We start from the raw sequence: 130,890 nt of genomic DNA, 5'->3' as shown, positions 1-130,890 counted from the left end.
TTTTGGCTAGTAGCGGTAGACGAAAAAAATTGATGTTAGTCAAAGTAAAGAAATATCATGATTTTTAATAATCAATATTTTAACTTTTGATATTCACATATTTTGTGTTCCAAGCATTGGAGTAAGTCTATTTGTGTGCGTGTGCTTGCATGTGTGTAGAAAGTTCATACATTTTATTATATGTAATCCAAAATACCATATTGTGATTATTCCAAACAAAAAAAGGTTAAACAGAAAATGTTACCATGTATTTATCTTTAAAGAGACATAAAACAAAAGTTACAAGTCTTCATATTGTATTTTTTTTTTAACTTCAATTCATTTTTATTTGTCATAAGAAGTCTCAATCATTGAAGCTTTCAGAACGAATCAAATAATTTATTTTTCTTTCAACAATATATATATATATATATATATATATATATATATATATATATATATATATAAATTGTAATAGACAGTGAAAATTTAAAAAAAAAAAACTACAGGTATAGTTAGATTAAACTATTATATTTTTAAATTGGTTTGAACAAAACAAGGTTTTTTCATAAAAATCCTTTAAAGTAAATTTAAATGTTAAAAAATTACAAATCTATTTTTGTATATTTACTGACTATCTGTATGCAAAATTTGATCTATCACTCACTAACACAAGATTTTTTGTTATCAACTATAGATTTCATTTAAGAAGGCAATTCTATGACACCAAGAGAATGTTAATTTTACAACTCAAGCAGACTTAATTGATGCAAGGACACTACTTTTTGCAATAATTCCTCAGACATATCCATGCAATTTCTTACAAAATCCACTGTGGAATCTCTAAACAAGGATCACCAAAACTTTAACACAATAATAATCTTACCATCCCAATTTTATTACATGAGTGGCAACCAACTAAATAAAGAAGCACAACATTGGACTTGCATAATATTCAGATTAAAAAAAAAATGCTCACTTTCGGGTTTATATTTTTATAATTATAAAAAGACGCCTAGTTAGAATGAGTCATTTAAACTTACAGTTTAGCAGTATTATAACAAAGTGCTTTTTGGTTGTATTCTATTTTGAAGAGGTTATAGTCATAGTTATTAGGGTGAAAAATATTTAAGAAGACCCAAATACTCAAAATTTTGTTTTTTAATTTGCTGTTACTCAAGAAAATAATATGATTGTGGGTACAGAAAAAAATTAGAATTGAATTATGAATATTACTGTTAAGATTTTGCGCATGTAATAATAATACATGCTTACAAGAGACCACTGTGAAGGCAACAGGATTTTTGTAGACATTTGTTAGTGTTCACTAATCAAAATATCAGTTAACACTATGTTTTGAGATCTGCAATCTGATATCTTCCTCAGGAGAATAACTAACCTTAAGAGGGGGAGGGGGAGGGGAGAGTTGCCTTACTTTGTTCTAGGAGAGCTGCCCACCCTTTAGCATAAGGAGAGATAAACATTTTAGATTGTTTTAGTCCTGAGGCCGTACTCCAGAGGATCTAATCCTCTTTTCCGAGAGCTTTGCTGTTGGAGAAAGCTACTCCACAGCCTGGCTCAAGCCCTACCATAAGGGATTCTGTACCTATTTTGGCAAGGATATCTGCTTTTTCGTTTCCATGAATTCTCTTGTGGCTCGTAACTCTTTGCTTCTTTGCCAGTTCCACTAGAACAATCTTACATTCCAACACTACTTTAGAGTCAAATGAGCAGGTGTCAAGTGCCTTTAATGCAACTGGCTATCAGAGAGAATTAAGTATTCTTCCCCATTTGGCCTCAATTAAATGCTTAGAAGTCAATGAAGTACTGCAGAAAGACAATATTGAGCTACAGAGTAAAATTAAAGCTGAAGAAAAGCTGTTTCACAGTGTCTCTCTTGCTTCCCTCTCCTTGCCAACAAGGCCCAAACTGCAAATCAAACCTGGCCAACCATACTAGTTTTAGTAAGGTTGTTTATGGAAGAGGTGGTTCAGCAGCACTAACGCTTTGTGATACAACAAAAAGACCATTTACAACAAAAATCCCTTTGAACCTCTTTCTCTCACAGATGATGATTCGGAGACTTTTACCACCAATACTCATGATAAAGTCACATTCTCAAGAATGTTGCTCTGTTCTGAGAGCCTTGGTAAAGATCTAGCATGGTATATTAATAAAAACAATTGCCAATATGATGCAGTTGGTTTTTAAGGCCGGGGGGAAGAGCTAGTCAGGTTTTAGATCATAAGAACATCAATGGAGAGGGTTTGAGGAGCAAAGATACTTTGGTGATTTCTGTGGCACTAATGATGTATTTAATGAAGCTCAGCTGGCTATTAACTCTATACCTGACACCTTAAAAAGGTAAAATAGGATAAGAATAGTTTTTATTGGCCTTCCTAATCTAAATGATTACTTAGATTGGTCTTGTGTGAATAATTAAAGAAGAAAAAATAATGTGGCCCTAAAGAATACTTGTAAAAACAATAATGTCACTCTTTGGATGCCAGTAAGGCCACTAGAGACCTCCGTACAAGACATGGGATGCACTTGAACCATAAGGGAGAGCTGTGGTTGGCGAGCAGAATATGTGAGACAGTTGCATCAGCGTTAAGGGAGAAGATGGAATCATCACATCAACCTCCCCCCTTTCCTCTGGAGGAATAGAGCATCAGCAAGGAGACAGTCATGGTGGGGATTGCCTCAAGTCTTTGAGCAGTCAACATCAACGGGACCTCCATCGGGAAACTCACCACTGGCGGCCCAACACCTGGTGACTTAATGTGTCACAAGAGTGATAGTATTAAATAAGTCTAGTTTAAGTTACAAATTTTTCAGTGCTAAATTAAGTAACTACTGTATGCATCATACATTTAAATATCCAACCAATTAGAAACAAAATTAGATGAGTCTACTGCATTGGATGATGCCAATTGTGATATTGTCCTTATAAATAAATAATGGTTACACAAAATGGAAGTCTCATTGTATGTTCCACCAGGTTTTACATTGGTTGCTGCTTTTTGCAAGGAGAATTCCTATGGAAGATATTCTATTCTCATGAAAAATAGTGTTGTTTTTGAGGTAATTCAAATAGTTCATTTAACCCAAATCGGTTTCCTTGAAGTTCTTTGTATACTTGTAAATATTCCTAATGTAATTTTCATATCTGTATAGGTCTCCTAGCTCCCATTGCCAAATGTTTATAGCTTAGCTTGATAATCTTCTATGTTGTGTGCAAAAGAAAGAGCCTAAATGTACAATTGTATTAGGGGGAGATTTGAATATTGACATCTTAATTAATTAAAGAGTGAAGAGCAGAGCAAGAAATTGTAGAGTTTGCTTTTAAAATCATTCGATCTGTAATGTGTACAACAAAAAACAACAGCTGTATTAACAATATAGCTACAGACTTAGATCAAACTTTCCACTAAAACTGTCTTTTGAATGAGATCTCTAATCATTCAGTTGTTCCTCAAACTATCAAAACTTCTTATAGAAAATTAAGTGATGAATCTCTTCAAAAGTAAATAGAGGAAGATTCTTTAGTAGATTGGAACATGTTGTATAACATGGAGGACATAAATAGTTTCTATGAATATTTTTTAGGTAAGCTATCGATAATATACAATACAAGTTACAAAAAAAACTTAAAATATTCAACAAAGAAAACATAATAAGTGTAATATTTTATGATTTAATAGTAATTTAACCCTTTGAGAACCAGGTAATGATTAATATTGAATATATAAATTTTGATTTTGTAATTAACTAAACTTAAATAAAGGGGAAAAAGTTTTTTAATTTCTTTTGGCATTTACATACATACTTTTTTACATGGTACTTTTAAGTACCGTCAGTCCTTTGTGGCATTATCACACTTTTTGTACCTGGTACTTAAAAGTACCATCAGGGCATAATGCCATTCATTAATAGAGGGATGGTATGAATAAATAAATACCCTTCAGTTGTACAAAAGCATTTAATTGTGAAAACTACTTTTTAACATTTATTTACAGGCCACGAAAATAATATATATATATATATATATATATATATATATATATAAATACATGCATAGTAAATAGTGTCCAGTATCACTTGGAATATGTAACTGCCTGGTCGTACTATTGGAGTAATATTTCATGAAACACTGCAAAACAGTTCGTTTTTCAGTTACACATAGCAACACTCTACAATGGCTACACTTGGTTTGAGTGTGTGATTGTATTTTCTGTTTAACGCAGACTTCACATCTTCCTGTCTTTTAATCAAAGGTAACCCAGTGTATTCCTTTGTTACCTAACCTGACATCCTTAGGGATTGAAAAATCATTAGACCTTCTCCTCTTGAAGATAGTACTTGAACTTGATGAAGTGAACTCAAGAGACCTCTTTTTCTGTTTTGGGTTTTGCATTGTTATCAGACCATTTGCCACCATTCTTCTAAATTCTAGAACAGGGATCCTGCCATTTAACTGGCAACTTATGACATAGGCATTTACAAATGTGATGTCTAAAATGCCCCAAAATAACCGCTGCCACCACTTTGTGGATTTCCTGTCTACATTGTAGAGGGCTCTATACCGATCTGCTAGATCAACCCCTCTCATGTACTTATTTTAATCCTTAATAATAGGTGGGCAAGTGACAGTAACTTTTGACACATCCTTTTGAGTTCTTAACACACTACTCTGTTCTGTCCCATGGTAGATCGATATCAACCAGACAGTTTTGTTATCCTGCCACTTGAAAACTCCGACATCATCATTTAAATAGTGATGATCCCACTGTCCCCTTTCAAGAGAGGAACTAAGGTATGTAGGTATACCCGCCCTGTCACTGCGTATCGTTGCGCAAGGTAAGGTGTTTTCACTTTTTAGCCTCACCACCAAGGGAATAGAGGCAAAAAATTGTCAAATACCACAATTTGGTTTTTTCCCCATGTTTCTTTTGTTAAGGATAACACCACTCTTTCTCCCAACCCACTTCCATGGTATTCTGCTTTAATGGATTAATTTTTTCCTTGGTAAACGTCAAACTTTAAAGTATAACCATACTGGTCACCAAGACACCACAGTTTATAACCCCTTTTTATGGGTTTCATGGGATCTACGACCTTTGAAAACAATCATTGATTTATCAATAAAAGGCCTTACTTTTTCTAATCTGTCTGGATTGTCTTTTGAAATAGTATTGTTATCATTCACATGGAGATTTGAGAAAATATTCATGGAACGTCCTCGTGTCATTGCTGACCCATGGCTGATCCCATGTCATTGCTGATCAATATACTGACCATGTTGCCATGGAGGGCTGGCGGTACTTATAAGTACCACGTCTATTTTAGGCTAAATATACTTAATTCAGTCATATTATGTTAAAATATCAAACAATTCATTAATTTTAAAGGACATGTCACCCTTTTTATAACAAATACATTTAAATAAATGAGTAGAACATATATTTTTAAAATATAGAAATCACGATTTATAAATTGGCAATTCTAGAACAACATTGGTTTTATTTTAACAAAAAGACAAATGTAGTTTTACAGTACCGCCATGGTACTCGGATGTACCTCCAGGCCTTTGCGTGTCTGAAGCCATTGTAATTTGTTATGTAAACAGTTCTATTTGGTGGTACTTAAAAGTACTGTTGGTCCACAAAGGGTTAAGAAAATGAGAGGTATGGTGATTATGTTGCAGTATATTCTAAAAATACATAATAATAAACATAACATGTTACTTACGAAGTGTTACTTTGCCAAAAAAAAATGGAATAAAACTAACATTAGAGAAGTAAAAATTATGCTTAATGAGAAAATAATTTTAAAAATCAAAGAATAAATGTTTAGACACATGGCTGATTATTAAGTCTGAGGCTGGAAATTATCGCAAAAAGGAAAACCCAACACCACCTATCACTGCTGAATACTTTAATAACTACTAGATAAGCATTGGACAAAGTGTGATTGATAGTGCTAAGGCAATTCATAAGAATGGTTTACGTAATCTTGAACAGCCTACGGAACATTTTCACCTAAAGGGCGTAAGTGAGCTCGATGTGCCTAAGGTAATAAGGTATCTGAAGCCATCTAAAAGTTAGGATGTTTTTGTTTTTAGCAACAAAGTTATAAAACATTGCTAGTATTTTCAAGCCTCTGATAAACATTTCTGATAAATTTTTCCTTTAATTTTTCTACTTTTTAAAACTGCTTAAAAATGTCAAAGAGTATTCCTCTTTTGAAAAAAGGGTTATATAACTACATATATATTATTCTTCATTGTACTACTATAATAGTATTACAATAAAGAAAAATGTAACAATATTTTTACCGCTCTTATATGATATTTTTAACAAGTCATTACAATGGGGGGTATTCCCGGACAGATTAAATATTGCCACAGTTGTGCCTGTTTTGAAGTCTAGATGCAGGGAGGACGTATCCTCGTACAGGCCTATATCTCTGATTATCACCATTGCTAAATTATTTGAATCATTAGTAAAGAGGAAACTACTTTTATACTTAACCGAGAGAGGTTTAATTTCCAGGAATCGATATGGTTTTTTCCAGCTAGAGGGACAGATATGGCCATAGAGAGACATGTAAGCTGACTCAGCTGTAAGCTGTCTATAGCTGACTCAGTAGGTAAAAATATGTATACTATTGCTTTGTACCTTGATTTTCGTAAAGCATTTGCTGTGTTGGATATAAATACAGGGTGTATATTATGTCTGGAAACACCCAAATATATCCTTTAATAATTTAAATATAAATTTGAAACCTCTTACAATCGTGATAGAGATTGGGCATCTACTTTTTGGAACAATGTTTTGTTATGTCACACCAACGGGGGACGTCCTGCCGAGGGTATCGTGAATATTCTTAATGGAAGCCTATACCTTTGTGATACATAATTTTTAAAGGTAATAGCTTACTGAATTGAATGCCACAAACCGCATCTCAAGGGAATTATTCTATCAGGAAAATAGAGCATTTTTAGTATTGAAAATTTACTGATGTTCAACAATGTAATTTTAACATGGTTCTTGCCACAAAATGTGTTACACTAATTTTTTAGCATTTTTTTAAATGTTCAATTAAATAAAACAAAAATTTCATTTTAAGCTGGTTCTATTAGCACAAATTTGCTAGTTTTTATTACAGTACAATTATGGAAATAACTTATGTTATTGATGATTTCTTATTACAAATAAAAAAATAATGTATGCTGTTAGAAAAGTCTTACAACAAACGTTTTACCTGCATTTGGTGTCAAAGCAATTGTTCGAACTGTGTTCCTTCTACGGTTTGACAATGAGCCAATCTTGTGTAAAATGATTCGACAGAGTTGCCTAAAACATTTCTTCAGTTATCAAAGCAATCTCCTCTATAATCCTGTTTCTTAGGTCTTCCAAATTATGAGGCTTTCTTCTATAAACATTGGATTTTTAAATGACCCCATAGGAAATAATCGATTGGTGACAAATCCGGAGATCTTGGAGGCCATTCGATTTCTCCTCTTCGGCCAATCCATTTATGAGGAAACCTTAAATCCAAATACTCTCTTACCTGTCTCCCATAATGGGGTGGAGCACCATCCTGCTGAAACCATACATTATCAAAGTATTCTCCTGATGCAATTTGAATAGCTGGGATTATTTCATTTTGGAGCATATTGTAGTAAAGTTCGGCATTTAAATTTCCATTGATGAAAAAGGGTCCAAAACAATTTTTTTACCTAAAATTCCACACCATACGTTCAGTTTTTTGTGGTTGCTGTGTGAATGGGACTCAGTAATCCAATGTGGGTTTTCACTAGCCCAGTAACGGCAATTGTGCCTGGTTAACATTGCCATTTAGGAAAAAAGTTGCCTCATCAGAAAATAGTATGTTGGTCAGAAAATCTCTATTGTCATCACATTTGCGCATCACAAGTTCACAAAACTCAACTCTTCTGTCGTAATCATCCTCACTTAACTGTTGGACTAAATGAACTTTAAATGGTTTGTATTTATTAATTTTCAAAATCTTACTCACAGACATAGGGTGCATATCATGTTGCTGTGCAGCTTTTCTGAGCGATGTATGTGGGTTCTTCAATAAATGTTTGCAAAACATCTAGTGCGTGTTCTTCATCTGTTGCAGATTGTATCCTACCCGACTTTGGCCGATTACGTACACTCCCTGTCATTTCAAAACGCTCAATAGTTTTTGATATTGTTGAAACACTTATGGGATTCCTTTCTGGGAAAGTGTAATTAAACAAATTACAAACTTCCCGATAAGATCTTTGACGATCGCCATATCCTCGCATCATCAAACAGAGTAATTCGTTCTCTTTCAGACAATTCCATTAAAATGCCAAATAAAAACTGAACTACTGTAATTAGATAAACTTGTTGACAGCAATGCTTCAGAGACACTGATTAAACTCGACAGGAATGATATGACCTTTGTCCATTTGTAATTCCCAAGCTTAGGACCTGTCTAGTGAAAGCTCCATGCTCAACAAACTGAAACCTGTAGACCAGATGATAAATAACACAATAATTGTTTCTCATAGGCTAGTGACCTTTGTCTCTTTAAAACCTTCCTGCTGACTGGAAAACTCACCAAGTACAGATTCATAAGTAATCAGAGAAAGTGACTCATAAGTTTTTATTTATTGTAATAAAAAACTGGTAAATTTGTACTAATGAAACCAGCTTAAAAATAAATTGTTTATTTTATTTTTAATTGAACATTTAAAAAATGCTAAAAAATTAGTGTAACACATTTTGTGGCAAGAACCATGTTAAAATTACATTGTTGAACATCAGTAAATTTTCAATACTAAAAATGCTCTATTTTCTGATAGAATAATTCCTTTGAGATGCGGTTTGTGGCATTCAATTCAGTAAGCTATTACCTTTAAAATTATGTATCACAAGGTATAGGCTTCCATTAAGAATATTCACGATACCCTCGGCAGGACGTCCCCCCGTTGGTGTGACATAACAAAAACACTGTTCCAAAAAGTAGATGCCCAATCTCTATCACGATTGTAAGAGGTTTCAAATTTATATTTAAATTATTAAAGGATATATTTGGGTGTTTCCAGACATAATATACACCCTGTATATTAATAAATAAATTCAGACGGTGTGGAATGGGTGGTGCTGCTCTTTTATGGTTAAAATCTTTTTCTAAACAAAGAAAACAAACAGTCAAATTAAATGGAGTATTAAGTAATGTTTTAGAATTAAATTATAGAACGGTTCAAGGAGGGGTGCTTGATCTAGCATTATTATTCTATTATTCTATTATTAGATCTAAAATTATTTTCTAACATGTTTGCATATGCAGACAATACAGCGTTGGTCTGCTCAGCATACAACAAAGATATATTAAAAATAAGATTAGACAAGATTTAAAAAAATTCAGATTGGTTAATAGAAAATAAAATGCTTATTTATGCTTCAAAGTCAAAATGCATATCATTTTTTGATCAAAACAAAGAAAAAACGGAAAATTCAAAGTTATTTTAGTTTGCGCTGTCATAGACACATTTGTATTTATAGATGTGACTGCTACTACAGAGTGTGTTGACCTATGTTAAGTATCTTGGACTCCACATGGATCGATATTTGAAATGGAACCATCATATAAATATTTTAGGGAAAAATAAAATAAATTACTCTCTATACCATATGAGAAATTATCTAAGATTGGAGCAACTAAAAACCCTATATAGCTCGTGGTTAGAGAGTACCCTTAGATATGGTATAATACATTATTTGGGGCCTTTCATACCTTGCTATAACCTGTTATCATATCTCAGAGAAATGCTGTTAGAATATTACTTATATGGGCTAAAACAAATGGATAGAGTAAGCCACTTGTTTTCTGAACAAAATATATTAACTTTTAATCAGATTTATGTGTATAGTATAATAATGTATGTACATAAACACTTACTTCAATTTAAATTTAAAGAAAGTGTTAGGACTACAAGGTCTGCACTAAATATAATATTAGAAGTACCTGATAATGAGGAAAGAAAGGAACAGGCATCAGTTCTACTACTTGGAACCAAAGATATTTAATGGTTTTTTTTGTGGCAATGAGATTTTATTTTGGAACAAAGCCGAAGGTAAAAATAAAAGCGCGTCAATATATCGTAGAATATTTATAATAGGTAAAAAATTATACACTGTCTGTATCTGTTCTTTGCATGAATATTTCTTAATAAACACATATTTTACTATTTTAACTTCGTTGGTATATATTTATATTTCTGGTTTCCTTTTATTACTTGGAGATGTTATATATTATTGTTGTTTGTTCAAAGTATATTTTGTTACATATATTTTAAGTTTGTTATATGTTATTGTTATTTATTTAAAGTTTATTATTGTTGATTATAAATAATGTTTTGTATTATTGTCATTAATTCCTAGATGTTTATAAAATGTTAATTATTGATACAAAATAGTTAAAAACTGGTTTTGTTTTGTTTTTTTATAAATGTATCAATGATTTATACAGTCTAGGTGGATAGAATCTTGGTTAAAAATATAAAACTAATATAAATGAAGTTTGGTGAATAAATTGAAGCAAAGTAATTTATAGGAGAATTAAATTATGGAACACTATTGTAGATCCTGATATATCTTTTGGTTATTAAGTATTTAAATGTTCATTATGTCAGATTAGTGCTGTTGATAATATTAAGATATTAATTAATGCTGTAAAGGTAACAAATTTCAAAAGACTGGCTGATGAACAGTTTTCAATATTGAACTAAAACAATAATTATTGTGTGATTGTGTATTTCTCATTCCGCTTGAGATAATGTAATGCACGTTTGTTTGTAAAATCATATCTTTTGAATAAAGCATTTTTGAATTTTGAATTATTATTATTATTGTTATATTTCTATAGTTTTTGTTTATTTAGTATATAGTTTATTTATTAGATTGTTACATAGCCAATATGTTTATACTTTTTCATTGTTTCATTTATTTCTTAATGATGACTATAACTTTAATTTTTCAAATTAAATTATTATTGTTAAGTAATCTTCCATATCGCATGCCATTAAATTAAATTAAACTCTTACCAGTTTATGAAAATGAGTTTATTGTGTATCAATAATAATAATAATTAAACCCATACTACATTTTTAAATTACACCCGTATTGTCTGTAATGACTTCCTAAATGGTGCATGATCTTATATAATATTAGTTTTATTAATGTTATCTATTGCAATGTACATTGATAAATGACAATAAAGGGATAATATTCTATTCTATTCTATTCTATAAAGTGGTTTTATCAGGAAATAGCACATGTTAATCTGTAGATTACCTGAAGTATACCATATTAAAGGCAGCAGAGTAGTGAACTTGCTTTAGTTAAAATTTGAGTTTATCTAGTGTTATCAAAGACAACAGCTTCAGTAGGTTCACAACATCTTTACAAAGCTCAAGCAAAATACACTGTTATCATGAGTCATACAATATATATCTTTGTTCTTGTACTGACAAGTCAAACATGTCTGTTGGTCAATGGTAAGTTATTCCAATTTTTAAAACAAGTCAAATTATTTGAATTTTTGTAAATATTCCATTAATATGTTTAATTAATTAGAAGAATTTTGTTACTTCTGGGAATATTTTGTACATTTAATTTAGGAAGAAAATCTTATAGAAATATCTACTAAATTTGATTTTATGTAATTTTATGAAAATTCCAGTTGTACTTTAATTATAATAAGTCCAAACCATCCTCTGGTCAAACATTTATGTAAATAATATAGCCTACATTCTTGTGCACAGTATCACATCATTCAATCATTGTTATACAGTACCTAATAATTATTTAAGATAATGTTGATACTCAAATGTATTATTAACGCTCTATTATATTAAAGGCAGAATTAATGTACGAAATACAATACAAGAACCATTTTATTTTTTATAAATTTTAGTAATAGAAATAAAATACCTTATCTTGGTACATATACAAATTCTATTCATTTTTATGGAATAGAACCTTTTAGCTATAATTGTTTAAATAATTTAAGTGTTATATCTGATACTACTAGTAATAGCACAAATTATCTTCTGTGAATGCAAACGAGAATGTTGAGGATAATGGATGTCCACTTCCAGCTTCTTCTATTTCATATTGATTAGAGTACATCATTTCTATCTCAGGCTCAACTTTAAGTCTAATCATTTTCAGTTTCTTAAAACAGTAGATGCACACTTTAAACTGGTTAACTTTGACCAAACCAAATTGTCTCATTTTATTAAGGATTGGAACTTTGTACTTAGGTTCGTCTTGGTCCAACGAAAAGAACTCTATCGATCGTAGGGTCAAATTGAAATAATTAAAATACAAATCTAACATTTTAAAATTGGTAACCATCTGTAATGCAATAAGAACATTGCAGAATAAACAAATTTATAAAATCAAACTGAGTAAAATCATATGCTATTTTATCATGTGATATGTGATGAATTTACTTTACTGGATTGATATATATATATATATATATATATATATATATATATATATATATATATATATATAAAACTGTAACTTTAATTAGAAGTCAACCCGCCAGATGACCTGGAGTGAGTCCAGGAGAATCCACCACAGAGAAAATCTTTGAAAATTATGGTTTTAGAATTCAAACTATAGGTCTTTTTGTATTAAAAAGTGCAATTGAAGTTAATGATAATACAGATTTTTTGATGTATTAAGATATAACGGAACAGTCAATCACATGTACGCGTACATCACCCATTAGAACCAGGATCTAGATAAATGTTGAAAATTAAGGCTCTAAAATTAATTGATAGAGAATTTTAGAATTGAAACATTAATTTTATTTCATTATATTTGTTACTAAATTATTTAAAAACCATATTGAATTCCTTTCTGCAATTATTTGGATATGAAAATGCGTAATCCATGTTAAACAGATTTTAAAAATACAATTTTGTCTCTTATATTTTGTGAGAACTAACTTGACTTAATTTTTTAAAATTATATCAGGTATGCCACAATAACCAATAATTCACTATTTCCATATGATTTGATTTGTTTGTTCTCATTAAGAACTAGGTTGTTATATTGGTTGTATTGCTTTGTCATGGAATTGAAAAGAATTTATCTCGAGAACTATTGAGTCTTTAAGAACTGTGTCATTTGTAGGAAATGTAACTAATGACTTATTAACTTTACTGAACTGACACAACGTTTTTCATCCATTAGGGAGGAGTGGAGTAAATCCTCAACTGAGGATTATCAATGGCAGCAATGCTGGGGTTGGTGAATTCCCATTCATGGTAAGTAAGTTTTGAAAATTAACACATTTTCTACCAGAGGTCTAGTCAATGGTGACACTTCCATTGTATTACTCTGCAGTCTGCAGAGTTCTGCCATAATATTTAAATGTGTGATTTAAAGTGTAATATCATATTCTACCTTATCAGCTAAAGCATGTTGTATTACGTGACTGCTAATTTATAGTAGGATTAGAACTACTGAGACTATTTTTTATTATTTTATTGCTGAGAAATACAAAACATCTTATATAAAAAGAGATTGGACTTCAAGGCCTAGGAAAAGTGGAAGTAAACATATCAGTGATTAAAAGAGATTAAAATTTGTATCAATTTTATTTCTTGTAAATTGTTAATTATTCATACTACAAGTTAGTTTTACATTACAGTAGAATTGTTAAAAGTAACTTTTCTAGTTGTATCAACTCCTTTTCTCCTCCTACTTCCCATGGTACACTTGGAATTGTTTTCGCTGGGTATACTCATACCCGTTCACTTCTTATCACTTACTCAAATCTCTTCAGTCTGTCTCTGCCATTGAAGGAAATTGTGAGGTCTCACAATATTTAAGATTAAGTACCATGTGGTAATAAATTCAAAGACCTTATTTCTTCAGAAATTAAAGAGGACTTGGATAGTGTCTAAGGGCAGTACTTCCCTCATATTCTATTGTAAAAGAGTTTGTGAAAATGTTCATATTATACTGCAGTAAAAATTGATGTCCAAAAATCTGTCTTGGGCATTATAGCAAAACTGTTGACATTGGATTTCAGAGCTGAAAGGTTATTAATGTATTATATCATAAAAACATTGTAACAGTAAATTATAATTTACTTAGCACCCTATTAATTCAAATTTGTATGTTTCCCTAGAATTCTTATACCTTCTAGCCTGTTGTTTTATTTCTGTTATAGGAAACATAGAAAGGTTCCACGATTGTTTGGACTGTTCCACCAGAAAACAATTAGCTAAATCATTTAAGCATTTACATTTGGAGAGGAAAACCTTTAATTTGAAACAGATTAATTTTTTTCTTTTTAAGGCCTATATTCTTCACTCTATTTTTTTCTTTCATCTTCCTAGTTTTGCACAATAGCAGACATTTGTGCAGAATAGTTTCTTACACAAACAAACTTTAAGATGTAGAAGTTGTAAATACAAGAGATAAGAGAAATTGCAATAATTTTTGTTGTTGCGTAGATCAGGATACCACACAATACTCTCTTGATGTTTTTGACAGGCAAGGATAAATAAAGTCCAACTTGTGAAATTTTAAGTTATTATGTCAGTGAGTTAGTCCTAATCCAATCCTTATTTAATGTTTACATATTCTTTATATTAGAGATAAGGTCCACAAATATATAGAAAAGGGAAAGTTATAACCAAATTTAGTATATTGTTTTTCAATTTGTTATCCTCAAAGTCAGGGCAGTACTCAACTTTGGCGGAGTCCAGAAAAGATATTCGGCCAAGCCTCATAATGTCCACCACCGATCTCTTCAAATAGATGTGTGGTGATATTGTCTGAAAAAGCTGGTCTGAGTACAAGCCTGCTCGAAGTTCTACACACTTCAGTAAAATTTCCATACATAGAAAAAAACTAGTATTTCTCTTTGTCTGCAAAATGTTCTTTCATAGCTGCTTGGACCTCTTCATCTGTGTTAAATCACCTCCCCATCAAGGTCAGATTTCAACTTGAAAAATAGGTAGAAGTCACCGGGGCCCAGGTCTGGGATTGGACATTTGGACAATAATGTGCCGCTCCTGGACGTCCATAATGTTGCCCAGATTTAAGTGACACATAAGTTTTTGCTGTACCCAGTGTAGGTTTAACTGGTATAAACAAGCCAAAAGTGAACCCTTCTGGAGATGGCATTATGGTTACCCATAAGATCAATGTAAAAATGTTTGCTAATGCTTAGCTAAATCCAGTGGAGTGACATGCATCATCTTCAAATTCAATGTTACATATATAGAAATGAAGGTTGGTGCAATATTTCAGGTCTATAGGTCGAAACTATATAGGATAACTTATAGGTCTATAGAACTTTCGTTTTTGAGTATTGTGTAGACGGACAGACAGAAATTACATTTTTCCAGCCCATCTAGTCACATGCTTTGTTTACCAATTAGTCATTCTCTTTGTATTTATTTACTTCTTTAGTTTTTTTGTTCATTAATTGTTATGTTTAGTAGATTTTGCAACAAGTAGTATGCATTTTGCATATATGTTGTTTATGCCTTAGGAATAAATATAATTAGCAATTTTGTAGAATATTGCTTTTAAGTGTTAAACTTCGCCTGGTAAATTAAGACATTCTTTACTTTTTTTTACTGAGTAATACAACTAGTTACACCAATCCAATGATGTTGCTCAAACTAGATCTGCATGCACTGACGCAATTATAAGAAACCCATAGGTTCAGTAAAAATTTAAATATCTTCTATTACTTGAATAATTATTGTTAGTGTAATGGCAATGGAAAATATGGCAGGCCGGAAACTTACAAACCTTACCTTTTAAGTGAACTGAATTTAATTTTGGAATGCTTTGTTAGTGGCTAATGTTAATATTTCATGAATAAAAATACTAAATCATTTCCTATTGGATCAAATATGTAACGTCTTGTAATCACAAACAATCCAGATGAGGTTAGTACTAAGTTAATAATAAGAAAATTTAAATCTAAATTAGTAACACACAAGGTCTCTTAAAAAATATCCCAACTTTTGTTTTTTCAAAGATTATTAATTTATTCATCAATCTCAATTTTGCCTCCTTCAATGTAATCACCATTAGATATTATATACTTGTGCCAACGTTTCTTCCAATCCTTGAAGCACTTCTAAAAGTTCTTTCTTGTAGTCATGTTCAGCTCCTCCTTCAGTGCTGTCTTTATCTCATCAATTGTAGTGTAGCGTCGTCCTTTTCAAGGGCCTTTTCAGTTTTGGGAACAAGAAAAAGTCACAGGGGGCCAGTTCTGGGGAATACAGTGGCTGCGGCATCATTGGTGTGTTTGTTTTGGCCAAAACAATGCGCACAAGTAGTGATGTGTGAGAAGGGACGTTATTGTGGTGCAAAAGTTAATTTTTGGTTCTTCCTCAAATCAGTGTTTCTGGTGGATTGCTTGCGCAAATTGCGCATAAATTTGGTTCATCGCTGAAAGAGACCAACAGCTCATTAGCAATGGTAATACGCTGATGTTTTTGGTTAATACTGAGCAATTTTGGTACAAATTTCGTGGCGATCCGTCTCATGCCCAAATCATTGGTAAAAATCGAATGGTACGAGCCAATCAATATTTTCTGGTTCTCAGCAACTTTTAACGATTATTTGATAATTGGCCATGATACTATTTTCTTCACTTCATCAATGTTTTTATTTGTTCTTGAAGTGCTCGAGCGTCTGGCACGCTGTTTGTCATTCACATCTTCTCGGCTCTCTGAGAGCGTTTTGTACCATTGATTAAACGTTGCTTCGGTCCAAGGTAGCTTATCCATAATTCACATTCTGAATGCGTCCATGTACTGTACTTCACTTTGTTTTTAACACAAAAATTTGATACAGATTTTTGATCCATTTTTTCAAATAGGCACAAATCGAAGACGAGCCATGACACGTTCAAGCAAATTAGCTGTCGAGCATTAACTGAACATTCAAAATGGCCGAACTTGTTGGCATACATCAGAGACATGTGTTCCAACATAACGCCACAAAAGGTAAACAAACGAATATACATAACCCGCAGAAATTTAAAAGTCACAATGTTTTTTGAACAAACCTCGTATAAGTAGTTTTATACTCATCCAAAAGCCACTACAGACTTAAACTTTTTATTGTTAGTTTCTCTAAATCAAAATTTACTGACCCTGCACCTCATTAATTCAAACCTCAGTATTTCAAAGATTTAACAGGATGACAATTAAAATACTATATAAGTATTTGGGTCCAACCTGAATGTGACATTTTCTCATTTGTTACCCGGGAATACCAAATAGATATAGAGGTTTTATTTTTAAAGTTAGTATTATTTAAAAAGTTATGTAATGATAATAATACACCCTCCTTAATACTATACACTTGTAAAAACATTCTCATGGCACTTGTGTAGATGGCAAACTGTGACAAGTCCTCATCTTAACCCAGTTTCCTGCATTAGTCTGCACATGTTCCCAGGCAGTTCTGAGGTCAGTCATGGTCATTACGATAGATTATATCTCACTTTACCAGACTTGGAAGCTTAAGCATGATCTCCAATATAGATAATCATTGACTTCTTGGAAAACTTTCATGTGAGGTTAGGGTATCAAGAGCATTGGAGGAACCCAGTGAATTTGACACAACTTTCATTCACTGTTAGCAAAGACACATATACTTTCAAGTACTATTGGGTGAGCTTACTCATTAGGTACGACAGGCTAAAAACTGATAAATTAAATTGTAGTCCATTTGATTTCATGATTAAATATGTTTAGAGTAATAATCCAGCAACCGAGAGCCAATTAGCATTGTATAAGAACACAACCTAGTTGTTCATAATATCGGTAGAGTAATTTCCCATGAGAAAGAAATTGATCATCATCCACTACAGTTCTGATGGAAGATGAATTAGAGGGTATTATAAGGGTTAAAACAATAAAAATAATTTTATTCTCAGATCATATTTTTCTTAGCTTGACACATGTAAATCCAACCATCACGCGTGCAAGTTAAAATTAAATCAGCATTAGACAACTGCGTACACATAGACTTTTTGGTTGAAAATGGCAACCTTTAGTCTCTTAATTTCATTGTACTCATCTATAACTATTATTGATGTGTCCCATAATTGGTTTTGTCTCTCAAGGTAAGAAAAATATAAACTGAGGATAAAATCATTGTTCAATATATTTGAACCCTTTCGATACCCTCCCATTTCAACCCCCACTAAAACAAAAGCGGTTAACAATCAAATTCTTGGTTAGTTAACAGTTAGTTAACACCTCTATCAATTCCATGAACAACTAGATTGTGTGCTTATACAATGAAAATTGGCTCTCAGCTCACTATAAGCAAATGTTAATATAAATGAATGATTTATAGTGTGCTCTATACTACAGAGGCTACTTCACCTGTGGTGCAGCTATTCTATCAGAGGAGTGGATTCTTACTGCTGCACATTGTGTCTATGAGTATGTATGAGCCAATACAGCAGTTTAAAATAATATATGGGGTTCATGGTAGTTTTTATATAAATAATACATAAACTATCTATACCTTAAGCCCCATGTTTTTTTGTATTTTTACAAGCCCCATGTAATTTTACAAGTATTTTCATATCTGTTAATAAAATTTATTATTACAAAAATTGTAAAACAATAAAATTGGAATGAAGAGTTTGTAAGAATGTAACAGAAATTACTTTACTCTTTTAGTGTATTTAAAAACAGATTTAAAATGATTAGTAAATAGTTAATTCATTTGAAATACGAGGTTGGTTTTAAATAGAAATATTATGCAATTTCTCTTTAAAGTATACTGTAACACTAATATTTGCTACTACTATGGTTAGAATTTACAGATTTCCTTCAACTGCAAAAATACAACAGAAGGAAATTTTTACTAATAATTAAGCCTTTTAAAATGTACAAGTTATATGGTGGAATCTTACAACTAAAAATTTTAAGTTCATCCAAACTATCATTTTTGGGGTGGTTGATGTGAAAGAGAGGAAATTGGCATTAACAAAATGTTTGTATCATAATTATTTCAATACGTACTTTCATTATTTTCATCAGTTTAAATGTTAGAAGAAAACAAAAAATACTTTTGAAGTCTCAAATGCCAAAATTGTCAACTTTTAAAATAGAAAAAGTCTATGTGGGTAAACAGATAGGTATTATCCATAAAACACAGAACATGTGAAGTTCATAAGATCCTATGATTATATTTTTGTAATCTGATAATTAATATCGTTTTCAGCCGAGATGAAAGTGAGTTTTCAGTACTGACAGGCACTAATGATCTTTTGGACCCAAATGGAACAGAAACTTATGTCAGTCAAGTCATTATTCATGAAAACTACAAAAATACTGTTAACCAAGTGGATGATATTGCTTTACTAAAAGTAAGTACGATACAAGTTTGTATTAAAAGTACAAAGTTACTCATCAACAAAATAAAACTATGTGGGATATAGGAAGATAATTCATTTGCTTGGCTGTATTTTGTTGGAATTTATTTGAGATTATTAATAAATTCATAATATTATTTTTCTGTCTCAGATGCTGGACGATAATCAGTGGCATAACTAGGACTTGTTTTAGCAGGGATAGATCTGATTTAAGAACATACCACAATGAGGGAATAAATCTGAATAAATGAATAAAAATTTGAAATAAATTTAATAGGCTTTATTCAAAACAAAACATAAAATTGTTGAATTTCAAGCAAGTGGATTGCTGTTATATGGATATTTTTTATATTTTTGAGGCTTTGGAGGGGGTTCCATCCTTTACCTCCCCCCTCCTAATAGTTACGCCACTGTGAAAAGTCATAAGTGATACAAAATAATTCATTATGAGCTATGATTTTCTAGATTAGAACCAACTTCAAAATCAATTTTTCGTATTTAAATCAGTGTTGTTTCAATAGCTAGTTAGCTGCTCTGTCCAATTGGTGCTCTACATGTAATACAATGCATTTCTCACAGTTGACTGTGGCGCTAGAGTTTGACAACTTGACCCAACCAGTAACTCTTTCTCACCCCAATGGAGATCCTCCAACCAACAGTGCAGTGGTTGTCATGGGCTGGGGTGCCAACAAGGTACTATGTGGAAATTTATTTTACTTTTTAAGTTTTTTGATGAACTCAATTTCATAAAATGTAAAAAAAACCCTATTGATTCATCACAGTAGAGTCAAGAACATTGTTTTATTTCATGCACTTAATTATAATTATAGACATTATCAAACTAATATTCAAAATATCATGTGTTAGGTAGATTGTTAGTCTGAAGTATATAAACTTAAAATAAAATTAGAATGTTAATTAGTAATTTTGTAATCTATACTGTACAAAAAAATCAATATTAAAACCATTCAAAATTTGTACTGAATAACAAATACACAAATAATAAAAACATTAAGCATATTTGAAAAAATAGCAATACCTATATATTAATACAAAATCACTAAAAAAACACTGAAACATTACAAGCATCTTATTACATCACCTAATGTTAATTGCAAAATATTTTGAACAGTTGAAAAAGAATTAAGGATAAACCAGTTGTACCTATCTATTTAAAATATCTAATAATGGGTAGATTGAGGTAACTTATTGAACTTTTGTACAGCTATGTTTTGAAGTCAAACCTGAGATTTTTTAGTCTGATATAAGGTATATTAATGTCAAAATTATACCCGATATTATAGGTGTGTTTTTGTTTTTAGTGTTTAATTTCAGAAGTTTATCTTTTATGTAGATAAAGCATAATTTAAACATATATGTTACTCGTTGTAAGAATGTGCTCTTTAATTGATATGCATCACACATGAATATTAACTGGTAATATTCTGTGTTGTTTGCTATACTTTCTTTATATTACTACTATTACCACAGAGCACAAAATAAACTAATTTTGCATAGACTATACAAAATTCCACTGAAAGAGCCAAAGTAAGACAGGATAATTTTAGTGAAAAGACATCTGAGGTGAGTAGCCAATCTGGAACTTACAAATTCTATATAAGGACTCCATGTTGGTTTTGACTAAGAATCTGAGAATCTCTTACTTGAGCTTAAAATATCAGTAAGCTTGGGACAAATTTTCAAAATTTTGTTTGTCTTAATCATGTAATTGGTGAAGATTGAATAGACAATTAAGAAGCACAAGTTTTGTAGATCAGTGAAAATCCAATACATCAGTACCTTGAGAGAATTATATATAACATTTATAAATATGTAACTTAGATTTAGATTTATTTCCATTCATACTATCTTCAATATTGTATTTAGATAATGTTCTGTATTTAATTATTCAACCTAACCTAAATGAACAGTTTAATAACATTATATTAAAACATTTTCCAAAAGAATACCTGCCAAAAATATTTCTTTTTAAAGTCTTGGGTTAAATTTTAGGTAGATAATTTTAAATAGAGTTGAATTGAATGAAATAAGAACATAAATTTAAATATGTTGATAAATAATTGAAAAAAGGTTATTTCTTTGTTGCAGTATTAAGTAGTTTAATATACCTCAATGTATAAATGATGAAACGCAATATCAACACAAGTATCATCTATCAAGGAAATTCTGAATTTGTTAAGACTTCTAGACATCTATTCTATTTATATCATTAACTCTGCAATTGATATACATTTTATCTGATACACCAAAACAATAGGATTTACAGAAAATAAGATGGATGGGTTCTAAGAAATATCAATGAGTACTGTATACCTCTTGTTAGCTAACACTTAAGTATTACGTCTCACAATACTTTAATTGATTAAACCAAATCGCTTAAATCTTTTACATAATTATTTTTTGCTCCACACATTATTCACTAATAGTGAACACTCAGCAAAAATACAACATACTAACCTTTAGCTAAAACATTACCTATATTCTGATATAAGCAAAGTTGTATAAAATGTTTATTTTAGAATCTGATCTGATTACTTTCCTCCAACTTTGCAACTGAAGATTTCTGGCCCTTAAAAGCTATTCAGATGAGTTTTGTCCCAAACAAAAAAAATTCTAACTAAGGATTCTATAAAATGCTTTAATCTAATATTATTAACTCTGCAATTTATATAAATTTTATCTTATATACAAAAACAATTGGATTTACAGAAAATAAGATGGATGAGTTCTAGGAAACATCAATGAATACTGTTTACCTCTTATAACTAACACTTAGGAATTACATCTCACAATAATTTAATTGCTTCATCTAAAATCTATATATATATAAAAGAAAGTCGTGTTAGTTACACTATTTATAACTCAAGAACGGCTGAATCGATTTGGCTGAAAATTGGTAGGGAGGTAGCTAAGAACTGGGAGAAGGACATAGGATACTTTTTATCCCGTTCCCGATGCAGGATTCCGCCCCACTGGTCTCTAAAAGTTACGGAAATACCCGTAAGAAATGCATTGCAGCAAACATATGTTATTAATGAAAGAGCCTTTTCAAATTTAATCAGCTGTTCTTTGTAAACACATATAATGCGACAAAAGAAATATATGTTTATATCATTTAATTACTATTTTAAATTTCTTTACACTTTTATAGTTTGAAAGCATAGAGTAAGCTTAAGAGAAACAGCAAATTTTGTTTCAACTGTTTCTGCAATCACTGTTAATCATAGACTTTACTATCCAGATAATACAATTCAAATTTGACGTAAAAATTCACCTTTAACTGCAATATTTATCTAATATAAACCATGCTCGTGCTTGATCAGAAGAGCAATGCAGATATCAAAATTACTATCTTACGTTGGCTACAAATATAAAGAATGTTATAAAACCAACCTTAGTTGTTTTTTTTTTTTTTTTTTTTTTGGACAGAAGTATGGTTCTCAAAACTCTGTGTGTACATATTCTCTCAATCGAGACAACAAAGCAAGCTCAATCATGGCATTGGAGATCAAACTAATTTGATCCAGAAGTGATACACGCGCAAAGCCTAAAATAAAACCCATACGCAATTTCGCTTAACATCTGAAGCTCATAATCATTAGTCTGTAATAATATGTACCTAAAATATGCCTATTTTCGTTTCAAAATTACATTGAGCGCCTTCATTTATTATATTGTATGTGCGCTAATGAATTCCGACTTTTTGACTCCTGTCCACGATGGTCTAATATAGTTCAATTGTATACAAAAATCATGGAATATTGGAGAAAATTCCAGTTATTTCACAGGTGCATATTGAGACTGTTTTAAAATTTAAATCTTAAATAAATCATGAACTTGGAGTATCTTTTAGTGACTATCATTTATCTCAGAAGGGTAATAACGATATTCAAAAGAAGCATGCCTCCTATGTCCCAATTTTTCTGTAGGAAATCGTGTGCGAAGCCGTGGGTGAAAATCAAGAGTTTTCGTTATAGAATACTACGAATTAGCTGTTACCCATAGCCAATCGCGCATAATTGCTTTTACTAAGTAATATAAGGACTTCGGTTCTTAAGATTTGCGTGCGAAGCCATGGGTAACAGCTAGTACTTTAAATATTTATTTCTTACTCTATATTTTACCATTGTGAAAACTAATAATGAATACCCAGAAAATATACAACATACTAACCTGTAACTAAAAACATTACTTATATTCTGACACAAGTAAAGTTGTACATATTTATTTTAGAATCTGATGTGATTATTTTCCTCCAACTTTGCACCTGGATATTTCTGGCTCTTAAAAGCTACTCAGATGAGTTTTTTCCCCAAAAAAAAAAAAATTACTAACTAAGGATGATTCTATGAAACGCTTCAATCAAATAACTATATTTGAGAAGACTGTAAGAAAAGTGATTAAAAAATTCTGAAATTCTTTGTGATTAAGATAAATTAATCATCCGATGGATGGACAGACTCAGCAAACAAGTGAGTTTTAGTAATTGCACCAGGCGAAACCTACAATTTTTTTGAAACACATCAAACACTATATAAAAATATCCTAGTTATTTAATGTTCAGAGACTTCATGGGCAGTGTTCAGAAACTTTGGGATCCAGAAGCAAAGGAAGCTCTGGATCTTGGCCTGTAAATTTGAAGACCATTTTAAACTACAAAACTTATGTCAGTTGCTGAAAAAATGGGGGAGGAGGTAGAGACAGAGGCAAGGGAAATCAGTGCTTGAATTCAAAGAGCTGGGGAAAAAATAAAACCAAATATAAGGCAGTTATAAGGTCAGTAGTTTGGTCTTATAAGATTAGGCCCATTTGCCTGTAACCAAAAAGTTTATAAACTCAAAAGCACAGAAATCTTTCATTAGGAGACTACTAGGTTCTAAATATTCCACAAAGAAGATTATATGATGAAAAAGCTGATTCCAAAAAAATACAAATTCTAATAATAGAAGAATACTGAAATAAGGAGAACCAGGAGCCCGTTAGACTCAGAATCTATGAAAACTCAAAGAAGACTCTTAGGCTAATGTGGTTCTGAGGGAAAAATGGCCTAATGGTACAATAGGTGATTACAGATTCTAAGGAAATCTGGAGGTATTATTCAAAAGCGAGGAGATGACTGACTTGAGTAACCAAATACTTAAAGAATGGGATCTCTAATAAAAGGAGGCATTGAATTCTAAAGGCATCTGCAACTTTTGGTGATCCTGTCTCTGAGAGGAAGGTATAAGGATGGGGAGACCCAAGGGTCGAGGACTTCAGATCGTGGGCTTAAGTCAAGAGACTTAATAGCTCAAGAGGTTCCAGAAAACTCAAATGAGGAATTTAGAGACTGTGAAGACAAGGGCTATGAGAGAAAACCTAAGGCTGAATTAATTGGGTGCAGAACTGAGCTATTAAAAAAAAGACTAATCACCTAATATGTAACTAAGACATATTGAGCCTGAATGCAACATAAATGAAGTGTTACAAACAGGGGAATTTAGTATTTCAATGATGGGAGCAAAGGAATAAATTTCTGGTATTAAGAACAAATATACTTAAATATGGCCTAAATATGTATAGATATGTGTGTGTTAATATATTGTTCCAATTTTGGATGGTTTTAGAGCCTCATATTCCCTCTGCATATGTCCAGCACTGAGCCAAGTGCTGAAATCTTTCCTAAGATAATTTACAAACTATAAAATATATCTAAAACATTTTTTTTTATTTAACAGATTCATTTGGAATGCAAGTCTAGCTAATAAATACCCCAGCAACCATTAATTTAAAAAATCCCAGTTTCAAGTAAAACTCCTTTAACCATGTAGATCAATTTAACTACTTACAGTTCACTAAATGACAAGTGGAATAACACAAATTACATATAAAAGTACTACTAATCTGCATTTCAATATTAACTCTTGAAGGGCATAATGTTAGGGAATTACCTGGTATAACACATTGTTATTCGTGTTTTTTGCAAGTTTTATATATTTTTGATTTGTAATAAACTTTTCTTTACTTTTAATATTTTCTATTTAGGTAAGGTGAGTTTAGTAAAGTGCTATGCTGTGCTAAATGTGAAACAAGTATACGTAGAAAGATTTCTCTCTAAAAAAATATTTATACTTTTTAAAATGCAACAGTAAATAAATTTAAATATTATTTATCTTATCCTGTTGCTTTTACTAAAATTTTATGTTACACTTTGTTCATAATTATGTGCTTATGTAATCACTACTTTCAACATATGCTTACAAAAGTCCTAATGTGAAGCTCTACAAGTGAATATAGCCAGCACTTGGAGTTTTAAAAGATTACATTTTACTGTTGGATAAAAATTTATTTTAATTGAATATACTCTGCTAGATCAGCATGATTTATATATTCAACACCAACATTATTTTTTTATAGATGTTTATAAATATTATAAATTGTTGAAATGTCATACAAACACTATCTTGAATTGTCTGAACAGATATAGGGCTGACAAATTTTTAACAGTGCTTTTAAAGTGAGACTGTTTTGTGAGCAACTTTATTGTATACAAAAATACAATAAAGCACAAAATACAATGTAGCATTAAATTGTATTTAATGCTACATAAGAGACTGCCAAAGTAGGGATGCTGTTGAAACATGTGTATTCCAAGTACTACTAAGCAATTCATGAGATAGAGATGCTGGTCAATTACCAATGTATATGGAACCTGGCGCGATAAACAGGGTTGTTGGAGAGCTGGTATATTACTCTAATAAGGTTAACCCTCCATCGGGCGCTAAACGGAGTTTTCCTCCGTGTATTTTTTATTATTAAAAATAGTACTACTTTTCTGATTTTGGCAGTCGTTTCCCGCAGTGTAATTCACGAGCATCTTTCGGGGAAGCGAAACAATAGCCTCCCGCTTATCTTTGTCAAAATCTGTCAGTATGAGGTCTACTTCCGTGCGAGACTGGACGATTCCTCCGTGAGCGCCCGATGTCGTGTTTGTAGTCCTTGGACGAAATCTCCGTGAGCGCCTTATGGTGTTTAGTTTTTATGGAGTAATAATCCGTGTGTGCCTAAATGTCTGACCTGTGATGGTTTCTTTTTAAGTTTTACAATATATTTTATTTCAATTTTGTGAAATGGAGAATGAAGACGAGAGACTTGTCAGTACAGTACCCGTGTTCTAGGAACATTTTAGTACTGTTTATGGAGTGAACATTGTCGTTATAAGAACCAGAAGGTAAATGTTTTGAAACTTTTGTGTAGTGTTAAACATTTTTAGTAAAGAATAAATTTTGATTTTAGAATAATAATTGACATTACAATTGTATAATATCTCAAGAATTGAAGTAAGTTGTTTTTGTAAGAAGTTAAACTAAGTTAATTTCCATATATTATTACAGAAGGTTAAACATTTTTACAATTTATTGCATTATTCCTTAAAATAAATCATGTTGTTACTATACAATAACATTTTTTTAAATTTCGAAATTCTTATTTGGAAAATTCATTACATAAGAGATTAATTTTTATTTAAATCATAAAAATGAATATATTACATTGTAATTAAATCAGTATGAATATTTAAACAAAAAAAAAACAGTTTAAACGACGACTATAATATCCATTATTCACTAACCTGGAGGAAACCTCCGTGAGCGCCTGATGGTGTTTCTAATTTTAAGCGCCCGATGGAGGGTTAATAATGAAATTTAAGATTTAGAAATTAATTTTAGAAATTAAGGATTTAGGAATTAGCTGATAATTCATAAGGAATGGAAGAATGTTTGTGCCAATTGTTTGTGACTACTGAGGTCTATGAGGAGATACGAGTAATTAATTCTGTCATTGTAATGTTAGGTGGCTCTGATACTAAGTTCTTCAGTTGTCCTGATTCGTTGCTTTGTTTTGTCTCCATTTAAGTAAGACAAGATCGTTTGTTTAACAGTATTCCTCCGCCATGCTGACTGAAATAAAAGCAGCTACTTCAAGACATTTTGCTGACGCTGGTGGTTAATAGAGCAGTATCATCTGCAAATATGATAGGGTGTCAATAGGCTTCCAGACGCTTAGGCAAATTGGAGACAAATATGTTAAAAAGAACAGGCTCAAGAATTGCACCCTTTGGTACACCTCTAGTAACCCTCATGGTTACAGAGTGCTCTGTATTGATTGACTCTTGTACAGCATGCTTGATTTCCATAATAGGAACTCTTAAACCTCTTCAGACGTTTACCCCAAATCCCTAACACCTCAAGCTTCTTCACAATAAGGTCGTGCTCGAGGCAATCAAAAGCCTTGCTAAGGTCCAGGAAAGTGCTAACAACAGAGTTTCCTTCCTCTAGGTTATCTATTATAAATTCAGTTAATTTGATAAGCTCGGTTGTTGTAGATTTACTCTTGAGAAACCCATGTTGTCTTTCTGGGAGGAGCTTGTTTGACTCTAGATGTTTGATTAATCTTGTCAGCACAACTTTTTTAATGGCCTTAAGAGGCTGTTGGAACCAAGGAGATATAGGTCTGTAATTTGCTATTTCATCTTTTGGTCCCTGCTTAAATAGAGGCTAGACTTTAGAAGTTTTCAATATTTCTGTACAGCTGCATTTGTTTACTTAAAATACAATTGTAAATAACAAATATAGAACAAAACAGCACTAGCAAAAACAATCAACACAGATGAATAAAACAAGACAGTTTGACAACACTTACTTAATTTGCACTAAACAAGTCTATCAGGAGAATTACATATGACACAAGCCCTACTCCTAGCAGTGCTTGTCTTTTTGCATACCTCCTTGTAGTGTCCCTACAGCTCATGAAATGTAGCCATCAAAGCTCCAGCACCAAGTTCTTCAAAGATAATGTTTATGTGGGATTTAAGTTCTGATAATCTAAGTTTAATCTGAGTATTTTTTATGACTCTAAAGATAAAAAATGTTCATGTTTTTGATCTGTGTTCTATTTTGTGCAGTATAAGGGCAACCCAATGCAGTATTTACAGAAAGCTATGATAGATCTGTACAGTAACCCAGTCTGTCAATCTATATACGAACCTTATGGCATCAATATCTTGTCTACCAACTTGTGTGCAGGAACTCCTGAAGGAGGAGTAGGACAATGCACTGTAAGTTAATATTTACAATGTATTTCCAGCTATTACAATCAATGGAAATGTAATGCAAATCTCACACAAATACCCAAATATCCCTACACAATTGACAATTCTTCGTTAATTTAAAATAAGCATCTACAATGTAATGTTGACAAATTTTATGTGTGGTACGATTTTAAAAATTTCAATGTTCAAATCCTTAAACTGGAATGTCATGAATTGTAGTAAAAGCATTAAAACCCATCTAACATTCAGTAACACATTTATGGAAAATACAGCATTTATTCAGTCACAAGCCTACTAGTTCAAAATGTTAGCTGCACAGTTGTTTAACTGTTCACCAAAATAAATTCAAGACTAATTAAAAGAAAAAACTTTCAGAGTATTATTAAACTAAAGAGTTCTAGTGAGACTTCTGTGTTTTATCTTTTGCTTGTGAAGTTTACTTAAATCAATATTATTTACCACAAATTGTATGGTAAAAACCCTTGTTATACCAGATTTTACTATGTATATTTCCTGGCAGTCTTTCAGACAAAAATTAAAAAGAAAGTATTCATTAAAAGCATTAAATGAACTTTTGTGTATAATAAATCGGTTCTGTACGAGACAAGTCATAAAACACCACTAAATCACATTTTAAGTGTTAAAAACCTATATGAATATTTAAGTCCACTTTACCATATATTACACTACACCAATTATAGCTATGAATGTTCTCTTTGTCATTACCAAAACAAACATCAGTTGTCTACAATAAAAAAATAATATTTTATTCAGTAGTTATGCCAAACAAAAATTAAATATGATGGACAAGAATAGGAAGAGTTTACAGCCTGTTCTGTACTGCTATCCAGCAGACATTACAACTATATATTAAAGTTTCATTACAAGACTGTCTCATCACAGTGTGATTGTACTACTATTTCCGGTGATTAACTAACACTTGTTTTAGTATGCTAATAGGGATAAGCTAATGTAGTTTGCTTTTTGCTAAATCTTCTTTCACTCTTAAACATTATTATGTACCATGGTGTATATCCTATCTGAAATTTTATGAAGGATTTGCCTTCTACCAATGCAGTTTTACATCTACAATAATACGATATGATAGCCATGAGAGGTGTATACTAGCTGCTTCTGTATCTGTCAACCATAAAAAACCAACCTTTTGTATTGTAATCTCCCTTGATAGTTTTATATCTGCATGACCCTCCTGTGACCTGTTCCAGGGAGACTCCGGTGGCCCAGTGGTGATAGAAGGATCTCCTTCTGTACAAATTGGGATAGTTTCCTTCTCTGCCAAGCCATGTGGGATTAAGGGCTTTCCTGGAGTCAACACTAGGGTATCACAGTTTATAGACTGGATCAAAAACAAAACTGATCTCTGAATGGAAAAACTGAATCAATGATGTCAAACAAGAAACAAGATGCTCGCGTAAATGCAAGGGATAACTTGTAATTAACTTGACAAGAGAGAGCTTGATTTTGTTATTACTTAATTTAGTTCCTTATTATGAACTGTGGTATTAATGACAATTGTACCTGAGTTTTTATCTAATATAGTAGCTTCATAAGTAACAAATTTTCTTTGATTTTTACATAAAATAAACTCATTTACATATAGGCTGAACTAAACAAGAATGTTATGTTTATTTTCACCTTGTTAACTTTATTCCACCAAAGTTTGTTTCATTAAATAGCTAATTATCCTCTTATTATACTAATTGAATAAGTTATTATAGTTGTCATCCAAGTGATGTTGTGTATAAACTCAGCATAGTAAAATTGTAGAATTTTTTCAATTAGTTAAATAATTTTATGCTTTATTGCTAAATACATGCTTACTAATATAATTATATGTGTTGGAAAATTTCAATGTAGAAAGATAGTGAGTATAAGATGATGGAAAGATTTCAATCACCTCATAAAGTTTATTATGCCTCTAAGTCACAATACAGAATCACTGGACATTGGTTTACCTCATTCTCCATAAACTTCCTTAACACAACTAGTGAACAGCACAGATGAAAACAGCATTCTGCATCAGACAAGACAGCAGATAAAATTGATGTGCTCAATACTTGTAATAACTGGTATTATGGTTGATGTTTAACTGACAGATCTACGTAGAAATTGATCTCAAGGGGGCACCCAAATAGTCCTGCCGGGAGTGGGACTTCTGTGCACTTTATTATTCTGCTAGATGTCAGGTGCTCAACACACATTATTGGCAGTTTAGTGACAACTGCACTGTCAACCTGGCTTGTTCTGTTTGTCTGTAGTGATTGCTTTTACAAGTATAGTTTTAGTCTCTCTTAGTTTTTTTTTATGAAAGTAGAGTTTAAGTGAACAGTGTGCGTTGTGAAATCTTGTTTCATACTCTGTAAACTCTTGCTAGAACAGTTTTAATATTGAAAACAGCTTATAAAGATGATAAACAACATAAGGTAAACAACTAAAGTGTACCTGTCTTTTTTTGTTTGATAAATGGTAATATGTATACTGGATGATCATAAACAGCTGAAAATATTGAGAAAATAATAAAAGAACTTGTGCTTACATAGTTAACAAACCATTGAATAGTTGTCAGCAACAAAAAACTTGGAGTTTGAGTTCTGATTGACAATAAAAATGAATGCCGAGTTGAGTGTGCTTTGAAAGAACAGTTTGGAAATAATCAAGGATCAATGAGTCACAGTGCTATGGTTATAATCCTGAAACAAAGGAACAGTCAAGCCAATGGAAGATGTTATTGTCTTCCCATCCCAAAAAATATCGTCAAATCAAATATTAAGAAAATTATCATTTGCTTTTATGATGTGAAAAGTATACACCTTGATTGTTTGTTCCTATTGGTGTAACTGACATGCTTAGAGACCATCAAGGATGCTTACACAAAAAATACTCGTCGATCCAAACACAAAGTGACATAGCTACTTTAATTTGAAAATTATAATGTTTTCCAAGATTAAACCTAAAACTATATGATGTAATAAAATAATTTTGTATGAATATCTAAAAAAAGAGGAGGGGATCAATTTCTCCTTAAAAAAATAAATACACTCGTAAACGTATCCACGATTACAACTGAAAAAAGCTTACAATGAGGAATTATTTTGTTCTTCCTGAAATTTGTATTTTGCCACTTATCAATTCGTGTATGGGGTGACAATATGCGTGGCAAGAAGCAATGAAAAACTATAAGTAGCTTATGTGTTCAATTAGTATTTCTAGCCTCTTAAATAACAATAGATAGCAAGCAAAAATCTGACCACTAGTGCAAATGAAGCTTTATAGTACAAAATATAACTGTCCATATCTTGAGTTTATTTGTTAATCCTTCATTAATTACTTGATTATTGCTCTAGCCAATTAAAGCTAACATGGGAAGAAATGTGCAATGATTTAAGTAAAAGCTCCAAGAACAAGCAAATTTATAACCAGCAAACTGAGTGTACTTAGAATTTATTACTAGCAAATCCATAATACAGATAACATAAAATCACTGTTACATATTTTACAACTTAGAAGTATAAATCATTCATTTACAGCAAAATTGCTTTCTGCTGTATTTATGTTCTTCAGGGTGCAGGTAAGTGATTGAAACAAAACATTCTCTCATGAAGTGGATTTAAACATTTTTATTAACAAATTATCAAGTATTATAAAACATTTACAAGTATGGTTCTGGGAACTCAAATTTTACCTCTCTTCCTGTCAACTTCTTGTACACAGACGTAAATGTTTCAAGCTGAAACACAGACAAAGTATTGTTAGCTATCTTATCATCCTAATATGCATAATCTAACATTCATTGTAAAACAAGTATTATTTTGCTTACTTTAGTATTATATGCTTGTCTACAACAATCCAGTAAAACAAAACCCTCAAAATAGACATGTCCACTGAAAACATAATATGAGGCTTGTGTACACAAAATTTCACAACTGGACAGCTACAAAAAAGTTATGGATAAAAAACTAGTGCCGAAAAATATTAAAAATTCTAATAACAAAATCTTCAATCACTGCATTCATCACCCATAGAAACAAAAAAAGTCCCAGGAAGCAGCTGTGCAACAATCTTTCATCAACGATGTAATAAAATACAAGTAATGATCTTCCACTCATATTATCAAAATAGTGTTCAATGTAATAGTGATCATCAAACTCTTAATTTACAATTACAATGGTTTGCCACAAAGTTTTTGATGCTCAGTCTATACAAGCTCTTGACATTAATAATCTCAGAATAGTATATTATGCATGTGTATGGATGATTAAAACTTATAGCATAATTTTCTGTAGAGATTTAGTGGAAAATCTTTTATTAACTTAAATTAAAACATTTTACTTGGATTTCAAATAATGGTGACAAAATTATAGTAATAACTGTAATTCTAAGTAGTAACAGATTTAAACAAAGAAGACTCAATAGAAATGAACAAAAGAGTTGTCACATAGAGGGACAGATTGCTCTTTGACCTTTTATCCCAAAATCAATAGGAATTCTTCCTTAGACCAAGAGAAACCTATGAGCCAAGTTTCAAGTCTCTAGGACCTTTCTATCAAATTTTATGGCACAGAGACAGACACTATTATTTTAAAGAAGAACCTGTTAAGCTCTTCATAAACTGTAAATCCATGGGCACTTACTAACAACATAACATAGAGAATGTTGTCACAGCTCTGGTATTACAGTACAATTTATATATTTGGGGGGTAGTGTTCAATTTGGATTTTAGACACAACTGGGAGAACACATTGGATGTTTGTGATAGTAAAGTTAGCAGACAGAACATCCCCCATGTTAGTATTTATGTAAAAATTAATAAAAACAAATGCTCGCTACTCATCACGACACCGCGATCGCGATCCAACTGAGAACGTGTTGTATTTTAGTTAGTTGTTTACGCCACCTAATAGCAGTACAAAGTAGAAATACTAATTGAAAAGGTTAGTTTAGTTCATATATTGGCCTTTGGTATAGTATCAACCAGTATGGGATAAGTTATAGAGGTACTAAAATGAAATAGAAATCATCTCTTTCCAACTCTTGGCACTCAAGCGTGTTTTTTACATCGTCTCATAACGAGATCCCTAGCACTAAAAGGGTTAATTAGCACTTTTAATAATTGTAAAACAGAAAGAAAACATTGTATCTAACATCAAATGTTAGCTCTACATTAACCCAGCATGACAAAAGCCTGGCCAGGGCACAGGAAGCTGATACTGTGGCACTGTTGTGGACCGTTGAGAACTTGTCGCCAACAACGGACTTGTCAGTGCATGTGATCTGTGACACCAATAACAATCTCACCTTGTGATCAATGTTCGTCTGCTGGTTCTTGTCTAAGTGGACCTTTAGCAACTGCTTTCCATCCATCTTGACTTGTATTCTTTTACCCACTATTTCAGCAGGATATACCAAGTCCTCCAGAATAGCATCATAGACTGCAGTCAATGTCCGGCTGCAACAATACATTGATTTTAAATAACATGCTCATTGTACAACACAATGCTTGTTTATGTAACAAGAGTCTATAAAGTAAATTATGGAGTTGTGGGGATTGACATGGGTCGTAGAGTTAACCTACAGTAAAAGATATGTTACAGACAAATTGTGCGGATAATGCAGAATTTAAGTATATAGAAGTCTTATTTTTGTTGGCAAAATATCTTTTAGGATGCTTAATACAGTATAGTCTCTATAATGCAGCTGTTAGGTATCATAGTGCAATGTCAAGCGCTGCTGCACAGTCTGTGTGTGGCACCAACTCTTCTTTATCACATAGGTTCTCGTCGTTACTTCCTTCTCCTCACACTCTACCAATTCTTGAGTGACTGCGCCTAGCTTGTCTTTACGAGTAACGGTGGTATGCTTTAACTTACTCACCATAACAATCAGCTCTCATACTTGTTCTACACAAATAATCACATTGGAATCGATGTTTGCACTGAGACAACAGACGACACTGCAGACTACAGCGCAAAGTCCAGCTGTTCTATAAGTGAGTGTGTGTATTTTGGCATGCTGAGGGAGGGAAAGTACTGCTTCGTAGTGCTTATACATGTCCAATGTGCATTACAAGAGTAAACTACGGTGTACTGTAGCTTACTAACTGTGCTTGGTTTTCGCAGTTCAACACTTTTTTGCGCATGAAATACAGTACAAAAATTGGAAAACGTGTTATAATAAACAATATTAATAACTTTATAGCATAAGAGACACAATCTCATGCTTAAAACAGCGATTTCCTATTATTTTGGCTTATCCGAACAATCGCATAATCAGAACTGGATTCGGTACCAATTAGTTCAGATTAGCGGGACTCCACTGAACCAGAATTTGTACGGTGTAGTAAAATAGTATTTTAGTCTCTCATTCACATGTAGTGTCCCACGAAGAGGTTTAAACGTTAAATTTTATATTACTTGCCCATTTATGCACCGGAAATTTTCAAACTCTACACAATTCAATAATTAAGTTTTAAAAATGTTCTGTGAATATTAAAGCTCCCTAACAATTGTATAAACAAAATGGTGACATATTAAAAATTTTACCATTTTGCTTCCTACAAAAATTAATTTCTTGAATTACCTGATTTTATTACTGTGTTGCAGTTTCAAAGAACAGCTGTTTAATAATGCTCATTGTTGAAAACAGCTGTTTAATTGAAGAATTTGCTTGTACTATAAAAACATAACCTAACCTCCTCAATTACAGTTTTACTGAAATTGAAGTTCGAGAAATGGCTTTTAAATGTTGTATTTGTGCATGGGTTATTGATATTGGTAACATTACAGATGTAATTAGAAAATTTCAGGTTGCCTACCCAGGAGTTGAACCACCTAGCAATCCAATAATAATTAACTGGAAAAATCTTTTGTTAGAAACTGGAAGTGTCGTAAAAAAGTACTCGGAGGATCAAATGAGGAAAGAGAAGTACTAGTATGCGCATCAATGCTCCACTCTGTAGGTAAACCGAAATCACTAAGGAAGGTTGAACTTGAAACTAGTGTTCCAAAGTCTTCAGTACAGAGAATAATTAAGAAAAACAAAATTAAATGTTACAAAAGTCACCTAGTCCATAATCTTCTTGAAGATGTTCTGGACAGGAGAGTGGAATTTTGTTCTCGTATCATTGAGTTTCATGAGCTAGATCCTAATTTGCATACTCAAATTGTTTTTTTCAGTTGAGTCCACTTTCTACCGCAATGGTGCTGTAAAAAGGCATAATTATAATTATTACAACACCGGTAATCTACATGTTCTTGAACACACTTTATTCACATCAAAGGGAATTACTGTTTAGGCAGCTGTCAGTTGTAATGCTACGGGTGCTTGCTATCTTATAACATGTCAAACAGTACAATAACTGGGAATAGGTATGAACAGGTTTTAAATGAATAAGTCTTGCCTCATTTTACGGTTCCAGAAATGGATCAAGCTATCTTTTAACAAAATGGTGCTCCTCCTCATTTTGCAAATCCTGTGAATCGATTACTAAATGACATCCTTCATGGCCATTTGATTGGATATGGGGTTACTTGAAGGAACAAGTTTATACTCATAGCTCCAATAATGATGAGGAATTAAAACAATAAATTGAAGAGGAACTTTTCCGGAAACTGCAGAATTTCTTTCTAAGAGCTTACAATTCATTTGTTAAGCGCTGTTATCATTATGTCGCTGTGGATGGATTATAGTTCGAATAATTGTGGACTGTAGTTGCAGGTTTTTAATAGGCTATGTTCTCATTTTCTGATTCAAATGCCTTATTTCTCTAGAATATGATCCTAAATAATTATACAAAACCAAAAATACTGTTTTATTTTACTGTTTTTAAAGTATAGTTTCAAAATGCCACCATTTTGTTTCAACAATCGCTAGAGAGCTGAAATTTGTGCAGAATATTTTTAAAACTTATTTAACGAATTGTGTAGTTTGAACATTTTTGGTGCATAAATAGGCAAGTAAAATAAAATAAAATGTTTAAACCTCTTTGTGGTACACCCAGTATATAATAAAATGCTGTCCTTGCACTTGGTTAAAAAAAATCCAAAACATTCCTTACTTTCTGAAAATTCCTTGTATGTTTTATTTTGAATATAAATTCGGCATTTCATTGAAAAGAAGTGAAAACAATCACCAGTTGGTAGTTGAAAAGAATGTGCAGTTTTCATAGTAATAGGCACCCTATAAACAAGGAGGCATAGTGGAAAAATGTTGGTTTACTTTTTGACTACTTCAAGACAAATTAATAAGATTGACAAGAATGGACGGGATATTTTTAATTTAAACTCAAGTTTTCAAGAAAAAAAGTGAAAATTATTTTCAACTGTTGTTTGAAATGAATGTGTAATTTCCTTATAAATGGTCAACTTATAAGAAAGGTTCCACTGTGGAAAAATAGCAGTTTACTGTTCGTCCATCTACTTAGACACTACACAATCACCAAACTGTGTATTAACAAAGGGACACATTATTAATATTAATAAGGTTGACAAGAATGGACAGGTTATTTTGAATTTAAACTCCACACACATTTCATTGAAAGAAGTGATAATTAATACCAGTTGTTGGTTGAAATGAATGTGCTATTTCCTTAGTAATAATCACCTTATAAGAAAGGTGCCACTGTGGAGAAATGGCAGATTACTGTTTGTCCACTTAGACACTACACAATCACCAAACTGTGTAGTAACACAAGGACACATTATTAAAATTAACAAGGTCGATGAGAATAGAGGGTTAATTTGAATATAAACACAGCATTTCATTGAAAGAAGTGATAATAATCACCAGTTGTTGGTTGTAAAGAATGTGCCATTTACTTAGTCATGGTCACTTCGTAAGAAAGGGGCCACTGTGGAGAAATGGCAGATTACTGTTTGTCCACTTAGACACTACACAGTCACCAGACTGTGCAGTAACACAGGGACACTTTATTAATATTAATAAGGTTGACAAGAATGGACAGGTTATTTTGAATTTAAACTCCACATTTCATTGAAAGAAGTGATAATATTATTACCAGTTGTTGGTTGAAAAGAATATGCTATTTCCTTAGTAATGATCACCTTATAAGAAAGGTGCCACTGTGGAGAAATGGCAGATTACTGTTTGTCCACTTAGACACTACACAATCACCAAACTGTGCAGTAACACGAGGACACATTATTAAAATTAACAAAGTTGATGAGAATAGAGGGGTTATTTTGAATTTAAACTTCACATTTCATTGTAAGAAGGTATAATTATTACCAGTTGTTGGTTTATGTTGGTTACCAAATATTGTTTATGTTTGTCCAAAACGAATAAAATACAGTTTACTTAGCTACAATGTATTCATCTGAAATATTCCCACTGCCATAAAAGGGCGTTGCCTAGTGCAAGCGGTAACTAGAGTTACCAGCTGGCAAGGAAGACTGTCCTCAGGAGCTAGCGGTAACCACAGTTACCGCATTCCTAAAACGGTAGAGAGTGATAACCTTTGTGACTTATGAGTAATTTTCATATATTTCTATGATATTTCATCCAAAAGTAAGTAAAAATATATTTAAAAATTTTCAGCATATAGGGAACAACTCTATATAGGGATTTTTAGCAGCGAACGTGTTAATATATTATATAATAGCACTCCATACTCAAAAACTATTAGTCGTGTAACATAACCAAACCAACCACTTGTATAAACAACAACAATACTAATGAATGCAGGTGGTTATCATGTAACCTCAAATGCCACTGCTTTATGAATAACGCAACTTATTAAACATTAAAAGTACTATAGAAATTGTATAACCATAACAAATTTCCTAAAGCAAATATAGTTAAGCATAAATTAGTACTATGTTATTGATATTAGTTAATAAATGGTTGTGTACTGCATGACAACATTGAGAGCCTGAATAAAGGCTCTTGGCGCTTAACATCCGAACTTGTCCAAGCCTATATATAGGCTCTTGATGTTTCACCACCAACCTAGCTTGAGCCTAAATTAAGGCTCTTAGTGTTTTATGATTTAACATGATGAGCCTATATATAGGCTCTTGGTGCTAAAAGGGTTAAGCAGCATATTCAAGTTCACATCGTGCATGTTTTGGTACAAAATCATACTTAAAATAAATTAATTACCACATATAATTCGTTTTAATGGGTTTGTTTATATAAAAAGATTTCTTGTTTGCTTAAAATTATACAAAGCAGTTATAGAATTGCAGAATTCGTTCAATAATTAAAAATGCTTGCTGATAAAAATAACTTTGCCTACCTTCTGGGCCTCTTCTGCTTGTTTTTCGTACGAGTCTTCCTGGTAGGCTTCGGCAGAATTCTTCGCTCTCCAATAAATATAACGTGCTTTGCACTAAACTTTTTCTCCAATTCTCTTACTAATCGAATTTGAATTTTCTGAAAGGACTTCAATTGCGGTGTTGGGACGTAAATGATGATTGACTGAAATTTATAGTCAGCATTAAACCCACAATAAAAACGAAAAATTAATTATAATAATGTTAATGAGAACATTCAATATAAAATCTAATTTTACATTATTGTGTTTACATAGCTATCTAATTGATACAAGTGTAGTTTTATCATGACATTGTGTAATAATAACAAATAATGGATGTACTTTTTCTAACAATATGTACAGTTGACAGCTATTCTTCTACAAAATCACAACAATTTAATGTAAAATGTTTGAATTGGTATAAGAAACACTAGGGTTTTGAAACCTACTTTTCCCTTTATAATTATTTATTTCACTATTCGTAAGTTTACTTTGTTTACTTTATTAATGTATACGAGGCATTTTTTAAAGTAAGTACTGTAATACTGAAATTTTGCTGATGTAGCACTACAGTGAGTGTCCTGTGCTTCTGCACTGTTTACATACAATTGTTAGTAAGCCATAGACACAATTATGGAAAGAAATAGATCCTTATTTCTGATAATGCATATTTCAAATGCTCCTGTCAATTGGGAATCCCGCTGACTGAGAAGTATGTATACTGTATTTGTTTTCTTGATGCTTAAGGAGTGAAAGTAAAATTCATCATCACAATTGTGAAGCATATGGACAAAACATTATGAGTGATGAAATCGCATTTAAAGGGATAAAGTTTCAAACGATGATCGGCAGAATGTTTAGATGAGAAACGGAGTGAATGACCCTCAATGATCACCAATGGTTTGGTGTAGAAATTGAGTGATAAAATGAAGACATTTCAAATTTTTTTTCGTTATTAGAGAAGTTTCCTCAGGTTTTACGAAGTGTTCTCAGTGACACTTTATTAAGTTTTTAAATATAGAGAAACAAGTTTAACTGATCTCATCACAGCCTTTTTGCTAGGAACAATATGATCTCTATGTGGCTTATGGGAAAACAGAGAAATTAATACTAACATGCCTCAACGTAACAAAAAAACTTTTATTCTGGAATGTTGCATAGCCTTGATAAGGATTTCTCCCTTATACCGAAAGTACATAGGAAATGGGTAGGACTTCTCCCTAGGCCGTAATAGGCTTTTCAGTCCTACTTATGTGTATATTTTCTTCATCAGGACAAAAAGGCAAACCCAACTATGTCCCTGGAAATATTTGAGACGGAAAGTATATTACAGAAGCCCATAGTAGATGATTTTGACCAAAGTAGATTTCCAAGAACTGCATAATCGATCGAACTATATAGTATTTTGATCGAGGCAATACGGCAAGCTAAATTGTGACATAGTAAGTGAATTTAAACGGTCTGCAGTAGGTACTTTTTAATTGAAGTAGGGTTCTTGGCCCTATATGTAAGTATACTTCTTTTCTTCGACAGGAGAAGGCAAACTCTAATATGGTACTGGAAATATCTTAGACCTAAAATATGTGATAAAGGCTAGAAATAGACGCATTTTGACCTAAGTAATTATTCGAGACCTGTGTGTTGTATTTTCTTGATCGGAGTAACAATACAGGCTCAGCTGTGACGTTGGAAATATAATTAATCTGAACCAGAAATGCTCTTTCACGTGCAAAACATGATACATTAATTAAATTAAACTCTGATACTATTTACTATGAACTTAAATAATATCTACTTGATGTATGCCTACTTACGTTTCAAAATTTTCATAGACCTCCATCATATTACATCATAAGTGCTTTTACTAAGTAATATAAGGACTTCCATGAGTCAACTAATGGTTCTAGTTTACATCAGCCACGTTCGCTATAATTATATCAAACCACTCTTATAAATTTCTTAATATAGTAGGTTTGTTTTCATTTCAGAAAGAATTTTTAGGTGGTCGCGATCCTAAAGTGCTCAATAACTGAAAATATGTTTAAAATTTCAGGTTATATCTCAAATACTCCATCAATCTAGGAGACCAAGGGAATTGGGGTTTCTGGACGAGGGAGGTATCAATTAAGGAGGTGTAGGCAGTGGTGGAGAGAATAAAGGGTATACCAACATTCAGGGGAATGTACAAAATATTTACAGGTCAGAGTAGGGCTACCAACTGCATATGAGGATAATTCACTGGTGTGAAACTGCCAATGGATTCCACCAAGGAGTTTCCCCTCATTACCCCACCATTCTTCATTTCCATTTACACTTACCAAAGTGAGAGAAGAAAATGGTGGACGACAGTCAATCAAACCTAATCTATAAACTTACAAATGAAATCGGTTCGCTAAATAAAAAAAAATCTAAGAGATGGAACATTACATAACTAAATAAAAAACCACAACCAAGATTCACAGATTTTGCACGTAGATGGTCCGAACTTTTATGTTTTCAACAAAAATACAAAAGGCTCCATGATGACTCATATACCAAGAGATAGTACACAGTATACACTACATTATGACAAAAAATACATCTGGTTTTAAGCCCTGATATTTTTGTACTAGGCTACCAATGAGTTTAAAATCTTCAAGTTTTGCAGGTACTCAGAAATCCACTTTCATTAGTTATAATTTTTTATGAGGAGATAAATAAGAGGAATTTTCAAACAGTAGAAGTTTATTTAATGTAAAACTATGTATAAAAGTAAAAATTATACTTATAAAACTATATAAAAACAATATAAAACAACATGAAATAAAAATTAATAATACTTAATACAATAATCATAATACTAAATAAAAATTCATATAAATTATAATACTAAATAAAAATACAAAAAACTTAATATAACACAAAATATTTTATTGTGGAGACTGGTTCCTGCTTCATTCCCACCCAAAAAAAGGGGATGCAGGGTGTGGTGGTGGTGGCGAGGGGAATGGCAATTGGTGGAAAGATATACAGTAGCTAGAAAGTTTTGAAAGAGAGGGCGGTTTTGTGGGTATGGCTATTGTTCAGGAATTTTTGGGATAATGGGGCGAGCTAGAGAATAGGGAAAGCAGGAGGAACTGGAGAATTCAGAAATGGGAGAGACAGGGAGAATCAGGATGAGTACGAGGGGCAAGAGAATCAGGAGAATTATTCTTGTTGGAGGAGCGTGATGTTTGTGCTACTCCTCTTCTTCCCCTCCCTTGTCTTCGAGGAATACAGTGAGTTGGTCCGAGTTCTATTAGTCCCCTGTTCTCATCCTAGCCCTTGTTTTTGCCCCCCCACCTCCCTAAGGAGCAATGCCTTAAAAGGGCAACCACCCTCCTCACGTCAAGGTTGTACATATCTAAAGAAAAAGAAATACAAAATTATTAATCCCTGAATCGGCGTGTATATTCATCCTAGTAATATTTATGACAACATTAATATGTAATATAGTTATTTAAAGTTTGCATGAAACGCTGCAGCACACCTTAGCACGGGTTTTAATATATTAGTTTGTATTATTTTTGTTATTTACACAATTAATATACCCACTCAAAAAGTTTATGTACTTACTTAAATAGCATACATAGAAAAGAGTAATTGTTAAACCCAAATAAAAATTATGACATTGCAACATATTATTTGTCATAAAAATGCAGACTGGTAAATTAAAATGTTATATTGTAAGTCAATTGTTAAATTAAGTACCTAATTAAAAGAGAGTTTATAAAACATGAAAAGTCTTCCAACAAAAACTGATTTTGTAGCCATATTTGAAATATATACTTACACAAGAGACCAGCAGCCAGCATCTGTTCACACCACTGTCCTTGGCGCACAATGTCCCCAATGCTGCTGGCCATTGTTGCTCCTTCGTTGGTGAGCAGTACGTTTTCAAAATCATAACTCATCTGTAACGTGAGTGTACATATATAATTCTTAGCTATTTATTAATGTGATCCTCAATAAAGTATATATGTTTGATTAATTTGAAATAATAACTTGGTTGAGTCACCTATAGTAAAAATTTTCTCCTCAATAATGTATATAATATGTTTAATTCATTTGAAATAATAACTTGGTTAGTCATCTATAGTAAAAATTTCATCTGTCAAAAAATTAAAAAAAATTTACCACTGTAAGTGATAAACAATATCTGTCCAGAAAAGAATAACAGTGAATTAGGGCAGAGTACAATAAGTGGATCTGGATTTATATTGTTTATTACAACCACTAATACTTTATATATCAAATAAAAGAACTATCAATCAACATATTCTAAATACTAAAATAAAGTCACATGGTTCAAATTAATAGAAATAGTTTGAACAATCTGTCTAGGTTAACTTGAAATCTTCAATTAGAGTTATGTACTTTTACTAAAACTGTTTCTTTGTGTAAAAGATTATCAATGCCCCTATGTGAGTCTTTATAAAGATGTACTTTCCAACAATATACAGTAGTAGCAGGTGACACAATACTGAATATTACTACTATGTAACTAGAATGACAATACAATTTTTGTTATTTCTGTTGAGAATTTTAACAATTAGCAGCTTGTACAGTATGTAATAAAAATAAAGAATAATTGACAATGAAATAGTCGATAAAATACTTACATTGCCAGATTTGATGACTACTTGGCGGTGCCATTCTTCAAAAGAGACCAACTAACAAATACTGGTTGCATAGGAAATGCATTCTTCTTCTTCTTCTTTACTTTCAATATATCAGAAACGCAATGGTATGAAATCATTTAAAATAATACTATTTAAAATTAATTGGTAATTATTTTTAGTGCCATTCAAGACACATTAGGTGCACTTTATCTCGAGAGGAACACACAAACTGAAATAATGTACGATATTGAATGAATAAATACAACAATCATGTTTTTATACTGATATTATTAGTATATTTATTAGAAACTGAATAACTTGTTTTCTATCTTCTTTATATAAATCTTGAATAGATTCTGACTCTTGAGTATGACAGAGAATGTAGTTTGAGAACACTTATTATTAAACAAAGTAAAAAAATTGAAAATATTTATTTTACTTTAATCAATTTAAACAGAGGAGCGGAGCCTGAGTAATATTTCGGACAGCTTGCCTGCAAAACTTGAAAAATCCAAACTCATTGGTAGCCTAATAACAAAAATCTCAGCACATAAAACCAGATGTATTATATGTCATAATGTAGTGTACTTTCACATGTATATGTGTCATCTTGGAGCTGTTTTGTAGGTTTGAGAACAACATAAAGTTCTAAGCTCCAACCTGCAAAACTTGCAAGATTTCAAACTTATTGGTAGCCTAATAAAACTTTTCTCAGCATATAAAACAAGATGTATTATATGTCAAATTGTTGTGTATATTGTGTAGTTTCACGTGTTATATGTGTAATCCTAAAACCATTTTGTATTTTGGAGTATAACATAAATTTTGGATCGCTTACCTGCAAAACTTGAAAAATTCAAACTCTAATCCCTTTTGTTTTTTGAGGAAAAAGTCAAAAGTCTACGTGCAATTCTGTGAATTTTTTTATGATTTTCAAATTAGCCGCCAAAAATTGCCAGCTATGATGCGACTTTTATGGTTTATTTTTGTTCCAGCCACTGACAATAAATAAACAATAAATTTATATTTAGTTACGCTATGTTCCAGCCCATAAATTGTTTTATTTAGCAAACAGATTTCATTTGTAAGTTTATAGGTCAAGTTACAATGATTGCTACGGTCGCCCGCCATTATCTTTTCTCACTTTGGTTTGTGGTGGGAACTGGATATTAAGAATGGTAGTGAGGGGAAACTCCTGGGTGGAATTCATTGGCAGTTTTACACCAGTGATAATTTAAGACTTATCTGGGTTTTTTCCATTTTTACCTTCATTTTTGCAATAGGTTTTACATACCTCTATGGTGAAGATTTCTTGTGTGCTCTCGGTCTCATTTAACAATAAGCATCGTATTGGCACATCTGGTTAATGAAATATTTTTTCCTGTTTTATGAGTGGTCAGATTTTACTGCATTTGAAATAAAGACGTTGCCCTTTTATTTTGTCATCGCCATTAGCCATTTTGTATCAGAGTTTTGTTATGTTTGTGTGATAATACGCTTTTATTATAGACCTTATTTTGATTTACTTATGGAAAATATGTGGTTGCTCTAGTAAGATTTTTGATTGTGTTAGAATGACGTTCTTATATTGTGTAGTTTAGAGTTCGGCGCGGAATTTTAAATTACTTTTCTTAATGCAACAAATGTGGTTATACACCTTGAAATGTCCTGTGTGGTGTGTGTGAGAATACACTATTTTTTTTAGACGGGTTTCATATGGTTAGGTGAATTTACAGTATTTAGTAAAAATTAGTGATCAGCCTTTTGAGATTTTATATTTTACTGATCAGTACTACCTCGATGGATGTTTTTCGTACGATGCCATCAGCTCGGGCTCCTTTGTGGAGGCCTTACTGTTAGCCTGTTCATTAGTGCCTTTTATGAGATTAAAGCTCTTCCTGAAATTTAGTTGTTATCAGTTGTTTTACAATTTAATTTTTAAGTATTTTTCTTAAAAAAAAAAAAAAAAACTACAAGTATGTTGAAGTGGCTACCAAGTATGTAAACAATTACCATTAAGTTATTAAAATTACAATTTAAAGTTAAAGATACACCATCTTACCTTCTTGCCATTGTTATATTCCACCTCCTTGGCTTTGGTGATGTAAAGCTCTCTTAGCTGTGCCTTGAGATCACTGTTCATCTCCAACTCTAGAAGGGCTTGGGAGATTGACACCTCAAAAGGGTCAGGCTCTGCCCCTCCACTCTTCATGATTTTTGAACTAGCGGTAAACATCTGGAAAACAGGATAATGATGCACTTCATCAGATATTTGATATACAGCCATGAATTTTGTTCTACACATAGAAATGAGCATAAAAGTTCATATGAAGGTATGCGCTAAAACCTTTTCCATCTATCTGTATGTATGTGTTTTTTTATATAAACAATTATTATCTTTTGAACTAGTTAAGATATAAAGTTATAAAACTTGAGAATTGCATTAACCTTTGGTAGACCTCTTTGAAAATAAAATATTAACAAAATCCTTTTACCCGTTTCAAAATGGTATCTGTTTAACATTTTTAAAGTCAAATAACAAAAAAACTGGTACATTTATAAAAAAAGCACAAGATACCAACTATTTAGTCATTTTCATATCAATTCCAATGGTACTCTTTTTAAAGAAAACCACCAATGCGTAAGCGAGTACGATCACTTTATATGTATGCTTGTTCAAGCCAGGAGCTGTTTTAAATATGTTATACAAATTTTAAAAGATAACATATATTTTAAAATTTGTATTACAACTCCAACAATACTTTTTCCAATGAAATTCGTCCATGCATAAGCAAGCATGGCCACTTTAAAGATACGCTTGCACAAGCCAGGAGCAACAAACTGATACCTCTCAACTGGGACATGTTTGGTGCTCCTGGTCACAATCGCATGTTTAAAATGTCTCTTCTTGAAATTAACTACAGCAAAATATGACCAAGCACGAAAAGTGACAAATACTACAATAATAAGATTTATAAATTAATGTGCAGAGAGCTCAACAGGAATAAATTTACAACCCCATCCCCATTGAATACCCACCTCTAATTAGGCTGTTAAAATCTGGTGTAAAAAAATCAACCAAAAACTTTTGTACGAAATGAACTTATAAATCAGATAAATAGTTACAAGCATTTTATAAAAATGTCTGGATAATGTTTACATTAGCTATAATGTTTTTATTTCCATGCAAGTTTTTAGATGGTCACGATCCATATTTTCATAATAACTGATAAGTTTAGAAATGTTTTGAAATTTTAGATTATATCTTAAATAGTACATCAATGTAGGGGACTGAGGGAATAGGAGTTTCAGGGTTGGGGGAGGGATAACAAGCTAAGAAGGTGGTAGGCATTGGTGGAAGGAATTAATGGGATACCAACATTCACTTGAAACCAGTATAAGGAATTTTAGATCTCAGAGTATAGCTACCAACTGCAAATGAGGATAATTTAGGAGTTATTCTGTACCTTTTCCTCTTTGTGGCCATTTTTGTAACAGTTTATAATCTTGATGAAGTTTAATTTTCCTTTTGTAGCCTACTATAAGTCTTGTTTGCCAATTTGCGCAACTGGTTATCAAATTATTTTCCCTGTATCGTGATTGGTCAGATTTAGCTGTGTAACAAAATAAAGACATTTTTCTTTGTTTTTTGCCATCACCATAAGCCATTTTGTATTTGAATTTTGTTACAACAAAGGTGTTACTATCTACAAGTGAGTTCAATTTACTAATAGACAATATTTTATGTGTTTTATGTGATAGATGCTCTATCAAGTTTTTTGGTTATGTTAGAATGAAAAGTTCAGATATTGATTCAATTTTAGTTTGACATGGCATATGACATTCCTTTCCTTTGTGTAACAAATGTGGCAGCCATTGTTTTCTATATCATTCTCTTCATTAGATATTCTGTAATTTGGCCATATTTTTATTTCTTTAAGTTTTTTAAGTTTTATTTAATAATTTTGGTTATGTAATTTTTTCTTGTGTAGGCTAGTTGGTCTCTGAGTAGAACACTTTCCTGAACTGAACACTCTTGTGATCTAAGCTTCAATTTAGGTACTATCTCGAGGTTCCACACTGATTGTCACGGGCATTTCGGATCGGTACAAATCCGACGTGATTTCAGTTATTATTTAGAATTTCCCTTCACTTACTATATCTATTCTACTATCTTTCTCTACATTTATTATATTGTAAGTTGAAATTTTGACAAATAGTGTTAAGTGGTTTAAGTAAACAGCCTGCAATATAATAAGTGGTCACCACCACAATCGACCCATCAATATTAATGGCACAATATAATAAGCAGCCACCAACACAATGGGATGATTATTATCGATTTTTAAATACAGATACTATCGAATACAACATTTGGCCTTTAGATATTTATAAATAATCATTGCCATCTTTCTTTACATAAACTAGTGACGTCTTACCAGCTGTTACTAGTGATGTCATTACCAGCTGTTGCTAGCGACATCATTACCAGCTGTTTTTTGTCTTTTGCTTCTAAATCTTTACTTAAAGAAAGAATTGCATATCATCATCGTGAAAGATGCCTCCTCCAAAATAGTATTGAGTGTAAAAAAACTGAATTAAAAACACTGATCGGTACAGAATTCAACAACATTCTCGAAAGCATCCAAAATAGATGTAAAAAAGTTTCTGAAACAGATAAGAAAAAGAAAATCTCCAAACTTGAAAAAATTAGGCCCAAAAAATATGATTTGCCTAAAGATGGCAAGGTGAATACGGATGCAAATAATAAAAATGTAATCAACCTCTCTTCAAAAATCCTCAATGAAGCGGAAATATCAGTCTTATCCAAGGGTTTAAACTTTTCTGTCGTACAAAAATCGGTAAAGGCACTGGAGTTCGTAACTGGAATCGAGTCGGCTGTTTCACAGTTATCTGAGGAACAGGGTTACCGGTTTCGTTGTGAGGCCAGTCTTTTACTCAGAAAAATTCCTCCCACAAAACCCAATTTGACAATAGAGGAGAAAAAGGCCATGTCGGTCCTTGGGAAAGACGACACGGTCAAAATCTTACCAGCCGACAAAGGCAACGCTACTGTTGTACTTGACTCAGTAGCGTATAAAGAAAAGATTGCGGAAACTTTAAATACTGGCAAATATACAGTTTTAAATAAAGACCCGACTGATTCATTTGAACGCAAAGTAGCAAACACCTTAAGAAAACATAAAGAATTTTTTTCAGATAAATTTAGATCTAAATTAACACCTCACCACTCCAAAATCTCCCATATATATGGCCTTCCCAAAATCCACAAACCTACCATCCCTCTCCGGCCCATCATTAGTTCTCGTGATTCACCTTGCAGGGAATTGTCTAAAGTCCTCTTGGACATCTTAACGCCATTGGTAGGAAAAACTGACTCTTTCATCAAAAATTCCAGGGATTTTGTAGAGAAGTCAAAATCCCTAAAGTTGACTGAAACTGACAAACTGGTAAGTTTTGATGTCGAAAGTCTATTTACAAATGACCAGTTCCAGAAACTCTCGGAATTATTAAATCACGTCTCAAAGAAGACCAAACATTAAAGGATAGAACTAAACTTCCCGTGCCAGTAATTATGGAACTGTTAGAACTATGCACTCAATGCAATTATTTTGAGTTAGAGGGTAAAATTTACCGTCAAGATGAGGGGATGGCAATGGGTTCTCCACAGTCTCCTATTTTCGCCAATATCTTTATGGAGGAATTTGAGCGAAAAGCTTTGGCTTCAGCTCAGTTCAAACCGAAGATTTGGTGGAGGTATGTGGATGATACCTTTGTTATTTTTTCTCATGGAGACATTGAATTAAATAATTTTTTGAATCACATTAATAGTATTTCTCCTTCCATCCGCCTCACAATGGAAGTGGAAGTCCAAAACAAGCTTCCCTTTTTGGATGTGTGTGTATTAAGAGATAGGGATGTCCTTAAGACAACTGTTTTTCGAAAGATAACACACACAGGAAAATATTTAAATTATCAATCCAACCATCAAAAATCTGTCAAAGAAGGAGTAGCCTACTCGTTGTTTGATAGAGCAAAGAGCTTGTGCTCAGATAAAGATGGATTAAAAGAAGAATTTAAGGAAGTTGAATGGGATCTCAGAAGCAACATGGATACCCTCAATTAGTAATAAATAAGTGCAAAAGAACCAGAAGAATCATTCCTGAGTCAGAAAAACAGAATTGTGATAAATTTGCGTTTATGTCAATCCCTTATGTGCCGGGATTATCGGAGAAAATTAGAAGAGTAGGTAGAAAGTACAACATTAGAACCGCGTTTAAAACACACAACACTCTTAGACAAAGTCTTGTAAAAACAAAACAAAAAAATGGCACACAGGATTCCAAAAACTGTGTTTACAGTATAAAATGTAGTTGCAATAGGGAATACATAGGCGAGACAAAAAGACCACTAAATGTAAGGATAAAAGAGCACAAAGAAAACACGAGAAAGGGTCTAACAGAGAAGTCAAAAATTGCACACCATTGTTGGTCCAAAGACCATCATATAAATTGGGATGAAGCCAACATAATACATCGGGAACCACATTTCTTCAAAAGGAAATTAATTGAGGCAACATACATTAAATTGGCAGACCAACCAATCAGTCAACCATCAGTCGAGATTAGGCCGCTTTGGTTGCCAATTCTAAAAAATGAACTAAAGAGAAAACCAAAACTATCAAATGGATCAGATATTTGTAATAAACCAATGCGGAGTCACACTATGGTTTTAAGAAGTTCATCTCGCATGAACCAATAATAACGAAAGGGCCCATTCCTGTCCCCCTTCCTTTTTATTTCCGCCATCTTGTTTTAGTCTGCTGTCACGATTACCATTGGCTAGCCCCTTTGGTCAGTCGTAGGTGGTTAGTAGACGAATGAAGACGTATTATGACCTGTATTCCGTAGTTCTGTTTTAATGATTAGTGTTTTGTATAGTTTTTTATTAAGTGCATGTTTATAGAGTTAGTGAAGTTGACAAACAACATGTAGGTTGTGATTCCTGACTTAGGCGTGCCACAACGCTTTTGTGAGATTTGTTTATTTTAACCTAGTTTGTACTATTATGTATTAGGTTAGTTCTTTACCTGAAGAAGAGATCAGATTGCAGATCTCGAAACGTAGTGTTACTGATTTATTGTTTCACTGAACGATGGCAAATGTCCGGAAAAATCCTGTTTCCTTTACCAGCTGTTGCTAGTAAAGTCATTACCAGCTGTTGTTATTTCGTTTATGTAGGAGAAGGCCAGTGATAACGACAAGAACAATGGCGATGAATATGTAAATATTGGCCCAAAATGTTTTTATAAACACTGAGCAATGTTTTAAATAGCTGCAAGAAAAGGAGCTAGCTCCTTAAATCCAAATTATCCTGTTTGTAGTGAGGAGATGAAAACTAGAATTAAAAGTGGAAATCAAATAGTGTTTCGCTACATGTAAAGTCAGAACAAACACAACGTTGCAAAAAGGGCACTTGAGAAGATTTTTTTTTAACATTTTAAATTTTGGTATTATGAACATACGCAAAATGATGTACTGTTTTAGTTTAAATCAAACAAACTATGGCATTTTACTTAATAAATGGAGTCTTTACGGCATCAGTACCTGCAGAAATACTATTTCAGATTGGCTAAAGCAATTGTAAGTACTACTTTGCTCAAACAGACTTTAAAAACATAATTCAGCTCGACATCATCGTTCAAAATTTATTCAAAGTAAAAAAGTGTTTGGAAATAAATTCAAAATTAAAACAATGTGTTTTGTAATTGACTAATGGTGGCAAGAACAGTTACATAAGTGTCTTCTTTTTTTTACAAGCATTCACTTTTATTATTGAAAATACATAAGGTAAGTAAATGTTATTGTTTTGTTATATTAATATTTATCCATTAATTTCTAAGATTTTCACCAGGTTTCAGAAGGTTTTCACCATCCAATTCATATTGTTCTTTGTAATATCTATTACATTATTTGGTCCGACATTTGCTTTCAGTCCTTTGAATGGTTATGAATATCAATAATTCCATATAATTCAATAATCATCATCTATGTTGGTAGCCACTAATTATACTACAGCCATATTCATGATTATCTAAACAAAAATATGGAACCAAATTATAGGTATTTTAAATTACAGTAGCCTAGCCTAGGCTATAATTCAGCTGCTTTTGTACAAGTATCTAAATAGCCCTATTAATAATTTAATTACGAATGAACAATTATTCAGGCTTTGCGTATTTATAAAGTGTAACAACAAAGGGTTTAATAATTGAATTACTTTTGGAAATTATAAGATTAACGGGCGAAGTGGCAAATCACGAATTTCACATCATCAACGTATTCTGCTCATCTTCCTGAACCAAAAAAATACATGGTTTTAGGGGGTGCAAATGACAAAAACATGATTTTAGAGGGTATATACATAAATAGTTAAGTTCTTAATGTTTTAATGTTCTGTTTGTGTGCTGTGTCTGGATATCTGCAAGCATTATCTGCGGGTGGGACTGATAGCGTATCTGTTATCTGAGCGCTCAGATAGAGAGCGCTCAGGGGCAGAAGTCAGAGATAACGTGTACTGTAGGTTGGATCGAGTGAGTGCGTGACAATCATGGATCAACCATCCACTAGTTCGACCAATCGTAGTAAATTGGTGTGTTGAAGTGTTTTGTCGGGCATGTTAAGAGTTTACGTTTCGACTAAAACGAGATCATTCAGTTTCTGTACATTCTGTGGAACACACTAATGGTAAGTGTTCTCTATTAATGTCCATTTATATACGTATTCATATTAGGGGTAGTCATGATTTATTAAGTTTTTTACACGATACATTATAAGTTGCCTTTCCATTACAATTCAATCTCAAGGGATGTTTTTCTTTCGTTGACATCAGCGCCAAAGGTGCTGCCGAGCCCGCGCTGATGGCCGGAGGCACTTCTCTCAACACGATAACAAATAATTAATTTGTAGCTCGAAATTTAAGAAAAACATTGTTCATTTGGATCAAAATTCTGCTCATTTCAGTATTATTTTTTATTTACGTTTCCAAAGATGGCGCCGCATCCGATGACGTCATTACGAGGTTGAATCATGGTCACAAAAGGTCATGTGATGCCCGATGTGGATGTAGAACATGGAAATATTGGTCCGCGCTTGAACAGTTGTTCCATTTTTGATGTTCTAGAACTTCGTTATTTCTCATTTCCACCCCGTCAAACCTTATATTGTTTTGTGAAACTCATATTTTGCCGCTCCGGGCGTTAATGTGACAATTACCTTAGTTTTTACTATTTTGAAGGATAAAAGGTGTCCATTTTCATCATTGTACTTGTTGGCATTACTCAAAATACTATACAAATGGCTTTACTTTGTTATAACTTAATTTGTAAAAATACTGTTAATCAATACATTAGTTTATCACGGTAAATAAGAAAAAAAATACAAAAACTACAGATAGGATGAATTGTTGCAGCCCAGCTCAATCCCCCAACTGACATTTTAGGTTAGGTGAGTAGGCTGTTTCTTATTTCCGAGAAAAAGACATATAATTTGTTTCCGAATAAATTATTCGGACATAAACAAATTCTTCACCTTTATTACCAATACATTATTCTTTGTTTCCACGAAATCTTAATAACAGGAATGCTGGAGGGATTATTATGGTGTATTCAACACATGGGAACACAAGTTTTATTTGGTCCAAGTTGCACGAATTTATATACGAATATTGTATTTAAAAATCAGAGCAAGAGCATTTTGTTCTCTTAATATATTTAAAATATGATAAAAATCCTAATTTAGTTTAGAGATAAGAAGTTATCTTACCTTAAAATGAAAACTGCAGAAAGCAAACTACAGAAGCACGAAGCAAAGCAACAGCATCACCATTCACCAATCGTCAAACCCGAAGGAAGTAACGTAACTTACCAAAACCAACTATGAGCCATTTATGATTCATGTAGCCTGGATAGACTATATAAAGTGTTTCCAATTTACTTACAACTATTTTTCTCCACAACCTTAAATTTGTCATATTAATGGTAAAAAAATCAATGGAAAATGTCATTTTGTATTTTTAGATTGTTGTAAATCTTCAGTGACTCTCACTGAATGGTTTTAAGAAGATTTATTATATTGTTATAACGTAAACAAGTAATTTTCCGACTACTACACCGATTTTAAAACTTATTTTTAAATGGATTCTATTGGCAGTTTTAACATTGTGTACGTTAGCTATTGTAATGCGACCTAACACTCAATGCCCGCAGTCTATATTAATCTGCAACAACTTTACTATCCAGCCCTGCAACAGTCAAGTGGGGCTGAGAGTTTTAAGAGACACGTATTTTAGTTCTCAAAGTAATGGTATTTTTACTATTATTTACACTGTTTAAATATAAAAATGATCGCCCAGAAGAATTCCTGTTTAAATTAGAGAAACGTAGCTTCCTTAACGTTTAAAAATATTATATTACAATTCCCATTTTAATTAATTATTCGATTATGTTTGGCCTTATCAATCTGCTAGTGCTGCTGGCGTCGAACGAATAATACTTATCAGGTTATAAATCGAAATTACTAAGGACGGATCAAAGATGCCTACTTATTTATTTATTCACGGTAAACCCATTACATACAAAGATTACACAAATTGATAGAGAAAAGCTGAATAGAATAATAAATAGCAAAGCAGTTGAAAAAAATGATGATCATAGTACCGGAATACCTTGAATTAATAGCATAGTAATAATAATAATTTGAATGTAGATGACGTAATAATAATAACATATTAACGACGTTTAAAAATAATTAATATATAATAACAATATAATAATAAATAATGTAATAACAACGATATAAAATAAATAATTTTAATAGCAATAATAGCAGAAGTCAACGTCCCCAGCAACAAGATTCCCAAAGTATTCGGTTAATCGTGGAGTTCATCTCGTAGTTAGTGGCATGATGTAGACGTCCAAACAGGTCCTTTGATCTTGTGTTAGACGGTAAACGAGGATTAATCGAACCAAGGATTTCTGGACAGTCGACCAACCCGTTCAAAATTCAATACAGGAAGAGAACATCCTGAGCCTTACGCCTGACATCAAGAGTCCTCAGTCCGAGCAGAGCAGCAATGTCATTGGTCGGAGCATCCCGGTATCTAAACCCAAGTTTCAGTCCAATTAGATGAAGAAATCTCCTCTGGATACGGTCCATGTCGTCAATAAGATATTCTTGATGAGGAGACCAGATAGTACTGCAGTACTCAAGGAATACAAAAGCCTGACAAAAGCACAATACAGAGATCTTAGAGCATAGGGACAATGTAGATTTCTTGAGAAGCGGAAAATCATTCCAAGACTACGATACGCAGAAGCACAGGCACGTTCAACATGAAGAGCTGGACTTAGGGTAGGGATAGAATAACCCCAAGGTCCCTAACCATCAAACGTCTCTCTAACATACACATTAAACTTCTGGTACAGTATGTAATCAAACACAACCGGTTGATGAGATCTTGTGAAGGAGACTGTTACACACTTGTCAGCGTTAAGGATCATGAGGTTATCCACACACCAAGTTTCGATAGCTAACAGACTTTCTTGTAGAAGATGACAGTCGTCAACTGAGGATACAGAAGTATACAGTCTAATATCATCGACAAACAATAAGTAGTTCACTTTAATAACTTCAGAGATGTCATTAACAGAGATGTTGAAGAGAGTGGGAACCTTTTGAAACACCAGACATTACAACGAAGTCCCTGGAGAATGCACCAGCGAATCGTACACGGAGCAATAGATTCTGCAGATAGCTTCCAAACCATTCCAAGTGGGGCCCGTATACTCCATGAGCTTGCAGCTCTTTCAAAAGATGCGGATGACTGACATTATCGAACGCCTTCGAAAAATCAAGGTAAACAGCATCGGTCTGAGCTCGAGTTTTAAAAGAAGATATTATCTCATTCTGAAAGAATACCAGATTTGTTACGGTAGATGTATTTGGCATAAAACCATGCTGATTTGGCGTGATTAATGATTTCCATGCTGATTCTCCGCAGGAAAGGATTAATTTTAGAAAGATCAAGCTGTTCAAATATTTTGGCAAGTGCTGGTTGGGTTGTAATGGGTCTATAATTTCCGACGTCACCCGCTGATCCAGACTTATGAATAGGGACAATATAACTGACTTTGAAGACATCAGGAAAAGTACCACATACAATGCATCTGTTGAAGATTTCTTTTAAGGGTGCAGCCAATACAGATTAGCAATGCTTTAGTACTAAGGGGTGTATGCAGTCCAGTCCACATCCCTTGGACACATCTAAAGATTCCATAACACTAGTTACATCTTGCAGAGAGAAGGTACGCGAAGAAATATGCTCTAGTGGAGCAGTCATTAAAGTTGAAGAAGTAGATGTAGCCTAGATCCATGAAATACAGAAGAAGAGGATTCTGCAAAAAGACCGCACATATCTTTTGGATTTTTAGGAACTTTGCTCCCCAGTTTCATTACTGATGGAAAGTCAGAACTATTTCTCAAATTTTTCATGTAGCTCTTAAAGACTTTATGATTTTGAGACAGGGCTTCCTGAACAAAGCTGGTGTCGTTACTGAGACACTTCTGGGGCAATTCTTTACATCTGGCACGAGCTTTGGAAAATAGATTGTAAGTGTTGATATCGAGAGTTTTCTTGTAGCGTCTATGCAGTATCTTGTTTTCAAAAATAGAATCTTTCAGTTCTTTGCTGAACCAGGAGGGAAAGTGGAAATTTCCAACTCTCTTTAACGGTGTGAATTTTGAGACACAGCCACCCGATTACTACGATTATTAATGGACTACAACTGCCGAAACATGCGTTGCCCAAGATATTCTTAGTTAAATCTCACATACACGTCATCTTACACTAAAAAAATAATAAAAAAATTATGACTGATTTGTCATATCGAATTATTCAAGAAGAAGTACTACAAACAGCATAAATGTGATATTCAAGATAGGAAAAATAGTAACTTGATCATTCTTCCCGTTTTTACACCATCATTGTTCCTATAGTCAAACGACGAAAGGTAGTAAACAATAAATTTACGCTGAAAAACACATTGTCTATAGAATTCATAATTTGCATTGGAATTAGAGTTGGTAAACTCAATATTAACCTATTATGAATTATAGATTTTTTAGGAAATTTTAGGACATTATTCATTGCATTAAAACAATACAAAGTAACATATACACATAGCCAAACAAAATCTATTTTCAAAAGCTTTTCAATCTATGTGAATAATTAATTACATTTCAGTTAATTTGCTACTCAACAAATCACCATATTATATCAATAACAAGACTATTGGTTTAGGAGTGATACAATACAGCAATGAAAGTATCCTAAAACCCATAATAAGTTACAAGATAAATTAATAATATATGTAGTAGTAATTGTCAGCAGTAATCGAGTGTATGATTAGCAACACTGCAGTCATAAAATCATTATTAAATTAATGTTTATTGAGAGAAACTTAATTCCAAGAAGCCAATCTCAACTTCTTGCACTTGGTTAACATTAAAGTTTTAACGTTCCAGAAGGGAGGAGAAACTCACTCAAGTTACGATGATTCCAGATCTAAATGAATGATTTTCTTCTTCTAAGTGTTAGCCTATCGTCATATACTGCAACATCGAAGACCTTTTGCTCATCCCGGAAGTGTACAGTGATAACAGTTATATAACCACCGAAGACAACCGATCAGATCCTATTAGGGAAATTCACCATCCTTAAAGAGAGAGCCAAAGATGGCATAACGCCCCCTTGCCATTGCAAGACAGTAAAAGAGAAGGAGTTCAGAAGCAGTTTCTTCCTGTTTGTTACATAATCTACAGAGTGGGTGCTTCCGAAAACTACCAACTGTATGAAGATGTTTTCTCAGGTGCCCATGTCTCGTATTCAAAGCCACAACCTGAGAAGACAACAATCTACTTAAGGAAAGAAAATGAGACGCTACCCTTGGAGAAGGTGACTACGGTAGTAGCATACTTATCCTTGACCCGATTACATTCTCCACTTTCTAACATTTTCGGTGTAAACATATTTCGTGACAACCATAGAACATCCACGACTAGGAATTGTACAGAACGGTTGAGGCTATTTCATGTTAGACGAGTCCAGGTCTCCCAAGGCATCAGCTCTTACATTCTAGACTCCCTCGTGCCAGGAATCCAACAATCAGTAATATTGAGTCTGCCAAGGGAAGACACAACCTAATAAAAATCCAAGAAAGTGTGGATTTCAACACACCGTGAGTCCAAAGTGTTCAATGCTACATGGCTATTTGTACAAATTCTGATTGTCTTGCTTCTGTACCGCAAGATTCTCATGAGCACACCTCATTATGACTGTGACTTTTGCCTGAAGAACAAAGGGGTAAAGACCGATAGGGACCACCAGTTCTCTCCATGTTTTCATCCCTAAAATTCTAACACTTGCGTTACCAACTTCTTATTTCAGAGCTATCCGAAAACCAGCTGGTGGAGAAGGTTTCCTTCCCTCTGACAAAGTACCCCTAGATGGTATCACAACGCTAAAGGATTTATCAAAGGAAAATCTTTGAGGCACCTGACATTACATCATGTACAGAGTATCTCCCTTTATCAGGATGCTAATCTTGCCATGTCCTCTGTTTCAGCCTAACGCTGACTAAATTCCTGCATTTTGAAGATAGTAGACACAACTCCTGGTTACAACCTGACAAATGGGTTAGTAACAATTACTGAGAAACATCCCAACTCGTAAACAATCACAACTCATTGCACTAGGCACAAAATATTTGATTACCCAAAAGGGAGAACTAATTTATCAGATTAGCGTGATGACTCTAGGCGTTTATAATTACCTTATATAACGTTTGTTTTTAGTGGAAATTACCCATACAGTGATCAGCAACTGTTTATACTTGCCTTCAAAATAATTCCAATAAAATAATGGGAACAATCGCAACTGATTGAGATGGTAACTATGGGTGTACATTACGTTAGTAATGCTTATTTAGAGATATCCTCATCAACGTACCCAACGCCAACTCGTGCTTAGCCCAATAAAAACTAAGAACAACTCCAACTGATAAACACGATATCTCAAAGTGCATATGACATAAATGTTTATATTTATGTGGAAATGTTTAGTGTGACTATTCCCACTTTTTAACGCATAAACATTGGTTTTAGCAACAATGTAGAATTATCGTATGTGGTTACTTCAGGTCTTGATTATAGTAGTTACACCAGAGATTTTGAAGGAAACAGGATTTTTCCGGACATTTGCCATCGTTCAGTGAAACAAGAAAACAGTAACACTACGTTTCGAGATCTGCTATCTGATCTCTTCTTCAGGTAAAGAACTAACCTAAATACATAATTACAAACTAGGTTAAAATAAACAAATCTTACTAAAAGCGTTGTGACACGCCTAAGTCAGGAATCACAACCTACATGTTGTTGTCAACTTCACTAACACTAAAGGACCATGCACTTAATACAAAAACTATACAAAACACTAATCATTAAAACTAAAACTACGGAATACAGGTCACAATTACGTCTTCACTCGTCTTACTAACCCCCTACGACTGACCAGAGGGTATAGTCAATGGCAATCGTGATGGCTGGCTAAAACAAGATGGCGGAAAATACAAGGTGAAGGGGAACAGGAATGGGCCCTTTCGTTATTATTGGTTCATGCGAGATGAACTTCTTAAAAACATATTGTGACTCCGCATTGGTTTATTACAAAATATCCGATCCGTTTGATACTTTTGGTTTTCTCTTTAGTTCATTTTTTAGAATTGGCAACCAAAGCGGCCTAATCTCGACTGATGGTTGACTGATTGGTTGGTCTGCCAATTTAATGTATGTTGCCCTCAATTAATTTCCTTTTGAAGAAATGTGGTTCCGATGTATTATGGTGGGCTTCATCCCAATTCATATGATGGTCTTCGGACCAACAATGGTGTGCAATTTTTGACTTTTCTGTGAACCCTTTCTCGTGTTTTCTTTTGTGTTCTTTTATCCTTACGTTTAGTGGTGGTGTCTTTTTGTCTCGCCTATGTATTCCCTATTGCAGCTACATTTTATACTGTAAACACAGTTTTTGGAATCCTGTGTGCCATTTTTTGGTTTTGTTTTTACGAGACTTTGTCTAAGAGTGTTATGTGTTTTAAACGCGGTTCTTAATGTTGTACTTTCTACCTACTCTTCTAATTTTCTCCGATAATCCCGGGCACATAAGGGATTGACATAAACGCAAATTTATCACAATTCTGTTTTTCTGACTCAGGAAATGATTCTTCTGGTTCGTTTGCACTTATTAATTACTAATTGAGGGTATCCATTGCTTCTGAGATCCGATTCAATTTTCTTAAATTCTTCTTTTTAGTCCATCTTTATCTGAGCACAAGCTCTTTGCTCTATCAAACAACGAGTAGGCTATCCTTCTTTGACAGATTTTTGATGGTTTGATTGATAATTTTAAATATTTTTTCCTGTGTGTGTGTTATCTTTCGAAAAACAGTTGTCTTAAGGACATCCCTATCTCTTAATACACACACATCCAAAAAAGGGAAGCTGTGTTTTGGACTTCCACTTCCATTGTGAGGCGGATGGAAGGAGAAATACTATTAATGTGATTCAAAAAATTATTTAATTCAATGTCTCCATGAGAAAAAATAACAAAGGTATCATCCACATACCTCCACCAAATCTTCGGTTTGAACTGAGCTGAAGCCAAAGCTTTTCGCTCGAATTCCTCCATAAAAATATTGGCGAAAATAGGAGACAGTGGAGAACCCATTGCCATCCCCTCATCTTGACGTTAAATTTTACCCTCTAACTCAAAATAATTGCATTGAGTGCATAGTTCTAACAGTTCCATAATTACTGGCCACGGGAAGTTTAGTTCTATCCTTTAATGTTTGGTCTTCTTTGAGACGTGATTTAATAATTTCCGAGAGTTTCTGGAACTGGTACATTTGTAAATAAGACTTTCGACATCAAAACTTACCAGTTTGTCAGTTTCAGTCAACTTTAGGGATTTTGACTTCTCTACGAAATCCCTGGAATTTTTGATGAAAGAGTCAGTTTTTCCCTACCAATGGCGTTAAGATGTCCAAGAGGACTTTAGACAATTCCCTGCAAGGTGAATCACGAGAACTAATGATGGGCCGAAGAGGGGGATGGTAGGTTTGTGGGATTTTGGGAAGGGCCATACATATGGGGGATTTTTGAGTGGTGAGGAGTTAATTTAGATCTAAATTTATTCTGAAAAAAATTCTTTATGTTTTTCTTAAGGTGTTTGCTACTTTGCGTTCAAATTGAAATCAGTCGGGTCTTTATTTAAAACTGTATATTGCTCAGTATTTAAAGTTTCCGCAATCTTTTCTTTTTATACGCTACTGAGTCAAGTACCACAGTAGCGTTGCCTTTGTCGGCAGGTAAGATTTTGACCGTGTCGTCTTTCCCAAGGATCGACCTGGCCTTTTTCTTCTATATTGTCAAATTGGGTTTTGTGGGAGGAAATTTTCTGAGTAAAAGACTGGCCTCACAACGAAAACCGGTCACCTGTTACCTCAGGTAACTGTGAAACAGCCGACTCGATTCCAGTTACAAAATCCAGTGCCTTTACCGATTTTTGTGCCACAGAAAAGTTTTAAACCCTTGGATATAAGACTGATGATATTCCGCTTCATTCAGGATTTTTGAAGAGAGGTTGATTACATTTTTATTATTTGCATCCGTTATTCGCGTTGCCATCCTTAGGCAAATCACATTTTTTAGGCCTAATTTTTTCCAGTTTGGAGATTTTCTTTTTCTTATCTGTTTCAGAAACTTTTTATACATCTATTTTGGATGCTTTCGAGAATGTTGTTGAATTCTGTTACCGATCAGTGTTTTTAATTCAGTTTTTTTACACTCAATACTATTTTGGAGGAGGTATCTTTCACGATGATGATATGCAATTCTTTCTTTAAGTAAAGATTTAGAAGCAGAAGACAAAATTTTACTGGCTTTCCTACTATGAAAAGGAGTTTTTAGAGTTAACCCTATAGGCATAAGGTCTTCAACCTTACATTTATGCAAGAAAGTTAAATGATTAATGTGTTTAGTTAATTTAAGATGCAAGCTCTCAAGGTCTTTGATTTGTTTACTGGTTCCGGGTCCGTACCGAGAATCAAAAATATAACCTTTAAACAAAGGACCAGAGATTTGATCTAATGTTATCAAGTGAGGGATGGAAAAAGTGAATACTTGGACTGCCATCTGTGGAGTGAAAGATCTGGTATAAAATATTTGAACGGTAACAATGTTATTAAAGTTACGTGGCGAAGCCCTGGCGTACCTCAAAAGGAACTGAAATAATCGCCCGGACTTAACTCACCTCGTCCGTATTATAATTTAACTCCTGTGTAACGAAAAAATCAAAGCTTCAGACGAACATAATATGTGTAATATTTATTGGCAGACATTGTCATCCACACAACCAATCAACTCTCATAGCACTCCAAACCTCTACTACTCCAATAATCTGGATAAAATATGCTAATTGACGTGATGGCGTAAATAATGTATAAGTATTTCCACCATTTAAGCTTGATGAACAACAGGCTTTTGAAAAAATACTGTAAAATATATTTGGGAAAACTTGTTTTTTGAACAAATTGTAAAAATAATAAATAGTATCTACTAATTAAAAAAGAATGCTCTCTTAAGCTTTTTGAAAAATGTAACAAAAGACAAAAATTTATATTGATATATCTTGTATAGTTTTTGAGAAGAGATATGTAAACTTATGCAAAATAACATTGGTAGGATAGAGCCATCTGACTCCCATTAGCATGATAATAGATTCTTTATAGATAGCTATATTAATTCAGGTTACTCAATTTTATAAAGACTTTCTGATCAAATATATTATTATTTGACAAGATAATTCCTCAAAAATTAATTAATTAATTCAATGATCATATTGAAATGTAAGACTAAAGTAATATTTTTCCGTGTAGTCTTCAGCAAGGCTGAGTATAACCTAAAATTGTAGGCCTACAAAATAACGTTTAGTTAAAAAAAAACAGTCAGATCCTTAGAATATACATCCCATAAATAGCCTAAGTTTGTATTGTTCCGATAAAAAATCTCAAGGTTATGAAATGTTTCCCTGTAATTAATTTTTAAGATTTACAACTGTTCTTTATTGTTTTGAGTAGCGAAGAAGTAAACCTACTGATATGTGCTGCACTCTTATGATTAGAGTGAGAGAGAACGAGGTATGCCCGTGCAATATTATTTACCCTTATAGTAAACAATGTTATACCGTAAGTTATAGCTGGCATTCAGTTCTTCAACCATCGAAGCAGCTCAGCCCAGTCACTGCGACCATACTATATAGCCAGCTGTAATCTCACGGCTTATATGATGTATCTCTTTAGTTGATGTTTATCTAAACTCTCCGCTTTTGAGTATAGTAATTTTAATAACACATAACAAACTCCATTTTTGCTCCCGTCTAAACTGTGAGTGTTCAGTGAGGATTTCGTACACACTTCCTTGGTTGTATGAACAAACTTTCCCATTGTTCAATTACCGTGAAAATGTACTTTAAACAAATCTTTAGCGAATCCTTGAATAACCCAGTACTGTCTTGTTTCCTATTCATATCAATAAACTGGTGGTCCTCCAACAATAAAAGTACTCTCAATGCTTGCATGTTACTTAGCCTATACTAAACCCTTTTCATTCTTAAATTCACTAATTTCCTTACACTTACCTTGGAATGTCAGTGCAGTAGTTCTGCTATTAATTCCTTCTTAACAAACCCGTTACTTTAAGATTTTACTCCGAATTAAAACATAACACAAAGTTATTGGTGATTAAAGCTGTAAATCATGAACAAATTTTGAATCTTGTTTGTACCTAACATGTAAACTGGGGCAGACGCCAGAATCAGAAGGATTTTAGTAGTATGTCAAAGATACATACATAAAGTAAATTACATATAAGCTAGAATATTATTTATTTACAATCTTTTATAACAGTTGGCAAAATGGAGTTCTCGTAGTTGTTCCTATTATGTAATAATATAATTGTTAACAATATTTTCAAGAGTTATTATATATTATAGAGACAGTATAGTTGACTCCCCAAAATATCAGATAAATATCTTTTACGTACAATAAATACACACATCGAACTTTAAAAGGTGTGCTATGTATTCTCAGTCATTACATAGTTCCACATTGGCATAGCATTAAAATTAATAATTAAAACGTAAAATATTTTAGTCTTTTTAAACATTTCATGAAAAGTAATTTTAATCCTTGTATGTTGAAGCCACTATTTGTTTTCAAGATATTGATTACTGGAAACGTGCCTTATTTTAGGCAAAAGAATTAAGATTTACAGTTTTACTAAATCCACTTTTTGTATTTCCCTCATTTAATTTGTGAATATTTCTAGTATATCGATGATGAAAATCTTTGTTATATTTTAATTTATCGCCTTTGTAGATTACATTAGATGCTGATGTGAAAGGCTTTTCCCTACTAGGCCTATGAGTAAAATTCCGTCCTCCAGAGGAAGTGTTGTTGTAGGTATTTTCACTGATATATTTGTGAATTTTTGAGACATAGTTTGTTGGATTACTTTTCCCTATGCGACAATTCAATTTGTTTATGATTTTAGTGTCATTAGTATCTACAGTTGGCACTGAAATACTAGCAGGCTTTTCTCTTCTTAATAACGGGGGTTGTCTCCCTTTAGATTTAAACTGTTGATTAACAAGTTTTTTACTTAGTTGGTTTTGTCTGCTGTACAAAGAATTAACCTCAAAGGTTTTCTCACATTTCTTACATTCAATCTTAGTGTATTTCTTTCTTGGATAAATTTGCATTTGTTTAAGGTTGGATTTTTGTTTTTGCTTACTTTGCAAACCTGGTTGAAGCACTGACTTACTCGGAAGAACTGGCATCTTCAGCGCTAAAACAATTGCATACAATAGTATGTAAATATCAGGTAATTTTTTTGCTAGGTGATTAAGAAAATATACATAATAACTATTTACAATTACATATAGATGCGTAAAATTAGTTTTAGATGTTATAGTTCTGTAATACAAGGTAATAGTATGCCATAATACGTGTCGCGGAACAGGTTTCGCTTAGGTTACAAACAAATTTTCAGATCTACAGATGTTCTTTCTCTCGATATGTCCTGCGGATAGATAGTCAGACTTACAATCAAACTGAAAAGACATTTTTACATCCCCCGACAAGTAAAAGTTAAATTGTGTCAGCCTACCCATTGATTGACTTCTATGAGGCTCAGCTAAATTCCATTTTCTGACATGCACAACATAGGTACGTTTATGTATACAAGGTCGAAGTGCGCCACACCACGTGTCGTAACAGGCTTCGCTGACGTTGCATGCAAAATTTAAAATCTATTGCTTATTTCACTCTCTAGATGTCCTACGGAGAGATACATAACAAGACAATCATACAAAAACGAGATTGACACGTATCGTAGAACTCGTTCTCGTAGAAACTAAGTTTCATGCAAAATTTAAAGTCTACATAATAAAATCTTTTTCGACATTTTTTTGCCACACGATAGATTCAGATTTCTGTTCATGTAGTATATTCAAAACGTCTTTCAGAGCTTTAGCATGAAAAGCGAGATGTTTTCCTAGCATCCGTCAATTAAGTGATGGACGTTGGATGAGAACTTGTTGTGTCCCGTAGTTCCTTGTTAAATCTAAAAGATTTTTTAGACTATTTTCACCTGGAATTTCAGATGTAAACAGGGAGTTTTACTGTGGTACTTAGTAGTAAAAAATTACCTATCTTGGTTATTCGAAAATTACAATATCTGAACTCTATCCTGTCCTATTGATCCACCACAAATCCATATTGCCTCCAATAGGGACGTAATCTCGGAGCCAAATACGAAAAATAATGTTTCATAGCATTACTGAGGTAAGTTTAGTAATTTAAAAAACTGTATATCTGCAATTTACTTTTTATAGCATTTCATAATGATTTTATATTGGCAGTTTTCACACTAGCCGACATGACACCGACCCGATTTAATGCCGACCCGATAAAATCGGATGTGCTTTCACATTGGACGACATATCGGTGGCAGGAAGGCTACGTAGGTGCACTGTGTCTTGTAGAGATGGCTGACTATAACCGACGATTGTATTTGTTATATTTGTTGTATTTGAGATCTAAGAGACAGAAATATAGGAGGAATTATTGGGTTCACCCGATCATAAAAGTTAGGTATGTAGAATGCGCATTCTACACTTTATTTGACAAATTAGTTTCAGACGAAAAAAAGTTTTTTTAATTTTTTCAGATTGAGTAAAGTTACATTTGATTATACTGTATTATAGCAGTGAACTTGCGTGATAATATGAAAAAAGAAGACACCACATTTCGAATGGCAATACCACCTGAAGAAATTGTCAGTAACAATAAGGTAAGTCGATTGTAAACAATAGTTCTACATCTGATTTGATGAAATACTTAATTTAGGTATTCTTTCAGATTAGTGTTACATTACATTTCTATGTGAATGGTTATATTTGAGGAGTATCAGCTTAGATAGAACTTTGCCAAACAAAATTTGGCATTTCATCATTTTCCTGGAAGCAGGAAGTAGCAGGTGAAGTAGAGTCATGGGTGCTTGGATAGTTGAAAGTGCAGATGAGTTTGGACGTGATCGTTTGTCTTTTATAGATTTAATAATCTTAGTACTTACCGACTTTTTCTTCTCTTCCACATTTAATGTGTCGTATCCATCTTCTAGGTATTCGAATATTTCCTTCCAACTCCTTTGGCGAAGAATTTTATTTTTATTTCCCTCATCGCTTTTATCCCATAGAAAGGCTTAGTCTCAACTAATTCTATCAGAGTTACTATGTCATACTTAAACATACTCATGCTAAACACTTCACTATGACAGCAGGTAACGCAGGTTAAACCACTATCACACTGTAATAAATGTTTAGGGCGTGAAATCAGAGTAACTGTAACACGAGACAGCAGGTTTAACGCACTCGTATGCCACTGTTGTGCCTCTGGACGATATCGGAGCGACAGTAGTGGGGCAGGTGGTGCTCGCCGATACGCCAGCGCCGACATATCGTCTAGTCTGAAAGCGCTCCGTAATATTACATGCTATGTTTCATCCACTCCTGTCGGGCCGATATCGTGCCGATATCGTATCGATGTAGTGTCGGCTAGTGTGAAAACAGCCATTGCCTTCTAAGATAATTACCTGACGACATAGTGGTACAAAAAGAATAAAAGTGAGGCCAGCGGTGGGTGTTTTTACTCTAAAACATTTAATCAAAATCGGTTGAGTAGTCTCTGAAAAAGCAATGGACAAACATGACAAAGATACATAGAAACGTGCTCAATTGTTTTGTATAGGCCTGATCTTCTCCTTTTTTGAAGTCGATTACACATTGACTGCGGTGAACGCACATCGCTACTACTCCGGCTGTCCTAAAATCGGCACATTACTCGTATAGCAGTGAATGTATTAAAAGGCAACTAAACTAATTATATCTGCCCACTTCCAGCTACTAGTTCAAATAATATCTAGCCCCCCAATGGACAAGTTTTTGGAAGACATTAAATAGTAATTACTAATGTTATGGAGTGTAATCTATGGTACATTTAAAAATTAATGTAAAAGAATTTTATTTTGATATCACACCGAAGATAAAATGTTTGTTGTCCACTTACCTAATAACTCTTTTTGATACACAAGAAGCTGATGCAGCAACTGTTTACGTAACGTCTCGAAACGTGATATTACAGCCATTTGTTCCTCGTGTAAGTCACAGTTTGATACATTGTTAGTATTGATTTTTCTTGACCTAATAAAAAGAATACTAGCTATATATGTGGATTAAGATAAATAGAAATTTTAATACAATCGTTTTAAATCTTCAAAAAGTTAAAAGCTTCAAATCATGATACATCAAGGTTAGTTTAACTTGTAAATAACATTTAACTATACAAGAAGAATTGTACCATTTAATTACGACATCCTATTTAAAATTTTGTTACGTCTTGCATACTAAGAAAAAACATTACAAGCACTCACATAATAATCTTAGCTTTTAGATTAGCTTATGCCGTGTACTTCACGTTTATATTTTTCTTAACATTTTGTAAAACAGCTCAATAACATACTTTTGCATTTCAATACTTTTGCAATTTCATTGCAATTAAATACTCAATGGCATTTCATTGTTGTAACCAATCGTTAAGTTTATCAGTGGACAGAGAACTGTCTGAGAAACACGTTTGCTGTCATAAGATTAAACTAATTTGTTCTGGTTTGTCAAATGGCCGGATTTGGATACTATCCATCAAGCTTCAAGATGCACTGTTTATTGACACTTTGATGTTAATTTATTAAATGGTGTTACAATATACTTATAATGTTCTAAAACAATTTCACATACACCTCTTAATGTCTGATAATAATTTATATTTATTTCCTTATATATTCCAATATTAATTTTACTCAGCAAATAAAGTAGTTTTTTAGAATGCTGGCAAATAGCCGTTCTATTAAATTAAGCTCCTTTATTTAGCACAGTTATATTTTGGACATGGTAATACTCGTAATACATGTATGGTTTCTTCCTTATCCATTGTAAAATTTAAAAGAGTGGTGCAAAGTATGTTTTGATTTTATAAAAACGTGTATTTAAATTCGCAGCTGTAATGGTTTTAATTTAGTTGGATTTTATAAGGTAGATGCACCTCACAATGAAGCCAAAGGTAGCTTAAAACAATTTCCAATCGCTCCAAAACTTCAATGTCATGCGATTACACTGGAACTATCTATGAAAGCACGCATGCAGAGCTCTGTTGTCAGATATACTTCAAATCCACAAAAGACACACCTATAGTGAAATATCTTTCGAAATACCAAGTTTGTAAATAAAATAATAGTTTCAGATACCAAAAATCGCCGTACAGCAATCAATAAATTCTTATAGGTGGAACCAATGTTAACATTTAAGTTTTTTTTAATTTATTAACATTAAACAACTATTAGATTTAAATCAATTAAAATTTTATTCAAGTACAAAAAGCATTGCCATTAACACACTTCGTATTGATTTCTATATCATATAAATGTAAATGTTTCATTTATAATATTATTGATTTGGTTAATGTTTTATATATTTGTATGTTTGTTTTTTGTCGTTATTATTGCATTTAATATTTATGTGCCTCTATCTGCATTATTTTATTAGAAACAAAGATCAATTTGGTGAGGTAGACCACCCGTGCAGTATCTATAGCGGGAGAAAGGTTTGGTGTATTGACATAAAACAAAGTGCTTTTTCCATAAAATGCCCATGGGGAGTCCATTGAAAATATGTTCATCAAAATCTATGTACAGGGTGTTCCAAAATTAAGAGTTGAGTGTTCGAATCTAAAAGTCTTTTCAATGTAAGCATAGGGCAAACCATGCATCATTTTAAAGGACTTGATAAAAGGAACTCATTGGAAAAAAACAGAATTCACTTATCTCAACCTGTTTTAAAATAGCGGCAGTTTTTTAGAAAAATTATTAAATTAACGGAACGCCCTGTATTTTTTGTTTTAGTTTTTTTATTATGATTCCGATACCTTCTCACGAGAAACTTAGCTTTATTCTGATAAGCTACATGACTACTTTTAAGAGTATTTTGGTGTTGAACTCCCAAATCAAATTTTGAAAAATTCAACAAATTTTGTCTGCCTCACCCTGTATATTTAGTGACTGAATAATTTTGATTACTAAAACTAAAGACTATATTTTGGGTGATGGTCCTGAAGGTATGCGTGAAAAATGAAGGTGCTACTTAATCGTATTGGATTCTAGTAAAAGCATTCGACTTGGAGCAGCCAGAAGGTCGGGTGTACTACTCTACGACTATGTGTAGTGGTAAGGATTTATAATCGTTCTCTGGATATAATCATGTAGCCAGATTTCTCTGGACGCAGTAAAGAAACATAAAGAAAAACGAGACCAAGATAGTGACTGTCATTGGTTAAAATGCTGCTTTGTTCGTCAATGTTTAGTTTCGTTAGGGTTTGTTGCAAATTTAACCATAAACCCAAAATGAATATTAAAGTATATTATGTTTTTGTGAGGAAACTGAACTTCTACTATATCTTTCTATAGTGAGTATGTTAATAAGAGTATTAATTAACTGGAAGTTTAAAGTTAGCTGCAGAGGATAATTTGTTTAGGTTACGAATAACTTACACATGACACTACCATCTTACATTTTTCTGAAAGACTGTGATTTTTGTCGAGAGGTTGTGGATCGCATTTTTTTAGGGGCAGGCTGCTTTTGCTTTACCCCATTTAAGAATATTTTCGCCAGAGACATCCAGTTGAAGTTGCTATTTTGTGAAATTGTGGCCTGGAAATAATTCACATATTGTATAAATGATCTGTTTTAAAAGAGCGATAATAAAATGTTCATTCAAACATCTCAATACTATCCTTCTGCGATATTGATTTGGAATAGAATAGATTTAATTGTACAACTGTACATTTATATTTGGCAAGTCAGCTGAAACTAAAATGCAGAGATGTATTTTTAATAATACTCACACATAACAAAACAGTTGCACTTAAGATAAAAGTTGATCTGGACTGATTTTATAGTTATCGCCATTGGTCTTTTAAGGCATTCCTAAAAGCCCTGTCAATAAAAGAAAAATTGAACATTTTCTTGAAGTTTTTCAATATTTTGCGCATTTGAGTAGTAACGTAGGAAGTGAATTGCAATTTTAATTCAAAGTAAAACAGAGAATGTTTAAAAAATAAAAATCTTAATGTATATATGACCAAATTTCTTTATTACGTTATGTGTAGTTTATTAATGATAAGACATTTTGATTTTTTAAAATGAAAATGGTAAGTATAAAGGTTGGGTGGAGTAAGAATCATTCCTGGTTGAAATCGCTCTTTGAAAGTGTATGTATAGTGGTTGCAAGTCCAAACGGTCTTCAACGCTCTGCTTTGTAGTGAAATGGTTTACAAAATTTTAAAGTATTGCAGAAACTGTAACCACACAATATACAGTTTTATTAATTTAACCACAGTGGTACTAAGTAACCACTGCACTACCTTAGGTTTGGTCAAGTAGGCCACATTATCCCTCCACACTACTAAACTACGCTGTTTGCGGGCATAATCAATACGACACCCATTTGATACAAGTATACAAGTACAAGTGTAGGCCTACCTAAGAATATTACATGATAGAACAATTATATTGGATTGACCTTTTCAGAATATAGTAGGGTATAGGAGTATAATAGGGTATGCGGCTTGCACATTAAAAACTCCATAATTTTAGTTTTTGAAAGGTTGAAGAAAAGATTGTTCTATTGGAGCCAATTAGTTCGATCATAGTTGCGGAGATACACCAAGTGTCAATTATACATGCGCTGTGCTTATGAGCAAGGCTATAACTGGTTAATACAAAGTCGGAAATAAGAGAGGGTCTAAGACTTCTCAGGCACCCTAATGATAACCTGAGATGTAATGTTTTCCGTAACAATTGAGTATTACATATTGAGTTCTACCATAGCTAATTTATACCATAAAAAATGTGGAATGGATTGCATGCATTTCAAACGTATGCTTCAAACTTAAGTTTGTAATGGCTGACAACAACAAACGCCCTGCTTATGTCACAGATGAGTCCTAGGTTGTGCTCATTATAGTCTAGAGAGAATGGTCATGATAATGGCTAACAACATCAAACGGCATGCCCAGATCATAGGTAAGTCCTAGGTTGTGTTCATTATACTCGAGAGAGAATGGTCATGATAATGGCTAACAACATCAAACGGCTTGCTCAGAACAGAGATGAGTCCTAGGTTGTGATTATTATAGTCGAGAGGGAATGGTCATGAGCATGACTGACAATATCAAACGCCTTGCCCAGATCACAGATAAGTCCTAGGTTGTGTTCATTATACTCGAGAGAGAATGGTCATGATAATGGCTAACAACATCAAACGGCTTGCTCAGAACAGAGATGAGTCAGTCCTAGGTTGCACTCATTATAGTCGAGAGAGAATGGTCATGATAATGGCTAACTACATCAAACGGCTTGCTCAGAACAGAGATGAAGTCCTAGGTTGCACTCATTATAGTCGAGAGAGAATGGTCATGATAATGGCTAACTACATCAAACGGCTTGCTCAGAACAGAGATGAGTCAGTCCTAGGTTGTGCTCATTATAGGTGAGAGAGAATGGTCATGATATTGGCTAACTACATCAAACGGCTCGCTCAGAACAGAGATGAGTCCTAGGTTGTGATCATTGTAGTCGAGAGAGAATGATCATGAGCAAAAAAGTTATTGAATTTTCGGCTTGATATGAATCATTGAGCCCATGCTCATTAAATGTCAAGATACTGTGCATTAAAAATCCATATAGTATGTTGTAAATGATTTGTTCGAAGATTTAATATACTCGTATTACCGGAGCCGAAGTAATCGGATATGAGACGTATTTGGCACCTGTGCGTCACGAAGGTATATACATTTTTGAACGCCCACCAGATACGACAGCCAATGTGTATTAATGTTGCATATATTTTGGCAACTCATTCAAAATGTATCTTAACATGAACTTGCTATCTGCAATAGAAACAAAATAGTGGATGCCGACATCAATGCTTAAAGTAAACAACAGGAACTCTTTTCACTGATGTCCTTCACATCTGGATCCCATTGCTAGAGATCCAGGGGGCTGTATGGGAATCCTGACATTTTCTTTGCAAACAAGTTTTTCTATATAAGATAAAACTCCACCGAAGTAGAGTTCAAAATTTAAATTCTCATAGCCTTCCATGAAATAAATTGACTTCATTATTAACTTAACCGATTCATTTTTCTGACAACTATGTGATTTTGAATTTTTATCTATAAAATCAAATTGTCATTAGAAAAACCTAAGGATTTAAACAATTTCAAATTACTCCAAATCATTTAACTTGAAAAGACTAATTAAACAACACATAACGTAACCAACTTGCAATTTATATATAAGTAATATCCAGGTCTAAGAAGACCTTGGGCGATCTCTTAGACATATAAAATGCTTCATAATTTAGTGCGGATAAGTGTGTATTTATTGAGAAAATAATATACGATATGAACTGTAGGAGAAATTAGGATAGAGAGGGAAGTGTTGATTCTAAGGCATAACTGATCCTGTATAAAAAAATCTCACTTTCAAATATGTTCTGTAAGTCTAAACATTAAAAATTACTATTTATAGCGTACTTACCATTTTTAATGGCACTGTAAATTTTGTTTGAAAAGTTTTCAGAGGTTATGAATAATGTAATATGAAAACAAACAATGTCATAACAATATTGAATACAACTCATATGCTTATTTAGTCTTAGTTTTCACTATACTGGCTTAGTTGTGCACTATTAATTAATTTTGTATTCACGAATAGTTGTAATCTAATGAATAGTTGTTATCTTCTAAAATTAAAGATATTCTGTATTTTAGGTTCCTTGAAACTAGGAAGCATGAAAAACATGAGTTGAACAACTATAAAGTCATATAAAAAATGATAGTGCGGTGGCAAACGCACTCTTGCATAATGTTGGAACGAAGATCAAACGAGCCCTATGCGGAGATTGAAGCTTGCCTTTATGGACAATCGAATGCTAGACCGAGGAAAGCATGCCGGAAAAGCTGGTACGTGCCAGAAGGTGACAGTAAATATAAATAGCTAATTATGTTCATTGGAATTGTTCTTGCAGGTTGCAAAAACGTAGTGAACACATTGAAAGGAGAAACATGGAGAAAGATAACTTCAATGCTGTCCAAGCAGCACGGATAAAACAAACCCGAAGCCGACATCGTTGATCTGAAGTCGGACGTGCATATTTCATCTTATTTAGATCATATCATGAAATAATACCGTCGTAGTTCGTTTTTTAGTTATCAAACTTGAACTTTTGTTTGTTGAGACTCTTTGTGTTGTCTTTGTCGATAAGCGGAAATGGATTGGAAATTGGAGAGGGTACGGATCGTAAACCAGAGTCACATTTGTTATATTAATGTCATATAATCAAATGTACACATACATTTGTTTCTGTTACCCGCAGGCCACAATAAAGGCTCACAAATCGTACAGCAGTGGTTTGTGTGTCCAAAATTCAATTATGATCGGATTGTCGGGTTTAATTATATTATTACACTTTCAGTCCATCTCGTGTCCTCAAACAATGTATTCTTTACGTTGTAACCAATGGTTTTGTTATAATATACATATGCAAATCAGAGTGACATAACAAAAATTGTAAAACCTGAATTAGTTTTTTTAAATAACCGAGTTTTATTAGATTTAGGTTTAAACTATTCCTCTAAAAGTAAGTTCAAATATTGCAAGTTACATCCTTATACTTTCTCTAAGTATAGGAAATTAAAAATAGTAGCTTGGTGTGCTATGATATTTTTTAACAGACAAATTAATAGTTTCAGTAAATTCTTGATTTTAATTTGCATCTTTATTGTCTGAATTTATTTAAAAACCCAAGCAATGGACATATCATATTTCGTTTAAATCTGGCACTAGTTTTGTGTGGTTGAGTACCAAGAATATTCACACACATTTGTATTTATAATATTATTGGATAGTACAATAGATCGAAAAATAATATAAACAATAGTAATTAATATTATATTGCTTCTTATATTAATTAAAAAAAGCTTTGGATGTTGCAGCTCAGATTCACAATAACAAAAACAAAATTATTGTTAATGAAATACTCTTTGAATTATTCATACATCATGTGAATGTATCCGGCTGCAGCTAATAATATTTCAGTTAGTTCCGTAATTGTGTAGCAAAGACACAACATTGTTATTGTTATGTTGGGTTAATGAATAATTATATTCAAGGTAAAAGTATATTGTGGTACACCATTATAAAACAGAATAGTAGATATTAAATTTATTATTAGTTTGTTTAAGCTTCGTTTCAGTTCATATAGTTTGATCGCTATCATTATAAATAATTTTCTTAAAGTTTAAGTGGTAGAAGGTATAACGTTAAGTAACATGGTATATAAAAGAATATCAAAATATATCAAACATATAAAAATATATATAAAAATCTAGCTGAATATAAAAAAATGAGTCAATTTTCTATATTGCACAAATTAACCTAATATGTTTGGTTTAAAAACAACAGTATTTCGAGTGCCATTTGGAATATTGGAATATATGTTATATCAACCAATTTACATGAAATATATCGATACCAGAGTTAATTGTTTTGAGAAAGTCGTACTTATTTTACTGTTTTTTATGAAAAATGTGAACACCTTCTCTGAGAGCAATCTTGCGTTATACCTGTACACTGCCGAGCCGCACCGGTAGGACTACCACACTTGTTTGTAATGTCAATATTTTAATGCTGTGTCTGTGTCTGTGTCCGTGTTCGTGTATGTCCCCGTTTCTGCGGTTTTAATTTATGACGACACCCAGTGCCGAAACCATTTAACGATTGTGACAATGATGTAGCATAAAAACGTGGAAGCACAATATTGGTTTTGGATTGCTAATTTAAAGTATTTAAAAACCTCTTTAAATAAGATAATTGGAAACAGTATCTCCCTTTTGCGGAAATGGAGAAATCAGGATTGAAAGAAACTACTGTAGACATATTTCTGGGTATTCCGTTCTTTCTCTTGGGTTAATATTACCGTTGAAGTAGAGATGCAGATTTGGCATTTTTCTTTACTTAATATTTGTTATCTGGAAAAATAATAAACATACAGGATTGTACTGAGAATGATAATTTTTACAGATATGGCTAAATTGTAGCTCAACTATGGTCAATAGTTTTTTCAACAGATGTGTAATATGATTGTCATACACATCGTATTAATTTTCACTTGGATAGACAGAGCGAGTTAATTGTAATATTGAAATAAAAACAATATTAATTTCGATCCGGGATGACAATGACAATTTAACTCCTTCAGTGTGAAATCCCAACAGTTTTTCACTCTGGTATTATGAAAACTTGGTCTGCAAGTGACAGTTGTAATGGCTTCGGCACTGCAGTGAATGACGGCACTGAAGCATTCGCCGTGACGTTGAAATTCTACAGTCGGAAATTTCAGAACTGTTCACAAAGATCTGATATTTATAAATTTGTGTAGCTTTATTTGTTGTATGCATCTCATTTAGTTGTAATATTGCTTATATTATACAGATACAATCTTCAACACTAAATGTATACTAATAAAAAATTGAGAACACGGGTTTACTCTTGTTAACAGAAAACCTAAGTTATTCACTCCCAAACCTAAGTACTGCAGATGAACGTTTCTGTTGTCATGGCTTATAACGACTAAAAATGAGATAAACGCTATACCTCAATAACTTTATATTTATGGAAGATATTTATCAAGGTTAGGTCAAATATACATGTGCTCGCCACATAGGAACGGTAATAACAATGTACAGGTATGTTCATTCGAGGAACATTAAGTTAGTATACTCGATGATCACTCGGGCTATAAAAATAATGCTTTAGTCCCAGATTGTCACTTTAACCTTATGGTAACAGCCATCTAAGTATTTTTTTCTATTAAAATATCTGAAAACAGAATTTATTTTATGTTTCCAGAACTATTGTACTCATTTTAAGCTGTGTTAAGGGACTTCCTATAAAGACTCTCTTCTTATATTTATTACGGATGCTTTTAGGGCAACCTATTCCTAACTGTAAGAGACGAAATATTTTTAAACTTACAATACATATATTCAAAATGTCACCACGTATCAAAATAAAGCCCTCTACGGAGACCACTTCCCCACAGATTTTGAGGCTATTGGAAAGTATCGAAGGGAACACAGTCAATTCAGTTTTTTGATTTATTCTCTTTTATTTTTTAATATAAATTATTTTATACTACATATTATAAAAGTTTTAATTAGATGCAAATCAAACCTAGATCGTATTCACCGAAGCCAAGGCAGATAAGAATTCGATTAGAGCAAAATGGTTGAAAATGAAGTAATATGACTGTTTAAAATTTAGACTTCAATTTAGACCATCTAAAACAAATTGACAAACATAAAAGTACTATTAAATTCCACGAAACCATTCTTTTAACGTTCTTTCAAAATCCTTCGAAAGTAAAGGGGGTATAGAGATAGGTTCAAAAGAGTTTTATTTGATGCATTTTGAAGAGTGGGAAGGTTTTGTTTATTTTTCAATCACTAGACACAGAGGCATTGAACAGGCGTGTCAGTGTAGGACAAAAGCATATGCTATGATAATTAGTTATGTTTGCATATTTTTGTATTGACCTTAGTTACGATGTCATTAATCTTGTGATTATCTAAGTGATGTACACATCTGCACGTAGGATTTACAATATATAAATATCGTGTTCAGTTATTAACGTTTAACTTGAACAACAAAGGACCGAGTTTGAGACCCTGAGGCAAACTACACTTAACGCTCATCCAGCACGATTATGTCGTCTACTGTTACACACTCCACCTGCAAGATAGAGACACCTCAGCATTTTCATAATATTTTAAAGTTTTTTTAACAGTAGTCTGTAGATAACACCATTATATTGTTTTATAAAAAGTTGTGATTTTGTAAACGGTTAGAAATAAAATGTACAGTTAATAGCCTTTATAAGCCTAATATTATTCTTCTTGTATTTTTAAATCTCAAAATTGATATAATAAAGTTAAAAGAAAGATATAATAATCAGAAAACTTATTTGTAATCTGAAATGATTATGGACAGAGGAAATCAACAACGGTGAAAGCAATTTCATAATTTGTTTGCACCACAAATATCGAAGGTTGTCGCACATTCAGCAGGATCACAAATCACAACAGTATCCGGCTGCTGCGATCGGCGGATATCGCAGTAAGTTCCTCACCCTTCCTTCTCTCTTTTACAAGAGTAATATGGTGATAACATGTACCACGGGAAAGTATTTTCTGTTTTGTTCATATACACTGTTAGTTAACTAACCATTAAACTGAATACGCTTGATTTTAATTACATTAAAAAAATCATATTCTCTTTTTAGATATTTGTTATATAGATATGCTTGCGCAATTCCTGAATTGTGTGTGCACTAATTATTATACTATTTTAAATATACATCATACAGCTTTTAAAATTAGCTTTTAGGATATTTTTGATTACAAATTCTAAATAATAAAAAAATTTCAATAAGAAGGAATTAAAAAAATGCGTTTAAACAAATTAAAAAATTAAAAGGTCAAAACCCAATTTAAAAATAAATCTATGAAATAAAGAGAGAAGAAGTTTTTAACTCCTTATATGAGTTCTTAGGTTACTTGAAACTCACCACGTATAGAACAGAAATAAACGTTATATTCGGCCCAAAAAAATTATTTAAAAATCAATTGAAACGAAATGGTAGACTGCTATGGTCTTCTACGAGACGAAAGCCTTTCTACGGATTCGTTTACTCGATTATCAGTGCTTTCGTAATAATTTTAGTTCTGTCTTATGTGTAACACAACATTTTCAAACTTTGCACTGAGAAAGGACTTTCAGAGTCATGGAATGTCGAAGTAGAGAGGATACGTGTCTCAGGGTTAATGTTTTAAAGCCATGGAATGTCGAAGTAGAGAAGGTACGTGTCCAGGGTTAATGTTTCAAAGCCATGGAATGTCGAAGTAGAGAAGGTACGTGTCCAGGGTTAATGGAGCAACGAGAGTTCTATGACGAGCATAGCTGAATGCTGAACATTCTAAAATGCACCAAGAATCTGTATAGGAAAAATGTGAACACAAGATATGTGTGTATAATATACTGGATTGGTACCTGTCTTTGTATTCATTGTCTCCTTGATGCTTAACGTAAAAATGTGTATATAACCTACGTGTTAAGTGATTCCGTCATCTATTAGGAATATAACATCAAAATTTAAAAATGCATATATTTAAAGATATCACCTAAAAATTTAAATGAAATTGTCACATGAAATTCTACTACAAAATTTGATAACAATAGCTTATTTTATTGATTTAATTTATCGTACCAAACCGCTGTATCGTCAATTCAGTAAAGTATTTAAGTATTTTGGTGTAATAAAACTTAAAATAAATGTCACTGGTAGTAAATATTATCCTAGGATGTTAATAATTCTCATTTGCACCGGGAGCAGTCAAACCCCATCACAACTGACAACTGCAAAATGTGCTTTCAACTTCGTAAACACAGTTTACTCCTTCTCATCCGAGTCCATTACGAGATGTGGTAGATCTAGCGACAATTGAAAATTAATTTTACGCTCTAATATTTCGTAGACAGTCTCATTAAATAGAATAATAATATAGTGCCCTTTCAAGATGTTGGGTAAAATTAAAAACATTGGTTTATAAGTGAAATATGCACATTTTTTATTTAGATACACGTTGTTGTGAACTATAAAACTCTAATTAATTTGGTTTTTTAGTATTTAAAAAATAAATTTTTGATCCTGATAAGACTATACAATCTATCCTAGATTATATGTATACAGTTATAGAAAATAAATTGTATAATAGCGTTTATTTAAAAACCTTTGGCAACTCTGTAGGTACTTATCAATATTTATGTTCATATAACTTGGTTCTTCACCCGCGCGTGAAAGATTATGCTTGTGTTATATATTTAACACAATTGTGTTATATTATCTATATATTTAAATAGACCGGTGTTTTTGTTATTAACTTTCTGAGGCGACCAATGAACGAATTTTAATGAGTCTTTTTGGACGTAGATCCATAATGAGACACCTGCGTTTCACAAATAACTTAGATGGAGGACACTGACTGATACTAATAAATATCCCTCAGTTATAACTAAAAGGTAGTTAACTCCCAATAAAAGAACAGAGAACAGTGTAATAAAAAAGGAGATATATTCATGGAGATGTTCATTAAAATAATCAAAAAGGTATTAATATTAATACATATCGTAGTGCCCGAATAATAAATAATTTTCGTGGGGTCTTTTCTATCTCAATTTAATTTACCAACAATAAACATGTTAATCTTCGTGAAAACTCTTCTAAGTGTTCATTATGTTATCATACACCAAGAAGGTGACGGATCAGCTAAGTATAATTCAATGTATAAATAAGTTAAGGTAGTGTAAGCAAATGCACGTAATAAAAGTAAAGCATTTTAAGTAGAAGGGCCTGGCGAAATAGGTACAAAATTTGTTTAATATTGCTTTATCCATTACTGCCCCATAACCTCAGGGTCCGGCAATATGTTTAGCCGTTTCAAATTATCACTACAGCTGAGCGAGGCATATGTGACTGCTGTAACGGTAAACAATAAGGAAGCTGGATTGATACAAGCTGGAGTGATTATATGGGATGAGCCTAGTAACTCTGCTTTAAAGTCTATAAATAAATTAATTTTAACAACATTAAATCTTGGAGGAGACCTCAGGCAGATATTTCTAGTAATTCCTAATGCTTCTATACACACAGTTGTACAAAAAAATATTGTCGAGAACAAATGTTAGAGAGAAATTCTTTAGCCAAGGTTCAAGTGCTTAAACTTACTCAAGAGTGAATAAAAGAAAAACATTTTGCAAGTTTCTTATTCGATGATAGGTATAGCGAGCATTTCTCACAAAAATCAGCATAACTGATTGATGTACCACCTACAATAGTTTCAGCTAGAGGGAAATTTTTGAAATTCCTCGAGAAAAATGACGTTGAAAGATGGCATTTAAAAACTTTCCAAACGTTTTCATCTTTGATTTAAAAATATTGTTATAACATAAGTAATTAATTAATTTTCGACCTGGAACACATAAAAAATATACTGTAGTATAAATAGCTTGATTTGTAAAGAGGCAATGGAGGACCCAATTAGGTATAGTTAAGAACTAAATGGGTTGGTACCACACAACATGAAATTAAAAATGGAAAAATTGCAATTATATTGAAAAATTCAACTTCGTAATTTTTTGGTGGTACAACTATATTGTTTAAAACTAAAAGAAGAAAGTTGTGACTATTTATTTAATAATTACTTGTTAGCAAAAATCTCAAAACAAGTTGATAATTAAAACATAATTATCTATATTATAAAATAATTCGATCCTCGGAGAGAGTTAATATCACGACAATAAGAGTGCTTGTGGATAAGAAAAATATGTGTTTACAATATCTTTTCTAATAATCATCTAATAGTCTTATTATTCAAACTCCGTTACACAAAGGAATAATACCTACTGTAATGCTCACACACATATGATTACGTTACCATAAATGGGTTCATTAAAATAAACATTTGGCTGATGCTTTTTTTGAAATATTCATTTTGAAAGATATTTATAATATTGGGATATTAAAGCTGTATAAACAATGGTGACTCTAGTCAAGCGCGCTCGTTGTTGGCTTCAAAGCAGCCCAAGGCAATTATCTCAGTGACTGCCCAAGTAATAAAGCTCGCATGGCCAGGGCCAGACGATCTCCTCCAATATTGCACTGAGGCTGACTTTTCCATCCCCTGGTCAACCAACTGTGTATTCAAACTGAGTTAAACCGTTGATTAAAAATATACCTTTGTCTACAGAATTTTGACTTTTAACCCAGATTTGTTAAATAATACATTTATTACATTGAAATAGATAATGAAGAGGTTATCTGAATGATAGCTTACGCAGTGAATGATTGAGGAACTGAAACATTAAGGGCGTGGAATGAGAGGTTCAGAAAGCGAGTTAGTGCGAGTGAAACGTAGTGAAAGAGTAAGGAACTGAGAAATTAAAAGGGTGAGGAATTACAAATTGAGGAATTGTAAGACTTATGTTAATTCACTTAGAACAAATTAATGGGGAATACCTTTATTTCACTTAGACCTAAAAGTGGCCTTGTATTGCTTCCAGAGTAACACGACATTAGGGATGAGTAAAGTTGAGGGTGAGCCGCCTTCTGTCGAGATGCCATTAAGAGGGAAAACTGGCACTATCATAGTCACGTCTCTTTGGAAAAAGGCTCTGTTCCAGCCTCTTCCAGTCTAAGCGGGGAAAGCTGTAATACATCATGTTCAGACCTTAAAGAGCTCCATATACACCGTCGGATATGATCAGCAGTAGAGTTCTACTGGTAAATGATAGGTCTAGTTAGACCTATCATTTACCAGATTTTTCACTCTAATACTTGGAAATTTGCAGTTAGTGATATGCAACTTCTGGACATCCACTGGATTACCCAGTAACGCATCGTTTAAATTATGTCTCACTGGTAGGTATAATCCAGTCAGAAGTGAACTTTCTTGGATAACAAGGACTTTAGTTGAGCAGTGTAAAGTGCACCATGAATGGAGTTCAGAGAATTGGATTTTTCAAAGAAATTAAAATTACCTGAGAGATGATATGTCAAATTGCCCATTTATTTCAGGGTTCCCTTGTAGACCTTGACTTAAAAATGACGTGAGGTGACGAGACAGAATATGTTACTGAGTTGGAATTTTCCAGCATTAAATAATACTTACCTTAGGGATGCTAAGGTCTTATTTCATAGTGACGACCAGCTTTACGGCAGTGACCCAGAACAAACAAAACGTGTACATTTTTACGATTATTCTAGTTTTTATAAGTTACCCATACATCAATTACAAAGGGATGACTCCAAATACAAAGTTGACTCAATTGTCGTGCGTAGTTGCAAACTACATTTTAGGTGTTTTAAAGTGTCTGATAATATTTGTAAGGTCTGTAACTAAGTATTAATAAAATTTACTATACGTAATTAATAACAAATACAAATTAATCCCTTAAAATAAAAATTTAATACATATAAACAAATTAAATTTGAAAAGAGGATGTTGAAAACATTCTCTTTTTACAGCTCCTTTCTTTCGATATGACATTCATTTTATACAAATCCAAGAATTGTTCTGCCCTTAACTAAAAAACTCAAACACTCAGCAAAATAGACCAAACCACTAATTGAAAACTATCTGTAAAAATTAGGGTTGATTAAGTTTTAATAAGATTTAATCAAATCTATGTGAATACTTGGTGATACGTCATAGTTATTGCGTGGAAGTAGAAGAAGTTAAGACACTTGTAAAATTGTACTACTGATAAATTGAATTATTCCCTGACATTGAATGCCGTCAAAGCAAAGACATACAAGAATGACGAACTGACTTGTATTATTGATTTTCAGAGTTGAGTTAACTATAACAAACTGAATTAGGGCCAATTTGTATAGCGACCTTAATCTAGTAGATCATGGTATGTAATGATCTACCTTTTAGCTTATTGATGTTATCCCCAAATTAGATCGTAATATCTGTTTATCATGGCACCTAATGAGAGACTGACAAATTACTAGATTACGCGTGATGATTAGTTCTAATTCATTGTTAACTCTGCGTTGAGTAATGAGTATTTTACCTTTTGGCCCATTGATGTTATCCCCAAATTAGATCGTAATATCTTGGCAAATAATGAGAGACTGACAAATTACTAGATTACGCGTGATGATTAGTTCTAATTCATTGTTAACTCTGACTTGAGTAATTCGTATTCTACCTTTTGGCCCATTGATGTTATCCCCAAATTAGATCGTAATATCTTGGCAAATAATGAGAAACTGACAAATTACTAGATTACGCGTGATGATTAGTTCTAATTCATTGTTAACTCTGACTTGAGTAATTCGTATTCTACCTTTTGGCCCATTGATGTCATCCCTAAATTGGATCGTAATATCTATTGATATTTACAATCAACAATCAATATCGATTGGTAATAACTAAGGTAATGAACCGCAAGAACCAAGCTAGTTGCATTAGTTCGTATGTGCAGGTCTGCTAATAGAGATAATGACGTTTATATTGGCAGGCTCTTGAAGAATGAATGCTTCAGAGCTTCAGTTGAGTTCAGGGTTCATTAAATTGCACTTGAGTTCCAGTTCTGACGACCGTTATTGGGAAACCCAATACTTCAACTGCCTGTGGTATAGCCTAACATAGCGTGGAGGTAAACCAAAACCAATTGTATATCACATGGTTATGAGTTATATTATAATACTTTAGTGATTGAATTTGAGTTGAATTACCATACTTTAGCTTCTTATTGAATATAATATGCTTTAGATAATCAATCATACTTTTTCTATACTGCTGGAGATATTTCAAAATAGATTAAACTATTACACGTGTGTTTTAAAATAATTTGAAATTCAAATTTAGTTGGAAAGACATGTTTGAAAACAAAGATCTGGAGTTTACAAAAATAACTGTAGTGACCGTGATAGCTACAACATAGAGAGTGGCATGTTACGTCACAACAAGGATTGTTTTTGATAACAATGTCGGAACAAGTCTCTCGTGTGCAGTGCACATCCCGATGTGACATGTTGCGCTCATGGAGTGTGACAGTTTATGCCAATAGTGGGATCCACCGTAATGACATTTAATTAATTATTTGTAAACGAATTAAACTAATATAAATAAAAACATTGTAATATTAATAAAATATTCTTTGTTTCCTGCATCATAGATTTTTTTAATCAATAGTATTTTTTCTGTAATTGGTGTTAATGCTGAACAAAACATACTATGAAAAATATTTGGAGGTAAATTGCAGAATTAAAAGAGTTTCAGAAAGTACATATTCGATAGAACAAAATTACCATTGTCCATCAGCCTTTCAGGCCAAAGACCGAAAATAATAGATCGATTATTAACCTATTTGGGGCTTGTTTTAAATCCTTTATTACTAAACATTTGAGTATTAGACGATTTGATAATTGAATTTGTGAAGGATCTAAACTGGCAGTATCTATTTGGCAGAATTGATGTTAGGTGTAAACAATTACGAATATGAATATTTTAAAACTATTCACAATATTGTGCTCCTCAGCACACGTATAACTACTATAATAATAGCACACAATGCCTTATCTAGAGCACGTTATCAAATCTCTCCCTAAAATGGGTGATAAATATTAACTGACTACATTGGATTATGTCAGTTTAAATTAAAAACACCAGATCAAATGTTTATGTTAAACATGAATAATCATAGAGTAAAAACAGAAAAGTTTCCTCATAAACGAATGTTGGAAGTGACCAGGCGAGGCGATTTGAAACGGAGTATCAATATCCCTCTTCCGTATTGTACTTGTCTTGCGGAAATTGAAACAACAGGCTTCTCTAAACCATAACCGACTGGTTTACATAATTTAATTGTTGTCTGTGACCATGTCATAAGATTGTAATGAAACGAGAAAAGTTTAATCTACTGCAACATACTGTAGGCTTTGAATAAAATAAAACATGGTGTAATATAGTAACATAAATAACGTTGCCCTATTAAATATTTTAAATTTATTTAAATACTATTTGTAATACTTTACAAATGTAACCAGGAAGTGGCTATATGTCAGCCAAAATTTCTCTAACACATTCTTTTAAATTAACTTCCTTTGGTCAATACAAAGTTAATGATAGATAATGAAAAACATTTATATACTCCAGGATTGAGTAAAACATAAACATGTATTATTTATGATATTGTACAGTTGGAATGTGATGTTTCTGCGTTCACGATCAAATTGCGCTGGCTCGATTTGTTTATTTGTAACCAATTAAATGAAGAAACATGTATTGAATCATAATAAATACAACCGTGCCGGCAATATCGTATTTTAAATCTCTTTAACTTATTGTTTTCATTTTATTTAATTTTAATATTTGCTAAAAAGTATAAGTAAAATTAGGATAAATTTAAATAAAATTTAATAAGTATAGTATTTTATTTTAAATCCCGCTTACAAAATAGTAAGTTCTGAAATACTCGTAATATCACTAGATGCCTAAAACTTTAATGGTTTCTAAGTTTTGTCACCGAGTCATTATATTTTTTTGAATATTGGTTTAAGTGCTCGAACTGTTTATATGAAACATTGTACATTCATACCTGTAATGATTATTGAGTTCTAATATTTTCTATAGGATATTAGATATTTTGAAATGATGGATGTAAAAATGTTATTATTTTGGGTAGGTTTTTATAAGTATTTTATTTTATAAACTAAAAAACATTCAATAGTTTGTCTAATAATTATGATGTACTCGTAGTTTGCTACTTTAAAGAAATAATTTTAGGTTCATTTTGTTAGGCATTCCTTGTTTATATTTATTACAGTTTATTGTTAATAGTAACATAACAAGCACTGCACACAAGTTCGCACTTTGTACATGTCTGACAGAGAAAATTAACTTGTTCCAGTAATTGATTTTTGATTGAAAACTAATATATTCTTCTGTTATGTGATCTCGTAGGAATGTTCCATTTAACTCTCATGGTTTTGTTTAGAATGATTTAAAAAAAATTCCTATTTCAATAAACCTTTTTATATTGTTTGTATATTTTATTATATTCTATTTCATGTTTTTATATAATATTAATAAAACAAAGTAGAATATAATGCAATCCTATATTAAATTATTGGCATGTTTATTTTGAATCAACTATGGGTTCAATGTATTATTTTCATGTTATCCAATGCATGGAAAAATATTTTGCGATTATTTTCTTTCATTAGTTAGGATGCAACTCTTAATACTATGAATAACTAAAAATTCAACAAAATTGCCAGTTATAGTAATTTGCAAATAAATTCTGGTTTAATCGTATTAATACACATAGGAATACTTGAAGATTTATAGGAGCTCACTAACCCAACGTGGATTACTGGCGCATTTTGCATAATGAAATTACATTTTACTATTCCGGTAGAAATATCCTGGTTTATGGAGTTAAATGCACTATAATGTATATATTTATTGAATAATACATAATATAGTGATTGTGTTGTGTAAAATTGTTTTATTGTATGCCAAAACCTGAGAGTTCGAATCATTCTTAAAGTCATTTCTACTGAGGGTACCGTGCTTTGTCCAAAGCCCTTATAGTGAACTTAACATTAAAATTACTCTGCTAAAGAATTTAATTTATGCACTGAAAAAGATAAGTTTCAAATACGGTAATAAACATAATGACGAAAAGTGCAGTAAAACAAACATTTGATAATTTGTTTTCTACTACAGGTATTGGTTGTTGTACATCCAGCAGAGTTGTTATTTCACTACAACAATGTTAGGTTTGCATAAATTATTTTAGATGAAACTTATTTTTCAATAGAGCCTTTATTAAGGTTAAATTATATTATTTACCTCAGTTGCAGTAACAACTATGTGCTAATTTATAGAACAATTTATTAATTATTACTGTTACATTAAGCAAAGAGCCTAATAATGTATTTTAAAATATAGAATAAGAATGTATGAATTAACTGCATGTTAAGTGTTGACATATAATATGAAAAGTTTCAATATTAAACCATACAAGAGGTACTATTTATGAATTTACTTTTTTACATAACTGTATTCTAAACAAATAACATTGTACAATTAACGTTATAAAGATTAATTCTATTTTAGAAGCTTCTTTTATAGGAAATGCAAGCTGTAAAAACGTAATATACAAATTAATTTCTTAAAGTAAGATATAATTTATATAATCACGTAGTAAGATGATGCAAGCACACCACGCATAAATAGATAAAGAAACATGGAAAGAAACGTTAGATTTTTAACATTTCAACACATAAGACCGCAATAATATCATTAACCACAGAACAACAGTAACTGAGGTGATGCATGTAAGAGAGAATGAAGAGTGGTAATGTAAGTCTAAAAGAATATTGTGCACATACACAATTTGATTTGTGTTTGGTTTATTCAACATATTAACTTTATTTGCCGGTTCATTTTAAATCTTAATAGAGAAGTTTTATTTTAGTACTAATATGAGTATTAGTACTAATATACTTTTATTTATTTAGTGAACGTAATAAATCGATTATAAAATCGTACTTATGACCTCAAAAGAACTAACTTGTACAAAGGTACGAACTAACAAAAGGGTCAGAACCAAAAACGACGCCGGACAATTTGCAGGTGACCGCAGGGGTTGCCTGTTAGTGCTCAAAGCAATCCGGACAATCATCTACCTTTGTTACACTAGATTGGCAATTACTTGGCGTCCCTTTACCACCACTACGTGTAGTGTAAAATATCCGCCCTTCCGTGCAATAACTTCTTTAATATGAAATAAGGATACATTTCACGAGCTTAAGTAAAATAGGAGTAAGTGTTAAGGCAACGTAAAATGTAATTATCTTCCTCCCAGAAGAGAAGAAAAACAGATGCACAACACGAGGTGCAAACTTATGTGTCTATTTCTTTAGATACAAAAATTAAGATTTTGTATTGAGTATAGGGTAAACAATACAATGCGACCTAACAGGTCTATTATACTCATCTACCTTATGGTGAAAATTCCAGTACTCCTGCCTCTTCACCCAATCTAAACACTTGAACAGTCATTTTCATGCAGATAATTTCTTTGATGCCAGCCATATTTTTCAGGTGATCAATGAGTTTTCAGTGCTCCTGAAGAGAGCCCATCAAAACTCAGCTCGTTCTTGTCGCACCTGACAATTTTCTCAGTTCATCCCTGGTAGTTCAAATCGAATAGTTTTTATTGTCCAAGACAATTATTTCACAATTGCATAGCAAACGTCAATTTGTGTAATCCTAAACCTTTTGACATAACATTTCTCATTGATACATGTAGTTGATTCAGCAATCACGTTTCTTTCACTTTTCACCACTGTAAGTCACATTAATTAAATAACGGATTTATTAATTCATTCCAATTAGGCGGTAAATCAGTCGACACATTGGGCGTTGGGACATTTTTGATTGAGGTGGGCAGTCTGTTGAGGAAATTAACATCTCTGCCTGCGAAGGCAAGTGTTCAAAGACCGGCGTTCCGTGGCTATCAGTTCGATAATTCTCTCTGACTCATGTCTCACGCATGTTTATGCTCGACCTCTGGTTAAGGTGCATTTGTGTATACAAAACACAGGGGTTTCCCTCAATCTAGAGACACAGCAGAGTCAACAACTGCAATGACTTTAATACTAGCCTACATGGCTATCTAAAATTAATTTTTTGATGGTTCGGATCGCCTTCTTTTAGAGTCTAAATGTTCTTTGAAATTTAGTGTTTGTGCAAGCTTCCCAAACAACCACTCCGTAGGACAGGTGGGAATAAATTAAGCCATTGTACGCCATTTTCAGTATCTGACTCGGGCAGTATGTTGCTAAAGACCTCAGAACATAAATGCCCAAGGAAATGCGCTCGTTCAAAGTTACATCTCGATCAAGATGTAACTTCTTCCAGTGTGGAGTCAGCCAACTAGACAGCCGGTCTACACTATTAGCCTGCACTACGAAAAGAAAGATTCAAATCGTTAGACTTGATGATGAATTTGCTGTGAGGTTGAGGCTATTGAAGTATTGGGCGCATTTATTGAAATCAACAAAAGCCTGTTATTTCAGATCTTCTCTTGATTTTCCCCTGACACAAAGAGTCGTATCATCAGCAATCCAAAGGACTGAAAGCAAATTGTCGGAAAAAATAACGTAATAAATATTTTAAAGAACAATATGGTTTTGTTAGTTTTTAATCTTAGAAATTAATGTATAAATATTAATATAATTTACAAATTGAAATATAATATAAAATTAATATAATTACAACCAAACAATAACGTTTAGTTATCTTTTGTATTTTCTACGATAAACGTGACTGCTTTTGAAACAAAGAAGACACGTACATCACTGTTCTTGCCACTATTAGTCAATAACGAAACACTTGATTTTAATTTTGAATTTATTTCCAAACGCCATTTTAATCTGAATTAATTTTGAGCTATAATGTTTAACTGTTTTATGCTTTTAAAATCGTTTTATAGTGAAGCTATACTCTTAAATGTAAAATAAATGTATATGTTTCAGATTATATAAAATACTCGTAGCTAAACTTTATTTAACACTTTTAGTGCCAGAGATAAAATCAAATCCATGTTGAAAAGTGCTGAGTTATTTTTTGTGTGACTGAGAAAAGTGCCAGAGAGTTTTGGACAAAAACGCAAGGTTTTAGAAACAAATTTGTATAAAATGTATTTTTGATCATAAAAAGCTCCTTTTTACTTCATTTTGAAGGTAAATGAATTAAGTAGCAGAAACTATTCAACAATTGAATTTTTATTTAATGTTTTAAATTAAAAAATCACTTTAAACAGGAACATTTCCACGGAAACAAAATAAAAATGAAGTTTGAGGTAAAACAAATATTATAAAAAAAAATTATTTTGAAATTTTAATACTTTCATGATAAAGATAATTTAAAAAAGACCCAAAATCATGTGCAATAACCAAATATTCTACCACAAACAAAATTTGTATAAATAGTTAATTGCTAGAGATTATTTTTACTAATACGCAAGGTTTCAGAAAAGAAAATCACTTAAAATTTATTTTTGATCATTAAAAGCTTCTTTGTAATTCGTTTTAAAGGTAAATAAATTTTACATTAGAAAATATACAACAAAAAGATGTTTATATAATTAAAAAAATCACTTTAGACAGTGACATTTCTACGGAAACAAAACAAAAATCTAGTTTATGGTAAAATAATTAATATAAGAAAAATGTATTCAAAAATATTAATAATTTTATTATAAAGAGCATTTAAAACACCCTAAATCATGTGTAATAACCTAATATTGTATAATAAACACAATTATAAAAATTGTTCAAGCGCTAGAGGTTTGTTTTGCTAAAAAGTACTGGGTTTTGGAAAATATTTAGTTAAGGTTTATTTTTCAACATAAAAAGCTTTTTTCAATTCTTTTTGAAACTTCAATACTTTAATGGTAAAAGCCATTTAAAACAATGCAGAATCATGTGTAATGTAACAATAAGGTACTTTGGGATTATACCGACCACACCCAGACATGAATCGTTATTTCACATTTCGTTTCTACTGATTACTAGATTAGCGTAGAACAATATTTCGTCAATATAAAACAGGAATTGTCTTATCGCAAACACCTCCCCATCCTCAGACAGAGGTCAAAGTCGAGCGTCTAGTAGATAACGTGATTGCAGAGTCTCGCCGCCCGTTCAGCTGGTGCATCGCTTTGTTGTACTTCCGTGTTTTACCTCTACATTTCTCCAAACACAAAAATTCAACAAAAACAAACATTTACCAAACTAAACTTTTTATTAAAAAAACACTCAAAACTTGTTTTTATTCTTGATCACATTCCGTCACCCAAAATGCGAGTGCCTCCGGCCATCAGCGCGGGCTTCGGCAGCACCTTCGGTGCTGCCCCGCGCTGATGTCGACGAAAGAAAAAACATCCCTCGAGATAGTACCTATCAGTAAAATATCAAATTCTAGAGGGGCTAATCAGAAATATAAATTGAATTGTAATGGAAAGGCAATGATGTACCGTGCAAATCACGTGATGCCGCGCGGCCTGCCGTAATCAGGATTCTCGAGAAAGATAAGATAACAGCGACAACAATACCGATCACAATACCTGGAAATGCTTGTAAGTTTGTAATTTTGTAATTGAAGAGTTGTTTTTTCGTTCTATCATGTTTGTTTCTATAAATTTCTATTTTTGTGTTCTTCATACTGGTGTGGTCGGTATAATCCCAAAGTACCACAATAATTACTAAAACGAAACTCAAGACAAAAACATAACCTCATTCAGGCAACTTTCAAACAAATTCTACAACACTGTCTTCATGGACACTTGGAAGTGACTGCCATCACTTTTTTTTATTAATTTTTAATATCTAATATATATTAGAAACATTTTAAATTAATAAAAACGCACAATTATATAACCTCAAAAATGCTCCGCTACTCGTTACGACACCGCGTTCGCGATCGCGATCCAACTGAGTATGTTGTATTTTAGTTAGTTGTTTACGTCACCTAACAGCATTAAAAAGTAGAAATGATAGTTTAAAAGGTTAGTTTAGTTCATTTATTGGCCTTTGGTATGATATCAGACAGTAACGAGATCCCGGGCACTAAAAGGGTTAAATGGTGTTTGAACAGCATAGTACTTACGATTGCTTTAGCCAATCTGAAATGGTATTTCTGCTGGTACATTCATTAATTAAAGTCATAGTTTGTTTGATTTCAACTAAAATAGTACACGATTTTTCATTATACTCATAGTACCAAATTTAGAATGTTCAAAAAAGTCTTCTCAAGATCCTTTTTATATCTTACTTTTTTGCAGCCAAACCCTTTTTGATTTCCACTTTTAATCTAGTTTTCATCTCGTGAATATAAACTAGAGAATTTTGATTTAAAGGAGCAAGGTTATTATCTTGTAACTATTATAAGCATTACTCGCTGTTTTTAAAAAGATTTAGAACCAATATCTGCATATTCATCACTATTGTTCTTGTCGTTGTCACTAACTTTCTCCTACATAAACGAAATAACAACAGCTGGTAATGACGTCACTAGTATAAATAAATAAAGCTGGCAATGATGAATTATTATGAATATGTATAGGTCAAATGTCGTATTCGATAGTATCGACATTTAAAATCGATAATCTTAAGTCGATTTTGTTGGTGGTCGCTTAATGAACATAAATTACCTTACATAACAATGATGATAAACGACTCAACGCTCGAGTGAGAAAAGCTAAGAGTACGGGTTTTGTCATTGACAATGAATGACCGATTTGTCCTTGTCGGAGCAGCAGCGCGGCGACGAGGTCTCAAATCTCCAGTTCTTGCGGCTTCGGGTAGCTAGAGGCACCTTCGTGTTAACGTTGTTCTTTTCTGTAATTAGACTGTTATTAAACCCATGTCTTTGTGACTAATTTGTTATGAAGGAAACGTTTCCACACTATTTTTCGCTGGAAACTAGTTGTAACACTTATAAGTAGATATGTTTAAAAAAAGAAATATATATTTTTAATATAAAAAAGTTAGACATAGGCTGATGAAAATCTATGATGTGAACTGGTATTCAGTATTTATAATTAACTTGTTTTTTCAAAAACGCTATTCGCAGTACAATCCGATGGTCACATCTAGAACTATCATTGAAGGAACATCACGCATCACTATTTCTGTTGACTGTGTACGAGTGTAGCACGTACTAACCTCAGTTTACAATCTCTGCTACTGACTGTTTGATAAAACTACCGATATTCTGGACTAAATATAGCTGGCTGTTCCACGTATACTAGTGTTCCATGCATAATTAGTGTTATACTTTTTGTAAAAAATAACGATGACAAACGTCCGAAATCCTACTCTCTTATGTGTTTTATTTCTATACTGCTACCCTTTAGAGATAAAGATACATATACAGTTTATTTAAACTTTCTTTGTTTTAGTTATCGAGACTATTAGTTCAAATAGAAGTATTAGTACTCTTTAAAGAGCCAGACTTCAAGTTAATACAGACTTACTTGTTTGTTTTAACGAGAGTGCAGCTATTTTTGCAAGGCTACATGTAAAATGATTCTATATTACGTTTCCCGCCATGACATTAAATACTCCATAAGTACGATAAATCATCATAACAGATTACGTGACCTCTCTGTTCAGTTGATCAAATCTATAAAGGTATATTTTTGAACTTCTTTAATCTAAAAAGTGGTGAGGATAAAGATGTTTTAATACACGAAGACTAAGCTATTAGATAAAGTACCTGATGTAAGTAGGAAGAGATATTCGTATCCATCAAGTCCCACTACGCGGTTGGTAATACGAAAAGAAATGTACAGGAGTGTTCTCTATATTTGTATTGGTTAACTTGACTCCGATAATCGATTTTAACATCAGTATGCACTTCAATTCGAATGGCAAATGATATCAATTTTAACTGTAACTACAGTACAATAAAAATAAAAAAATAAAAATAAATATAAATATAAAAATATATTCCTTTAACTAAAGGAATATATTTTATCCATACAAGAGTCCCTCTTCGCGGTTGGTACTAGAAAAACTCTAAGGTCGCAGCGGAGTGCCGCTTGAAGAATGCAATATTAGAGAGTAATGCGAGGTAAAGTGTTATTTACGAGAGTGTAAACGTGTCGCGTCTGAGCCGGGCACATTAACAGCAACACGTAAGTCTACGTTTTACTTTCGACCTATATTCTTTGCACCTCAATCTGCAATCTTAATATTGAGTTACAGTTATTGCTTTAGGGGTAGTTACTTTTCATTCAAACAATAAAAATCAAGAAGGAAATATAATGCTGTGATCTGTACAAAAACACAGCAATACAAGTTTTGAGCAAAAATACCAGAAAATATATTCATTGTGAGTCTGCTGAAACTTTTATGAAATGAAATTAGATGAAATGAAAACTCTATATTGGAGTCAGACTGATTCTCCATAAGGCTCCATATACATTTGAATGTTCCTAAAAAAGTTGATTAACCAATGACTTAAAGTTCATAGGTGTTTTACATTAGGTATTATTGCTTATTTGTTCGGTTTTTCAATAATTTACTTAATAAAATATAGCTCTTTTTATTAGCAAAATAACCATAGTCCTTCAAAGACGGAAATGATTTTAAAAAGTTTAAGGTATTAAGATGTTCTCTACCAGCTTCTATAATAATAGTTACTTGTAGTTACTATAATCAATTAATATCTAGTATATTAATACCTGTAAAAACGGAATTTTCATCACTCAATAACTAAGAGCTAACTTTTCGTGGTTTACTGAATTCTACAGCTTAACCACACAATTAATTTAAATGGGCCCAAAGTCAATCTGTCAGTCACGATTGTTTGAATTCCGAGTTCCTTTAACGTTTGACTTCATTGTAATTCAAGAAAAGACTGCAGTTAAATGAATTTGAGTTTATTCTATGAGAAAAATATCAAATGTCTCACACATCTAATCTCTTCTTTTTTGTAGTAGAATTAAGAAGATATAAAACAAATAGTATACTCAATTAAATATCTGAAACTCATAGAAGCTCTTTTGAGTTTTCTTGTAACTTTTGTATTGTATGGTTATAACTACATACGTTTTTGATATGATGAAGTAGACATATACATAAGATAATATTCTAATTAACCGATCATAATATTCATAGACACTAACCAGCATTAGAAGCGAATTAAACACTTTATTAGTAGATATGGTACCCTAAGAAAGCTTCACTCTCACTTTTGTTAGTAGAGCACTGCTGAAGACAATATTCGTTTTTGTCCCTAGTCTCTGTCCTTAGCCGGATTCTTCATTAACAACCGTAGGTATAGAGATGGAAAAATAGCCTAATTAAAAATTGTATTGTATTGATATTATAATGAATATAAATAAATTAAAGCACCTAATAATAATTTCATACATTCATTCAAAAGATTTATTATTCCTTAAAAATCACGTTTATAAGTATTAAATACTTGTAATTGATATGGAAAGAAATTTAAGATGTATTGGATGGTGCATAATTTATTAACAGTCATTAAAAAGTTCATTTAATTTCTTTGGCTTAAAATTCTGTGCATACTCCTTGATTAATTTTTCTGTACAGAAATAGTACTCTCCCATGACATAATTTTCTTTGAATGCAATCTGGAACTAATGATTCTTTAATTAGTTCTGCAATTTTATAGCAAGGTAAAAATTATAATTGTCACACGTAAACAAAATTTCACGCTCAATTAACGCCTGGAATTACGAGGTAATTCTATTAAGGGACTTCGAGGGTTGCATCTGCCCTATGTTAATCTTTTATATTTTGTAAATAATTTTCTTAGAAACGGCAAGAGATAGTTGAAAAAAAAAACTTGTACCAAATATTCTTTATATTTAGTAGAATTAACTCATGTTAAAAAAAAGAAAACCCAATTATATTTAAATACAATCTTAATCGCATGTAACAGGTTTGTGAAAAAATATAAATTTATTTTATTTATATATTTGAAATCAGAAATAATTTCTTCATTTCACTCAAAAATTTATATTGAAAAATATAACAAACCCTTGGTTGAATTATATGCAGTAGTTTCTGTAATTTATTTAAACCAAATTAATTATAAATAGTTTTAGTCAAAAAATTAAACAGCCAACTAGGCAAAAATATAAGCAAGTATAGTGTTCACAGTATTTCATTTTTAAAGTTTTTTCATTGTTATAAAAATAAGTTTACGCTCCATTATAATAAAATTATGCGTGATAGTTATTTGTTACCAAAATCAACGTTCTCTTCAGATATGCGTTATTATGGTTTGGGTTGTCCATAGAATATTATCTGAGATACAGTAAACCTGAAGCATTTATAATATATAAACTAATTCTGGCACGATATTAGTTATCTCGGACAAAAAGCCGAAGAAATAAAAGTAATAAATTAAAGGTGTATTCCACGGCTTACAATGTGACAGACGGGAAAATATCCGTCTGTCACATACGGTCACATCCGTCCTCCAATATACGGTGGAGGGATTGGTACCACTTCCTTCTGGGATCCCATGGTACAGTCACTAGTAGTTTTTCGTGTTTAGATTTACAAATGTAATGTTTAAATACGGCGCCTTACAAAGTATTGATAAATACAGTATGTAATTAAATATAAGAATACGATAAATTCAATAACTAATATTTATAGTTAAATAACACTCTTTCAACATTTGAATCAGACCGTATACTTGTCCTAAACAAATTCTTCCAGCCCCATTTAATAAGAGGTTTCAAATTGATGGGCAAATTGATGCACAATGATTATATCCGATACTTTATGGTACTGACGAAATATATAAACTAATTATCGATCAATTCATAATAAGAGTAATGGCCTGGGTGGGAGAGCACGGTTTGATTAATGACTGAGATCAGGGTTCAGTTAGACCAGAAACACATTATGACTAAGGAGTAATGTGTAAATTATGCATAGTTGTGAAACTTGTCTTCGCTTGTGTTTTGGAAAGAGAATTGTCACGCATCAGAGAAGACAGCATGAACAATGCAAATGACAGCTGCCAATCTAGTTAACACACTCCATGTCCGTATGTGCTGGCGGGGGAAAAAGAACATACTGCCGGAAAAATGTAGTATCCAGTATGTTTGAAGCCATGAAACCTTTGTACTTTGCGCGCATTCGGAAATCAGTAATTTGAGAAAAATGTGACTGAATTTCAAAAATATTAGACAACACCGAACCTTGTGTAAAAGTAAGGCAGCTGCAAGACTTAGGGAAGGAATAAACTACAGTAGTTTCAATTTTAAGAAAGGTTTTAAGTTTTATACAATTTCTTTTTTTATACAACTTTTGCCATCTTTTGTTCCGGTTTTGTTTACACAATAGGGCCGGTTGCCGCAAGGTTTACGACATCAGACTGTCTACTTTAAATAGTGAAGGTTCTTCCAGATAACTTCCTGTCAGTACTGTCCGCCTCTAACAGTATTGTCCTGTTAGTCTGCTTGTCACATTCCTCGCGTGGATCCCAGTTAAAAAAAAGGAACAAATACATAATAGGAATCGGTGTCTTTTCTGTTTTAAAAAGGAAAAATAATCAGAATGGCAAGGAATTGCCTTTGATACATTTCTGAGAATTTCACTCTTCCTATGGCTTATAACTGTGAGCTCGAGGGTCAATAGGAAACAAGACCACACAGCTGTGTGACTCAGGGAAACGGCTAAGTATTTTATATTCTGCATTAATTTAACATTTTTTATTGTACTTGATATTTGTAACCTGGATACGATAATATCAAGTACGGATTAATAAGCAAATCTTTATAGGAATAACACAAATTGTAGCATTATAACACTATTTGTCGACAGGTATAGCACACTGATCATATTATTAAGTTATATGATTAGATACAATAATTTTAATAACCATACTCATTATAATTGTCCAGAGGAAGGTTTAACAAAAAAATGTTGATATAGCATATTCCCTATATTTTATGATGGTAGTTAGTTAAACATCTATTATGTTGAAAGCTACAAAATTAAACATTATTACTGAATTCTCGTGATTATTTATAAATAAATATTATTTAGCGTTACCCTAATAAATAATACATTATTACTTATAATATTTATAATTCGGATAATACAAGTTTACTTTAATTTGCAAGTTATTATCTATGTTGTGCTTTCATCACAATATTTTTTAATGATACAATGCAGTTTCTTTGTGTAAGCAATTTCGTAATTTTACTGCATTAATAATAGAGTGGTGCAAACATTCCATATACTCGTGCTGATTCAACACGACAGATCGCAAAGCATCATTATCTTAACAAAAGTTCCGTCATCGGCTCAGACAATGTACTTAATGCTGTAAACATAGAGTCTAACGTTCAAAGGACTTTCATAATGGGAATTAATTTATTTTAACATTATCTTATGTGAAAATAACAAACATGTCAAAACAGCTGATGCTTTGTAACTGACAATAAATGTTTGTTGCACCTGGCTTGTTAAAAAAATACCTTTAAGGTGGTCTTTATTGTATTATGCGTTGAAAAAAGTACCGTTGGAATTGCAGTGAAATTGTAAAATTATTCGAATTAGTATGCTCAAAAAGTGCCATTTTTAAGTATTAAAACATATAACACAATAATCTTTAGAAGTTCTTTTTTAGTCTGAAGTTATGCTCAAAGTTTGGTATCTGAAGCTTTACTAGTTCTATACAGAATATGATTTGTATAAAATACGAAATAGCGGCTAGCGGCTAAACGTCACATTTTTCCACCTATGGTTTAAAGAAGTTTTGTTTGACATGATCTTTACTATAAGCCACATAAGTGTGTGAAGATGTTAGGATGTTTGATACTAACTCATAAAATCCCCAGCGGACAGATTTGGATGAAATTTTGCCTGCTCATTATTTATATACAAGAATAAAAAATATGCATATTATTATTCCAAAATACCATCCACGAATACTCTTACAAGTTATTTAAAGCACATTTTATTTACTGAAACACAGGCAGCATTCTTGACAGATGGTCGAGTCACAGAACGCAATGAAAACGGTCAACGCAGTGTAAAGGTATTTTGTATTTGCGTTAATACATATCAGCTGTCGTAGTGAAATAGTAATGACTAATAGTATTATCTAGCTTTTATTATAGATTGCAGCAATGCAGAATTCTTACCAATAAGTTTATTCTGAACATTTACTAAATGAAGTTGTGAATATGTATATACGTGAAATATGCCTTCTTTTGTTTCAAAAATATCATAGGACTCCATCGTATTACGTTTCACAACTTTTCCCTCGTGCTGTCTAGAGGTCGGAACGTATGTAAAATGGAATAACTATTACTTCATGTGATGTTAGAACATGAATAGTATTAAAATAATCAGAAATTCGCCAAAGAAGATAAGTTTTGTATTACTGACCTTCAGCATTTACGCAATATAAACTCAAAATCAATTCATTTGACAATAATATTATTATTATACTAATTGTTATAAGTGTTTAGGTAAGTAATAAAAAAATGATACAGATATTCGCCGCTATGTTTGACTTAATTCATTTTCTCATAAAAATTTGTAAAGAAGTACTTGTATACTAATTTTGAAAACCCTACGTCATACGGTTCTCGAAATATCGTGAAAATGGACAGAGAGGACAGTTTAGTCTGCTTAGAGTTTGTGGCCTTGCTGACACTTAGGAAGTATAGTTTTGAACAACCGATTGAAGTTTTCGGATTAAAATAACTTTAAATAATATATCGTCTATATATTATTTTGACAATAATTTATGATAAAATTATGTTAACTAGACTTCAGTACAGAAAACCGAGTACCAAGTTTTATAACAGTGTGGAGAAAATGTAATTTTAAATATTGAGATATTAATTCATATTAAATATTAGAATTAACATTTCAAAATTTATTTGAAAATTATTTTATACATCCTCATCCTTACTTTACTTTAATTATTTGTAGTCGAACACTCAGTAAAATATTTTATGAGAACTGAATTTTGTGAAATATGTGTATTTTCTTAAACCGAGTCACCAATGTTATAGCGATGGAATTACTACGAAAGTAAAACGAAGGGCTGTATGAGACGGTCGAATACATATTAATTTAAGTGGTACATCAAACTCCTGCAGCAAGAGGCTCATTCACTATATTGAGTAATGGGAAATGTCCGTTCTAGTGTAAAATATTGGAGGTTGTCGGTGAGTAAAATAACAACATCCCTCAGAATAAGCTGTTTTCACACATCATTTTGCGAGCGGCAGGAAAGCAATCAGCCTCCATCATTGCTGCCAACTGAACGTCTATTTTTTGCTTCTCCAACGCATATTTTCACACAGGGGTCTTAATTTATAGATTTTAAACTCATATTTTATAATTATACTAATAAATCCAACTCTCCCAGTTTTCAGCTGAGTGTATGTATGTAATTGTATTCATCATAAACATAAAACAGAATTAAAACATCCTGTTGTTGTTTACAACTTAAAATGTTTTCATTTCATCATTCAAAAAACGTTAGTGATTCCGAATGTAATTATTAGCTGAACATTTAGCAAAACCTATCACTTGAGGGAATAGATAATTTAATTTCTATCTGTTTGACTCTTCGCACAATATCTGGAGAATGAACTGACCTATAGAATCGAAATACTGGATGAAGCTTCATTTCTGTATAGCTAAAATCAAGGTCGATGAGGGTGCATGTCACTGCAAGGGATTTTGCTGGGCGTCGATGAAACCCATCACTCGGTAGATTGGCACAATTTCTCTTTTATTTCCCGGTGGATGGGTGTTGTAAAAACTCTCCCACACACCAACTAGCTTGTGAGAAAATTTGAATGGTATTTATAAACACTATTTTAGTCTAGATTTAAATTAATCCATGGAGAGTATTTAGCCTATATCGCAAAGATAAGAGTGCTTGTGGATATTTTCATATTTTGTAGTTGAAATGATCAAAACTAATTGGATCAAAACAAATATCCGAACATCACCAAACCGTGAAGCAGCGCACACAAGAGGCGTGCCAACTGCGGCGTGTATTCAATATTATTAACAAGTTTTGCAGGGCTCTAAAACATATATTCATCCCTTATCCCCTATCACATTCTAAATATAAAGGTGTAAAATTCCAATTTTAATTTTGTTTCTTTGCACTACATTAATTTAATTTAAACAGATCGATCAAGAAAACACGTTGTTTACACGGCTCCAGCACGAATTAATGAAATAAAAGTTGAAAACAGTATTTGGAATAATTTATATATTTAAACGTAAAATTACCGACTGAAGGCGTAAATACTTTTGCAGGCAGTATGGTATTGTCAAAACCTTAACAAACTTGCTGACTACGAAGCGATGTACCTTAAAACTCAAGATAACTTGTTAGCCGTTTAAATTGCTGTCCAAACACGTATTAAGGTTTTCAAATAAAGTATGAGTAAATAACAAAGGATTATAAAACTGTAAAACAGCCATATTGATGAAGGCTTTAATAAAGGTATTGAAAAATATAATTTAATTTATTTTAAGGTAAGTTACGATCTGTTTAAAATGAAGATAGCTGCATCTTAAAAGAAACTTTACTAATTTATTTTAATTTTAATATTGAGGATTAGATATATAATCTTATTCCTTACAAATCAAGAGTTTGAGAGATATGAGAAGGCAGTGTTTGTTTAGAAACGTATTTATTTGGTTAAAAAGCGTAATACGAGAGTAATACAGATTTTGGATTTTGTGTTTATATACATATATGTATACAAAAACATACGTATATATATATATATATATATATATATATATATATATATATATACAGAATAGTACCTGTATACTTTTATGCCTAGCCCTCTCGTTAACACATTAAAAATTCAAATATAAGTAGGCTACTGTTTAAAATACCAGAAATAGATTTTAAAAATCATATAGTAAATGTTATTACGACTTTTTAGGAGCAATAAAAAAATGAATGAAAAATCTTTATATAATATAATGGTGAAAAATTAATCTTAAAAATAAAACTTCTAACTTAAAGTTTCTGAAATATTAGAATTACTCTAAAAAGTTTTGATTCAAGATTTACAAATGACCTCTACTTAATGTTCTCTTTAAATAGCTTTATATTAAAGAATTTATCGAAGAAAAAAGTACATTTACAAAAACACAATGAAAGTTGCTAAAATTCAACAAAATCCTTTCAAAAAGCATAAAAATTTTATGAAAATTTCTTAAAGTTCTTTTAGTGAATAAAGCAAAAATTATAACTAAAATGTATTGAAAATAAAAAGGGATATATAAATTAAATTTTACTATCTTCAAAATTTGACAAAAAGAAAACAACAATTTATAATTATGAAAACCTGAATGCAGGAACACTTCAAGAATTAAAGAAATCTTTTAAAGAAACTATGAGCAATCTAAATCTATATAATCTTGAAAAATTAATAAGTACCGCTAGAATTCTCTTAGAAAATTGATGGTTTATCGCGGGGAAACTTTGGAAGGATTTATATTCAATGTGTGTTCAAACGATCTAAACGTCTTGGTTTAAAATACTAGATATATTCAAGATTTATCACTTGAGAATGGTTAATGACTTCTACATACTCTAGAATAGAATTGATTAATAAATTATAGAATTACTTAAAATTGAAAAAATAAATGAAAACATATTAGTTAATCTTTGTGCACCATGAAACTGATGTCAAACCACAGGGCGACAGCCAAGCCATGTCAATGATATGATCTGACATACCTTTATAAACAATCAACGACAATTATGAACCGGCAAACTGAGCAGGGATGAAACAAGAATAAGAATAAGAAACACAGAAGCCTAGATCATTCCACACTGACCCGAAGTTTGGCGGCTTAAACTTGTAAATATATATAATTGTGACTTCTTACCTCTGTAAAGTTTACGATTCTCGTAGCTATTTTTGGGCGTACTTAGCATATACGTGTATATATAGCATACAAAGTCAAATAGAGAAACAATATATGTTTATATCTATCTCCAGAAGGAAGGTGTTCTAAAATCAAATCTATAGTACTGCTGGTCAAAATCTGACGCAGGTTCAAATTATATTTATTTAGAAACTACATTGGAATAAAGATTCGCGTATCTAGTTGTTTCTAAAACCTTACCTCTATAATAAGTAAGTATTGCATATGTTTCTGACGTGTGCCAATGATCACTTGCAGAATTAATTGCTATTTTAAAGACAAATAGAACTATGAAGTAAAAAATTAAAATATTTAGCAAAAAACACAGAAAGCTATTGTTTGTATTAAATTTAACGTAGACTTCAACATGTAATTTAAAATTTGAATTTGTAAGCATTATCAGACAGTTAACTAAGTGGATATTGTATTGAATGATACAACTTTTAACCCAAATAATTTATTGAAACAACTGTTTCACTGTTACTATGATACATTAATAATATTTGTTGATTCCGAATTAGTATTAAGTACTTGTAATTCGACAAACACACCCGATAATACGCAAGTTTTGTTCTTCATTGTTTACAAACATTATGCGGTACAATTTAGCGGTACAAACAATAAAACAGTTTTACTGGATAAACAATTTAGTAATTTTATGCATTGATTATACAGCAGAATGGCAACACACTGTATTATTGGGAAAACAATACAGAAAATACAGAGTATCACTTATCAAAACTTCGCCCCGAAGGATAATTATTTAGTAAAATACTTAAATATATAAGTATTATACTAAATAATGTACTTAAAATATTCTGCTTCTACGATACAGTAGACAATGTATATGTAAAACAATATTTAAAATCCTATTTTAAGATGTAGGTAATTTGAAATTGTGAGCACCACCGCAAATGCATTGAATTAGCACCACACTTTAAGTAATCTTATCCAATTATTCATAATTGTTCATTAGCTCTTATATTACTGTCACTTCGATGAGCTGATTCTATGGTAAACTATTTAATTAAGTATTTAATGTTCAATGCCTAGAGTAAAGAATCTTGGAACATGAATATAAAGACAGTACGTTCGAATAGTGTTAATGTGAGATACCAGTTAAACTGGACGTAAATATAGAAGTTAATATACAATATGATGACTGAATTATTATTATTACAACAGGCCTTGTTAAAGTTGCTTCAAACCCTTGATTAATTTAAATATAAAAAATATATTTAATTTTTTAATATATTGTGAAAATTGAATTATGAACACTTTGGACCTCGTGTAAAACCTTTACAACCTGATCTCAGGTAATTACTTTAACTCGCATACGGTTCTTTGCTTTGTACATAACCTTACCTGTCGTTTTGTGTACAGATCATTTATCTGATTTTTGGAACACTACTTATTAGAACCGTTATTATTTACCGTGAAGTTTTGCCATAGTTGGATTTATTGATTATTTTAACCGCAAATGAAAAAACCTTGTATAGTTACTGATATTCAATATTTATGCTATAATCATCCAGATCATTCCTTGACTCTGTCTGGTATAAGTATAAGTATTTACTTCGATGGTCATAACCTTTATAAACACATACAGCTAGTTTGATATTATTTATTGCTCAATTAAATTTTATACTATTAAGGCTACACTCAGTATTCTAGAAAAATGTTATTAGTTCAACGACGGATTCAGTATTGACTATCGATGAGGATTACCTTGGTTTTAGTTTACCGTTAGCTTTACTGTAACATGTAGTTTGCATTTCGATACAGCAAAATGTTTTAGTTACTCATAGTTTAGTTTATTAAATTAAGTAAATTTCATTTTCTATGGTCACAATAATAGAGAAATTAAGTTCTTTTCCCCCCATAAAACATCTTTTTTAAAAAGCTCGGAGGGGCTAAAGATCCCTCCCCTGGATCTCAACTGTGTCAGTTATATTCGACTACAGTCGAATTCTTATCAGTGTAAGTGGTACATCAAACTCCTGAACAAGGATCCCATCCTGTACATCTAGTAATAATCTAGTAATTTCCGTTGCGGTGTAAATATTAGAGGCTGTCAGTGTGTAAAATAATAACATTTCTCAGAATAAGCTGTTTCCACTCATCATCATTTGCGAACGGCAGCAGATCAATCATCCTCCAATCATTGTTGCCAACTGCACAACTAATTTTGGCTCACCAATACATATTTATCTTAATTTAAGGATTTGAAACTCATGATTTATACTAGTATTATTAAATTCAAATTTTCTCACCAAATTTGTTTGTAGTTACTAAAAAAAATAAATTAAAATATGCTCGAACAAGTTGGTATTAGCCTACTAGTGATTGTAATAACAATTGCAAGGCTATATTGTTAAATATAAAGCGTAATAGTATATATTGCATATAGAATAATTGTTTATTAATATTGAATTACGTTACACCTTTCATCCAAAATATTTAGAGGTACCTGAGATTTAAAACCTTAATTTTTTGTGAGAAAATAGTTTTACTTATTTTATAAAATCCAAAGTTTTATACAAAAGGTTTAATACCAAGTGAATAATGTTACGAAGATAGTATAATTGTGAGGGTATTACTTATATAACAAACATGTAGCTCAAACAATGTGTACCAATACGGCAAATGATGTTTTTGAAGTATGCTATCTCTTACAGTTGGAAGATAGGTATTTTTCGCGTTAGACTACAGGTATAATCTCGAAAACTTAAAACGAAAATGTTTTATTATTTTAGAAGACGAGTAGAATGATGGTGTGACGAATTTTTAACTGTACGCATGTTAATTATAGTGGTTATAATGCTATAATAATGGTATTCATAAAGGTTTTGAAACAAGTTTTCCGGAAGAGACCTTAAACCACAGATTTTGGTTATTATTCATTTATATATTAAAATGGTTAAATTGAATACAAATAATGTTTTTCTGCAATAACTTTTACTCTTATAAATAAATAGCATTGTACGAATAGACATGTTAGTTATGAATTATACCTAATATTTGGAAATTATAGGAGAAAGTTGCGACATTTATTTAATAATTATTTCTTGGAAATGCAAAACATACTGATACATTATATCCAATCTATTAAGATATAAATAATTATTTAGTTCTCAAAAAGAATGTTTTTGAATGTGGATCGTGTTTGGAATGTAATAATTGTATCAAAAGAAACATCCGAACGTCACTAAACCGTGGAGGAGCGCACATTAGGGGCTTGTCAATAATGTTACCAAGTACTGTAACTGTCACCAAAAATGTTAATGCAAAATATCTTCTTCACTTACATTACATTAAACATTTAAGTTTTAAAACTCGCGTTACAAGCTCCTTCCCTATTAGATTATAATAAAATGTCCTAGATAACTCCCACCACAAAAAAGAATAACTACATTTTTACAACATCTTCAATACAGTACTACTACTTACTACATATAGACGGGTTTTAACCAATACTTTTAACTGGTGTACAAGGTAAAAAAATAACCACCACGTGATTTGAAAACTATAACTTTGAAAAAATCCGAAAGTTAATCCGACATTTGTGAGATAGTGTGTTTTGGAATAGATATTACTTCAAGTAATTTTAATAAGTATTATTATACTATACCGCAAGAGCAATTGGCTATCGTATCACCAATCGTCAAAGGGATTTGTGAATAACCTTAACCACGAAATCGTAATAAAATCGTATAACAATCTATTATCATAATTTTAATACTATGAAACTACCATGAGAGAAATACAAACATACACGGTAAGTCGGATTGGATAAGGCATGAGTGTAACCTTAATTTTTACATGTTTATAATTTACTTTATAATTTTATTTAAAAACGATCTGAATGTGTATATGTAGTAGTAATGTAAATTACTGAGTACCACGAGCAATATGTTCATAAACACAAGATACATTTCTAATATAACTCTTATTTTGTAACAAATAAACATCTTGGAGACGAAATTTGATCGCAATAACACCAGATATTAAGTTTCCAGATGCAAGATGAAACATTGTACTTGTCTATATTGATTTTGAATTTGATTGTATATTGGTTAACACTTGTAGATATTTGTTAAGGTGAACTTAGTTCTGTAACACAAGCTTTTTTTAATAATACTATTTAATTTTATATCCTTGACGTGTGCATTTCAGATGTAATATTGGCTGCCCGAGTTTAAAACTTGAATTCCTCACTGTTGTTATTGTTTTTTTATACATTTTTTATTTACAATACAAAGTGCCAAAACATAACTCACGCAACGAGAAATGAACAAATCCTCATTGCTTACAGAAATGTTTGAAACTGCTGAAATAAATAAAACCTGAACTGAAACCTTCTTATACTCAGTAGAGATATTACGTGCAATGTGAAGATCTGTTCCTCTTGAAAGTTGTGGTTTTGCGCTATCTAGCGGCAAACGAAGGAAACAGCGGTTATACATATATTACAGAAAACTAGTAAACACACATTAAATTGTCCCATATTGATGCAAAGGTCTATATTATGGAAAGTCTGAGACTGAAAACGATACGCCATCAGTAGAATTACCCCGTTATGTCACAACAGCCGGGCGAGCTCAAGTATGGTTATAGTAGGGGTTATACACGTGAGGTATGGTATGTGCGAAAATAAACAGTAATGAAACTGAATCAGCTGTAGTTGCCTTCTTGATGAGTACTATGTTGATACCTGATGCTGAGAAACCTGTTATCGTAGAGCATTTTTCAGTTTGTATGTGCGAGTGGTCCAAGTTTGGCTAATACAGCGATATTGTTCAGGAACATTAAAAAAAGCCCACTTAGTAATGCTATAATTATTAGTATTGTTCAAAAATGCTTAAGAACAGGTAATGTTTAGATACAGTTTAAGGGCTGCTTAGGTTGTCCAACTACTTTCTGTACCAACTAAATGCACTGAGGAATGGTGCAGCAAGAGGCCACAACAGTATACATTTAACTATTCAGCGTACTGTGTCATGAAGAGGCATATTGGTTCATACTATGTGAAGACAATAATGGAAATTCTCATACTGTAAATCAGGACCAATGTAGAGGCGGTCATTCTTTATTTTTATAAGAGACCTCCAATACACTTAGTTCTGCTCGAAACGTGACTTTTCCTATACAATGGTTCCTGCAAGATGCAACTAGCCTTACTGCCGTAGGTAACATTGCTGTTTCTTCCTGATCTCATTCCTGATTTACTTACACAACCCACTCCCCTAATCTTACACCATAGACGCCTACGTCAGGGGAATGTTAAAGGAGAATATTTTACGCGAGGATCCATCAGATGCCATCGTTCAACTGAAGGAAAAACAACCTTGTGTGTAAGGAGCATGAAACAATCCCTCTTTAACAAAATGATGCAACACGATACCAGTATTGCCCCAAACTGAATGGAGATTGTATTGAACATAAAACTACTAAGTATAACCGATTTCACCTCCTTTTACTTATATGAAAAGGAAAAACTATGCACTAAAATCTTACCATATCAGTATTTTTTATAATGAAACATCCTGTATTAATAATGATGCATACATAAAGTGGTCTAATTGGTTGCCTGGTCTCTGAAGGTAGATTTTAGCCACAGTATGCACTTCAATTCGAATAGCAAATAATATAAATTTTATATTTACCAATTGTATTGTAGTTAAAGGAAACCATTATTATCCATCAATTCCTACTATGGCAGTTGGCAGTACAAAACACTGGAGGTGGCAGCGGAGTGCCGCTTGAAGAATGCAATATTCGAGAGTAATGCGAGGTAAAGTGTTATTTACGAGAGTATAACGTGTCGCGTCTGAGCCGGGCACATTAACAGCAACACGTAAGTCTACGTTTTACTTTCGACCTCTATTCTTTGCATCTCAATCTGCAATCTTAATATTGAGTTACAGTTTTTGCTTTAGGGGCTGGCGGCAGTAACAATGCATATCAAAGTAGATAAAGCCTTAATCTTGTTTTTCATTGAAATCACAATAAAATACGTATGATGCCATTTTTGATTTAAGTACATTAATTGTACAATTATATAACACCCTAATAAACTGTATATAAATAAATAAATATATATATATAAATTAAATTTGTATAAATGGCAATAGCCTTATTTAATTTTTTCAATAAACATTGAATCACAAAAAGTACTTGCTCCGCCGGGACTCGAACCCGGATCTCTCACTTGCCGGATGAATGTGCTACCATTACACCAGAGATTCCTTACTTTTTACAATTCAATTATAATGTATTTGGCCGTATCTGTCACATATGCGTTTAAATAACTAAACTAACATCTGATCGGAAGACCAAATACCTGTCAAACGACTTTTGTTTACATTAATTAAATTTGTATTATTGGCAATAGCCTTATTTAATTTAATTTTAGACCTACAATGCAAAATTTAACCTCTGAATAACTTGAAACTCGTTTTTAGTTTGTTAAACAACTAATATTTTAAACTTTTAATAAGTTTATTGTTGACATACGTTAATGTTTTCATACATAGATTGAATCCTTTAATATTTTTAGGAAATGGGTCAATTTATAAATTTTAATCTAAATTACTTGTAATTTTGTCTAGAAATGAAATATGTAATGAATCTTTACATATAATATGATATAGGATTTAAAACATTTCTAGAACAATAACATAATTTTTTAGATAAGTATAATTGTATTGAATTAAACAATCTTGACACTACTTAATAAAATTATCAAATGATAAAGATTGTAGAAGTAAAAATTTAACGAGAATTATTGTACTTATTGTACACATAATATCGTTAGTAAAAATTTCATAAAGTATTTTAACGAGTATTATAATGTGCATTTTACAATATATTAACACAATATTCTTTTAACGCGTTGACTGCGACAGACAGGTACTAGCGCGTACTGAATGGTTTGTTTCGCTCAGTATGGAGCAGCTGGAAAGTGTTAAGATTATACATGCGTGTTTGAACTGTCCTTGACAGTTGATTTAATCACACATATCGTGGCAGCAAGGTTATGCGTGAACACAGTCATCATTCACTCTATCGGACCCAAACAGTTTACTGCCATTACTGCCAACAAATATTTAAGGTATCACCCACGACTATCACGAATATCACCTCAGTGTAAACTGTTTTTTAGGCCCACAGCTCCACTAAACGTGCTCTACATTGATTTGATATGATAATTTGATTAGTTCAAAAAGACCTTCAGTTACATTCACTCAAAGTATATGGTAATTTCCGATGTTAAATTATAGTCAGTAAGAAAATAGCGTTTATCTGTAGTCCCATATAGATGTTCTTTTAAAAGGGAAATACATAACTACCTCATAATGCCTATGCTTCTGCAGTAAGAGTTACAAATGCCTATATGCATATCTCATGCACATGACGAAACTGTAAGAAAGACACTTTCAATATTTTAATTCCCAGCTAACTCCCAGGATCGAGAGAGTTAAACACTTAGGAATCTGGTTGACTTAAATGTATGAAATCTTTATCCATCATTATAGACATAGTGATGCAAGGATATATATATATATATATATATATATATATATATATATATATATATGAACGTTTCAGATATAACAAAATTGACTACTATGGAGTGATTTTAACAATTAATATTATATTTTTATTTTTAACCGTTTTGAATGCAGTATTTCAGAAAAGGTGTCTAAATTATACGCATAAACAATTAATATCGAAAGTAATAATAAAACCTAATGAATGGAATAGTTATTTTGACAAATAGTGTTTGCACAGTTCATTTAATTTATTTAGTATAAACTTTGTGGATCATTCTTAATTGTTCTTCACTCCCTTGTGATCTGCAACCTTTTCAAATGCTCTGGATGGAACTAATGACGCTTTAGTTAGCTCTCTAATTTTATAGCAAGGCAATTGATAAAGTTTCAATTATTTTAATTTATTAAATAGTAGTGTGCAACATAAAATGCTATAAAGATTAATGTAGCAATAAATCGTTATGAAGCAGAACACAAAGTATTCATTACTATATTGTTTCATTTCCTATTGTTTCATAACTGTCGTCAGAGTTGCCTAGTTTACGCCAATCCCCGCCGTGATTTATGCAGAAACAATTTAAGTTTTGATGAGGTTTTTATAGAAAGCAATTATGATCCGTGATAATAATTTAAATTATGTCGGCCATAAACATAATTTCACGTGCAATTAACGCCTCGTGGATTTACGAGCAATTTGCACTGAAGAAGTTACAGCGTTTGGATTTTTGTTGAGTGTGTGTTTCATGAATTTGTGGAGGCATTTTGCTCATTATCACCGATCATGACCATGTATTGACAGTAATCAGTTTCTTAGAATTTAAATTTAAAAGTCAAGATTTAGATGGTTTATGTTTGTGCAGAACCTTTTCAATTTCTTCACAGTATTTGGAAAATGTGAAAGCTTTATAAAGAAACCAAAAGTAAATTTATTTTAAACACATTTGACTCATACACATTTTCTACTACAGTTTTTTGTTTTTTAATATAACTTTCTAAAAGGAAACAATTTTATTTTAATTTTGGCATTGAAGAACATTGAAAAGAAATCAAATATATAGGTATATTAATAAAAAAAATTACTTTAAGTTTGGGCTGCTTGAATACATTATTACCAGGGGAAAATGGGCTAGATTTTTTAACTTTTTGGATTTTACTTCTATTGCCTAAAGAGAAAGTTTAATAAATCGGTATGGTATGTACTGTTGTATTAAAAAAATTAAACATATTTTTAGGACACAAATGTTAATTAATACATTTGTTGTACCTTGGTACTTATTTTTCTTAAGAAATACGTTTTCATGACTTAACAGTGAGATATAAACCTGTTTCAATGCTTTATTATGCTCTCTGACACTCTGATATAGATGGATTGGTCGATACATTGAACTGGACTTACAGATACATCGGATTTACAATGTAGGGAAATAGTTTCATTTTAAAACGCTTGAATGGATTGTACAGAATTGGATAGTAAATAGTTATTCTCACATCTTTCTATACTGCGGTTTTGATTTTTACTCAACATCTATGTTAAAAAAACTATACAGGATTTTAAAGGAATGCTAATTTGTGCAGATATATCTAAAGTGTCTGTATAATAATAAATTAATGCTCATACGATCTATATATTAATTAATCGGTTTTGTTAAAGCACGACTCTGATATTGTTATTGAATTGACGAATACTTCAATTGCAGTAAATATTCGATTTAAATATAAACAATTAGTTCATGTGCATACATAGATGGAATATTTAATTCATTTAAATGTGTGAATTTAATTTAATTATTTTTCAAATAAAGCATATCCTTATTAAAAAAATTAATCTTTGTTGGAAACCAATTATAATTAGATCACGACAATAGTTAGTTTATTATTGTTAGTAATGCATTTATGTTAGTCTGCATTCAATACGCAAAAGATAAATTATATATTGGAATTGAGAGAAAACAGTGGATGCAATAAAATTATTAAATTACTATTTATGTGCTACAACGGAAAAAACACAGATAAATCAAAACAACTCCACAACTCGATTACGCTTGAATTGTTTGTTTCGATCAAATTATTACATTTCCAAATTCACTTCATTTCCGTGTGTATTGTTGCTCCAATGAAACTCGGATATAGCTAAATCTGCAAGTTGTCCAAACACATTTTATTTATAATGTTTCAGTATAATGTTTAGACATGAATGTGTATATTCATTGGAATATATTGGCATATATTATATTGGAATATACATTGCAATATTGCTGCTTCGTAACAGCTAAACATGCAATGACAATATCTTACGTAATATTTATACATTTATATATTAGCTGTATTACTTACCTACTGATTACCACCATAATAAAATATTACAAATACATTTAGTTTATTGATAATTCATAACACTTTTCATAGAAATATTATATGACCCAATTAAGATTTACAGGTTGTAAAATTAGGCACCCCTTTAGGTTATACATGTGAAGTGGTTACAAACTGAAAATAATATACCAAATGCTATTGATACAAAAATATTCAAAGTAATTATACAATCTACAACTGTGGCTGAACAGGTCTAAGTTCAGCAGAAACAGGTATGGGTATGGATTAAAGTTGTAATCCTTCTTACCGTCTAATTAAAATTTAGCAATATTATAACTCATTATCATTGAAGGGGACCACGTATCTTCTTGTGGACTTCCATATTTTTCCAGAACAATCAGTCTCGAAGTTACTCCTTCTTCCTCCACTGAAGAAATAACGTCTAATTATCGTAAATATAAGTATCCCGGGTAATATAATATAACAAAAATATGGATACGCTACATTAATGTTTTAATAATCGTTCATAGAAAATCGAGTACAAAAATGCACTTTTCGATTAGTATTACAAGATTTTCCTGCTCCAAAAATACAAAAATTTTGACTCAACTTAAGAATTTTAAATGCAAACCCTCATTAAGTTACTCATAGTTTTAAACTTAAAGATCGCTATCTTAATCCAGTACTAAATGGTGGTTATTTCAAATTTACAATATTCTTGTGCATAAAATTATCAACAAAACAAGTTCTAAACAATTTTATAATATTTAAACAAGTTTGAATGAATTATGTCAATTGTCAAAATGAAAAATAGGTTTTACTAATGAAAATGTTTGTAAAATCAATGTTCATCTGGCTTATTAACTTCTGCGTATTCATGATAGTTGTTCAAACTGCTCTCCTTTGACTATGTGACAACGTGCTGACCCATTTTAAAATCCTGAAGTGACAAGTTGGGTGGATTCCTGCAGAACATTTTGAATTTCTTGCACAATCGGTTTCTCAACTCGTTACTGAGTACATGTACTGTGGTGTTTATCCTCAATAAAAAATAACCCTACATGAATTTATAGTGATTCTTTACAGGTAAACTTAAATTGCAAACATAATAGCTTCAATACTTTTTGTCAGACATGCTACGCACGTCATGTTAAGATATTCTGAACTTGGATTCGTAAGACCAATGCCAATGCAAATGGCGTAGTGTAGCAGGTAAAACGGTTATCACCAGATTACCAGATCAAGCAACGTTGAGCGTGGCTGCTGCTTGGATAGGTGACCGCTGAGCGATCCTATCCTTGCAAGCGGCCCGCCTGCCCGGCCGTTGGTGGTTGTTTGGAAATCACCTTAAAGCCATTGGTCCCCAGGTTGTGTTAGAGAGGGCCTCTTAGCCCTAACTTCGCCTAGTAAAATTAGACATCTTTAATTTACTTTACAAAATCAATACATTATTTTGTACTTTTTAATAAGTAAATTATATTGTTTCTATCGTGAATGATATTTACACTTCAACAGCGCCTTCAGTTTACAATTCGAACAGTTTGTCAGCTGATATGGAAACTTGGTCTGCAGGTGACAGTTGTAATTGCTTCTGCGCTGCAATGAATGGCGGCGGAACAGGAACTACCGACACTCACCGCGATGTTGACGTTTAGCAGTTGAAAATCTTAAGGATTTTTTACAGATATCTTATGTTAAGTATTTTTATAAATTCTGGATATTATTTTATCATAGAGTAAAAAAGATTATATAATGCAAGTGGTAAACACTCAAGTTATACTGAGTAAAGATTGACAATACTCTTTTGATTCTTTTAAAGTCAATTTAATATTTTAGAATTCAATTTAAAGACTTTGTTTTTTCTGTTTCTTATTGCTGGTCCATAGCACATCTATAAGTGGTCTGTCTATGTTTGTATCTGGCAATTAAACTCTGTTCGCCCAGTCCCTTTCCAGTATTAGGTTTTATCCTTTAGGTTTTCTGTTTAAATTCCCATAAATATGAAGCTAACCCTTTATGTAATAATGTCCTACACATACGTAATAAGGTTTCTGTTTCCATGACATTCGTCTACGGCTTTTTTGCAGTCTGGAAATACTTACTATTACTGTTACCAAGGTATTTGTTGTACAGCACCGCAAGGATTTAAAGAATTTTAAAAATCCGGTATGACACCTGCAACTCAAAGAAGAGATTTCATAATTTTTAGTACAGGAATGGTCTAATCTTTGAACACACCTGCCAGAACCTGGAAATGACTGCTACATAAAAGCTGACTTCGGCACATTTGTGTGTTCTGTCTGGTACCACATGCCACCTTTAATATGTATACTTATTCTGGAATTTAAAGCTTTACTTAATATAACATATTTTGTACAAAAATAAATATATCCCCAAAAGGGCTCAAACGATGTTTATTAAAGCTATAGCATTTATTTGATTAAACTGACAAAAACCACACGCACTTATCGTCAGCGTGTATATATGAGAACTAAGAAAGAAATGTTTTATTTTTTTTATTTTAAGAAGTTTTAACCATATAAACAAATTTTCTAAAAACACAATATTATTTTGTACTCAACCGGTTTTCTAAAAAAATTCTTTTATGTGATCACGATTAGAAGACTGTTAAAACTTGCATAGTCTTTTTATTTATCGTTTTATAAAATATCGTGTTAAGGATTTTTTATAACAATGCAACTGAAACAAAATCGAATTAACTTTGTTAATGTTAACACCCCGAGGGATGACATAACGATCTCAACTAGTCAAGACTTTCCCAAATTATATAAAATAGCTACTTAAAAGTAGGGATGACTCTGGTATTATAACTTGCTTGACAACCAAAAATATTAATAACTGTATACATTGCTAGAATGCAAACATGCCATGAATACAATGCTAAAGTCTCGAACAGTTAGATGTAAATTTATCGCTCCAAACTCCATACGTGATGTCCAGTAAACGTTTAGTGGCATAATGCTAATTACTTTACTTGTTTTAGTTTCACCTGCAATATTAGTTTGACCTATGGTGAATGTTCAACTATAACTAACGGTTGAACTGAATATATAACAGGTTGTGGTTAATTTTATGTCTGAGTGCTCATTAATAAAAGATTACCTTGTAAAATATAACTCCAACCAATTTAAAATTAATATAACGATCAATATCAACTAAGTTACAAAACGTTGGCTCACCTTTTTGTTCAAATCACATTTACCATGTACCTTGGTTACTGCTTCAGATTAACACGGCTCGTGTTTATTGCTTGCTTCAATAATCCTATTGCCACGTAATAATTGGACGGAAAGCACAAAACCAGTTATATTTTGTAGAAGTGTGTAAAGTTAATTAAAGGTCACAAACAAATAAAATTTACAAACAACAATAATGACATTTGTTATTTAATAAGGAATTCATGATTTCAATGCATTTAAAAGTAACGTTTAATACACATTAAAAGTAACGTGTATACTTACCAATCAACTTTTAGTTAATAAAAAGTCAAACGAAGAGTAAGAGAAACGATTATGAAACTATTTAGTTCGTTACTCGTTTAATCAGATGCCAGTGAAATAGAAAATATTGTAAATTATAAACGTTTGACAATTTTTATTTGTAAATGGCCAATGGGAAGAAATTGTAATTGAAAATAATAATTAGTTTTATTAACTTAAAATACCTCTGAAAGCAAGATAATCAGATCAGATCACGAATCATTTCACTAACGTGCATTCCACAAAAGCATAAAACATGTTTGGTCAGAAGTGCTCGGTACACAGATCGTTACAGACCGAGAAAGGCATAGTAGTAAGAGTAAAACAAGGCAGACTTTGACAATATTAAACCTTTTGCAATTGTGATTGCATTGGAGAAGGTTCTTGAGATATTTGTATCGGATTGCTTGAACAAATACGAGTACCTAACCGAGAACCTTTTACTAAGTAAAGGAATTTGGTTTCAGAAAAATCCCAGCACATTAAAAGCTTTTGGAACATTTGTGAATGTGACTAACAAAATAAAAATGAAGGTTTTAGTGAATATATCAATATTTAAGACATAAAACTCCAAAAAACATAGTATTTTTGTAAAAACTCATCGAACGTTTATAACAAATCAGGTAGTTGGATTGGATTCTAGGTTATATTTTGGTTTATATTCAGAAAACTAAAGCACACCAGCTACCGGACTAAACTAACTACCCTCTGATCTGTGAGAAGAGGACAGTTAGTTTGTGGATGTTTAAGACTGTTGAATACATTTAACTGGCTCTTTGAATGCACATCGCACAACTTTAGAGGCCAAGATGGAATTTATTGCTGCTTTAAAGACCAGTGGGGTGTAGCCCGGAAGGATTTAAGAAATAAGAGTAGGCCTATGATCATCGTAGCGACCCTAGGAATGTCCATGTAAAATATGAGTACAATCGGTTAAATACGTGAAAGCAAATAAAAAAGAAAGGCATTTTCGCATTTATAATATTATTAGGATAAGTGTAAATTCCATTTAATTTTACTCCCCTCACAATACAACTCTAAAAACAGAATGTTTTTGCTTATACGTATTTGTGATGTTACAATAAATATTTTTAAATGTATGTAGGATAAAATATATTTAAGTCTAAATTACTGAAATTGTAAATTACAAACAAATTTGAAACTATCATAGTTTGTAGAATACCATATCTAACAGATTTCTCATGGAATGAAATAAAGTACACCACTTCATTTCAAAACATTATGTATATTATATTTTTTTAAATTTAAACACATTACAATGGAAATTGGAAATAATATTATTTCCCCGTTTAAGTAAAAAGGTTAAGAAATAAAAGATTAAATCCTCGTGTCTATCCATATTTCTTAGATATTTCAAATATTAAAACATAAACGGTAAAACTGAAAAATTTATATCTTCATAACGGTTTAAACCTTATGAACTTTCCATTTAAACCATTTAAACTTTCAAAATTGAAACCTAATAAATGTAACCAATAAAGAATATAAGGAATCATTAAACTGATAACTGTAACAGATTTAATTTGAAACTTGGTTAAAGTATAGTTTACTTTTGTATTTACTATATGAATGGCCTGTTTGAATTAATTCCAAGTGATTTCAATTTATAAATAGTCCTATGTCCAGTAAGGTCTTTACCGTTAATCCTTTTCTACTTAAATTTATGTAAAAATAGTTTTTCATGTAATAAAGTTGTAAAAGTGTTAGGCAAAAGGCACTGTTAAATTATTTATTGGCTAATCAAACACATGAATTATTTTATATATTCTTTAATTCAATTCATCTTTTTTCGGAGGTCGAATTAGTAGCACTTATAAAAATAAATACAAGTAACTAAATAAGACTGTCGAATTCGTATAAATTTTAGAGGTAAAATTTAACTCATGAAACAAGAAGCCCATTTACTACATCGAGTAATGGAAAATGTCCGTTGTAAAATATTGGAGGCTGTCAGTGTGTAAAATAACAACATCCTTCCGAATAAGCTGTTTCCACTCATCATTCCCGAAAGGCAGGAAAGCAATCATCCTCTATCATTGCTGCCAACTGCACGACAGGTTTTGGCTTTCCAAAACATATTTCCATCCTACGGTCTTAATTTTGTCTTAATTTACGGTCTTAATTTTAAACACTATGAAAAATATCATTACCAGGGTCTATTAATATGTTTTACTTCTCGGCAAATCCACAAAATCATCGATAATTTTATTTACATTGAATTAATGAAGTTATAAAATAATGATTTGAGATACCGAGAGAGAATATATATATGTTGAGATTGCTTTTGGATTTCAAATTTAATAATTGAACCAACTCAATATTCAAATTTCACTGAACCGTGGAGCAGCGCACACAGGAGTTGTGTCAACTGTGGCGTGTATTCGGTATTACCCGTATTAACGAGTACCTTTATACGCAGATCTGCCAGTGTAGAATATGTTCACCCCTTCCGTAAATTTTACAGTTAAATGGTTAATTTCTTTGTTTAAGGTTTGCTATTGACTTTGAATGTTTGGGAACAACATAATTTTTGCTATCGTTAAAAATATAACTTTACGTTTCGAGGATTGAAATCTACCCTCTTCCTCAGCTGTAATACAATCTAATACAAAAACTGCACTTAAAACGCAAGGTTCATTGCTACACTTAAATAAATTGTACGATCACGTTCATGTACTTATATATGCGGAAGAGGATAGATTTTGATACTCTAAACTTAGTGCCATACGTTTTGCAAAATACGAGTTAACGTGTTATAAAGTCAATAGTCAAGGTTTAATTATTTTGCTCTATTTTAGAACAACTCACATCAGAAATATTAGCACAAGATCTTGTAGTAATTCTAAAATATGTAATACAAAATAAAAACTTGAGTTCCATTTTTTCCCAGAACGTAATGGGAAAGATCTTTTTAAGTAACGAACATCAGATAGTCTCTGCCTGAGATCAATATCAAGAAAACGAAAAATCTAAGCATTGATATAAAAATATACACGAACAAAAGTTCCTTCGATAATGGGTCCTGGCGAAGTGAAGGATCAGTCTTATATTATCAGACAATATGGATGATGAGGACAACCCCATACCATGTGATCACGCCGTCGTAGAGAAAAAAAAATATCATCACGGTGTTGAAGGAGGATTATTATGAGAGAATAAATGAAGTGATTACAAACATGTTTTCTGCAACTTCAACTCTATTTTCGGTGTACAGTCACACACATACCTATGTTCATATTTATACATTATTATAAAAATCTGCATAAATAACAACAATTTAGCTACATGCAACAACAATGCAATTTTTCGAAGCTGTTTTGTGTAATAAATGAAAGTGTTATAGAGAGTGCGAGTAAGCCTATGTAATTGCCAATCTAGTGTAACAAAGGCTGATGATTGCTCTGATGGCTTTGCGGACTAACAGTCAGCCCTTGCGGTTACAGGAAAATTGATCGCAGCTATTTGGTACTATTCTGGCTTTTATTTGTCCACACTTTTGTAAAATTATTCTACAGCTTTCAATTGATCTCAATCGTAAGAGTAACTATGATTTTATATATATATATATATATATATATATATATATATATATATATATACTTGATACGAGTATATATTACTGATTGTATTATGTAGTAGTATATGTTAACAGTGAATAATAATTTTTCAGAGTGAAACAAGGATATTGCTTTACATTTTTAGACCTGTGCAATCAAGCTACTAACATTGAAAGAATATCTACCCGTTAAGGAAATATAATAACAAGTCCTGAATTCTCGTATTTATTGGCAACGGCTTGATTATACAGCAAAGCCTCCCCCACCAGTAGATGATAACGAATTGAATTTCTGTCTGTTCACACATCGAGCAAGTTGATTTAGAAATATACAATTCAGGATGACACTACTACTTGTACATGGGTATTGTAAATGATCACATTTTTGCCAATATAGCCCATTGAGAGTATCATTTTGTGTTAGTCCACAAAATACTCCGGTTACATTGGTCTTATAGGTAGTGTTTGGTAACGATAAATCAGAATTAGTAAACAGAATATATTTTAAGGTTTACGAATGATTTTTTCCAGTAACCCTTCAAACAAAGTTGAATACAGTTGAAATAAGGGTCCTGGAGGATTTATTTAAGTAAAGATTGTGGCAGAGTTATATAATTGCCTAAAGCATGAAGACCAAATACATTTTGTATTTGTAATAAGGCAGACCATACCCACTAAACTTACATTACTATTTTGATAGATAATTATCATGCAATGGTATCAACAGAGTTACTCATTTTAAGACAGGCTTGAGCAAATACCGTTTAATTTTTTATTCATTATTATTCTCTAAAATTCCATTCTTATTAATTTCTATTCTATCAAAATACTCAAAACTAATTTTACATTTTGCTTAAGAAACCTAAATCTAAATCACTTTCCAAAACAATTGGGTGCATTACAAATGTCAATAGTCTTTAAAGTTAGCAAGACAAAGCAGCTCAGTAGCACAACCAACAGTCAACTCAATTTCTTATAAAATGTTACCATCTTAAACAAGAATCTACGTCTTTTACTATAATAAATACAAGAAAAAAGAGAGATTGAGTTACCTAATGAAAAAAGAAATAAAATAAGAGATTAAGATAGTGAGGAATAAGAGGTCAATAAATTGTGTTTATTAGAGAGCGATTGAAGACATTTTGTGATAGTGTGAAAAAATGAGAAGTTGTGATGTTGAATTAATGAATGAGAGATTGTATGAAAAAAATAGAAAGATAGAATGAAGGGGAGGAAATAATGAATACATGTGTACATTTTATATGTGTTACACTCCTTTTAGCATATACAAGTCCCATTTTAATGTTGAATTTAGTTAGCTTTTTCAGTTATATCTAAAGAGAAATAAATAAATAGTTCGTTCAGCTCAGTAAGAAGTATGTAGAATCTGATGTAATGTCAACTGAAATATTAATGTTGTTTATTTTATAGGTACAGAATTCTAGCTAAATTTGCTAAAAATTAATTTTTCTCTAGGTATATAAATAACGAAATTTTTAATGAAAAAAGTTAGAATGACTGCTATATTGGAACGGAATATTGTATCAAGCTGGCCAGTGAACTTAACTGAGGTATTTATAAGATTTAAGTTAGTGCAAAGTTTGAATTTATTCCTGTATTTATTTAGTCAGTTTTTGTATGAAAATTTCTTATGTGATATATATATATATATATATATATATATATATATATATATATATGTGTGTGTAATTGGATCTCGAAAACCATTTGAAATAAAAAAGTGTTTACGACATAACGTTTAGGAAATGTTACGTGCATTCCAAAATACGTTTTACTTTATGAAGTTTTAGATTTTTTAAAACGTTGAACGACTACCGCATTTCAAATGGGGATAGTTTTTAGTTCTGAGGATCATCATTGTCAATGTCATTTAAGTCTTATTCGGAAGTGCTACCATGAGGACAATTTTTATAGACAGACTTTTTTAGAGAATCTAGATAGTATTTCTCCACACTATTTGTAAACTGTTACAGTTAATAGCATTAGTTGATAATCCGTACAAAATACAATGACCGGATTTGTACAATTGACTGAAATCTCGTCTATAGATATGGCATGCATTATATGCGTTCTATTATATCTGATAAACTTTTAATTGAATATAACAAGATTATATTATTCTATTCAAGATGGAATACAATAAAGGCAACAACACTTTAGCAGAGTGATCAGTTTATATAAAAGGTTCATACGTATAAACCAATGTAGTCTGAAAAGTCAAAATAACGCATGTTCTTCATTCAACTTTTATCTTTCAATTGATATAGATTTAACTTTACCATTCATACACACTAAATAATTATATACACGTATTTATTAAACTACTAAATCCGAATTTTATTAAAAAAATTAAGTTTAATGTAGCTTGATTTATACTATATTTCCTTCTAATTACAGACGAATTGTGCAATAGTTTGATAAAAAAGACGGACCTTTATCAATCGATCGTCAAATCGCAAAATCAACAAAACTATGTTATTTGGAGTTAGTGGTTGACATCAGGATTGATATAATTTGGATAGGATTTAATCAAATGTTTATCTATACCGATTTATATTTAAAATTTATGATTGATATTTTAATGTAGGACGACACATAATAGTGGTGAAAAAAATGACTTTATACAGCGTTAAGAGACTGGATGAGTTTTATATACCAGGCCATCATAATGACGTCATAGAACTGATCCCAGGAAAAATTCGGATTTAGCTTTACGAGACAGTATTCACGTGGCCCTCGTGAATATTGACAAATAACGTTGCAAGATAAAAGATTAAAAAATCTTGGATTGTACGTAGTGATTCGTATCTCATTGTTAATTCTTGTTGCTGGCCAGTTTACTTCACATTACAATTGGGTTATGATATCGGCCGATACTCGTATGATATCGATACAATCGATATCGATTGGTAATGAAAGCAGGACAGATTTAGTTATATTAGTTCATATGGACAGATCTAGTAGAGATAATGAAGTTTACATTGTCAGGCACTTGAGAAATGATAAATGAACACTTCAGCAGTTGAGCTCAATTCAGGGGTAATTAAATTGCACTTGAGTTTGAGTTATGTCGACTGTTATTGGGGAATCCAGTACTTCAGCTTGACTGACGTTGGTAGTTGACATTGAGTATATTTAAAACAATATCTGTTGGATGTATATTCATAAATAAAAAAAAAAAACAAATAATAAATAATTATAACAGTTAGGCATTAGTTTGTTCACTTTAATTAAGTTTCTTATTATATCTAAAACGAACCAGTAATATCATTTTTTATTCTATAATTTTGAGATTGTAAAAACGTCCTTAAAATATTTTAATATTTACAATTACAAAGGTTCTAATAGTACAAAATACAAGAAAATGTTGAAAATATTTGCTGTTTAATTTTTAGTTTGTAAAACGATATATGTTATGTATCAATCATGGAACATGGAATCAATCCTTCCCTCCATGGCTACGTTATGTGTGATGTATGTATTTTAGTTATTAAATTTTCTTCCGTTTATAGGGTTAGAATAAAATAAGATTTTTTCCAAATTACAGCTCTCTAATTAAAAAAGTGTTTGGGTTTATAATTTTATCTGTAAAGATACAGAGAATTACATAAGAAGCCATATAAAGAAACAAAGTGGATTTAAACACTTTTTCACTAAGTAATTTCTATTTTATCCAAATTAATAATTTATTGAAAACTGGAACAAAAATAGATGTATTGAAACAAATCCACAAGTCCTATATAAATGATTAAAATTTGGTTACATAACATCTCTTAGCAGGATTTGGTTGTTTCAATCGATTAAAAGACAATATTTTACATTTTACCCACACACTTTTTGTTAATGCTGTTGGTCTACTAACAATGATCTAAACAATGTTTACTTATAAAGACTTTAAATTTCATACAATTATCAATTAAAGGTGTAATCAAAATTGTATAATATTCTTTATATAGTAAGATTCATTGTAAGAAGCCAGTGCTATTATTTTTATAATTACAATGATTTTTGACAAATCAGTATGAACTCCTACAGTGCATGAAAAACTGTGTTTTACGTAACGATAACAACAATCCATAGTTACCAGCTGGCACAGAGTATGTTACGCCATAACGAGGATTGTTTTTGGTACAACGACCGAACAAGCCTCTCGTGTGCAGTGCTCATCCCGATGTGACATGTTGTGCTCATGGAGTGTGACAGTTTATTAAACCTATCAACAGTGAAATCAACGGTTAAAACATATACGAAATGATTTTCTATTTGACCTGATTGCTCCGTCCTCTATACTGGCTCTAAATGTTTCCAAGCTAAAAAAGCGAAGATAAAAAACAAAATCCGTTAAATTTCTCTTAATACTTCTAATAAAATGTTTATTTGAATCATTTTTATACTTAATAATACATTTATGTTGAGTAAATCAATAGAAAAATCGTAAAAGTTTAATAAAATATATTGGTATTTTTTGTTGTTGTTAGAAATATATTTAGTACTTATAATCGGGGTTTAGTACCAAAGGCGAGAGCAGTGAATGACTATCTCAAAAGTTAATTTTGCATTAAAAATCGTAATAAGAGAACAGCGCGACCTAACTAATCACATCCAAACTTAAAATGTCTCCTGGTCATTGTCTACATCATAACTAACTCTCAGTGCACTCTGGAGGGAAAGCATATGTTTTATTCTATGTTAGATGCATAGCTCTGTAATATAACTTGCACACAAAATGAGGAAAACTGCTCGTAAAGTTACAGACGTTTACAGTAGTAGTTTTGGGCAATTTTTTAATCAACCTGAGGTAAAAACTGTTAAGATAAAAATGGGTACTTCATACGTTATGTAAATAAGTTATAGATTTAGGAAGTGACATGTTTTTGTCTATTTATGAATTAGAGAAACTATACATTTAAATTTAAATATAACTTTAAAAAATTACACAAAGGCATTTATGACTTAACGAAATTAAATTTGATATATATATATATATATATATATATATATATATATATATATATATACATAAATACATAACATGTCATCGATCTATTTCCAATAAATGACCAGGGGCTAGAGTTGGAATTAGCATAGGTAACAATCAAACTATGCCGTTTAAATAGTTTAATTTAATATTTAATTTCGGTTTCATTTTCAGACTCATATATGCTGTTAAAAAGAATATTGTTCCTGAAAATGAGAATAATAAAACTTTTATATATAAGATTTAAATATATATTAGAATCCTTAGAATCTCCATAGGTCATGCAAGAAGTAAAGGAAGGACGAATTTCAGCTAACCAAGCATCAACACTGAATGGAATTCCAACACTTATTTCTAAACTGCAGGCTATCCAGAGTAGAATGTAGCGTCCTAAGTTCTTTCGGTGGAAGAAGAATGTAATTTGGAAGCCCGCATCTTAGCAAAAGCCAAAATTTTGATGAAGTCAAAGATACTGTAGGCAAGATACTAAAATATAACGACCATAGAATATAGAAATTCCATTTAGCGATGACAGGTTCCTTTTTTTAAGGTTCCCAGATTTTCTAAACAATAAAATCGTATTGCTGTAACAGAAACCCAGTTAAAGAGTGCTTTTTCAAATTAAATACCCACCTAAATAAGTTTAATCTAGAAAATGTTTAAAACTATATTAATCTGGACAATACATTTCTTTATAACTTTCAAAAATCAGCCAAACTAATTTTGCCAGCTCACACTACTTAATTTCGTCTTCACTCCAGAAATTACATTATCTCTCAAAATTTTAGTGTGTAGGTTTCCTTACGGTAATAGAATATTTTTTCGTATTCACCAGACGAAATACTTTAACAAACTCGTAAATGGAATAAGTAAACACTCGGTTTTATTTAATAAATAAGTGTTTTGCTTAAGCGCTGAAATAAGTTAAAATCCGAACTGTACACGATATGGCAATGGTAGTGGTCTACAGTTATCGGATTATATTACGATGTAAGTAGCGGCCTGGCGAGCTTACGTATTGTAAGCCGGGGTTATACATGTGAAGTATTAATGGTACACGATATGGCAATAGCACCGGTGTACAGTTATCGGATTATATTACGATGTAAGTAGCGGCCGGGCGAGCTTACGTATTGTAAGCCGGGGTTATACATGTGAAGTATTAATGGTACACGATATGGCAATAGCACCGGTGTACAGTTATCGGATTATATTACGATGTAAGTAGCGGCCGGGGAGCTTACGTATTGTAAGCCGGGGTTATACATGTGAAGTATTAATGGTACACGATATGGCAATAGCACCGGTGTACAGTTATCGGATTATATTACGATGTAAGTAGCGGCCTGGCGAGCTTACGTATTGTAAGCCGGGGTTATACATGTGAAGTATTAATGGTACACGATATGGCAATAGCACCGGTGTACAGTTATCGGATTATATTACGATGTAAGTAGCGGCCGGCGAGCTTACGTATTGTAAGCCGGGGTTATACATGTGAAGTATTAATGGTGCATACAGGAGTGGTCTAATTGGTTGGCTGGGTTCTGACAATCGATTTCAGCCTCAGTATGCACTTCAATTCGAATAGCAAGCAATATGAGTACTCTTGTATTCGCCCATTGTGTAGACGTCATTCAAAACATTTAACTAATATTTCAATGAGACATGCATGTAAAAAATAAACTTACGTTATTAAAGATAAATGAGAATTATGAATGACCGGTTTATATGTAGTGGTTTTTGAATATGTAACTCTGTTTAATGTTCTGAATATAACACAAGGATTATAATTTAGATTTTGTTCGATACAGATTATGTTAGCTTTAAAGAACGTTAAAGTTGAGTGATGGACATATATATCTGTATGGTTTATTCACATTAAAATTTTAACAATTTTAATTCATGAAAAATAATCATGACTAATAAATAACTTAAGTTTAGTTTTTCACTTGGCACCCGATCCTGAACAAATGAGAGGTTGCAAATTAACCTGACGGGCAATTGCCAAAAAGTAATTTAATGATTTACATAAAGCAATTGTTTTGTTATAAGTTTCATTATTACGCTGCACAACGTCCTTAAAATGAACATTTATGCCTCAATCATTTATTTGCCCTTGTATGGAACCTGAAAGGTCTGTTATAAACCTAGAAACGTTTGTGTTTACAATTAGGCATAAAATAGCATCTAAGTTGGGATTCTCTTTAAGTGTCAGTACTTCTTTTTAGTAAAGGCCAGACTGTAGTCATGTCATATGTCGTCATAGCCAACTTTTGGTTTTACATTTACTGTGAGTAACCATAGTAGCAACACACAATTGTTTTTCTTTTTACATTGAATAACTTTTAAATATAGTTTTATTTCAAGCAAAACTTTCAAATTACGTTACCGTTGTGAACACATACGAGTACATGTGAGTTGAAGATAACAAAATTGTCGTGGAAAAATAAAAGTTTTGTTTTAAAAACTAACCGAAACTTCATGTGAGAGTAAGATGGATGTATTCATTATTCTACTCGTTTGCCTCTTGAATGATAGCTTTCCACAGTATGGTCGAGAAATTTAATGAATAGACGTCGGAATCAAGTGCTCCAACAGTTTCATTGAATACGATTTTACTCCGAGACGAGATGAGCGCTAGACAGATAGACAGACTGCACGGACTTTTACAGTTTTAATTACCTCGACGCGGCGGCTAATCCAGCATTATGGAATCAAGCAAGATTTGCAATTTCAACAGATTTATGAAAAAAAAGATAAATAAATGATATTGATGGATGGCTTACATTGCGTTAATGTTGATAAATTATATTTATGTTTAGTTTTGGTAAAATTAAACAATAACTAGAACTTTTTTCAAGTATATTATAAGTATATTCCGTGTATGACACAGTAAGTCGTTGATATCTGGATGGAAATCTATAGATAGAGTAAAAGTTACCCACGCCTTTGCACGCGATTTCCAATTGGTACGTCATAGGTATATCCTTTTTTTAATTAAATGTGTTTAAAGTTTAAAGAACGATGTATTGGAGCCCAAAAACCGAAGAGTGAAAAAGTTATTATGAATACCGATGAATCATTCTATAACATTTGAAAGAATACCTCCAAAAATTTCAGTAACACTTGAACTATTCTAGGCCAGAATACTATATCCGTATAAATCTTAGTCAAAGTACTTACGATGTTATTTAACCTGTATTTGAAATGTACATGTTTAAGGTACATACTGTTTCATAATTAATTGTTAAGAGATACAAACGTAAAAAACGTTTTTAGGATTATCTTTAGGATAATCTTATTTTAGGATTAGCGCGTAAAGAATATTTTTTTGTTTTCATCAATTATTTATTTTTTATTTTTACTTGGTAAAAATGCTGCAGAAACTATTTTAATGTTGAATACAGCTTACAAAGATGATGCTATGGGGAAAACTCAGGTCTACGAGTGGTTCGCTCGATTTAAAAATGGCGACATGTCGATTGGAGACAAATCTCGTTCTGGACGTCAATCAACCTCTCGAACGGACGAAAATGTTGAGAAAATTCGCGAACTTGTGCTCACCGACCGTCGACAGACAATTGAGGAACTATCAGAAAGTAGTGGGTTACCTTGGAGCTCGGTTCAGCGAATTTTAACAGGAGATTTAGGACTGAAAAGGGTTGCTGCCAAATTTGTTCCTCGACTTCTGACTGACCATCAAAAGGCACATCGAGTTGAAACTTGCCGCCTTCTGAAAGAACATCTCGAAAATGATCCCGATTTTCTGGAAAAGGTAATTACTGGTGATGAGTCATGGTGCTATGGTTATGACCCAGAAACGAAGCAACAGTCAAGCCAATGGAAGTCGCCATCTTCACCTCGTCCAAAAAAATGTCGGCAAGTCAAATCAAACATCAAAACCATGTTGATTTGCTTTTTTAATGCTAAAGGCATTGTTCATTCTGAGTTTGTTCCTCCAGGTCAGACTGTCAACCAAACATTTTATTTGGAGATTTTAAGAAGATTGCGCATCAGTGTTCCCCAGAAAAGACCCGATTTGTGGCAAACTGGAGACTGGTTCTTCCAACACGACAACGCACCGGCACACACAGCCATCTCAGTTAGGCAGTTTTTAGCCAAAAACAGCATGTTTCCGATGCCCCACGCACCTTACTCGCCTGACCTCGCTCCATGCGCCTTTTTTTTATTTCCACACATGAAAAGAGGCTTGAAAGGTCAACGATTTGACAGCGTTGAAGAGGTTAAGAAAAAAACGAAGCTCGAGCTTGCAGCCATTTCTAAAGATGACTACAAAAAATGTTTTGATCAATGGAAATACCGTTGGGACAAGTGTGTTAGTTGTAATGGAGATTACTTTGAAGGAGATAAGGTCGTATCGGAAAAAATTTGATAATATATAATTTTTAAAAAAATAATTCCGGTTTTTTTTGGGTACCCCCTCGTACATGCGAAAGTGCATTTGTTTATTTGTTTTGCTTTTACGCATAAAATATTTAACTTTACAGAATTTTACATGGAAATTCTTAGGGTTTCCTGAGATGAATATAGATCTATTCTTATTTCAAAAATTCCTCCGGGTTATGCCCCACTGGTCTTTAAAGTTGCTAAATATTAATTTAAATATTCCGTTAAATGTAATGAACTGTTCTATTGAAACATTGTTTTATTACATCAGGATCATATCTTTAATTTATTTGTCCACTATTTTAATTTGTTACATTTCAACAAAATTGTTAATGTGTACAAGTAAGGTTACATTAGGTTTCCTTAGACATTGTGGAACGGCATATGTACAGTAGCTGAAGGAACAAAAACGAAGGAACTAGATATTAGCACGATTCGTCAAACTACTCGTTCCATAACCATATTTGAGGAAGAGACAATCGAACTCATTGAGCCCGTGATTATATAGCAAGGGGAATCACAAAGCAATACACATGAAACTAAATGCAATTTTTATGACAAAAAATGATCGATGGACATCGCATCCATTTCTTATTGATGAGGTATACGGTACTGATTAGCTATGTAAATACTGATATAATTCTTAGACTGTACTAAGGAAATAGTATGATATAGAAAACATGGATTGGGAAGCAAGATCCGTACTGTATCACGTATCATTTTTACATTTGGATGACAACTGCCATAATTGTAAATATTAAGAAGTGTTAGTATTATTGTTGTTGATTTTTGTTTTTCATTTTCAATATCAATATTTATATCCATACGATGTACAAAACTGTACTGTTTAGAATCTAACCTGATTACAAAATTATATCTATATACGTTTATGATTTCTCGGGGTATTATAAATATATATATAGTAAACTCCAGTTTGGCGTTAGAAATATAATTAATTTGAAGTGCAAAACCTGAAATATTAACTCGCAATTTTGCTTTACCTGTGGTTGTCTTAATCATTAACACTGAAAATGGATACTTTATTCCATAATATAACTAATTTCGTAACAAAATATCCTAGGAACCTATCGTATTACATCACAAGTGTTTTAACTACGAAAACTATGAACTTTGACATTGGATTTCCTCTAGATTAGTCTACTACATAGAATGTTGCATAGAAATAGCTTGCGAAGCCTCGGGTATATACTAGTTATATAATATAAAATACATAACGAATTATACATAAGGTATAGAATATAATTTATCTTGGTAACAACTTAACGATTATATATGTATATTTTTTAATAAACATTGAATCAAAAAAGTACTTGCTCCGCCGGGACTCGAACCTGATCGAACCAAGAGTAACAGATCGGAAGATGTTTATAAGATAGAAGCTTTTTCACTAAAGTCAACTTCCTAAACCGAGTATAGGAGTGTATATATATATATATATATATATATATATATATATATATATATATAATAACCGAGGCAGGAAGGAGAATTCTACTATGGTGTGTGAAATAATAACCAAAAAACTAAAAATTAAATTAAAAACAAAATTTCACAGCTGCACGTTGTTCACTTAAACTTGCCATGACAAAAAACGAAACAAGAACAAAACAGGGTTAGCGAAAACAGTCACTACGAACGAACAGAATGCACTAGGACAACGGAACTGGGGTCACTGAGCTCGCAATGGGTTGCGCGACACACGCCTAGCGGCAGGAATGTGTACTACACGCTGCCGGCTGCCAGCAATACAATTCCGGTTACTTTTGGGTACCCCCTCGATGTTATTAGGATTATAATATATGGTTTTATGGTATTAAAAATAACTTGACTAACGAAAATTTGAGATAAGTACCATGGTATATTAATGAAAATTAGTCTCCTATTTTCTATCTTAAAACGATTGTCTGTGCCGTATTTTGAAAAGATCAGTTAAGAATTGTATTAGAATCAAAATGATGCATACATAAATATATTACTAAAAGTAGTGTGCAATAAATAAATTATAAACCTTTTAAACTTACCTAAAGTA

General features: G+C 32.1%; 3 protein-coding genes across 3 annotated transcripts; 1 reads left to right on the top strand and 2 right to left on the bottom strand.

Moving 5' to 3' along the window:
- The first annotated feature begins 11,379 nt into the window (after positions 1–11,379).
- On the top strand, positions 11,380–30,166 carry LOC124366681 (trypsin-1-like). The gene is made up of 7 exons (XM_046823284.1): positions 11,380–11,539; positions 13,254–13,327; positions 18,408–18,496; positions 19,287–19,431; positions 20,017–20,130; positions 28,400–28,552; positions 29,773–30,166. The coding sequence occupies exons 1-7, from the start codon at positions 11,476–11,478 to the stop codon at positions 29,929–29,931; spliced, it is 798 nt and encodes a 265-aa protein (XP_046679240.1). The 5' UTR covers positions 11,380–11,475; the 3' UTR covers positions 29,932–30,166.
- Positions 30,167–32,159: 1,993 nt separating this feature from the next.
- LOC124366671 (40S ribosomal protein S7-like) lies at positions 32,160–53,430 on the bottom strand. Its single transcript, XM_046823274.1, has 5 exons — positions 53,323–53,430; positions 45,540–45,713; positions 38,820–39,001; positions 33,863–34,013; positions 32,160–32,294 (listed from the first exon to the last, which is right to left on the bottom strand). Exons 2-5 carry the CDS (start codon positions 45,711–45,713, stop codon positions 32,217–32,219), a joined length of 585 nt encoding a protein of 194 aa, XP_046679230.1. The 5' UTR covers positions 53,323–53,430; the 3' UTR covers positions 32,160–32,216.
- A 10,300-nt stretch (positions 53,431–63,730) lies between these two features.
- Positions 63,731–72,963, bottom strand: LOC124353085. The gene is made up of 4 exons (XM_046802905.1): positions 72,884–72,963; positions 69,852–69,991; positions 67,299–67,432; positions 63,731–64,518 (listed from the first exon to the last, which is right to left on the bottom strand). Exons 1-4 carry the CDS (start codon positions 72,884–72,886, stop codon positions 63,920–63,922), a joined length of 876 nt encoding a protein of 291 aa, XP_046658861.1. The 5' UTR covers positions 72,887–72,963; the 3' UTR covers positions 63,731–63,919.
- Positions 72,964–130,890: the final 57,927 nt, after the last annotated feature.

Source organism: Homalodisca vitripennis, chromosome 1, assembly GCF_021130785.1.
Source record: "Homalodisca vitripennis isolate AUS2020 chromosome 1, UT_GWSS_2.1, whole genome shotgun sequence".
NCBI lineage: Eukaryota > Metazoa > Arthropoda > Insecta > Hemiptera > Cicadellidae > Homalodisca > Homalodisca vitripennis.
Note: the sequence above shows the minus strand (reverse complement) of the source record. Positions and strands in the feature narration are given on the sequence as shown.

Coding starts and splice junctions, on each gene's coding strand:
- LOC124366681 (XM_046823284.1), top strand. CDS start 11,476: ATGAGTCATACAATATATATCTTTGTTCTTGTACTGACAAGTCAAACA. Junction 13,328..18,407: donor TTGGTGAATTCCCATTCATG/GTAAGTAAGTTT, acceptor AATGATTTATAG/TGTGCTCTATACTACAGAGG. Junction 19,432..20,016: donor ATGATATTGCTTTACTAAAA/GTAAGTACGATA, acceptor CATTTCTCACAG/TTGACTGTGGCGCTAGAGTT.
- LOC124366671 (XM_046823274.1), bottom strand. CDS start 45,713: ATGTTTACCGCTAGTTCAAAAATCATGAAGAGTGGAGGGGCAGAGCCT. Junction 39,002..45,539: donor AATATAACAATGGCAAGAAG/GTAAGATGGTGT, acceptor TATAAATTTCAG/TCAATCATCATTTACGTCCC. Junction 34,014..38,819: donor AAGCAGAAGAGGCCCAGAAG/GTAGGCAAAGTT, acceptor GTATTGTTGCAG/CCGGACATTGACTGCAGTCT.
- LOC124353085 (XM_046802905.1), bottom strand. Junction 67,433..69,851: donor TCACAGTCTTTCAGAAAAAT/GTAAGATGGTAG, acceptor TCTTTTTATTAG/GTCAAGAAAAATCAATACTA. Junction 64,519..67,298: donor GTATCAAAAAGAGTTATTAG/GTAAGTGGACAA, acceptor CAATTGTTTTAG/CGCTGAAGATGCCAGTTCTT.